Source organism: Ambystoma mexicanum, chromosome 2p, assembly GCF_040938575.1.
Source record: "Ambystoma mexicanum isolate Mex_15411 chromosome 2p, UKY_AmexF1_1, whole genome shotgun sequence".
NCBI classification, from domain to species: domain Eukaryota; kingdom Metazoa; phylum Chordata; class Amphibia; order Caudata; family Ambystomatidae; genus Ambystoma; species Ambystoma mexicanum.
Genome location: NC_090923.1, coordinates 752,953,118 through 753,097,296, shown reverse-complemented (window position 1 = coordinate 753,097,296; position 144,179 = coordinate 752,953,118).

The window sequence follows — 144,179 nt, the reverse complement described above, 5'->3', positions numbered from 1 at the left end:
GTGGAACCCTCTGTTTTTTTTAAGAGGTCTGAACAGGAAAGTCAGCCACTCCAGAAACAAAGAGCCACATGTTGCTGGCTCCAGCCCAGGAGCTTCCATAAAAAAAAAAAAAACATTGTTTCTCTCTTTTTTTTAGGGGTGGCCAGGGAGACCACAGGGATAGCAAGGGAGATCTGAGGGGTCGCAGTTGCGACCCATGGCACCCCCTAAATGACATCCTTGAGGAAGCAGAGAAGACGAAAGAAACAATAGAATGGAAGTAAGGAGATGGGGGGGGGGGAGAATTTACATTAAGGCTCTGGTTGGCTGCCTGAATATTTGTTATGGCATTTCTAACCCCACCACTTTTCAGTCAGTCAAACCTAATCCCTTCTTTTATTATAGGAATATAACAAGTAGAGTATTTTACATTGGTCTCTGGTTATCTGTTGATCTTTTGGTTTTAGAGCAGAGGGAGAGGGAATCTGCTAGGCAGTGGGAACTAGGCCATGTATATGTTTGAAGACAGACTCTAAGGAAGAGCAATTTTGCTTCCGGAGCCAACAGTTATGGTGGAAGTACGCCGAGGTGGGAGAGGATCCAGGTGGGCTGTAGATGGTGCATGTGACAAAGATGAATTATATATTGAGGGAAGACTAAGAAAGCGTGAGGTTCAAGAGCAGGTTGCAGCAGTAGTCATGTTTGCTGAGGGCCGGGGTCATGATTAGGGATTTTGCAGAGTGGTGAGCCAGATGCAGGCTAATCTTCCTGATAGCGAGAAGGTTGACCAGGCTGTAGTGAAAGGGACAGTGATGAAGTGATTCAGTGTACATTTGCAATCAAAGAAGACCCCAAGGTTGCAAGCCTCGGGCGATGGATTGAGGAAGCCCAGAGATAAGGAGGTAGGGTAAAGAATGTGAAAGTGGGGTTGGCATTATAGAGTAGTTCCATCCATTGATGAATGATTGGCAGAGAGGCAGATGCTTATGCGCTTGAAGCTGGCAGTGGTATATAAGGGGCAAGAGAAGAGGATCTGCATGACATCAACAAAAAGTGGTATGAGGAGCCAAAGGATGAAATTACTTTACTAGGAAGGTGGCACTGAGAATGAAGAGCAGTGAGCCTAGAAATGACCCTTGAGGGCCAGACCATGGATGTTGATGAGGAAGTGTTAGAATTCCAAAAGCTACTGAAGGGAGGCATGCAGGATAACAGATCACCCAGTGCAGTACAGCGTTCTTGAAGCCGGGGGAGGAGAATGTTTGAAGGTAGAAGGGACAATCTACCTTGTCAAAGGCAGCAGATAGATTGAGTGGAACAAGGGTGGAGATGGGGTGGGAATAGAGAGTACTTATAGGAAAGTAGGAGAGATGAGGGAGGGCATTTTCTGTGTCATGTTTGCTGTGAAAGCCAGTTTGATGAGGGTTCTGTAGTGTGTATATGTCAAAGTATTTGGTGATGTGATGAAAGACAACTTGTTTGAGGATTATGGAGAGTTGGTGCAGAAGAGAGATAGGTTTTTACAAGGAGGGATTGTTAGGATCAGCAATAGGTTTTATTAAGATGGAGATTACCTTTATGAGGCATTTTCAGAATTAGCACCAGTGTGTGGTTCGGAGAAGTCAACACAGTTAATATGCAAGGGCTTTTCACACTTGGTCTAATCAAACTCTCTCACAGCAGAATATGCTGGGCAACAATGCCTACAGTTTAGTAGATCACAGGGAATGGTATGTTGGCACAACTAGCAATACGTAGAGGCTATGAAATACTATAGATACACAAATAAACAAATATGCAATGTTTTAGGCCAAAACACATGCAGGTAAAAATCAAGGATACTATTGACTACTTGCGGAGTCCGTGAGCAGAGTCCAGTCTGCAGCAGTCAGAGAAGGAGTGAGGAGCTGCAGCTATGACCCACGAACTTTGCTTTTGTTTAGTGTGCCTTTAAGGGAAACAAGCACAATTTTCCTCAAAAACCCTTGGAGCGCGCGGAGTCCGTGAGCAGAGTCCAGTCTGCAGCAGTCCGCTGCAGGTCGCGAAAAGGGAGGCGGAGGCCGCCAGTCGACACCAGCGAGGAGGTAGGCAGTTTCACGCACCGCTTCCCATTGACTCTTACCGTGACTTTGTGAGCCTGCCCGCCCACACGCTCGCCTGCACGCCACTGCTCCTCGCCTTATCAGAACGGTCCTAGTGCTCTATCTCTATCTCCAGCGCGGGGGGAAACAGTGCCCCCCTTGTCTGAGGCGGTTCGCCCCATCCGCTTCACCCCCCCTTTCCTTCCCCTTCCTTCCCCTTCCCCTTTCTTTCCTTCCTCTCCCTTCCCCTTTTCCCCGCCTCCGCTCAACTTCACTCATTGCCGCTTCTTGCGGCATTCGTCCTTCCCCCGACCCCCCTTTCACCCCCCTTCCACCCCCCACTCCTGTGCCCATCCTTACCTCTCGTTTCCCTTTGGCGCCTTCCGAAGATGGAAGAAGACCCGGAAAAGCGCCTTCTACGAAGTGATGCAAAAAAAATCGAATTCTAACGCAGGCCGGCCCATCCACGCTTCCCACCACAGATATGCCGGTGGCCGTTTTGACTGCTTCACTGTCTAACCCAGGCCAAGGGATAAACAGCTTGATCACTAACCCGGCCATGGGGCAAACAGGCCCCAGTGGAACAAATGCGGCTAACTTGATGACGCTTTCCGGAGGAGTTTCCTCTACTTTAAATCCTACAGCATCCAAATGTGTCTTCAATGGGCCTTTGTCACAGGCCACTGCTACAGGCCCCAGAGACAATTTAACCAGCTCCGCTGGCAGCCATGGTCATCACATTTTGCCGTCAGCCAGCGCCACAGGCCTCGATACCGCTTCGGCGAGTGGTCTACCCTCCGTGAGGGTCGGAGGACCCCTGGGGGAAGACCTGAGGAAAGTGGCCCTGGCAAGCGGCTCTGTTGGCCAAATACCTCAGCCGGCTTCGACCTGTGCCAAGCCGGAGGCGCTAAACCCTCCGGAATTGCACCCCCAGATGCAGCCGCAGTTACAAGATAGAACCTCCCCTGGGAGGTGTGCTCAACCAACAGCACATTCAGAAGCTCCACCTACTCAAACCATCACGGCCATGATCCACGTTCCTGTGGAGGCCTTGTCCATACAAACCATTGACTCAAGGAAAACTCTACCTCGGCTGTCCTTTGCAGCTCCGGCAACTTTGCCCTTGCCTTCTGAGGATCTAATACACCTCCCTACGGTGGACACACCCATGGTCCCGTCCTCTTCTAGGATCAACGAGCAGGACAGGGTGGTCCACCCGCTCCCCCAAATGATGCGAAGCTCCGCAGAAGCCTCCTCTGATTCAGACTCTATCTCGGACCTCTCCGCTTCATCTAGGGGGAGTCCCAAGCTGCCCTTACAGTCTAATATAAAGAGACCTTTATACAAAAAAAAGGGAAGGCAATCCAGAGAAAGGTCCCGTCTCAAGGCCTTATTAGCAAAAGCCTCCCGGCCAGCAAACCACAACAAAATCAGGCGGTTCCTAAAAGAAAGAACGCCAAACAGACGAAACAAACAGGTTCTCCTACAGCCCAGAAAAAAAATCCCTCGGGGAAACATTTCCTTTCTACCCCTATGTTGTCAAATGCCCTTTTGAACTTCTTCAAGACACAGGGGAAAAGAAAAGTACTTATCGACTCTGAACCATCGGATGCTGAGATTCTCGAAGCTTTGGAGCAAACCCCTCCAGCCCCTAAGTGTAGGAAAACAGCAGGGGCGACAGCACCAAGCTCATTGACAGTTGAGCCAGAGGCAGCCCAGGCCCCGGACATTCGGCTGCCCACAACAGCGGCCCAACTGACGGCCACACTGCTGCCACAAACCTCAACGCACTTCTCGGCAACTGGGTTTAGTGGCTTCCAACCTTACCATCCCACCGTCTATAGGGCCGCATTCCCCTTCACCAGAAGATAGACCCCTTCGGAATGGAGTTTCAGAGATCTTGGATCTTCTACAGCCCAAAGTCTACCCACCTCAAAGAGGGACGCCTGCACAAGCATGGACCTCAGCCCATTTGAACACACCAAAACCGGCCTCTTCGTCACCGGAACCAAATTCGAGACGCAGACACTCAATCGCCAACTCAACATTGACAGAACTGAAAGCCAACCAGTCAGAAACGGAAGACCTTCTGAAGTTGAATCCTCGAGTCACAAAGAATCACCTACCATGAGGAAGGACATGACAACGATCATGTCTGCCATTACAATAGCACTGGCACCATTCTGCAAACTCTATGAGGGCCCGGGGGACACATTAAAAGACAACACTGCCGCCCTAGCTATTATTCAATCTAAGCTGACCTTCTTGGAGGGCTTCATCACCGCCATTGATTTAAAATATGATATTCAATATCAAAAAAGGGGATCGCCACAGACACACAAACCTTGTTCCTCAGGGGACGCGGTGGGCCACAAATCCACACAGACCTCTGTACTTACAGACAGGAAGGACCTTGCACCTCTGTTCCGTAGCAAACCGTCAACTACAACCCTGTCAAACAGAGCCATGGCGAAAGAAGCAAAAGAGCCGAAAGAAGTATTGACGGGGGGATCAGGTTTGGGTCAGAGGCTCCCTCTGCCTGAGGGGAAAAAAATATTAGAAAATAAAACACTAAAAGTAAACAGAAAAGAAGAGACGATACGGTCGAATGCTCAGCCCCTTTCCAAACAACCAGAGTCAAACGGGACACCCTCCCAGGTCCTTCCAGAAGGAAGCACACCGTCTGCCAGGGGTAATTTGGCTCTTACCATTACTGACCTAACTCAGTCGCCTAAATCCGCAGAAGACTTCTTGGACTCAAGCCTTTTAGTAAACATTGACGTTGATTCTGACGAATCTCCAGCAGCCCCAGACATCAAGTCTTTAGAAGTTCAGAAACGGCCTAGCGTCTTAACTACCCCGCCACGGAAAGCTCACTCTAAAAGCATTTCAACATCCGAGAGAGCCTCCTCACAGGAAATCGTGTCCCATTCACTGGCCCCATGGGACACCTCAGTAAAGTCAAACCGTCAAAACAGATCTCCGGAAGTTCATCAGAACAACACACACAACCATGTGCAACCTTGAGAGGCAGATGTAAACAGGAAACTTACGATCCGCACGTTTAAAATTGAACAAATCTCGAGTAAAGACAATTACATGATCTTAAACAGAAGAACAATTTTGAAAATTACATCTTCGACAGACTGTCTGAAGAAATTGAAATCCGCTGACTTCAAATGGATTCAGCCTTACCATTCCAATAACAAGGCCAAGGCCTATTTGTTCATACACGCTGCACCATTACAGGACCTTTCCAAAAAGGCAGGATACGAATTAAAATCCATAGGGTTTTTGCTAACAGAAATAATAGATCCGGAAAACATCACTGCTAAGACAGAAGACAGGGTCGCTACTAGCAGTCACAAACCCCGTACTCCGGCCCATAACCTTTCGGCATGGAGAGAAGTCCTAAAAGCGCATTTCTTCGACTCAGCGGTCAAAACCAAACCATCTAGGGGCCAAAATCAACACACACGCCGTTCACCAGAAGTAACTCGCTGGACAGATAAGTATGCCTGCTCTCCGGAACTATCTCGACGAACAGATCAGCATGCTCGAACATATGCGGCAGTAGCATCGGACTTCTCCAATAGAAGAGACCATTATGAGAAGAACAGGAATACCCTGCCCGAACGACGTATGAACAAATTGCGTACATACGGCTCGAGACACTCCACCAGAGCCTACTCACCGGCTACAAGAAACGACATCCAAAGAAAACATCGGCAAGTCTCACCAAACAGGCACAGCAAAGATACATCTGAGATCTTGGAAAAACCATTGCTATCAGGGGGTCCCTGGAACTGGATCAAGGACGCCCTAAGTGTTAAACGCCCAAGATAGCAACTATCCTCCGAGACCGGCGATTTGTGTCTCCAAAAGACTTTGACGCTGGCATCCTGGAATACGAGAGGACACTCCCATTTAGTGGAACCCAGTTCTGTAGTTCTATCATCATTTGACATTTTCTGTCTTCAAGAGACCTGGCTCCAAGAAAAACCATCTATGGACGGCTAGGAAATCGAGATCTCGCCAGCTATCAAGGGCATGCTAGGCCGCCCGTCCGCCGGTCTCTTAATTGCGGTCCGCTCAGGGCAGAACCTGAGAATCATCAAGACCATGAAAAAGTCGTATGGGGTTCTGGCAGTCCTTATAGAATGGAACTATGGAGGTGATACTACATGTCAAAACAGTAAAAGCCGTACCAATCACCCTTTAGCCTTAATAACTACATACTGGAATCCGCAAAGAACAACAGTAACAGACTTCTGCCGAGTCATGGCAGAAACCATGGATGAAATCATGCTGGAATGGAACTCCCCCTTTGCGATAATTTGTGGAGACCTTAATGCTAACTGCATCCACCCTAACCAACAAGCTCTTGCGGATGCTCCCACGACCCAAGCAGAACACAGAGGCAAAGCGTGGATGAACCTTATGGCTGCCAGAGGGCTCCACAATGCGGCTTGGATTCTGGGCAAAGACAACCATATCCCAACCTGGGAAAGAGGCCAGTCGATGGCCACTCTAGATTACATCTTTGTCTCGCAGGCCTTAATCGCTGAAACTCGCCAATACCAGGCGGTGAAAATCGAGGTAAGTGATCATAACATGCTCACTCTGGAATGGTCAGCATATGTCAAGACGTGTAACCAGTATTCTCCATCACTCGAGACGAATTTCCAACAGACCAGGCTTCGCCTTACCGCGGCTAATGTGCGGTCTTTTACGCAGCAATATGCGGAGACAGTTAATACTTCTAACACTTCCACGAAGGTACAGAGGCCGAACTACCTTCCTCTTCTGATTGAACACAGAACCAAGTCGGGGCCAGGGAAGACCATCGCCCCAGCTTTCACTCATAACTACGATAAATTCATAGCAGCGAAAAAGAAGGAGTTAAGAAAACAAAAACGCAGAGCAACTTCTGAAAATACACGGGCAGCGTGGGACGTCTGGGATCATCATAAGAAAATCTATAAAGCTTGGATAAGATCAAGGAGAGCAGCAATTTATCAAAACGATGCAGAAAAAATGCTAAGAGTTATCAGTTATCATTTAAAAAAAAACTGCCGACTTTTGGAATCTGATAAATCACTCGCAGAGCAACATAGATAACAACATGATTAATGCAGTGGCGGAAACAGCCTGGTTTCAATTCTTTACAGCACTGTTTGCGTCCCCACATTCCACAAGAAACCTGCGAGTAGAGCCAACGCAGTCATCTTGGGCCGATTTATCCGATAAAGTAGACATATCCAGGGCCATTCAGAAGTTGAAATCCTCTAGAGCCCCGGGCCCTGATGGCCTTTCAAACTTGGATCTTAAAACTCATATCAAGGAATGGGTTCCCTTCATCAGCCTTCTGTTTAAACACTGTGCTGACACCAAGAAAATCCCACTATCCTGGACCAAAGCCACAGTAATACACATCTACAAAAAAGGAAGCAGAGAAGAACTAGGTAACTATCGGCCCATTGCGTTGCTGGATATTCTGGGAAAACTCTTCGCCTCCCTTCTGCTGGACCACTTCCGCCGCTGGGCGCTTTCGGCGCCCTGCAGAGATCCCTTTCAAGTCGGTTTCAAGAAGAACGGAAGCACGACGGTTAACATCTTTATTCTAAACATCCTGAAGGCAAAGATTAAACAAGGTGCTCCGACGGTATACGCAGCTTTCATTGACCTGTCGCAGGCTTTCGATAAAGTAGATAGAAAGCTGCTGTGGAACAAGCTGAAACATTGGAATTGCCCTGAGGCCATCCTGAATCCAATAATGGCGCTGCATTCGAACACCACGCTTATGGTTCGTCTGAACAAACAAGGGGCGCTGTCAAAGGAAATCACAGCCAAAAGAGGAGTCAAGCAGGGATGTCCTTTGGCCCCGGCCCTGTTTTTGGCCTTTTTAGGCGATTTCAAAGACTCAGAACCCACGGTGCGTTCTTTTCCCCCGAACTTTGGTGGTTCCAAACTATCCCGCATCTTATATGCGGATGACATGATTCTGCTTGATCAGACGCCCATTGGCCTTCAACGCCAGCTGGAAAACTTAGCCCAATATATGGAATCAAACAACTTGTCCATAAACAAGCTAAAAACTAAAATCATGATTTTTTCTAAAAACCGCCCGTCAACGAAAATCATCAGGCCCTGGTCGGTCCACCAAACAAAAATCGAAGTGGTTTCCCAATTCAAATATCTGGGAGTAATTCTTGATGGCAGCACCCATGACGCTAAAATGCAGGACCACCTCTGGGCTAAAGCAAAATCTTTAACTTCGCAACTAAGAATGGTGGACCGCAAGTATGGCAAATTCTCTTTGATTCCGGCCATTAATTTCTACAAAGGAAAAATGGTTCCGGCACTGACTTACGGTATGGATGCCACACTTTCCATACCTACTTCTTTTTGGCAGAAACTGGAAGGCTTTATCTGGAAATCTGTTCTCGGCCTTCCAAACTCTGTTCCTATTGCGGCCGTAAGAAGAGAGCTGGGCCTTCTATCATTAAGTGCCACGGTGAATGCTTCGTCTTTAGCTCTATTTAGAAAGACTCTTATAACAGACGGTCTCCCTATCTTCAACATCATCGCCCAAGAGATGGCTTCCTCAGAATGCAAGACTCTTGTGAACTGGGTTAAACGCCAAAAAAATAAACTGCAGGAGATTATGTGCTCCGTCAACGATCTGATCACCAACCCAGTTAGAGTCGCCAAAAAACTGAAGGATCTGGATTGGATAACAACAAACGACCAAGTACAAGCATGCAAGCTGCTGACCCATCTTCCTCCTACATTCAATAGACTGCATATTCCTCTAGCCTATTGTTCGAAATTTCCAGACAGAAAATTAAGATCTACCTTCTTAAGAGCACGTTTGAATTTACTCCACCAAGAGAAATCTTGACAATAAGACAACAAACAGCCACAAAAAGCTGCAGGCTATGCAAAGCCACAGACTCTATTGAGACAGTTCGTCATCTTCTTTTGCATTGTCCCTCCTTAGCGAATGAACGCACCGCTTTCCTATCACCTTGCTGTCTCGACCCCTGTCTGATAGAAGAAAATACTTGGTGGTGTCGTCTCATTTCAGGGGAGAAAACCCGATGGGTGATAGCCTCAGCTAAACTGTTGGATGCAGCGTTTAGTAAAATCAACGCTGTGGGATGTAGCGAAATATAAAATTTGGATGTTTGATGTACAGCCTTGTAAAAATCATATATTTTGATTACACACAAGTAAATAAATAAAAAATAATATTGACTACAACCACAATTATCAACACACATATGTATGCAGCGGCTAGCTACTTAGGGGAACGATACAACTCTTTTGCACATAGTTATAAGGAACAGCATGGAGTAATAGCACAACTATTTCAGTGAAGCAGAGGCAAGAAAAATGGTTACGTGAATAAAAACCATAGATCTCATGACATATTTGCCAAATGTGTTTATCTTTGCTGCCACTTGATCCCATGAATGTATCGCTGGATTATGAGTGGGGTAACTGTATTATTACTCCCCTTTTTTAGAGTCCATATGACTCAATTGGGATTTTATCAGATTTACCACAAATTATTACTGATCATTAGTACTGATGAAACACTCCACTACTAAAGATCAGCTAATTTTGAGGAAAGTCAATTGATTCAAATGGGTCTTGGTGCAATGATCTCCATGAGATGCAAAGATGCAGGTAGAATGGCAATGGGAAGAGAGGGTGGAAGAGAGTGAAGGAGTGGGGGAGTTGTGGGGCGGTTTGTGTGCTTAAGCGAGAGGTCCCAAGAGAGAGCAAGGAAAGGTTAGGAAAAAGAGTGGGATGACCAGAAGAATGGTAAGAAGATTGGTGGGCAGGTGTCCTGGAGAAGAGGGTTTAAGGTGGAGCAGTGAACATGAAGGTGGACAGGGGAGTGGTGCCTAAAACATCAGCTGATAGAGATGCATAGCAGGAGAAAGGCTTGTGTTCACAGGCTGTAGTAGGCCCAAACAGGAGCAAACAGGGGATCGTATTGGCCTTGATGCCCCTTGCATTGGACGTCGAGTGGTGTGTGTGATGGATGAAGGCATGGTTATTAGGGATGGCATGTGATCGGCGGATCAATGACTGGGCTGGTTAGGTAAAATGTGGCTACTGGCAGATGTCAGAGTCAGGCAGCCTACTCTGGACTTGTGCTTTCATCATGAGTGTTGGGGCTAGCCTCAAGCAAACCACGGAGGGTTAATTGTTGCTGTCATTATGGGCCTGTGGCCTGCTGACTGAGAACCGGGATTCCCGGCCCAATACAGCTTCCATTAGGGACAGAGTCATCAGGCAGATGAAGGGCCATACTCAGCTCTGGCTTATGTATAGGAACTCACTATTTTTGATCTATAACATATAGGGGCACATGGGCATGTGCATATTTTTAAAAAAGGTAGTATTTAAAATACTACTGCTCCATACTATTTGTGAGTTTGTATCCATTTACCTCATTCAGTATTTTGAATATGTTTAATTCCGCATCATTATAGGTATAAATACCTCTGAAAATCTGAAATATTATGCAATACTTTTACATCAGCCCACACGTGTGAACCACAGCTACCTTATATGGTGTCCCTAGTAGGCCATCTGCCCTATTTAGGACTAGGTAGGGCGTAGAGCAGCACGAAACACATCACTGAAAAAACTTTGTTAAAGGGACGTTATGGTTAAGTTGGACTAATAAAAACCTATGAAATTCAAAGAAAAAACTTTGTTAAACGGACGTTATGGTTCCAAGTAAAACCAAAAACCCCTTGAAATTTGCCATTTATGGTAAGCTAAGCAACCATATATTGCGCCACCACCGTGCACTGCTAAGACTAACACCCAGGACATCAAAGATTACATCACAAATGTCATTGATGATATCACTGATGACATCACACGTGAAATACATTTTGATGAAAAGTCTCTACAGGAGATGTGTTTATATTGTTGATAACAAGATGTCAGGAGTGATCGGGAGACCTATCATGAACTACTTAATCTATTAAAGAATGTACTCATCTAATATCATTGTATTGGAGTGTTGTTGTTAATACAGAAACCTACTCATATATAAACATAGGCAATGACTGCAGCATGCACCATAGAAGTACACTATTTATAATATTGTAATTTTGGATAGTACAATAATGAATGCTTCCTAATCAGAGTTTTCAGTAATGTTAAACATGTAATAACTAGCTAACAATTCAAGACTTACAGCACTTGTGCTGGTACAAACAAAACATATGAAGCACAACAATGCATACAAATCGGACATAGATATCACTCATTGTTTTGCTTTATGTTTTGGTCATTTTAAAATAAACTACTGGACGCATTTCCACCAAATTAACAAAAGCACGCTTTCGGGACCAAGCTGCCGCTCCTGCCGCAAAATTTGGCATAACTTTTCCCCCCCGGACCAAACCTCACCAAACTTTGCAAAAAAATTCAAAGTGGGCCATGGAAAGTTTGGTATGGATTCGTACAGGGGGAGCGAAGTTATAAGCCGCCCAAAAAGGGCTCTTCCTATGGAAACAGCAACTTAACCATAACTACACAGCCACTACCGTGGCCGTGTAATGCTGTTGTGCCATTTGGCTATATTGGTCCGCTCATCCTGGCTTCCCCTTGCCCCTCTGAAGATCCAGGGCACACTGGATCTATGGACCTCCATTTCAGGATCTTGAATAGTGTGGTAAGTCAGAATTAGGAGACTGACAACTCAACGTGCTTTGGAATGCTGTTTTATTGAAGTGCCAGAGCCCTATACTCTCCCTACGATTCGGGCCCCTATGATCAAAGAAAGAAAAGAGTTCTGAAAGGTTCACCTCAGGATGTCATACAAAATAAAATCCGTCCGTCTTCTAGAAAATGTATCCTAGCCTGATTCCTGTCCCTACTATTAAAAAGGAAAATAATATAATTTGAATAAAAAATATATCCTGGGGCTTTCTACCCAAATGATATATTCATGGCTGGTTTATTGCCCCCACTGCACTGTCCCTGGATCAGACAAGAGCTTGTCACCCTAAGCATGGCTCCAATATGATCACCAGCCAGTATCTCTGGGCTTTGTCGCCCAATCTACCTTTCAAGCCAAACATGTTTAATAAATCTCCTTAGGGCTTCCTGCCCAGCACACAAGTGAGCGGAAAGTGTTTCTAGGCCTTGTGACCCACTGCACAGGTCAAATCCTGCATGTAACAAAGTTCTTTCAAATATCTCTGGATAGCCAGGCCTCTTCTGGCCCTTTTCAAAACCCCTTTGGTTTCTAACTCTCCCTGGGGTCTCGGGTTTCACACAGCCTTGTGGGGTCAGTTTGCTTTCGTCCAACTCTGGCCCTGACTGATTCTCACTCCACCCTGGGACTCAGGTTTCTCACTCCTTCTTGGGGTATTTGGTTTCCCAATCCATCTTGGGCACCTTGGTTTTTTAAACACTCTTGGGCTATTTCTTTACTCACCCGTTCTTAAGGTATATGGATTCTCGCCCCTTCTTGGGCTATTTGGTTCCTCAGCCTGACCTCGGCTTCTGAAACCTCAGCCCATTGTGGGATACTTGGTTTCCCATCTCAGCTCACGCTATTTGTTTGCTTGTTCCCTCTTAGGCTATTGGGTTTCTCAGACCCTCTTGCCCTTTTTGGTTTCTCACACCTCACTGGGGTCTATGGATTCTCGCCAGCCCCTCTGAGGCTATTTCGTTTCTCACCCTATCTTGAGGTATGGCCGGGCCTGTCCACCCTCCTCCTGGTTTCCTGGATGAACCGTGTTCGCTGGAGCGGCATTCCTCGTGGGAGGCAGTCTCCTCAGCTGATCCAGAACCGCAGTTACAACCTACCCTCTGTCTTCTGCGCAGGTTTGCTGGCATCGGTCTTTGCGTCAGTTTGTGGCAAGACCTCAGCTTTGGTTCTAACAAGCGACAGTCGACCATTTTCCGTGCAGTTCAAATATTTGTTTAATCGGCAGAGTCGAGCTTCTCCAGCTTCCGGCCTTGTAACAGACAGCAATGCTCCGCTGGCTTTCTTGCTCCTCCACTCTCCATGCCAGCTGAGTGGGGCTACCTCCTAGCTCCACCTCAAAGGGAGACGTCCCCCCTCTGTGTTACTCCATAGGCTTGTGTCCAGGGAAGTATCCAGCATGGCAGGAATGTGGAGAGGACGAACTATGGAAAAAGTCCTGCCTTTTATTTAATCAGGGAAATCGATTTCTGCCAATGTAGAAAGAAAACACCTTACCAGCCACTTTAATGGACTTCCAAGTTCCCTCAAATAATATCTTTACAGTCTAGAGAGGTTGTCACTGGTGCATCTGTAAAATGGAGGGGGGGTGTTAATGTTTGCCCCCGCACCACTGAACTAATCCAATAACATTTTGGCTTGTGCATGCATGAAACACTCCACTAGATGCCAGGTCAGGACAGTTCACAGAAGCATTTTGTGACTGATGTTGATGATGGCTGCCCAACAAAACAAACAAACAGTGAGTTCTCTCTTAACAATATATGCCAGTAGTGGCCCACTTTCAAGCAGATTCTGCCCAAACTAGATCTTGAGGTCTGACCCACTTTCAGGATTTTTGTACCCAAATAAAGTAAAAGTAATGAGGCTGGTCTCAACAATACATGTGAGCCCTACACCTATAAAACACATCTTCACATTGCTAGTGCCCAAAAAGGGCCTGTCTCAACAATATATGCCTGTGCTAACCTCAATGTGTGCTGCTAATCCTGCAGTGTGTCTCAACTCAATATATGTTTTCGCTGTCCCCAGTTCTGCACCATGCTACTCTCAGTTGCCACAAACTGTGCCCCCATACACACACACACATGTACACACAAACACATTTAAGCAAACATGCAAAAACATTTTTTTAAATTATCTTTTTTTATTTGTTATGAGCCTTAAAGCCAGGAACGGTCAATGATATCACAACAGACACGGAACAACTTGGGATCTCTTTAAACTGCCATACACAGAGCAAGTCCAACACAGACTCCTCAGTAGAGTCTTTGTGATAGACCCACCCACTTGAAGTTATTGTTTGAAAAAGATGTGTTTTACATATACAACATTTGCACTTCAAACAATCATCTCTAACACCTAAGGAGATTTGAGATTTTTGCGAGGAGAGGTCTACCCCTGAATTTTTTTCCATGTCTGTTGCAAGGAAAGTCTGGGGTGTGGGATTAGACTAAAGCTTCAAATAGTGGGGTTGTCAATTGCTAGTTTACAGTGTATGTCCATGCTTTTTTCATAATCCCGTTTAAGAAAGAATGACAATACAGTTGGAATGTCTTTGACATGTGAGTAGACAGAAGGGAAACAAATATAAACTGTGAGCCCTGAACCTATGCCATGGCACAGTGTCACCTGACATGGCATCACTTAGCCTAACATTCTACAACATGGCATAATAAGGGATAACAGCAGGAGAAGGAATATTTTGCATACATATAAACAAATAAATGTGGCCAACTGAGATGTTTTCAAAGTGAAAAAGGTTGTTTCCGGTTATTTTTACAGTATAATGTTGGGCAAGGCATGGTACAAATAACTACCTCATAATAATTCTATTTCCCAAACAGATAAGAAAACCAATGCCTGCATCAAAAATACATCTTGAAACATGACAAAACAACACACGTTACACAATGAAGCATACCACCCGAAGACATGTGTCCACACAAAACCTCCTTGTTGACCATACTAACTTATTACAGATAGACCAACACGACTCTCCACACTTCTTAAACAACACTCTGTCAGCCAACACAGACAACCGGATTGTACATTAATTAACCACTGCTCTAGACAACTCACAAAACATATATATGTTACGCAACACAGGAACCCCTATAGATTCAGGCCTGCATACATAAACCATGCCCTGCTCCCCCTGCATCTTTGTTAATACCCCACCTCTTGCAGGTCATAGGGCTCCAAGGACCCGTGAAAACCGCAGAAGGTGGTCAGTGCAGGAATACACAACATGGCATAACAGGGCATATAAAAGAGATTCATTCATTGACCAGTGTAGCTCTACTCTGGAAGGTTCAATCAACTTCGGTGATTTGAAGCAACAGGGGAGAAAATGAATGCTGGTTATGCACTGACTGGCTGGTTAGACTATACATTTGCCTTTAAAATCAAGCCTTGTCGAGTGGAGGGAGAGTCAGATCAACAATAACACATTTGTAGGAGCACAAAGGGATGCCATTGTGTCCTTAAAATCATCACCCCATTGTAAGGCCGTTTTTTCTTAATATTGTGAACTTACTCACTTCTAATTTTTGCAGCTACATCAGAGTGAGATTAAATGATTTGCCCAGGATAACACACTTTGGTGAAGCAGTGCAGCCATGTTTTAAACCCACTCTGCAATTTAAACACTTGACCACATACTTTCAGAGTTGTAATTGGTGCAAATATTTAAGTTATGGCTTTGAAAGACTGCAAGAATGCTGCCGTATGGAGATTACTTGCAAAATACAAGAGTCTCATAGTAAAGTAGCCTGACAACATATACATCCAAATAGAAACCCGTTAAGCTAAAAGCAAATCACTTGGCTTTAATTCCACATCCTGTATGATAAAAAACCTGCAAATCCCAGAATGCAAAATAACAAAAGTGCAAAGGAAATCCTGAAGTATAAGAGTGTGCTTTTAGCATTTTGAGACACACACTAAAATACATTATGCAGTAAGAGCACTTCAATAAAGAGTTTGTTTGTGATAAACCTCCAACTTGCTGTTACTGATGATGATAAGAAAACCTGACTACGCACATAAAAGCAAACCCTTTTATTGCATGTCATAATAGTGGACATCATGGCTACAAATGAATCTTTAAAGGGCACTTTATTGTTTTGGTAGCAGGACCATATATAGTAGGTAACTGGTGGAGTGCAGGACCATACGTAGTAGGTAACTGGTGGAGTGTAGGGGTTTACATTTGGAAATGTACCATCACTGTGCCAATTGATTAAACGCTCATTAATAAAGAAAGGCTCTGCAAGCAAAAGAAATGTTTAATAAAGGAAATGGAGAGGCCTTTTTTTAGGTGACTTTTGCAATCTGCATTTTGTCCTGCTCATGGCAGCTCTAAATGTGAGCAGGCTCTTTTAACATTTGCCCAAAATGGGATGGTGGGCCCGCAGCCATTATGTTCCATTGCTACCCATTATCAGGGCACTGTTGAAGTACGAAAACACGGCAGCCCAGGACTGCAGAAGGATGAACGTCTCGGAAACCTTCTCCAATCTGCAGTGCTCTCCTGACGAGGCCGCAGCTGGGGGAAATGTCCTGGCCTGCTCCAAAAGGACCCTTTTCGGGGATTTGGAGGTGTGTGGGGGTCAGCTTACCCCCCCCCCCCCAAGCCCACCCGTTAGGTACGCTACTACTTGTGTGTCTCTCTCCTCCTCTTGCTGTCTGTCTCACGGACCGTTATGTTCCTCACTGCAAGGAGATGGGACACTCCATTGGCCCTGCGCTTCAGGCAAAGATGAAACAGTAAAGGATCAGAAACCACCCCAGACAATTCTCAAGGGTAATTCACCCAGTTGTCTCTTGCAATACCCATATAGCCAATAAAGACACTAGCTTCCTGAGACAAGTGAGGTTAACACATATCCCTGTTAGGGGATGGCCTGTCCCCTAATGGGGCATCACCCTCAGTGATCCCGCTTGCCCTGTCCCCTAGGGGGGGTGTTAATCTTACCAGGCTCCCCCCCCCAAGTCCCAAAAGGGCTGGCACCACTTTGGGAAGAGGGGACACATTTCCTGGATTCATCACAAAAGGCGGAATTCTGCACTATATCACTAGCTATCCGAGGTGACTGCACATACCATTAGCCACCATTGCAGCCTCACTGACCCCCTTCACCATTATCCCTCTCCAGATTGTCCCCACTAACCTTTGATTTTGTATTCATTTCTTGATGATTTATAATGCACTGAATTCACACATAGTAAATCTGTATGCACCCTTCCTCACAGTGCTACTACTGTCCCCAACCAATGACCCCGGTGTCCCTGCCTGATTTGAGCCATTTGTGACTTTATGAATGTGCACCCTGACCACAATGGTCCTTTGCTATTATTTTCTTTTTACTATTGGCTCCTAGCAAACTTATTTCTAATCTCTATCCTTCCTATGTTTTGGGTACCCCATATCATATATAAGGCTGTGCAAATAAATGTAGCTTACTCCCAAATCACATGATTGTTCACTGTATTCAGGTGATTTGGGGTTCAGACGAAACTTTAAGAGCCTTAGTTGACAGATTTGGATTAGGCTCAGGGGAATAATTTTACACTGATTAAATGTTTACACTTTCCTGCCAGTGTGTCGTGGTAAGTAGTGGAGACCTTGCTTTCATTTCCCATTTTGGAGTCTCAGAGGAGACCATGTAGTCATGCAATTACAGCGTGTGGTAATTATTGCACCTGGTTGTTCCCACATGTGGTATTGTTTTTCTGTGGTGCCAATTACCACAACACAAAATCAGCAGTTAACATCTCTGTTTGCCCTGTATACAAACTTACAGTGCTAGCTTGCTTTTCCGCTCTTTGTTTTCATCCAATGGTGGCAGGTAATTTTGTTGGTTGTTGTTCTGTTAAACCTACAATGATCTTGGGCGAGTGGTCACATTATAGTGGTGTGAAATGTAATGGAACTATGCGCCCCTCTGGCGCCCTAAGCTTCCCACCCCAGCATACCCCTGCCCTCCCCTCTTCCTTTGTGCCAGGTGGCTGCAACCTTTTGCTCTCCAGGAGTTCTGCACTAAGACTCCCATGATCCTGCGCCATTGACTATACTGGCATGGGTTGATGGGAGTTGTAATCCAAAACATCTAGAGAGCCAAAGTTTGCAGGCCCCTGCATTATACAACCCCTCCCTCCTAGCCCCCGCCCACCCCCATGGCATCCTGCCCAGGGATGGACCGGGAACCAAAAGAGGGCCTGGATTATTTTTCAAAGTGCCCCATATTGCATCCTGAAAGCGCAAAAAGCAACTTCATTGTGTGTGCTGCATGCAGCAATGCAGAGTGCCCTCACAAAAGAGGTCCATTGTTTAGAGGCCCCCGGGAAATCTCCAGACTCCCCTATAGGCCAGTCCACCACACAATTCCTGCCTCTTAACCACTCCAGGCCTAAACACTGTTTTACAACTATAACATCGATGAACATTACTTTCAGTCAGCGTTCCCCAAAGCACGCAGCTTTATGCACCCCTCCCCTTTCTAATCACGCACCATTTACAACACTTAAGGTTCTTGCCAAATGTCGTAGCCTCTGTCATTGTCCACACACAGCTGTGCGTGAAGCAATTGTTAATCATGCTTAAATGCAAGAGGCAGCTCTTCTGACCTGGAAAGTTGGGTTTCGAGTGCTGGGGGAACAGCGGATTACTATGGGAGCAGTGTTTTGTGTTTCGTGGATTAGCTTAATGTGTCAATCAGGCAACACATCTGTCTCGGCTTGATAAGAGTTTTGACACCAGCGTACTACCTACAGGGCACACGTTTAAAACCCTCCAGGGGGTGGCATGAAACCACAGGACCTTTGGCCCCCTGCCCAGGATTGGTGCACTGAATGAAAAAAGGGGAGAGTATGATGGCTGATTTTCAAAAAAGTAGAGGTGTCCACTTCAACCACTTTCTGTGCCGTAATATAGGTGAGTGGCTTTAGCAGGTTTGCAACCTTTCGCTCTCCAGAATTAGTGGACAACAGCTCCCATCAGCCCTGGACAGGATAGTCAATGGTGAGAGTGATGGAAGTTGTGTTGCAAAATATGTGGAGAGCCACAGATTCCAACCCCTTTGTTTAGCACCTCACACAGAGCACGGTGTTTAGCATGCAGCTAATGTTCTCCAACCGCAGAAAGTCTAAGGGCCTCATTACACGGATGGCGGAGAACCATGGTGCTATTAGCGCCATGGTTCATGCCGGTAAAATACCGGCACCGCCGTGGCGGAAAGGGGAACTACCGCCCCATTCCAAGGTTGGCGGGGCGGTAATTCCCCCTTCCACCATTGCCCTTCCCCATTCCCATTTTTGCCCCATAGGGCATAATGGGAATGGGGAAGGCGCTGATTACGGTACCGCAAATTGCGGTACCGTAATTAGCTCCACTGGTCCCTTTGCGGGTTGGTTTTTAACGCCTGCAAAAAGCAGGCGTTAAATCCCCCAACCCGCAAAGGGACCTCGTAGTAAGGCGGTAAGGATTTACCGGTACCGGTATTTTACCGGTACCGGTAAATCCTTAACGCCATCCGTGTAATGAGGCCCTAAGTATCTGGCATTGGTAGGTGGAGCAAGAAGCTGCCACTGATGCACAGCATTCGATGCCTGCACTGGTGGGAAGTGCCAACAGCTGGTGGTGGTGGGGCAGTGTGAGGAGCTGACGCTGGATGTAGCAATTAACCCAATATCATATGGAAACAAACAATAATCAATTATAACGTAAGCAGCTAAAATAGTCAAATCACACATAAAAAAGAATATAATTTTGTCCCAGTTGTAAGAGTACAACAATTACACCGAAAATATGGAAATGACATCTGTCAGCATCATAGGTATCACAGGGGGCCAGCTCTAAATATACCTGCCGAGCCTGTAATGCCCATTGATCCAAGTTACACCACACACACGATGCCCAATGTGGATGAGACATGTCCGGGGTTAATCCTGGTCTTACATAGAAGGCATGTGGCATATCAGTTTTAATTTGTATATGTGCTTCCCCATCCGTAATGACATGGCAGGATGAAAAGTGATGGTCTGGAGAGGTGCCCAGACAATGTTGGTTGGTGGTTAGGATTCATTCAACACCTTGCAGCCATACCTCTTCAGGTTTGAAAATGGCACCCTGTATCGGAAGGGTCACCCACTTTTGGGTGTGCATACATGGCCTGTAATAGCCCTAAGCCCTTGCCGAAAGCCCTCGCTTTTCTTGTCCTAGCTATGCTCGAGCTGGTGGTGCTTTACTGGCCATGTACGCCCCCTGATGCGGGAATGATTGCGACAGTATTTTTCATTGCTGTAAAGTAGGGTCAGAGGGAGAAATGTATGATCTGACCGGCATTGGGTAAGGAAAGAAAGTGAACCCAAAGCTATTGAAAATGTCAATATGAAAGAGCAAAATGCAAATGTGAGATGATAAGGGAAGCAAAGGAAAAAGACTAGAGTACATTGAGAGCACTCCATAAATGTAAAGGGAAATACAAACGTTGCTTGTGAAGATAAATCAATATGGAGTAACAAAACAGAGGTCAGTGAGAAACATGGAAATAAGATAGAAGGTGAGTATGAGGTCAGTGAACAGAATTGAAATTAAATGTGGGAGATGGCGAGGAAGACAACAACGACAAAAAAGGAAACCCATGAATAGTGAATGGAGGTGATTCAAAGAAACACATAGAACATGATTAGGTACAATTGTTTAGATGAACATTGAAAAACAAGTGGAATGGAAAGACATGGCTAAGTACGTAAATATTGTCTGTGGTATAAAGGGAAGGAACGGAACGTAAGGAAGAGGCAATCATTTGGCTAGTAGTTGTGTACACTGGGTCAAAAAGAAACGGAACCTTTCCAATCATCTCCATGTAATTACTTTGAAGAAAGAAACCCCCTGTTGTTGAAATAATGAGCCTCCATAATGAGTCCCCTTTGGGCAATGAGTTAAGAACTGTTCTTTGGCAAGTTCGTCTGGCGAACATCCCATTAAATCAAAGCACGGAAATAAGCAAAACCTAATCACTGTTACTGCTTCACTTCTCCTCCATGCACTCACTCTCTCTTTTCCACACTGTCTTCTTTCTGCCTCTACACCTCTGTTACATTCGGGCCATCTCCCCAATTGCTTCACTTTCCTTTCTTCCACATGCAGTCCCCTCTTTCCTTTCAATCACTTCTTCCAACTCCAACAGTTTGCTCCCTTCTTTTACAAGTAGTTTAGTTACTTTTAGGATTTATAAAGCAGAGCCATTCTGTAAGAAATTCAAGCATCCGCACTGTGGGTGTGCAATCGCCTTGGCTTTTTTGAAATTGTATATGAAGTCAACATCTGGAAAATGTGTAGGGCTTATCTGCACACATTTTCCTATGCTCACCATATGACAAACACATAGATCTGTTTACTCTGGGTTGACACAGCCTACAGGTGCAGTCCTCCCAGTCACATTTAGTTGGAATGTGACATGCAGGAGTACATCAAGGCATCTCAAAGAGTGGGGGCAAAACTCTCCCCCTGCCGTGCCGTGGCCAGCCTAATTAAATAACAAAGTCTCCATGGATCTGCCCAATCCTTTGTTGGCCTGGAGAATGGTGGCAGCAATTAAGCATAATTAGCATACTAATAAAGTATACTTCAAACAGGCCCGCATTGGGCCTAACTGCAGAGGCTAACAAAAGACAGGAAAACTCCCAACAACCGTTGATATGCAGTGTGTCAACCTGAAGCCAGCTCCTGCCCCTCAGTGTCATGGCTGGTACATGTGTTTACAGTAGGCAACCCCCAGAGGGGTAGACCTTTCAGAGGGTAGGAGTATGTGATTTGATGGAGACAGAAAGTCTGCTCTTGCTACAACTTCAAGGGAGTCCCGCTTTCAATCAGGAACCACACAGAGCTCAATTAACCAGAGAGACACTTTGACAGACAGCAAGATGGGTGGGAGTTAGTAGTACATGTTCTCACCCCTTTACCTTTCCTGTTGCAAAACACTCTGTTTATGACCTCACGCATGACATAAGATTGTTGGTGGGGACCCAGGATTGGTTCATTAAGGTAGGCCTAGCCTACACCAATCACTGTGGCCCATTTGACTTTAAAAGAGGGCTGAGCCCCTCTTTTGAGGAGATCATCTGAAGATGTTGCAAGGAGAAACAAGAATAACTAATTTAGACCCTGGCTGACGGTACAGTCTTCCTTAAAGCTTCCGCCAGTGAAGGAAGGCCAGAATTTCCAAAGCGGGAAGCAAGATCCCACCCCTAAATATCTTCCAGGGAACAGAGGAAGATCCTGAACTCAGGGGACCCTTCTAGCAGCTCCAGAACCGGTACCCAGCCAGTACACAGCATGCCCTGCTAGGCTCTGCAAGCAAGCTTCCTAGGTGGGAAGTGCCAGAGAGTCTCTGAAGCAAACCAAGGACAAGGCCGTTTCCTGCAACATTCTCCACAGCTTTGGGCCGTCCGCCTTAAAGGATGACACAAGCCCAGCAATGATGCTAGGAGGAGTGCACCGACAAGCATCAACCAGCGTCCACCTTTAAGACATTTTTGAAACAGTTGAGACCCTTGAGCTGCAACCGACTGCACCGCTGACTATTGTCATGCCCCAGTCATTCATGCCGTCCGAGACACTTCGTCCAGTGTTTCCGACCCTCCAACCAGCACTGAGACAACTATTCCTCAGCCTGAGTGAAGGCCAGCCTGCAGCCGTCCGTCCAGCCTTGCTCATCGAACTGCCAGCCACCTGATACCCACAGCTGTCTCTCGTCTTGAACTCTGTCACAGAAGCTGCAAAGCACCCTGAAACTGACTTGACGCTGCCGAGCACTAAGAACATCTACAAGCACATGGTACACTGTGGTTCTGTCCTCCTGGTCCTTCTACAAAGGCCCCTAGTAACAGTCTACGACCCATTGCTCCCCTTGTGTTGAAACCAAGTATCCTTGAACTATTGAGATGATTTACTTTACCGACTACCCACCTGTCAGTACCCAGATTGCATCCCTTTTCCTTCTTAAAAACTGTCTGTCCTCTGGATTCATTTACAGGGTTGGTGGTATTTTGTAGTGTGCTAGAACTGTCTGTTGAATAATAATAAAGTCGATATTTTTATACAACCTTGACTGGACAGTGCCTTTTATCATTGGGTAATAACTGTATTTTTGCTGTGTTGCAACCAACCAACAATCTACAACTTTGTAGAGATAAGCCTGCCCTTCCATCCACGTCACCAGAATTGGACAAGAAGGTTTATAATTGACATGTCTTTCCAATCCGTTCGGATCCCTTCTGGTGTACTAGAGATGTGGGGCTGATTGATGGTTTAGAAACCGATATTCATCCCTGGGCCACTAGTGCCCGAGACGTTGATTCGTCACTCATTCACTTCTAGGATTATTGGCACCAGAGACAGGCTAAGGATGAAGTAAGAGGTGGAGAAATCCAAAAGGCTAAAAGAGAGATGCACTGTCATGTTCTCACTTGTTTTCGAAAGAACTGATGCTCAATATACTTTCTAATCTCCAGTGGTATTGAATTCAATAGACTGCAAGCAAGATAAGAAAACATGTGCCCCCCCACCACCAGAGACATGTGCCCAGGGGAATATTACCATACTAGAGTAAAACAATCTGAGATTCTGATTTGAGTCACATCTTGCAATTGTATGTATGTATGCATGTATGTGGATTAAAACACAAACCTAGCTGGCAAGCAATGGATTGGTTGTTGTACAAAGGTGTTGCACCCAGGAGGTTACAGGTAGGGTGCTAGAGTAGCAGAGGAGCCAGGATGCGTAGGGAAGTGGGGGGACTCCAGAGGTGGAGACATTGGGTTGCATGGAGCGATTATCAGTTGGCAAGATGTTCTTTAAAAAATCAGTGTTTCAGGTCCTTCATGAAGTGTAGGATGGTGGGGGCAGTTTTATCTGCATTGGTAACTTCTCAATCAGTCACTTTGGTTTTATTTCGATCCTTAGATCATAAAAGCAACCACAACAAAGAAAAAAAGAATTTAAATCAAGCTGCTGGCTAAAATATCCTTGGTGCTTCGTGATTGTGAAATATATTATGTTAACTGCTAGAATACAATCATAAAAATAGCAGGAATTTAAAACGTAATCACACGGTTAATAATAGAAAGGGTCATTGGGTTCTTGAAATATCATGACTGCGGGCTAAAATCAACAGATACAAGTGTATTCATATTAAACATAGGATCTTGTTGTAAACTTCCTTTTATCATCTTTCATGTGTATACTTACACCTAAATTAAGATAAAACACTGTCATTTTAAAATTCCTCTTCAGATTACAAGCAATTTTTAAACATTACATAAATACGAAGTCGGGATATGAATAAAGCTGCAAAGATCAATAGTGATAAAAACAAGCAAAATCATAAATTCTCAATAGCAGGAGAGACTAATATGCAGACAATACAATCAATTTACACCCCTGGTAGTATTAAACAATGCATTGTGATCTAACCCTCCATGCACTCGTCAAATAATTCCCACCCAAGTGTGCTGCCAATTCATCTCGATAATTGACACACAATGCTAAAGTGTATTTTACAGATGTTATTGATCTATATATGAATAGCGGCTTGAGATATCTCTTCCTGCTGTTAGAATATAGTAGGGTAAATAAGATAAAAAGTGCATAACATTTTCAATCGCATTGTCACACACAGAGCATTTGTTAGAGAGATTGTAGATCCATTTGTGCAATAATTCTGCCAGGGGTAGTGTTCCAAACCGAAGCTTTAAATACAACACCCTCGAGAATTTTAGGGGAGACAATATATAAATAAGTTTCGGGCCAAAGGTCGGCTTGCACTCCCAGTACTTCCTTTCCCTCTCACTACTTATAATATTGGTAAAAAGTCCACTCACTTCATTGTACTTGTACCAAGAGACTGGGTGCATAGAACGAAAATGTCTGTTTCCTGTTTTATTCTTCTTGCAGTACTTTGAGCTTCTTCATATGACTTTTATTCAAGAATTTCTGCTAAACACATTTACAATTTACCACCCCTCAGTCCGGTGGATTTACTGCAAGATTACGAGTAATTTACAGTTAATGGTAATTCTGCTGTGGTAAATCTACTGATTTATTTCTTGAGGTAAAGAAGAGGATTTACATCCAGCCATGTGTCGGAGGTAAATCTTCCACCACACCTCCAAATTCAGAATGTGGCCCTTTGTTACCAGCCCGGTGATGTGTGACTTTAGTGATTTTCTCTACCAAGTAGATTGATGTTTTGGTTGTGACTGCTTTTTAGTCCATGCAGGCAGCCTTGAACATGATGTGTGCTTGAATGGATTGGTCAATGCAGCACCTTGAGAATGTTGGTGTTGGGGATGTGTTTTCTTAGTCCTTTCATGAGGTGTGCTGCAGGGTACTGAAAGGCTTTCCGGTGGATCAAGGTTCCAATGAGAGCTCCTAGGGTTAAGGTGGATCAAGGTTCCAATGAGCGCACCTATGGTTAAGGTGGATCAAGGTTCCAATGAGAGCTCCTAGGGTTAAGGTGGATCAAGGTTCCAATGAGAGCTCCTAGGGTTAAGGTGGATCAAGGTTCCAATGAGAGCTCCTAGGGTTAAGGTGGATCAAGGTTCCAATGAGCGCACCTAGGGTTAAGGTGGAGCAAGCTTCCAATGAGAGCTCCTAGGGTTAAGGTGGATCAAGGTTCCAATGAGAGCTCCTAGGGTTAAGGTGGATCAAGGTTCCAATGAGCGCACCTAGGGTTAAGGTGGATCAAGGTTCCAATGAGCGCACCTAGGGTTAAGGTGGATCAAGGTTCCAATGAGAGCTCCTAGAGTTAAGGTGGATCAAGGTTCCAATGAGAGCTCCTAGGGTTAAGGTGGATCAAGGTTCCAATGAGAGCTCCTAGGGTTAAGGTGGATCAAGGTTCCAATGAGAGCTCCTAGGGTTAAAGCATTGCCATCCACCGTCCAGGCAGTAAATGAATATAGCTTGCATAACTTCTTAAACTAGGGGCAGGGATTAAAAGCTCGGCCTTGTGCAGGAGTTCATGCTGGTACATGCTGGTTGGGACCTTTAAAAGTAATATTACTCACCTCAAAGGTCCTGAAGAAAACGGTATACACCAGATAATCCACTGAAACGGTCGACCAGATACGAAGTCGGAAGTCTAGTCACTAATTGGTCGCACTTCTTTGAATAATGTAGATATGTTAACCTCATTTTTAAGTTAAAAAGCAGGAGCATTGCAAGACGGTTTCCTTTCTGCTGGAATTCGCAATCCGGGCACTTTTTGTTCTCCCTCCGGATTTTTCATAAGCATATCTTTCTATATTATTGTTATCCACGACTGTTTAGCTGTAGCATAAGAAGGGCCAGTCTCGTCTTCTGTCCCCCTGCCCCCTCACCCTAGCCAGTCGGCCCAGAACATCAGTCTATCGAAGGTCCATCACTGTGGGGACAGCTAGTATTGGTTGAAGGGTCAAATAGGCTATTCGATAGTGGCTTCTTCAAAAATAGATAGCTCTGTACTTTGTGTGTGTGAAAATGCGTTGCACGTCCCCTGCACCTGTTCCACAGAAGCACAGGGGAATGTGTTCGTTTTCTGCACATTAAAATGTGCAGAAAAACCCTCTTATTTGTGTAAAAGGGGAATATGAAAGTGTGCATCTGATGCGCATACTCCAAGGAACTTCATAAATAGGTCACATGTTTCTGGATGCATATAATGGGGTGATCTAGCGCTTCTCATCCCGTGCTGCGGGTATGTCACTGTATTCGGTTTTAGGAGGTACATGTCGTTTATGAATTCACTATTGTGCAATATAATAAGCCTCAATATTACTCAATATTTCGACCTCTGAAGGATGAAAAGTACGTTCTAAGTGACAAGATCTTTTTAAAAAGATCTTTTCAGCAAAACAGCTAATTAGAAAGACTGCTCCGTGACCGCACAGAGCGGCCTTTCTAAATGAAACTGGCATGCCCCTGCCGCACACGAGTACGTGTAGGGGCTGACAGCCAGATCCGTACCCGGAAGTGCAAGACGAGGCAACAGAGTAAGTGTGTGGGTGCTTGTTGATGTGTGTGTTGTGTTTTGGTTTGGGTGGTGGGAGAGGGCTGGGGATGAAATCTCACGGGAGAGGGTGGCGAGGAACAATGGAGGGCTTAGGGAGGTAAAACCCCCCGAATATTTATTTAAGAAACCAAAAAAGAAATTATAAGAACACATTTTAAAGGTCTCAAGAGAAAAAGACCTTTACAGTGCTGTTTTTATGATCAGAGGAAAATCGGGCATTGTAAATCTGTCTTTTTCTCTTGAGACCTTTAAAATTAGGTCTTTTCACATAGAACCAAAAAGCAGACCCAGGCATGTCTGTCGTTTGTCTGACACTGCTAGTCTGAAGTGCAATCTTACAATTTCCACTACAACTTCAAACTACTAATTTGATCAACTTCAGAAAGATGAAAGGCTGAGTTCTTTGCATCCAGATTCAAATGTAAGTCCTGTAGGTTACACATAAATCTCTGCAGTAGATGCATTAATCTACTGAGAATTCATCTGCACTTCTCCCTAATTTCCATTAGGATTTATGGATCTAAAACGACTTTCAGGTAGATTATGTCAGGAGAAAAAAATAAAAATAAACAGGAAACAGTAAACCTACCAAATATCACTAAATTTGTGGGAACCCACAGATCACATATGAGAACATTCTCCCAGGCTTACTACTTCACTGTGCTGCATTTGTGCCAGAGAATATACAGTATATGGTTCTCATGTCTCCCAGTCTGTGTCCTGTATTCACGCTAGGGGACATGTACCTTCCTCATGGCTTCAAAACGCATAACTCAAAATACGTGTTGTGGTATGTATGCGGTCCTAGTGATGTGATGTTTAAACGCAGATCTATGTTTACAATGTGATGTGTAGCTCTTTATTCATATGGCTACTGAGCAGTGTCCTGTATCTGTGCTAAAGGCCGTGCCTTGCTCATGGCTGCTATTATCAAAATGTTTCCTGCTCCTATACCTAAGCTATAAGCCTCGAAATGGGGGGATTACCACATCAGATAATCGAGTGCCTTCACGAAGGCCCTGGGCCATTAACAGATGCTGTAATGCCCCCCGATTGGGGGGGGGCTTACTGCTATTAGTACCTTAGCCTGTTAGACCAGGGTACTAATAGTATGTTTATTTATTCCATTACAAGACGTGCCCGCGTTTTGCGACCAATAAATACACAAATAATAATGGCCGTCATGGAATGGGAAACAAAGTCTGTTGTCCCTTTTCATGGAGACAATTAATAACAGTAAAAAAAAAAGAAAACAAAGGAGATGGCCCCCATGGAATGGGAGAAGGGACTTCGTGTAGTCCCTTGTCCCATTCCATGGTGGCCATTAAACAGATTGAAAAAGAAGAAAACAAAACAATTGCTAGGACGGGGGCGGACGTGCTGGGGACAGAAGTGTTACTAGCATGTCCGCTCCTGAAAAGGACCAGAAAGGAGAAGGTAAGTGGGGCTGGAGGGGGAAGGGAGGGAAATCTGTGGCAAAGTGGGGTGGAGGATGAGGGATGGCGGATGGGGGCACCCTTACCTTTTTCCCCAAAGGAGGAAATGGCGGCCTCCATCTCTGAGGAGGCTCAGAGTGGCAGGATTACTGTATAGTAATGCCCCTGCTCCTAGGCTCCCCATTGGCTGGTAGGACAAAGCCAAACCCCCGCCGGGTACTAACAGAACACAAGACCCTCATCATGGACTGCTAACATTTCAGCAGGGATGAAAGTTCTAAGGAGACCACGTGTTAGGTCACCCGCAAGCCTGGCTACAGACAACCAAGAATTTCCCATTTAATGTGTTTGTTTTGGGTTGTCTCGCATCTGAACACACGATAATCACATGTCACTAATGGTGATAGTTACTTTGTTCTTTTGTTTCATTGCATTCTGCCAATTAATCTGGCCATTATAATGGTGTATAATGGTATATACCTCCTGCATACCAAGTATCTCTGAATGAAAAATGTGTTTTGCATTTCTGTTGACTCTCAGTAAAAACAGTCCGGTTTCAACAATATGGATGCATGATTTACTAAATGCACCCAGCAGCAAAATAAACTTACAAGCTGTATATACAATACCTATTTCTGTCTGAACAACTGTGTGTACATCTTCACATTTACAGTGTTTTTGTATTTCCCTGGACACAATAGAAATGACTTGGGCCTACCAGAATTAAGAAGTAGTCCCGCTCCTAAGCATGTTATACGGCAGAACAAACCCCTCCTTGTTAACTAAGGAGACTTCAAGGCTGGTCCCATGCTTAATTTTATCGCTGCCAGGACAGAATATCAAGCTATCTATTGGTTATTATTGTGCGTAACAAGACAGGAGCACAAGCAAAGATTCTTAGATCCTGTCATCTATGTGGATTTGGAGGGGTTTCAAATGTAACTGTGCCTCTGGCCCCAAAATCACTTAATATGGCAGTGGAGAGCCCAACAAATGGTTTTTGGGCACTGTGTCAGAGATAAAGATGCTGCTATGACTCAATGTAGGCACTAAGCATGGCCTGGAGTGCCCAATGAGTGGTTTGGGGGTTCCCAAGGCTGGGCCTTAATCGAAGCGGGGTGTCTGGGGCAGGGAAAGTTGCCAGGACCCAAAGTAGCTACTTCACATGCCCTTCTGTAATGAAAGTCGGGTGCCCGGGACAGTGCAGCAGGCCCTTCTCCATTCAGAGTAGCCACTGGGCATGACCTTGGGCCTTGCACATTTAGGTCCACTGTCGCCATGAGGGTTTCTGGGGCACTGGGCATGGCAGCAGGGCCAAATCCTGTCCCCGACAAGGTGGCCACTGACCATGGCTAGCCCTAGTGGGACCATTTGCTGGATCAGTGGTTACCGGGTTACAGCCCAAAGTAATTTTTTCAAGGATTCATTGGACCTGGCTAGTAGGCCCACAGGTGGCTTGCGTGTGTCTGACCATGCCCAAGTCAAAGTGGTGAGTCAGAGGAAGGGCCAAAATGCGCTTTTCCTGCTACGCACTCTGCTCTGAAACAAGTTACCAGCGCAGATAAGACTATACCCTTTGATCATACACTTCAGAAAGTATCTGAAGACCCTACTCTTCAAAGAACATCTCACCAATCGCTGATCCCTCCACTGAACTCTAATTACCCAGATCTCCTGCCCAACCCAGTCCTCCACAACCCCATTGCAGCTATCTCTGCCCCCCTACACACTGTGGTGCCTGCCCGTTTAAGGGCACATACGCGACGGAGTGAAGTAACTCGTCTGTTCTTGGAATAAACGAGGCGTTGCCACGGCCACGTCAGAGTGACCTTGGAGCCCGGACAGCAACCACTGTGTTGCATGTGTTCTGTGGCTGGAGGGGCTCACAGGGGCCGGAGGGGTACTTCGGCCACACGCAACAGTGGCGACGAAGCTGAGGGATTGCATCGGACCAGCTGGGCAGCGGCGGTGACACGTAGGGGAATTTCTTTTTTTTCTTCTCCTTCACATTTTCATGTCGCGGAGCTGGCGAAACCCATGTGGTCCGCTGCCATTTTGTACACGTGGTGGAGAGGGTTGCGGCTCCTGTTAGGAGTGCTTGTGCGCCTCCCACGTCAATATATGGAACTCCTTGCGAAGGGGGCATCATTGTGCTGTGTATTGATAATTCTGGAGTGTTTTCAACACTTTCCATGTGTCGAGTGTGATGTAAGGGTTAAGGGGAGGCCTAGAGTGTTTTGTTCTTCTTTTGCCCTGGGCCCCACCCTACTCAATTCTGGGGATTTCTAGTCTTTGGCTGGGAAATCCATGCCTTTGTTCCAGGCTGTTTGGACATTGCTGGATGGGACTACCAAGATAGCAAGCCCTAGGGTGGAGTAGTGGAAAGTGCCCACACCCAATTTTTTTACATTACGACTGGGTGCCAAGAGAAGCATTTTGTGACTTTGTGGTTTGCTGGAAGGATAATCATCAGAACTTGCCAGAAGGGGAGTGTTTGGCCAACATTATCAAGCTCAATATTTTGGTGCATTTTATCTGGAAGGGGCCATCTGCCCCAAACAAATCTGTGAGTTGCGTCCCCAGTGTTCTCGTGGGGTGGTCTTGCACTCACCACCATGAATGACCAGGATGGCAGTGCAGGAGCCCAGACAGGAGTGGCAGGACCAGCAGGCCCAGCGGGTGTGCGTGCACTGAGACAGCAAGGGGCACTCACAACAATGCCCGAATTTGATATTTATGGGGATCCATCAAGCCTTGGACCAACGTGGGGGCTCTGGATAGATTGGCTCGACATGTACTTCCAGGCCACTGGTGAGACGGATGAGGACAGTAAAGTGGCCACACTTCGCTACTCAGCAGGATCAGCGGTGCATGAAGTCTTTCAGTCCCTGACACCTGCGGATGCATCGTACACGGCAGCCAAGAACGCATTGCGCGAGGCCTTCATGCCACTGGCCAATGCGGACTATGAACACTTCGTGATGTGCAGTGCCAGGCAGAAGGACGATGAGTCTCTGGACAATTTCTATGGATGGCTGCGCCAGATGTCCCTGTCGTATGCCTGGGAAAACCCCCAAACAATGGTCAGGAACCAACTTCTACAAGGCTACTCATCTGGAAAACTGTGCAGACAAGTGCTGCAGGAACCGGGACGCACGCTACCCCACATATTCAGCTTGACCGATGCCATGAGGTGTCAGAGGTGTGCGCCTCAAAAATAGACATGGCACTGCATCCAGGGAAGATGGAGGAGGTATGTGCTGTGGGCTGTGGTCAAGGCGGAAGAGGGGCCCAACGTCCAAGTGGTGGCCAGCGTGACAGAGGTGTTAGAGCCCTCAAATCCTGCATAAAGTGGGGGTATGATCTTCCACACCCCGCAGAGTGCCCGGCACAGGGGAAATCCTGTGGATGTTGTTGGGCACTCGATCACTATGCCTGTATGTGCAGGGCTCTGGTGCCTGTTGTGGTACCCAGGGGGCCGGTACGGACAGGGTTCTTCAGGCCACAGCGCCTGCCCAATGTCTCCGAAGTAGACCAAGGGGAAGATAGTGTGGCTCACGAAGATGAAGAGGAGAATATCTACTTTTTCTCTAGTGTCAGTGTGCTACATGCCACCACCAGGAGGCAGCCACGGTGCCTTGTGAAAGTCAACGAGTTGACAGTTCCGGTGCTGGTGGACACAGGGGCATCAGTCAATGGAATGGCCAGGGGGCACTATGATGCCATGAGAGTGCAACCTACAATACAGAAGCCTACGGCGCAGATATTTAATTTTGGCGGTGAGTATCCCATCCCATTGGCCGAGGCATTTGTGCCAAATGTTGAGCATGGAGGGTTGTCCATCAGTGCCAGATTCTATGTAACAAGCGTCAGCAGAAACACTCTCCTGAGCTGTGCAGCAGCAAAAGTATTGGGCATTGTGAGCTTCGCCTACTGAGTGTATGTGGAAGACGTACAGGGGCTGCTTGTGAAGTACAGCCAGCTCTTCGAAGGGATAGGCCGCATGGCCGGCGAACCAGTGAGGCTGCACAATGACGAGTCAATACAATCGATTGCGCTCAAGCACTGCAGAGTCTCATTCTATCTACGGGATCTAGTAGACAGTGAACTGGACAATTTGGTGGTGCTAGACATCATTGAGAAGGTGGATAGTCCGACTCCGTGGGTGTCACCAATAGTCATCGCAAGGAAGCCAAAGCAACCGGATTCAGTGATGATTTGTGTGGACATGAACCTCCCGAACAAGGCCATCAAGCGTGAAAGACACCTCACGCCCACAATCGATGACATCATTGTGGAATTGCAAGGGGTGCGGTTCTTTTCAAAGCTTGGCATACGGCAGGGTTACCATCAGATGGTGTTGCATCCAGACTCAAGGTACATTACCACCTTTACCACGCACTGAGACCTCTACAGATACTAGCCCCTAAGCTTTGGGGTGTCTTCCACAGTGGAGGTGTTCCAAAACATCATCGGTGGGGCCCTGGTGGATTTGGAAGTGGTCCTCAACATCAGTGACGACATCCTGGTGTTTGCGAAGATGGAGGCGGAACACATGGTGAGGCTCGTGAGAGCCCTGGAATGACTGTAGGTGCTCAGACTTACCTTGCATAAGGAAAAATGCAAGTTCTTCAAAAAAACATAGTCTTTCGGATTTGTGTTCAAAGAGCGAGGCGTGTCACCTGACCCCCGAAAGGTCAAAGACATTGTGGAGGCAAGGCCCCCAAAGAATGTGTCTGAAGTCCGAAGCTTCCTGGGGATGGTCACCTACTGTGGCTGGTTCATCCAGAACCTGGCCTCTAGGTCTGAGCCCCTGAGAAGTCTCACTAAGAAAGTGGGGTCCGCTGGAGCAGGACACTTTCGAAGATGTGAAGGGAGCGCTGACGGCGAAGGACACTATGGCATTTTTCAATCAAGTCTTGACATCGGAGATCGTGGTGGACGCCAGCCCTTTTGGTCTGGGCACAGTTCTCACCAAAACGGATGTCAATGAGGAGATCTGGCGATCGCCTACGTGAGCAAGGCACTGTCAGAGACAGAGCAGAATCACTCTCAAATTGAGAAGGAGGCCCTGGCAGTCTCGGTGACGGTGGTAAATGATCACAAGTCTCTGCTGCCCATCATGTCTGGCTCGTCTTCCAAACCTCTGCCACGGATTGAGAGGTGGATGCTGGCACTCGTGGAAAAAGGGGTCTCATTGGTGTATCGGCCGGGCAGTAATAATGCTGCAGATTATCTGTCAAGGCAACACAGAGGCGAGGTGGAAGGACGTGGAGACATCTGTCAGGAGGTGTAACACTCACCTGGTATCCACGGGGACGTCACTCAGCCTGTTCTGACCTCTTACGACCTCGAACCCTTCCCTGGAGTCTACTCTACTGGAGACTGGGCCTGAAACACAGTATTTGTAGAGTTTAACTCCCTATTGTATCTGTGTGCTTGAACCCCTTCTTCCCCGGGGTCCAACCCTTCCCTTTCATCCTCAGCTCACCTTATTTTCTTGGAAAGTGTGCTCTCCGCCCTGCTTTCAGCGCAGGGGCGCATTGATTGATGCGGGCTCGTTGCTGCCTAGTTACTTCACTGGCAAGAGTCCGACAGGTAAGTATAATGAGTCTTTTGAACAGTTCTCTAACTTCGTTCCTTTCCTTTCTTAGATGATGGCCGGCGTCCGGGGATGGCGACGTGCTGCTGAGATGAGTAGCGCTGAAGGTGAGTGAGAGCACGATGCGCGATGCGACCCTTTCGTATTTGTATTGAACTGCGTTCTTTTTCTGTGTCTTTTAGGTGCCGCAACGTATTCAGCGTGGATGCCGGTTATGAAGAAGAAATGCAGTGAGTAAGCGCGGTATGTGGCGCCTCTAGATGTTTCCACACTAACCTGGAGTGTCTTTTCCCTCTAGCAGATGGATGAGAAGTTCCGGAGACAGAGTTCCCCCAGAGCGGCTGGGATTCAGATAAGCGTTTGAAGCTCGTAGAGTCTTTAAAAATAAGCGAAGATTTGCTGAATGCTTACTAATGCCTTTTTTCTGTTCTTTTCCCTTTTCCTTAGGAAGTGGCGTGCCGGGACGGGAATGATACCGCCGAAGAGGCCCGCAGAACAGAAGAAGCGATGAATGATGGGCAGAAGCGTCGCAAGGTAAGGCTGTTCCCAACGGTGTTCTTGTTCTTGTTCTTGCAGGAGCTGAGCGCAGAAGAAAGATGCAGGCCTACTGGAGACCGATCCGAACACGGTGAGTGTCACGCTGCAGGTGCCGAAAACACAAAGCATGTTTCTCAGCCTGGGCGTGGCTTAAATAGTCTCTGGGTATCCCAGGTGTCTCTGGGCTGAACCACACCCAAAACACTAGACTGCACATGCAGTTCTGGGAACCAAACTATGTGGGGGCATCCATCTTGTCCCCATCAATGCACTACAAGTCCAATCCCCAATGTTATCCTATGGGAGTGAGTGAGTCTGGTGCCACAAGCGCCAAGTCTGACTCCAAGTGTGTCTTTGGAGGGATGGAGAGGCCCTTGAGGGCCATGTAGGTGATCGTGGCCTGGCTCCAGCCTGACATCTTGGAGGGCAGGGGACATGAGGGGCAGGAATCATGAGAGGAGGAAGCTGATGAACACGTGAAGCTGGTTGTGGAGGCGGCAACCCCTAACTCGGTGCCTCTCCACGAGCTGGAAAAGGCTGCGTGCTTCAGAATACCAAAGGCTGCCCTTCAGCAAGAGTCGTGGAAGTTGGTCGTGGGCACGCTCGCACAGAGGACACAGGAGGCGCGGTCAGCGCTAATTCAACTGTGGAGGGTCAAAGATGAACTGACATTTGTTGAATCTGGGCTTTTGCTCAGTGGTGACTGCATATTAATACCAATTTGCAAGGTTCCCCAAGTCATTGGGCTGGTGTACCAGGGCCATCAAGGAACAGCCAAAACTAAGGCACGGCTACAGCAAAAAATATGGTTCCCAGATCTTGAGAGACTGGTGGAGGAGTTTGTGTCGGCCTGTGTGTGGGGCCCGGCGGCTGCCCCAGCACAGAGGGAGCTCCTCATTGAGACCATGCCCCAAGGAACGAGGCCCTGGGAAAACATCCATGCCTGCTTTGGGTCCACGGGCTGAGCACTCATTTCCTGGTGGTGGTGGATGAGTGGTCACGGTACCCTGAGGTCGAGTTCATTGAATCGGTCTCTTTTAATAAGGTGGCAGTGGCCCTAGAAAAGATCTTTGATACTCACAGCCTGCCTCAGACCTTGGGTTCAGACAACAGACTGCCGTTCCAAGCTGATGGGAGACTACGGAATACAACACCGTAAGATGACACTAGTCTGGCCCCGTGCTAATGGCAAAGCTGAAAGGTCCATGAGAACTCTGAACAAGGTGTTTCGCATCGCTCATGGCCAGGCCATTGCCTCCACCAGGTGCTGTACAATTCTTGACGGAATACAGGCACACCCCTCATGCATCCCCTGGAGTGACACCGGCGGAGGCAATGTTTCGGTGAAGTCCGAGGGGTCTAATCCCTGACGTGCGAGAGCGGGAAGCAGTCGTAATCGATAATGTTCAGGTGGAACGTGAAAGGAGAATCAGGATGGAGAGAGAGCACATCAGGAGAGGGCTCCGGCTCCAGCAGCTGATTCCTCGGGATGAAGTGCTTGTGAGGAACCGACATCCACAAGGCAAGCTTTCACTAACTTATGAGCCTGGTCCAATGGACATGGTAGTGGTGTGGGCTAGATGGGGACTGCATCGGATACGATTGCCACGGTTACCCACAATGCCCGTTTCTTCAAGAAGAGGGGTGAGAGCACACCAGAGGCGATCCTGAGAAGAGACTATGGTGAGGTACCGGACGAGGACAGTGGCCAGGGGACACAAGTGAGGAGGGCCCGATCCGGGAAGTGGGCAGGAGGTATCCCCAGAGGGTCGGGTCGGGGAAGCCAGCCCATCTCAATGACTATATACTGGGCCCCTGAACTGGTGGGCTCAGCCCATGAGCTGAAGAGTGACTTGTTGGACTGGGAGGGAAGCGAACAAAGGGGTGTTTATCTTGTGTGCAGTGCATTGTTTTGAAGTGGCTGTATTTGCCTTCTTTTGCTTTTTGTTATGAAAAAGGAGGAGGGGGGTACCTGCCCCTTTAATGGTACACACAAGCGGCGGAGTGACGTAACTCTGCCGCGTGTGCTTTGAATAAACAGTGCGTTGACACGGTCGCATCAGAGAGACCGTGGTGCCTGGATAGCAAGCAGCGTGTGGCATGTGCTCTGTGGCTGGGAGGGAGCAACGGGGGCCGGAGGGGTACTTCGGCCATACGCAACACACTACCTAAAACTCCCCTGTGTGTTCCTTACATAGCACTCTGTTGCTTCTGTGGTATGTTTGCACTGTATAAATTGCGCAGTTAGATATATATCCACAGAAAACTCGAACATGAATTGTTGTACATGAAAAAACCTCAGTTTAGTTAGAGGGTAACAGTTTTTCTAAAATAGCCATGATTTGGACTATTTTGAAATATTTCCAAAATGCACGTATTGTTTGTGGCAGAGGAGGAGGCGTGTGGGGGTCCTGAAAGCTGCGGAATAGTAGACCTGCAGCAGTTTGGATTGTTATGGGTCAGCAACGTCCCCATGCGTTCCCTCCCACGCGCCACCTTCCCACTCTCAAACGTAAGTCTGTGCCCCTGCTTCTGCCGGTTGCCTAGCACTCCTGGCAGAGCCATTAGAGATGAGTGCAGTGTGTTCCAGGGCTGGTCGCACAGTTTGCTTTTACTGCTGAAACGCCAGGGGACGCGATGACCTTTTCCCGTTCTCTTGGTTACAAGTGGCAGCTCTTTAGAGGAGCAGTGGCGGGGCTGGGTGGATGCGGATGAGCGAGGGGGAGGGTGGGTGCGGTGGAAAAGGCTTTATCATGGAGCAGTGTCCTGCCCTGGCTCCAGCTAGAAGGAACTTGTCAGCACCCACTGATTTAAAATAAAAAGACAGCTCTCACATCACTTCGATGCGCGTGCGGGCGAATGGCACAGAGAAATCCGGTGCAGGTTTTCTAGTGCGCCCGTGCCCTTTGTCTCCGACCCTGCGCAGAGCCGGGCGCATAAAAACATCAATGAACTTGAACAAAATGGCCGGGGGTAGATCCCTACCATTAAAAAAAGTCCTGCAACAATCAATTCATGCTTTCGTTCCTTGTGAATATTGCTCCTTACGAAAACCTCAAATTTCCCGAATCTTTACAGTATTGCGCCCATTGATTTCACAGTAAGTGCCGGTTACAGCTCCGGCAGATGCACCCCATTTCTGCGATGCAGCATCCCTTCTATTCCAAGACTGCTGCCCACTCACAGGTCTGTCAATTCATTGCAATCCTGTGCCTCGACAATGCAACTAAACCCACGTATCGTTGTGCCAATGCACCACCTTAACCCTGCATTGCTATTCCAGCACTGGAACCCACACACAGCTCTGCCACTGCAGATACACACTGCTCCAAACTTCACCAGTGTTACAGAACTGGATCCTTACCGCCCTTTGGCAGCACATTTCAAAACTAATCTGATCTACAACAGCGGTTGCTGTCCACACTCTGGGACCTGCACCAGACTCCTGCAATGCACCTTAAACTATGACTAGCAGAATATGTTGGAATCATTCGAAATGACTGCAGGGACAAATAGGTCAGCTTTTAGAAATGTGTGCAGGGACAAGTGTGAAGTACGTGCCTGTGATTTTTAAGGGGCGCAATGCTAAGTATTTTTGAAGCAGCTGAAGCGGTGTGCTAACAGTTGGACTACAATTGGACCTGCTCTCAACAGTCATTGAAGGTGGCACCACACTGCAAAACGTTGTTCTCTTGACAGCAGCTCTGAAAATGCACCTACGTCTAGTCTTGCAATGTTTCCCTTTTGCTGACTCACACACCAACCTCAACTTGATAAGCCACAAAAGATAAGAGGTTATCAAAATCTAGGGGTAGGACCTCACCAAAAATGAACTATGGGCAGAACCTGTCCTAGTGTCACGGTGAGAAGCATAATCTTAATCAGATGAAGAGAAGATTACCCAGAGTCAAGCAACATCATTTTAGCTAGAGTCAAGGCAAAACGCTACCAAGAATCAGGGGACAAGACAGAACCTTGCCAAGAGGGAGGGGCTAGAACCAAACAAATATTCAGGAGACAGAAAGTAATATAACCTCTTCTACAAGTCCAGAGTACAGAGCCTCACCCAAACCAAAACATAAACCTGAGCTATGGCCGGGGGCAGATGTTGAGACTTGAGTGTCGTGTAGGCAGAAGAGGCCTCCGTCCCCAAATGCCGCACAGAGAGAACTTAAAGCCACTCTCCGTGCAGCCGTTGAGGCCACAGGCGAAGATGTTCAAGTCCGGGACCGCGAACCTCTGGGACCCCACACTGCTGCAAGAAAATGCGGATTAAATACCAAGCAAGAAACAGTAACCACAGTGTTTAGGAAAAACGGAAAGGTCTTACCAATCAGGGTCAAGGAAGAGGTAGTGAACCTAGTGGAGAGGTCCGGGACCCACGTGGACGGAGGTACCCCAAGAGGAGTAATTCTCAGTAGTTCACCTGTTAGCAGGAGCTGTGGAGCTGTGGAGCTGTGAGGCAAGAAGTCCAAAGAGCCAAGGTACAAGAGGGTGATCCAGGAGGCAGTCCAATAACAGTCCGTGGTCGAGAGCCGTGTATCACTGTGCAAACGAATCCAAAGGGGCAAATCCAAGAAGAGTCCAGTAAAGCAAGCCAGGTCGATTCCGTGAGTGATCCAAAGGTGATTCAAGGTTCGTAACGCCAAACAGAATGCAGAGCACAGCTGTGAAGCAACGAGTACCCGGGTTTCCGAGTTTAAGTACTCGCGCTTCTGGTCACGTGATGCGCGGCTGGGTCACGTAATCGGGCAAGAGCATCACGTGACCTTACAGTCCCGCGACGCGTAAGCTCAGGGCTAGCCCTTCGCGATCCTAGGCGCCAAGGCAATTGCCAATGTAGGAACGGCCGTAACTTGACAGCCGTCCTGTTACGGACCAGGCGCGGGTGCGCTCGCAAGACGTGTGAGAGTCCACGTGAGTCCCGGGGAAGGGGGGAAGAGAGGGAAGGGCGAGACGGGGGATGGGGAGTACCTTGGGGACCACATGATGAGGGATCGTGACAGCAGACCACAGGCCACAGTCAGTGGTCCTAAATCTCACTAAGAGTTAGGAACACAGAACCATGACCATAGTCAGCAGCAGGCCTACCCAGGGACAGAACCTAGGATTTAGGGACGTAACTCAAGGAAACCACCCCTGAAGTCAGGAACAAACCTTCACTTAGAGTCATGGAATAGCAAATTCTCCAGATTATTGAAGAACAAACCCAAACCAGTGTCAGGGGAACAATGCTACCGTTATCCAGGAGCACTAAAACCCACTACCAGTTAGAAGACGAAACCAGCCCATGGTCATTGACAACATCTGAGAAAGAGTTAGGAGGAGACAGCCTCACTCACATCCTCAACCAGAGGATGGAACATGTTTGAACTATAGTCAAAGGGCAGAGCTTGACCCTGAGCCAGTGGTCCTCAAGCCTGACCTAGAGTAAGAACAAATAACATTGCCCAGAATGTGGACAGATCCTTACCCAAAGCCTGTGATACAATACAATACTAACCAAAGTTGAGGACAAAACTGGAGTAAGACTGTTGGACGTTGCTTGATCTAGAGTTAGGAACCCACTTTCACCCAGAGGGACAGAGCATCACATACAGTGAGGTCATATTTATGCATCCACATTCATACACATACAAAATAAAAAGAAAATAAACAGAGCCGGCGTGAAAAACTCAGGGGCAACAGAAGTAATTAGCAGAAAAAAGAACCTAGACCAGAGTCATAGGCAGAATCTGGCAAAAAGTCAGGGGGGCAAACCTGACCCACAAACAGGGGATAAAGCATGACCACAGTCAGAGGACAGAACTCCACCCAGAGACAAAGGTACTACATCTGAGCCCAAGCAAGAACGCAGAGGCCCATAGCGAAGGAGAGAACCTCAAAACAGAGTTAGGGCAGTCGCATGGCACAGAATCCATAGAATAGAACCACACCCATATCCAGGGGGAAAGAACCTGCTCACGGTTATGTGAAAGAACAGGAGCAAGAGTCAAGGATATAGATCTTCAAGGAACACCTTCTTGCCCATTTACCCACTTATGACATTTCTTCCCCCTCTTGTCTTTTCCCCTCTCTAGGCTGTCATCCTCTCCCTGTCTTCTCCCACATCTATCTATGTATTTTCCCCTTTTTTGAAAGCGCTCAGTTGCTTGATCTCTAGGTCTGTGCTGCATAAATACATGTATATATTCAGAGCCAGCATCAGGTGCAGAGCATGACCAACAGACAGTTGACCGAGCCTTTACTTTAATAGGGGCCTGTGATGAATCAACTTCCAGGGCACCAGTGGTCCAGGGATGAATATTGGTTTCTAAACCATCAATCAACCCCACACCTCTAGTACTCCATAAAGGATCCAAACAGATTGGAATACAAGTGAATTATAAGACCTCCATGGCCAATTTTGGTAACGTGTGACGGAACGGCAGGCTTATCTCTGCAAGGTCATGGTAAAAGGAACTGTCAACTCAAAGCTGTATAAAAATATCTACTTTATAATTACTACAACAGACAGTTCTAGCACACTACAATTACAACCCACACTGTAAAGGAACACAGAGGACAGACAGTTTCACAAAGGAAAGGGATGCACTCTGGATACTAACAGGAGGGCAGTTGGTAAAGCAATCAGTCTTACTGTTCAGGGTTATCTGGTTTCAGCACCACAGGGGAAAAGGGTCGTAACTGTCTCTAGGGACCTTTGGAGAAGGTCTAATGGGGCAGAACCACAATGTACCTAGTGCTGAAGAAGTTATTTGTGCTAAACAGCGTCGAGGAGGTTGCACGGCACTTCGTAGCCCTTGAGACAGAGTTAGTGGCTGGAGACAGCTGCGGTACCAGCCGGCAGGTAGTTCGGCAAGCAAGGCTGGATGGACATCTTCAGGCTGTCTGGCACAGCGAAACAGTCTAAGAATCGTTGTCTCTGTGCTGGTTGGCGGATCTGGAATGCTGCTCGAGGCGTCTCGGACGGCTCTGGTGCCTGCGGTGTGACAACTCAGGGGTGTAGCCAGATGCGGTTCGATGACTCGACTGTCTCGAAATTGCCTTTAAAAAGATGGATGCTGGATGATGCTTGTGTGGCACTCCTCCTAGCTTCATCCCAGAGCTAGTGTCCTTTTAAGGTGGACGGCCCAAAGCTCAGGAGGGTGTTAGCAGGCAACAGCCTTCTCCTTTGTCCAGAGACTCTCTGGCACTTCCCGCCAAGGAAGCTTGCTGTCAGAACCTAGCAGGGCATGCTGTGTTCTGGCTGGGTACCGGTTCTGGAGCTGTTGGACGGGTCCTCTGAGTCCGGTATCTCCCTCTGTTCCCTAGGAGATGTTTAGGGGAGGGACCTTGCTTCCCTCTTGGAACTCCTGGCCTTCCTTCACTGGCAGAAGGTGTAAGGTAGACTATACTTTTAGCTCGGTTCCAAATGAGCCCTTCTTCTTACTCCTTGGAAAGTCTTCAGATGATCTGCTAAGTGGGAGTTTAGCCCTCTTTTAAAGCCAAATGGTCCCCAGTGATTGGTGTAGGCTAAGCCTATCTTTATGAACCAATCCTGGGTCCCACCAACAATCTTCTGTTATGCATGAGGTCAGGACTAGAGTGCCCTGCAACAGAACAGACACGGGGTGACAACATATTCCTAAACCACACCCATCTTCTTGTCTGTTGTAGAACAAAGTATCTTTCTGGTTAACTCGGCCCTCTATGACTCTTGATTGTTTTCCCTTGAAGCATGTGCTGGGAGCAAACTTCCTGTCTCCCCCAAACCACATACTTCGTCCCTCTGAAAGGGGTCAGCTCTGCAGGGGTTTGCCTATGGTAAATAGTGGACCCAGACATACATTTCACTGCCTTTCATACAGAGAGGTGAGAACTAGCTTCAAGCTGACACAGTGCACACCAAAGGGGTGTCAGTCCCACCTTCCTCTTGTCTCTCTGGCAACCAAGCCCACTTGACAGGCTTGCCTCAATAATCTCTCATTAGTATGCAGTGCCACTAGCCGGAGAACAAAAAAATGCATATCCATGGAGCCTTTAATATTTTAATTAGGCTGCTCATGGCTGGAGGAAGGTGCTTGTTCCCCCTTCTTGGAATGCTTTGATGTACCCAGGGCTGTCACCTTCCATGTGAATATGACAGGGGAAGACAGTGCCTGTAGGTGGTGTCTTCCCTGAGTACAGGTGACTATGTGTTTGGTGCGGGGAGCAGATGAAATGGGTGCGGAATGGCCTCACTCATTTCTCAGAGGTTGGTCTCCCATCAATAATTTTCATATATTCATGTTCATATATCAAAAAATGAAAAAAGCCCAGGCGAGTGCACTCAACCTGTGTGGATGTTAAAATTCCTCACAGGGCAAAACCCGTATCAAATATTGTATAGACCCAGGGGGCAGAACCAGACCCAGATTCAGGGGCTGAACATACTCTCAGATTTAGGGACATAATCTGGCCATGAGTCAGTGGACAGATCCCACCCACAACCATGTGACATAAAAAATAGAGTTAGGGAAAGATTCAGGTTCTGGGTCAGTGGACTGAATCCGGCTCATTTCAGGGAAAAGAATCATCACAATCAGTCCATAATCCATGATCAGTGAGACAGAAGGTTAGGCATATTCAGTAGACAATGCCTTACAGAGGCTAAATGGGATATAGCCCCAGCATGTAGCTAAGGACAGGACTGCACTTGGCTCTATTAGACAGGCCTGAACCACATTCAAGGAATTAAAGTTGACCCAGATTTAGTGGGACAGAAACTTACCAAGAGTCATGCGACAGAACCTCAATAAGAATTAGGGACATAATTGCATCTGGAGTCAGAGAGGCAAAATGTAACCAAGAATCATGGGACATAATCTGACCCATATTCAAAGAACAGACTGATTCACATCTTGGGTCGGAATCTGAGCCAGTGATGGGGTCATAAGCAGAGTCTATGGAGAGTGCCCAACCCAGAGTCAAGGAGAGTGACAGGCTTCCAAGAGAAGCAGGGGACATCTCTCACCCAAACTTAGGGGACAGAACTGACCCATCAACAGGAATTGAATGTGATCCAGAGTCAATTGCACAAAACCTCACTGGTTGAAAGAAAGAACCTGGCCCTGAGGCAGAGGCACAAAGATAACTTTTCACTAAGTCAGGGTATAGAACTTGATAAAGAATAAATGAACATTCTAGAACCTCATCTAATATTAATTCATCCAGAGCCATGTAGATCATACCTAAATCAGAGCCAGGGCCACACCAAACCTCACACACAAACAAAAGGCATAGTATGGCACAGAGTCAGGTGTAGAATCTGGGTACAGGACCTATCCAACATCAGAGGTCAGAATATTTGGCCGATAATTAGGGATCATAACTAACCCAGAGCCAAGGACAGAGCCAGGCCTAACATCATGGGATACATCTTGCCTAAAATGAGGAGTCCGGGCCCAAACTCAAGATGCTGAAAAACAACAGAGCCTGACCCAGAATCAGAGAAGGCACAGTACAAAAGGAACTACAGGCAAAACCATCCCTAGAGGGAGCAGATTGCACTATTTTCATAACCAGTGGTCCGAATTGCATCAACGGCGGTGAAACGACCACCCAGAGTTGGATAGAAGCACAGTGGCAAGAAAACATTGGCCATAGCTAAGAGACAGACCCAAAGCCCAACAGTAAAACCTGTTTCAGTATCAGGAGCCAAATATACACCCGAGTCAGGGTGACAAAATATCACTGAACTAGGATATGAGCAAGGGGCAGAACAACACATAGCTTCTGGAGAAAAGAAACTATTCCAGAGTCAGGAAACAGAACTTGGCAAAGAACAAAAAAACTGGTAGACCCTCATATAGAATCAGGAATGTTAAACAATTCATATTTATAAAGAGTACATTCTAAACAGAGCCAGTGGCATAATCTGATGCAGACTATGAGGCCCCAAAACTCAACTATAGTCAGAAAACCAAACAAGGCCCAAAGGCTGGGCTTAGTTCTGACAATCATTGAACATGATAGAACCTTACCTAGAGACCTGGACAGATCCACACCCAAAGCTAGGTTCTGGTCCTCACCCTAGATCAAATTGTGTCCCTAATCAGGGACAACAATTGCCCCAGAATTGGGACCAGTATCTGTACAAGTATCAGACAGAGCCTCAGCTGGAATCAAGATATATTAACACTTCCAGGTTCATGAATAACAAACTCAAACCAGATTCTGGGGAAAAAGCTGAACCTGACTGACAGGCGCAGACATTGACTCAGAGTAAGGGATAGAATATGGCCATGGCTAGCTCAGAGTAAGGGATAGAATCTAATCAAGAGCCAGGGGGACAGGATCTTAATGGACTCAGAGGTTGGAATCTGACTAAGAGACAGAGATAGTAACCACACTAGAGTGAAGGAGGGAGTAGACCTCGGGATAAATGCTGACACGCAGAAATGCACCCAGCATCAGCGATTGCACAATACACCATTCCCTCAGAGAAAACCATCCCCAGAGTGAGCAGAATGAGTCAGACTAATAGTCTAGTGGCAGAACTGCATCATAGAAAGGGGAGAGAGCCTCATCCATAAAAGAATAGAAAGAGTATATGGGAATGGAAACTCATCAAGATTTTAGGGATAGACCAGACCTTCACCCACAGGGCTAGTGCAGAACCCGACCCTTGGTCAGGCAACAAGTTCTCATCCAGATTCTCAGATGGAAGCTGATCCACGGTTAAGGCACAACACCTCGTTCATATTCAGGGAGACTTAACTGTACTGGAATCAGGGGGAGAGCTTGGCAATGGTCCAGGAGATGCGCCCTCCCTCACTGTCAGTACACAGAACCTGACAAGAACTAGGCAAAATAACCTCACCCACAGTCAGGGTTTGGAATGTCACTCAGATTCAGGGAGCATAACGTAACCTCAAGGGATGGGATGGGACCTTGTCCACCTCCTGTGAAAACAATGTAGCCCAGGTTTATTGGACTGTACCAAGCGCATACGGGGGAACTTTACATCATTCACAGTCATGGACCTGACCTCAATAAAAGTTAACGAAACACATGCTAGCAGACTGAACCTGGCTATGTTTAGGAGAAAGAACCTCAGCTTTAGTTGGGGTACAGACTCTAACCCAGAAATGCAAGGGAAGAACATCCCCCAAATTCAGGGAATAGTTCATACCCTAAAGAGACAAGATTTCCCACTCAGAGGCAGGTGGAAAAGCTCACCAAGAGTTGAAGGACAAATCCTTATCCAGATCCAGTGGCCATTAGCCAGAATCAAGCAGTCCTAGGGGCGGTGGGTAAGGATTTGAGGGAGAACACAAAATTAAGCCAGTGTCCAAGGACAGGCCATGGAGACTGAACATCACTAAGACTTTGCCATAATGCGCTCCCTTAGCTCCCGTTCCCACCACTTTAGGGCATGATTTGGAGTTTATTCCCTACTGGACTTTCCTTCCGAACCTTATGCTACCGTGCTGTGATGAAGATGGGAGCGCTAAATCCATATTTTCCAAGCTACTTCCTTTCCAGATCCATTTCAGGTTTTTGGCAGCTAGCATGCTGCTTTAATCAAATGACTATGCTTCACAGAATGCCTGGCCCACTGCTTCATCTCCACCCTTGCAGGACAAGGTTGGGTGGAGGATAGGCAACACATGTGGCTGCAGGTGCAGCAAGCAGCACACCTGAGGGGTGTGCTTGTTAAGCAGTTTTGAATGCCTCAGTTTGCTTCAGTCCAGTGCTGGTCATTGATGCAGTGTTCCTGTTTGTGACTGGTCCCTTGTTCCTTGTGCCTGATTCTTAGCTTTGTGCCTAGTTCCTATTTTGTATTTCTTGTTCCTTATCCCTGGATTTCGAATTTAATGTGCTTAATTGATTTCTGCTTTCTAGATTCCCTTTCTGTCTTCCTCTGTTTGCAGGCAGCATTTGTCAGTGCTTTCCTTTTTGATGCAGCCCAGTTTGCCTGTGTTATATATTTCTTTTCTTTGACTTTGCTGTTGTAAACGTTGATGCTTTAATCTTTCCTCGTTATAGATTTAGCTTCCAGCCTTTTTCCTTGGATGGGTGGGGAAGGTTTGCCTTTGTAATTACGTTATCTCTGCTCCTGTTCCTTTACTTTCTCTTGGAATCTATTCCAGGTTTTCCCTTTCACTTCTGCATTTATTTTCCCATTGATTAATAGGTGTGCTGTGCTGTTGTAGCTAGCTCCTGTGTGAATGCCAATGCTTTCCTCACTATTCTGTAATCACTATTCCCACTTGCCCCTTGTTTTGAGACTTATGTATTTAGTTATCCACCCATTGCTGTTATAGCCTTTCTGGGTGCCTTTTTATCAACAGGGTTTGTGGGCTAGCTGACATTCAAGTGGTATTTCGCATCCTCGTGAGTACTGTTATTAAGTTACCTTATTCAATATCATCAAGAGTGTTAGCTCACAGATCCTGTCGTTGCTTGCCCTGCACGTGGGTTTAGCGCTGTCAGTACCTGTAACAGCAATTGTGGGTAAGGAGTTGCCCACTTTCCTTGTAACCATAAGGAGCTTCTAAGTGCTTACCCCACACCCCTTTTTATATATTTGTATTGTTGTCACACTGTATTTGCACTCCTGGGTTTTAGTATACATGTGTCTTGGTTCCTGTGTGCATGTTATTTGACTGAAAGCTATTCACTGTGTGATCTTGTGCACATTTCCTTTGCCATATTCACTGCCTTTGTATTCACCTGACAGAATGACCAGGCCACTATTCCCATTGAATATGGCAAGTTTAAGAAAGAAAGGCAGCAAAGTCTGTAACAAGTTTGTACAGAAAGCTTCCCCTACATTTACCTGTGACAATCAAATCACTAGTCCTGACATAAATGAACTCCTTGTCACTAATGGGCGTTTATGTGCAGAGTATTCTTCCCACAGGATGGCCCATTTTGCATTGCCTGATCCTAGTTCTGTCTTTTATTCTGACTCAGATTCTATGTCTGCACAAGCCTTAGCAGCAGAAAACAATACACTGTTAGGCTTATTACACAATCGTACCTCTGCTGTTGAAGTCCATGATTCCAGTTGTGCTTCACCTCAGATTGCACAGTTTAATGATACAAACATAAATAATGAAGGGGTTCCTTGCATAACTTCTGTTTTCTACCCTCAATCTATAGCATACTCCTCTGCACAAGTACATACTGTAGTCCCGAATGCCAAGAGGTCTGATGTCAATAGTTCGCTTAAGGGAAGCACAGACCAAGTTGGTAAAAGAATAAATCACATAACCTGCAAGCAGTAAATGACAATGTACAATCGGTGCACATCCAGATTGCTAGTGCAGGATCCAGCCCTGATGCCACCATGCCTCCCACTGTGCCTACTGATAGTGATGTACAGTTAATGCAGGGCATGCTAAAAGCTATGCTTGAGGAGTTAAGACAAGAATTCATTTCTTTACAAGAGGAGAATAAAATCTTGCAGTCTTTACTGAATACACCTCAGACTTTATCCGTTGATGTTGATGAAGTGAACACTGTTCAGCCCCTGAGTGCAGAGACTTTGGTAAACCATGATATTTGTCAATATGTAAGATCTATTGGGAGTGGAAGTCTTTCTTCTAGCACAGCACTTAATCTGGGCACAGTTTCTGACAATTGTCCTGCTTTTTGTCAGGAATGGCAGTTAGCTGAAGATTTACTAGGCACTTCTTTACCTAATGTTTCCAGTGTAGCAGCTCGACATTACCCTGAGCTAGCACACATGCAATCTTCTAACTTCCAAACACAATCCACAATGGTGGCATACACGGATTCAGTCACTACAGTGGGCTTAGGCCCTGCTCTTTATCCAGATGCTGAGACTGAAGTAGATGTTCAAGCTGATGTGGAAAACAGTGCTACCTCTGGGTTCACTATTCCTTCTGCCAATTTTGATCACAACGAACAGTCAGAGACAGTACAGATTTCATGCTCTGATGGACTCATTCCACAGTATACAGAACCAAAAACCCAGCTGGCGATTCCTGAACTGTTGATGGTTAATCTGCCACTTTCAGAAGCTAAGACAGATGAATGGACAATTGACAAAATCCTGATTAACAGAGACTTTACTATGGTGATTCCACTGGTTGATTTTGACTTCTACAAAGAAAGAGATTCTGTGTTACCCATTAAGGAAAGGCACTGCAAGGATACAGCTAAGTCTTTGGTTACTGGTGCCAAGGAGTCTACTGCCCTAAAGGTGCCTTCCATTCCTGAGCCACAAATGTGTCTGTCGACTTCTGAGACTTCTGTCTGTCCTCCTACAACCATTGACTCTTCTATGATCCAGTAAACAGCTCTGCAGTCATCTTTGGCACACGTGTCTTCAATCAATGAACCGCTGCCATGTCTGCAATCTACTTAAGAGCCTCCACCATGCACATGGTCAGTCCCAAAGACCTTGACATGTTTGTATTCAGCTACCGTGATTGCTCCAGCTTGCATGCCTTCATCCTCAAAGTTTTCTCTGGCCTGCCTGTCTCCAGCTACAGTGACTCATCCAGCAGAACATCCTTCAGCCATAAAGCCTCTGATAGTCCATCATAAATCCATGTCTTCAGTCCCAGAGCCTACTGCTTGTTTGCCTTCAGTTCATGAGACACCTGTATCCTGCTTAGCTTCGCTGCCAATATCAGAGGTATACCTGTCTACACTGTCAGATCCTGCTGCATTTTCTTCTGCTTCAGAGATTCCTCCTGAATCCCAACCATTTACTGCCGATGAACATCCAGCCTGCCCTTCTTATGATTCAGGGAAATCACCAGAATGCCTGCCTTTTACACAAGACGATTCTCCCAACTGCTTGATTTTAGCATCAGAGCCTCCCGAATATGCAGCATCAGAGTTTGAGACTTTTGCCATCTCTAGCTTCAGAATCATCAAGCTGGACCACGGCTCGGGAGAGCCTTACAGGCGAGGCCGCTGGACTTCCGTGGAGTATTAGGAGAGGGAGACGGACAACATCCACCACGGCCCAGTCACCGAACAAGTAGCCGACTGGGATAGTGGGCTGGGGGGTCACATTCGGGGCCCGGTTCGGATCAGCCGGTTGACAGCTTCTTTGGTGCCAGACCACACATGAGCCAGGCGGAGAGGACAGGCATGGCCCCCCAGCAGCAGCACTTCCTCATTGGTCAGCAGCCTGCGGGCAGGGCGTTGTACGGTGGTTCCATGCAGCCACAAGTGCCTGGACACAATGGAATGGGGGCATTGCCCCAGACGGGCATGTCTGTGCCACAGTCCACTGTTCCCGTGAGCGAAGCACAGCACTTTGTGTACTCTCAACCCCATGGGCAACACCAACCCTTAACACAGTCGGATTAGGTGCAACAGAATTCCGCCAAGCAACACGAGTTGGGTGCTGGTAGCCAAAGGATGGGAATGACTGCTGCAGTTCAAAATGTGCCTGTTATTACTCCTGCTGCAAGTGTGCCTAATGTACCAAGTACTGCATCTATCACTCCTATTAGTATGCCAAACGTCGCTGCTGTTGTATCCCACGCACAAAAAAGTGGCCACACGACTGTCACCAGGAGTGCCAGGCTTGTACAACCCAATGGACTTCCAGGCCTCCATGGTGCAGAACAGGTGCAATCAAACCTTCGTCATTTTCAACCCCAAGCCTTTTCCCAGATGGATGACAGAAGAAAATCCTCACCTCTACCTCAGCTGCCACCTTCTTTAATTTCTGAACATAAACATTTCCTGAAGCCTGCAATTTCCTCACCTCCTGCATGCACGCTCTCGTCAGAAAGGCTAACAGAGCTTCTACCATTGTCTAATGTATGTTGCACTAGCCTGCCTTCCGCCTCAAAGACTTATAAGAGTCCGCTCCCAGTGACTGAGTTTCCTGGGCCTTCCAACTCTGCTTCAGATCCTGCAAGTCCTTCATGCCTTTCTTCGACCCATGAGTATCTTCCCCACCAGAAGCCTGCCTATGACTCTTCTAGACTGCAGCCTGATTCTATGCATTCCAGACCATCTGCCTTTGACCACAGGCCACCATTTCCAGCAGCGCCACCTCCAGAGAAAAAGTACTCTGATCATGGAAAGAGGATGCTTCGTGTGGGTGGCAGGCACCAGGAGCCAGCCGTAGAAGGGGGTATACTGTCACGATTCGCTCCCTTAGCTCCTGTTCCCACCACTTGGGGACATGATTTGGGGTTTATTCCCTACGGGAATTTTCCTTCTGAATCTTACGCTACCGTGCTGTGATGAAGTAGGAGTGCTAAAATCTTATTTTCCAAGCTACTTCCCTTCCAGATCCATTCCAGGTTTTTGGCAGCCAGCATGCTACTTTAATCAAATGACTATGTTTCCCTGAATGCCTGGCCCACTGCTTCATCTCCACCCTTGCAGGACAAGGTTGAGGCGTGTGCTCGTTAAGCAGCTTTAAACGCATCGGTTTGCTTCAGTCAAGGGCTGGTCATTGATGCAGTGTTGATGTTTGTGACTGGTACCTTGTTCCTTGTGCCTGGTTCTTAGCTTTGTGCCTAGATTCTAGTTTCTATTTCTTGTTCCTTATCCCTGGATTTCGAATTTAATGTGCTTAATTGATTTCTGCTTCCTAGATTCCCTTTCTGTCTTCCTCTGTTTGCAGCCCAGTTTGCCTGTGTTATAGACTTCTTTGACTTTGCCCTTTGCTGCTGTAAACCTGGATGCTTTAGTCTTTCCTCTTTATAGATTTAGCTTCCAGCCTTTTTACTTGGATGGATGGGGGAGGTTTGCCTTTGTAATTATGTTATCTCTGTTCCTGTTCCTTTACTTTCTCTTGGAATCCATTCCAGGTTTTCCCTTTCACTTCTGCATTTATTTTCCCATTGATTATTAGGTGTGCTGTGCTGTTGTAGCTAGCACCTGTGTGAATGCCTATGTTTTCCTCACTATTCTGTAATCACTATTCCTACTTGCCCCTTGTCTTGAGTCTTATGTATTTAGTTATCCTCCCATTGCTGTTAAAGCCTTTCTGGGTCCATGTTTAATCAACAGAGTTTGTGGGCTTGCTGACATTGAAGTGGTATTTCTTGTCCTCATGAGTACTGTTTTTAAGTTACCTTATTCAATACCATCAAGAGTGTTAGCTCACAGATCCTGTTGTTGCTTGCCCTGTACGTGGGCTTAGCGCTGTCAGTACCTGTAACAGCAATTGTGGGTAAGGAGCTTGCCGACCTTCCTTGTAACCATAAAGAGCTTCCAAGTGCTTACCCCACATCCCTTTTTATATATTTGTATTGTTGTCACACTGTATTTGCACTCCTGGGTTTTAGTAAACATGTGTCTTGGTTCCTGTGTGCATGTTGTTTGATTCCTGTGTGCATGTTGTTTGACTCTAAGCTATTCACTGTGTGATCTTGTGCACATTTCCTTTGCCATATTCACTGCCTTTGTACTCACCTGACAGACTTACGAAACAGAACCTCAGCTATATTCATATAATGGACAAACAACTGAAAATATATTCTCTATCTCACAGCCAGTTGGAATGCAGCCATCTTAGTGAAGTGAAATCTGACTATACTCCAATGGAAAAAATAACCCAGCCTACATTTTTTACACCAATCTAATTTCCCTGGATTGACAGAACTGTGCCGATGGATGCTGAGAGAGAGAAACAGATGCGCAGCTGAATTTCTCTTCCTGGCAATGTTCTAGGCTAGAACAGAGCGGTGCCAGGTATCAATGTACCAAGCGCTCATGGGTGATAGATAGGGAAGGCTCACAAGAAGAGCCTGTTCCTATTGAACACAAATCTAATATCGGAGCATAGGTCTGGAGAATGAAAGTGTGATGGAAATCCTGCACTACGCTTACAAGCCATTCTTGCCCAGGATGCGAAGGGTTGTAATCTCTCTTCATGGCAAATAATTTAACATGGCACTGAAGAATAAGCAGGTCTGTAAAGTGCTAACTGTGCAGTAAACCTAACACAAGAGAAATAACATAACAGGCCGGGCCATGCCCCATAAATGCTACAATCCAATTATGGCCTGTTAATGTCAGACTCCGGCTGAGTGACTCCGGCCATGGAAATCAAGCACTGGCAAAATCGACAGTTTGGGATTTTATCTAGGCATGGGAAAGGCACTTTGAGGGCACTGCCATAATACTGCTATCTGTCCATAGGAGGGTGAGAGTTGACAAATAGTGTTAGCACTTTGGGATATGGCTATTGAATACCTATTCAAGAGCCACAAATACTGGTTTAAAATTAATTTAGTTCAAGGAACAGCCACATGGACACTCATATTGTTTATACATCAAGTGCTTGAAGGGACCCTTGTTTAAGGCATTTTTATTACACCACGAGCAGGTTCATAATGGAAAAGGCCGTTGCACAAGATGGCTTAGAAATAACATAAGCTTCCCCTTAAAAGTACAGAGCTAGCTCAGAGACCCTTGTGGTAGGATGTTTTAGATGGGGAGGGGCAGGTAGTAGTTGTGGATGATCATAAGGACTTGCATAGCCATGGATAGCAGTGGGTAGATACAAATGCAAACAACATCTCAGCCCATGCTAATAGCTGCAGCTTATAAGACGTCCTTTATCTTATTTTTTAATTTTTTTAAATGTTCCTTTGATTTTTAGTGTGCTTTACCCCAAGGCGCTGAACAACGAAGTCACAGAGCAGTACAATATCAATGATTAAAAAAAAAAACCGGGAGCCCACCAGGGGGCGCAGGCTTGATGCCTGCCTGAACCACCGTCTCCCTCTCTGGGCCTGAAAGAGACCGATATTTACATCCGTGTAGGGGGTGAAAACCACCCGAAAAAGGAACGTTTAACCAAGAGGAACCGCATGTGCAGCTACAGAGTAAACAGCTCCTGAGACTGAGCAGCAGAAACATCCGAAACCTACTCCTGTACTCAGCCCCCTAAAGTTTCATCAACAGCACGTTGGGAGAAAATGGCACCGGCGACAAACGCGGTGAGCCACTGAGGGGAAAGGAGGAAAGAACAAGAAAAGAAGGGAAGAGTCAGACTAAGAAGCATAAACAAAGACCGGACACTTAAAAGCTCCGGGGCGTGGAGGTGCTTCCGTACATGAGAGGCCTGATTTGATGGTCCCCCGCTGTGGCTACACTAAGTGAGTGCCGCCTCCCAGCTGCCATGAGCATACAACAAATGTGTGAAGGACTGGAGGAGGAGGACCCTTGGCACCGCGGAGAACTCGCGTGGCAAGTAAGTTGGTCGCGGGCGCTCCGCATTGCGTTGAGCGCCTGCAGACCCAGCGGTTGCGGGCCTCCTTTCCCTCCCGTCCCCCAACCGCCCCCCCGGGGAGACCTGACTCACCTGACTCACTCGCCATCTGGGCCCAGCTGGTGGCCCAATTCCATAGGGCTGCTGCATCGTAGAGATTTGAGAAGCCCCGCGTCAGAAAACGCTTGTGCACATTCATACGCGAAGCGGGGGCTCGACTTCTCAGCGGTCTCAGGTTGCATGAAGCATGACTCCACACGCTGCACCCAGGCCATATGAAAGCACCAACTATCTATTAAGCACCACGCATCTCGATTCAAAATTCCTTCATGCCACGATAATGCCAAACGCGACACGCTGCACAAAACATTTCAACAGTCCCCCCTCCAGGGAATGGAGAAACTTCACTCTCGTAGTTAAAGTGGTGCCCCAGGAACTATTGCTTCACTTCAGTCCAAACACCCAAGGACTGGCAGTTACTTTTTTCTTTTTAAAATCAAAACATATAAGGGGCAAGCAATAGGAAGCTGCAGTGTTACCACCACTCCAAAGCCCCACTTCCATATGGCATACTGACTCGTGAACCATTTGACATTCCTGAAAAGTGAGGTGCCTTTGACACAAATAAGGTCACTATTCTGCATGGAATCTACACCCTCCGACTGCAAGAGAAGCTCTGTGGTTCTGGGGCAGGGTGTGGAGCCGGAGCCCACAATAACAGCTATATATTGGCCCGCAAAGGAACTGATTCTTGTGGTGAAGGTAATCAACGCAGACATTCATGTGGCAGGAGGCAGTCCCCCCCACCATAGACTGAATACTGCAACACAGAACATAGGTAGTGCTGGCCCACAGACCACCAGTACCCAAAACCGCAAGTTGAACTCACATACCTTGCCTAAGTCAAAACTGGACCTGCCCACCCTAGCAGCTCTGAGGAAGTTTAGCTGCACAAGCTCAACCATGGAAGTAGAAGAAGTCCAGAGCTCCTCTGAAATTCCAGGCAATGACTGCGACAGTGCAACTAAATCAGACATTCGCCTTCCCCTCAGGGAAATTAGACCAATGAAAAATAGCCTTACAGAAACAGTTTCTGATCTGCAGACGAAGATGGCAAACGTTGACATCGTTTAGAGGCGGTCGAGAACAATCAGCAATCAGGAGATGTAGTTACTATGCAATATGAAGCTGGACTCCTAGACTTAGAACAAAAGGAGCGGGACATGGAATCCAAGCTCGATGATTTGGAAAATCGAGAACGGCGATCAAATATCCGCATAATAGGGCTGGAAGAGGAAAGGGGGAAACACCCTCCAGCCTGGAAAGCAAGGTGAAAGCTCTAATCTCGACCCTCTACGATGACACAACACCTCCTGTGCTTGAATTCGACAGAGTGCACAGGGCAGGGGGCCCACCGAAAGGACCCCGCTCAGTCCTCGCCAAGTGCCACTATTATGCCCAGAGACAAGACATTCTGCAGAAAGCGAGAGTCAAAGACACAATCGAATTTCAGGGCTCACATATCCGACTCTATCAAGATCTATCAGCAATGACATTAGCGAAAAGAAGAGGATGTCGTCCCCTAACACGTTGGCTACAAGAGAAGGGAGTACGCTATCGATGGGGTCACCCCTTCTCCCTCACATTTGAGTACATTGGAGAAGAATTCAGGATTACCTCTGTGGAGGAAGCTGAGCAGGCCTGTCGTCACCTCCAAAGCCCAGCAGCAAATTCAGATAACGACAGTCGGAGAGAAACCACAGGCCCCCATAGAGAGTCAACTAACAAACTGCTGAGACGGGGGCGATCACAGCAGAAATGGAAATACAAACGTTTGAATACTCCCTAAGGAACCTAGACTACACACTCATACCGAGAGTATACGTTGAGATTTATTCCCACCCGAACCAAACTATGTGTAAAAACACCTAAGGCGACAAGCCAACGAAGGTCTAATAGAATGATACATAAGCTGCGGAAAGTTATATATGTTTGTAACACAATGTTCCTTGTTCAAGTGAAGATGGTTTTTTATTCCTTGCACTAACGTTAGTTCAAAGGTCAAGGCCCGGAGAAGGGTCCACCCACAGTGGCCCTTCTTGATTAAAGGCGTCTCGTTCTTTCTGTTTTTTGTTACTCATTTTTTACTCTCCCATAGGAGAATGCTCTTGCTAGCTTCTCGTTGGGAGGGAATGGGAAGGAGGGAGGGAAGAACCGCTCGCACGTTCAAGACAAAAGGACTAAACTACATTAAAACTCTGCGCACACATCCTTCAGCATTGAGACTGATCTACCACTTCGCCATAAGGGGGAGGGGTAAAAAATTGGGTTACTGTCAAGGCAAGGGGGCGCTAATTATAACTTCACACAAGGGCATGGCCTGCCCTGAAAGCATAGTCTTTGGTTCCCTTAACGTGAAAGGCTTAAACTCACCTCAGAAAACGTCAATGTTGGCACGACAGTTCAATCAATCGAAACTCGATGTTCTCTTTGTTCAAGAATCAAAATATGCCAGTGGAGCAGAAAGGAAAATTCTGGGGGAAGGGATTGGTGAAGCGATTTGGGCATCAGGCCCCCAAAAGAAAGGTGGGGTGGGCATACTGTTGAGAAAATCCTTGGGACTTCAGCTAGAACATGTGTATAAAGATATACACGGGAGATATGTTGCACTCAAGGGGAAATTGAGAACCTGTCCCATCACACTCTGCTCAGCCTCTGCTCCCAACCAGGGACAATCCAACTTCTTTGAACCCTTGTTTGACTTTCTAGACAACTGGAGAGAGGGCACCCTGGTTTGTGGCAGAGATTTTAATGTCGTAGCAGACCGCGAAAGAGACTGGCATCCGCTACAACAGAGCTCTCCACCCCTGAGCAATCTCCAAGGTGATAGATTCCTTAGCCGATTAAAGGAACACCACTTAATAGACACTTGGCGTACAACACACCCGAGGGGAAATCTTACACTTTTTTTTCGCCCCCACACCATACATTCTCCAGGATTGATTACCTCTTGTTGGGAGCAGAAAGTGAAAGCAACATTCTGGGTACTACCATCCAAGTGGTAGCTTGGTCGGACCACGAGTTGTGCACCCTAGATTTAGACCTGGGCCCCCTCCCCTCCCTTGATCGAAGTTTGCGGTGTAATGACTATTTGTGAAGAGACACAATATTTAAGGAAACCTTGTCTGAAGCCATCGCAGAGTATTTTGAGAAAAATGACAAAGGTGGTATGCCTCTTAATACAAGCTGGGAAGCGGGAAAGGCCACAATAAGAGGGCTCTTAATATCAGAGGGAGCATCTAAAAAGAAACTCAGATTGTTGAGAGAGAAAGAGCTGAGGGCAGACATCGCCCAGTTTGAGCGAACCCTTCGTGAACACCCCACCAGTGATGAAGAGGCGATTGTGAGAGTTAGAAAAATGAGGGAAGAATTAAAAGATATATGGAATGGCAAAGCCCTCACATGCACAGATATCTTAAGCAAAGCATTTTCAAAAAACGAGGTAAGGCCCACACGATGTTAGCTAATAGACTCTGAAAGCAAAGGGCAGACAGAGCGGTTTTCAAAATTAACGATGAATCAGGCTCTTCCCTCACAAATCCACAAGACATAGTTGACTGCTTCTCAAGGTACTATGCAAAGCTGTATACTGCAGAAGATAGTAGCCCCCCATCAACCATTGAAGAATATCTAGCCACCCTCCCCCGCCCACAAATACCTTTTGACCACCTGGCCATACTGAACACCCCCATTACTGAAATAGAAGTGAAGGGAGCCATTGCTGCCCTGAAGGCAAGCTCGGCACCAGGGCAAGACGGATTCACACCGATTTCTACAAAATAAACCCCACCATGCTTTCCCCCTTCCTAGCTAAATTATTCAACTCAATTCTAGAATCGGGACATGCCCCAAAGTCCTTTATGGAATCTATAATCATAGTAATCCCCAAGGAAGGTAAAGACTCTTCGGAATGTGCCTCATACCGCCCAATCTCCCTGATAAATGGACGCTAAGATTTATTCAAGCATCCTGTCCTCACACCTTGCGTTGGTCCTCCCCCAGCAAGTCCACTCAGATCAAATGGGATATGTTAGAGGAAGGCAAAGGGCGGACAACATTAGAAAAACCCTGGACCTCATGGCTACACTCCGAGAGGCGGGTAATGACCCTCTTCTGCTTTCTGTCAACACCGAAATGGCATTTGACTGCGTAGAATGGCCTTTTTGAGTGCGGTATTGAAATGGGCGGGACTAGGAGCCACCTGGATACAAGGAGCCAAGGCCCTATATAAATCGGCCCAAGCTAAAGTCTCAATAAATGGAGTTTCCTCCAGTCCCTTTGACCTCACGCGAGGCACAAGGCAGGGTTGCCCGCTCTCTCCCCTCATTTATGCACTAGTCGTAGAGCCCTTCGCCCAAGCCATCAGGTCCAATCCTATGATCAAAGGTATCCCCCGGGGGGAAAGGAATACAAGTTAGCCATGTTTGCTGACGACATCTTGTTATATCTCACCCAACCAGTAGATTATGTCCCCACATTCCTGCAATAATTGGCACACTACGGCGCCCTATCAGGTTTTCGGGCAAACCTTCAAAAAGCAAAAGCTGTTCCCTTAAAAAAGAATGACGAACTACTGACACTCTTACAGACGAATTGGAACTTCCAGGTGCAAACGGCCTCGGTGAGGTACTTGGGGTAAACATTACAGTCTCCCTTGCAGACCTCTTTGAAGCCAACTACACGCCCCTGTGGAATACTATCCAAAAATACATTAAGAGATGGCTCACACTGCCCATGTCGTGGACCACGCGTTTCACCACCATAAAAATGAATATATTACCAAGATTGCTGTTTTTGTTTCAATCCCTTCCTATTATCATTCCAGAATCCTTTCTAACAGAAGGAAAACATACTCCTATGGGCTAATAAGAGACCGAGGATACAATATTCCACATTAATACTGCCTAAAGAAGAGGGAGGAATGGGATATCCAGACCTAGAAGAGTACTATAAAGCATCCCAACTCTGCATACTTCCAGACCATTTGTGGGAAAACCCTGAAAAACAGTGGGTAGCAATAGAAAACTATATATTTGCTCCAGTCACGCTAGGAGAATGGCTATGGGTCCCACAATCTGCAATGACGCAACGCGTAAAAGAAAACCCCATCCTCAAAGTCTTATGGTCCCTCTGGCACCCAACCCAGGCCATGTGGGGCATAACATCTTGCCCATCCCCCCTCAGTTGTATCTGGTCCCCCCCACTCCGTGATTTTATACAGGGAGTGCAGCGGTTTCAGCATTGGTATGAAGCTGGGCTAACTCGAGCTGGACAACTTTAGAAAACAAGCTCATTTGTAACCTTGGAAGAAATTAGATGCGACCTACAAGGTGTAGAAGTGCCCCCCATGCTCTTTCTCCATATGAGAAGTGCCCTTAATGACACCCGGTGGGGAGACTCCCTAAAACGCACCCTGACACCATTTGAGCAAATATTAAGTACACCTCAAACAACAAAAGGTCTCATAGCACGAATATATAAGACTTTAATTAATAGGGGTCATCTCCAGCACCCGCCATCAGAGGCTAAATGGGAGACGGAAATATCAACGCATCCCAACCAGAGATATGGGGAGCGATATACAAGGCGGTATGGGTCTCTTCGATCTCCATGCAATATAAAATGCACAATGTAAGGCTGTTGATGAGATGGCACTACACTCCCTCACGCCTATCCAAAATGTTTCCATGCACATCCCCCTATTGCTGGAGAGGCTGTGGAGAATATTGCAATTACTGGCACCAATGGTGGAAATGTGGCTCTCCCCTAAAAAAAAGAGTGGTTGATTAAAGCACATTCCATATATGAAATGGAAAACCTTACGGCTGCGATACACAAATCTTGCAGAAATATTGGGATGATATGGTTGCCTTTCCTAGAATATTACACAGCATACTGGGAATTAGGGTATTAACCAAATACGCCAATTACAGCAGACGATCAACCAGGCCATATGAACGCCCCCATGAAGCCAGTCACTGACCAACATTAATAATGATTACGGTTTAACGCGATGCTAATGAGAATGTATTCATGATGATAGGTGCAGAGTTAAGAGTTGATTGTTTTTTTTTGTTTCTCTTTTTCTTTTCTTTTTTTAAATCTTTGTCCTTCAATTATTAAGCAATGTAAGAGGAGCGGTGGGGGGAGGGGATGGAGGGGAGAGAGGCAGACTTGAAATATGTGCCTGAAATTTGGCACTTTCTATGCATTGACTAAGCTGTTTTCACTACAAGATGCCATGAAAAGGTACTGTGAATTGAACAGGTACTATTAATGTCTTTTTTTTCTGAAAAACGTAATAAAAACCAAATACAAAAATTAAAAAAAAATTAAAAAAAACAACCAGAGAACCAAAAAGATACAGTAACAGTAAATGGGCCTTGGGGCCAGAAAGAAAGAGAGAATAGGAGGAAAGAAAGTGAAGAGAGAGGGGAAGTGTGTTCCAGTGAAGAGGGGCCAGAAGAGAGATGGAACAAAAACGTGATTGTGCACAAGGAGGACAGGGAACTGATAGAAGGAACTGAGACTTGGAATGAAGATATTGTGAAGGGGAGTTCCAAGAGAGAAGAGAAGAAAGATATGAAGGAGCAAGATTGTGAAGAGACTTAAAGACAATCGCAAAACAAAAGAGGTGATGGCTGGAAGGTTTGGAATGAATCCTAACCTCTGTCATTGCTCTCACAACTCTCCAGACCATTTTTCTTCACCTAGCAAGATGTTACAAAAGGGGAAAGACTGTATGCAGATCAGGCTTGGTCCCATCTCAAAAGGGGCAGCCCAGCCCAAAGTGCTTGGCCACATCAGGCTTGGTCCAACCTCAAAAGTGGCAGTCCAGCCCAAACTGCTTGAGACCTCAAGCATCCCCAAACATGTTTCGGCCTTGCTGGGCCTCATCAGTGAGGAGTAGCTTGGGACTCTAGGCCCAGCAGACACAGGACCCATGCCTGAGCATACCCGTCCCACTCGCAGTGACTTATGCAAAACAAAAGAGGTGATGGCTGGAAGGTTTGGAATGAATCCTAACCTCTAGCATTGATCTGGGCAACCCTCCAGACCATCGCTCTTCGCCTGCCAAACCATTGCAAAAGGGGAAAGACCATATGCAAATCAGACTTGGTCCCGCCCCAAAAGGGCCAGTCTAGCCTGAACTGCTTGGTCACATCCATTCTGCACGAGACCACAAGCATCCCCAAACATGCTTCGGCCTTGTTGGGTCTCATCAGTGAGGAGTAGCTTGGGTCTCTAGAGCCAGCAGGAACAGGACCCACATCTGGGCATACCTGTCCTACTTGGGGTGACTTACGCAAAACAAAAGAGGAGATGGCTGGAAGTTTTGGAATTAATCCTAACCTCTGGCATTTCTCTGGGCAACCCTCCAGACCATCGCTCTTCGCCTGCCAAACCATTGCAAAACGGGAAAGACCATATGCAAATCAGGCTTGGTCCCACCTCAAAAGGGGCAATACAGCCCCAACTGCTTGGCCACATCCCTTCTTCTTGTGACCACAAGCATCCCCAAACATGTTTCGGCCTTCTTGGGCCTCATCAGTGAAGAGTAGCTTTGGTCACTAGGCCCAGCACGCACGGGACCCACGCCTGAGTATGCCTGTCCCACTCAGGGTGACTTATGCAAAACAAAAGAGGTGATAGCTGGAACATTTGGAATGAATCCTAACATCTGACATTGCTCTAGGCAACCCTCCAGACCATCTTTCATTGCCTGCCAAGCTATTGCAAAAGAGGAAAGACCATATGCAAATCAGGCTTGGTCCCACCCCAAATGGAGCAGTCCAGCCCAAACTGCTTGGTCACTTACCTTCTGCACGAGACCACAAGCATCCCCAAACATGTTTGGGCCTTGTTGGGCCTAATGAGTGAGGAGTAGCTTAGGTCTGTAGGCCCAGCAGGCACGAGACCCAAGGACAGGCCTTGCATATGTTAAACAGATGAAACCTACAGGAACGAGAAACAGATGAAATATGGGACGAGAAGTAGAGAGAGCGGAGTCAAGGCGCACACCATGGTTGCATGCAGAACGAGAAATAGGAAGCAAGGAAGGAGGAAAAGAAATTGACGAAGGGGGCAGTCGAGGGGGGAACAATGAGGTGGGAAAGAAAAGTACCTCGGCTTTAGAAGAGTTAAGGAGAATGCACTGGTCTGACATCCAAGATTGGATAGTCACAAGGCAAGATTTAAAAATAATGTGAATAGAAGGAGAGAACGTAGAAAAGGATAGAAAGAGCTGAGTATCATCAGCATAGAGATGGTGATATAAACCAAAGGAAGACATAATAGGGGCTAAGGGAGAGGTTTAGAGAGATAAAAGAAGCTGACCCAAGACTGAACCTTGGGGGACACCATGGTGAAGAGGCAGCGTTGGGGCACATTTGCCAGCCCAAGAAACAGAATAAATGTAGTCAGACAGGTAGGACTGTAGCCAAAAAAGAAAAGACCCAGAGAATCCAGAAGAGGAGGGAGAAGAAAGAAGGAGAGACTGATCTACACTGTCAAAGTCACCGGACAGGTCAAGAAGAATCAAGAGGACATAATGTTTTTCCTGTAATGCTGAGAGAAAAGAGTCACTGACAAAATGGAGAGTGGTCCCAGTAGAGTGACAGGGGTGGAAACCCGATTGAAAGCTGGGAAGGATAGAGTTAGAAGTAATAAAATAAGAGAGTTGGGAGTAGGCGAGACATTCCAAGAGTTTAGCGAGATAAGGGAGAAGTGCTTCAGAAGGGAGAGAGGGAACTAAAGAGGGTTTTTTGAGGATAGGAAGAATGGTGGCATGCTTGAAAGAGGATGGAAAGGATGAGGTTTGCAGAAAAACATTAAACGGTGCATTGTGATAGTGCAAGAGAAGGGTACATTTTAGCAATGAGCGGGGATGGAATAGGATCAGAAGGTGTGAAGGTAGGATGAGCTCTAGAAAGAGAAAGAGCAGTGCCAGTGTCAGAGATAGTATGAGGTAGAATGAGGACATAGATACAGAAGGAAAAGAAGGAGCAGTAGTTGAAGTAGAAGCTGAGTGAGTAATAGTATCATGCAAGCAGGTGGCCTTTGAAGAAAAGTAAGAAGCCAAATCCGTGACTGATGCAGTTGAGACAAGTGTACGATCAGAGGGGTTTGGAAAAAGAATATGAGTTAAAATCTGGAAAAGATGGCGAGGATGGGAAGAATAGGAGTTAATAAGGTCTGAATAATATGATTTTGCTCCTGAATAAAGAACAGTGTTGAAAGAAGAGTGAAGGGCAGAAAGAATAGAAGAGTCAGAGTCAGAATAGGATTTGTACCAGTGTAATGAGGCAGATGAATAAAGAGGTAATATTTACTGCTCCTACTCATATGAACATTGAAGTACCCCTTCCTATCATGCCCCTCACCGTTATAGTCCAGGGGAGAAACAATATCATCTGAGACAGCCCTACTGGCCCACGGGTCTAGGGGTGAAAGGCGATGCAAACTAAGACCATGAAGATGGCTCATGAATAAGAAAAGAGGGTGTGACAAGTAGGATAATAGATAGTTGTTACTATAAATATAGATATAGAAATGATTAGAGGATCCCATGCATCCAGACTAAGTACATGTAGAAGACACAAGTACACGTAGACATGAAAAAGTGCATAGACACGAAAAACATATGCCCTCAGACATGAAGGCCATACATGCTGACATGAACATAGCATATATATATATTGGTATTTTTAGCTAATATGTATGTTTTTTATGGCCAGAGGTGGATTTTGCATTTTTATACATACTTATGCTGCTATTTTAGCTTTGCTAGTTTGCACGCTGTAATGCTGCTTTGTACTTTTCTAATGAGAGTGGTACTTTACATTTTTGCACATGTAGACCTTGCAACCTTGGCCTTGCATATTTGTACATCACTATGGTGCTATCTTTTCTTGCACTTGCACTTTATTCCTCCTGCTATCGGTGTTACTATGCCGTATTTTGCAGTCTTGCATATGTAATTATTGCCACTTTGGCTCTGCATATCCGCATATCATCATGCTGCTATGTTAACTTGCACTAGCACTGTACTCCTTCTGCCATTGATATCAGACTGCCATATTAATGTCTAGTTATGTGTCACATATCTGAGCTGTTTTTATTTTCATCATGGGGCCGGTAAATGGCAGATCTATGCTTCAAGTTATTGTCATTGATGTATTTTTCAGTTTTTCAATTGTGTGTGGAATCTCCACTCCTTCAATTGTATGCGTATTATGAAATTTTTGTGCTTTACTACTTTGAAAATTGCATATAAAACAGGATTCCACAGTGGAACTCTGGGTGTGCCTGGTGTGGAATGTGCGGCTTTGACCATGTTTTTTTGGCTATTTTGCTACGACTTCTATTCCGTGCACTACGCACTGCCCAGTCTCCTGGCTCACATTGCTGGCCATTTTTTGCTTTTCCATTCTAACATGGCTGCCGCTTACTACACTTCCCCAGGTACTTACCCAGTCCCACTGACATAGCAAAAGGACTACATCTGTGAACTATTAATGTGCTCTTGTCTTTCCTCTCTTCACATGACCAAGCGCTCAGTTGAGCGTGAAACGCGTTGTGTGCGGGTCGTGCTTACGGGGGTCCTGCCTCTGTTGTTGCTGCCGCCTTTCCGGCCGTGTTTTTTTACCTGCATTTTTGTGTATCCAACATTACATTTTTGACTAAATATTCCACTGTGAGCTGTGCTAGGTTTATTCATATGGATTCTCCATCTGGCCCGCTGAGAGTGCGGTTCCTTTTCTCCTCTTTTTTTCTTTGAGATATATATATATATATATTCAGTAAAAATACTTTGTTAACGTGACGTTATGGTTAAGTTGCGCAACTAAAAACCTATGAAATTCAGTGAAAAAGTTTCTTCACTGAATTTCATAGGTTTTTAGTTGCGCAACTTAACCATAACGGCCCATTAACAAAGTTTGTTTACTGAATTTCATAGGTTTTTAGTAACGCAACTTAACCATAAAGTCCCGTTAACAAAGTTTTTTTACTGAATTTCATAGGTTTTTAGTAGCACAAGTTAACCATAAACTCTGTTTAAGAAACTTTTTTCATTAGCACGCAGAGAATATGCAAACATGGAGTGTAAAAAGCAATTTCTCAGGGATGGCTTTACACAGAATGTTGCAAAGTAAGAATTTATGCTCGTTCACAGTGAAGGTCAGCTGCTTCCATTTTTTGCTCGCGGCCCGGAGTGGCCCACGACTTGCACTATAAGGTTCTATTGTTTTTTTACCTTGACAGACAGGAATCGTGCCAAAAGACTTCTTTTGAAGGAGGGGTGCAAAAACGTAAGAGACGATAAGGATGACATTTCTGAAACTAAACCACTTTTATATATTATATCACTATGAGAAAGATCGTTGGCACAGACAAAGTCGTATTTAGGGACTGCATTATGCGTAGACAATGGAAAATGCCAATATAATGTAAGTAACCCTTTAGATTATTTTATACCGGAATTTAATAACAATAGCGTGGCGTTAAAGCCCGGTTAATTTGTACTTGTTCTTTCAATGTGGCATATTGTTTTGTACCATGCACTATCACCGCCGAAGTGGTCCCTTGGCGCTCAGACGGCTCTGGAAAAGGCAGAGGAGAGAGGGTGGATTAGTGGGAATAAGTTAACATACTCCGTTGCACTATCCTCGCTAGCAAATAGTTTCACGCCCTAATAAATAAAATGAATATTTTTAATGAAGATCGGCTTGTGAGACTAATTTATGTTTTTAAAACAGGTACATCCTTCCCTACTGTCAATGCCACGATTTTCAGACCCCGGCCGACGGATTTTTTAACTGCCAGGTGCAGCTACTTCTAAACAACTTCATGACCCTCACCATTTTATGGGACAATCGCCAAGGACCAATATGCCCTTACGCGGTACTAGCGGCTAGAAGCAACATACCAACCATTATGGTGGTCTAATGCCTCGTTGTTGGAACAGCCTTCCGATTATCAGTGCGACCATAGTGCTTCTTTTATCATAAACCAACACCCTGTGTACCGCAAAGGAACAGCGCGTGACTCAAGATGAACTTTTGCGGATCGACAGCAAAGACAAATGCAAATCGCTGAATATTTTCTAAACATTTGATGTCAAATAAAAGTACTTTACGAAATGTACAATCTTGCTGTTTGCTTTTAAATCACAGTTTCATATTCCGAATTGTGGCGCGCTGTGTTGTGAGATGATCTGTGTTGTTTTCCGGGTTCTGTGTAAAGTGGCGTAGGACTGGAGACGACTGGGTGCGTTTGGCTATGCACCCTGTGACGTCATGGAGAGAGATGGGAAATATGAATGCTGTGATAATGTCAGTCTTAGGGGCGGGAGATATGATTTAGTGTCGCAAAAGCAGGTCAGCCAGGTCGATGGGGCAAGTGATAGGATTATCACATAATGTCGGCGCACAGCAGCCTGATTTATCGTTTGTTTAGTGGACAAAAAGTTGGGTAAGGACCATAGGAAATTGTATGTCAACGGACATAAGAAGGGTTCTTAGAACACTTTCAACCTGACAACGAACAATACGAACAGCGTTCTCAGAACACCCCCATTTTGTTTAATTGCAAACATTACCTCCACGTCCACTCTTCCTCGTCCGAGTACTTACTTCATGAGGCCCCTGCCTCCGACACAGGACCTTCTTCTATGTCTTTAAATTCCTATAACTCCTCCCCCACATCCACATCACTCAGTTTCATATTACCAAGCCGGAGCATGGGACCTTCCCCTCAGGGAGGATGAGGAGGGTCGTCAGTACTGTGACGAGGAAGAGTAGGACTAGGAGTAATGAAGATTACCTGTAAGTAATCAGAGCATTTCCGGACACCGCGAGTGTTCTTAGAACACATTCAACTTGCCAGAGTACAATACGGACAGCGTCCTCAGGACACCCCCATTTTGTTTATGTACGAACATTTAAGGACACCGCGAGTGTTCTTAGCTCAATTTTAGCTTGCTTGCGAACAAAACGGACACATACTCCGTCCTCAGAACACCCCACCATTTAGTTTATGTAGAAAATTTCAGAACAGCCGTGTTGTCCGCAGACAAATCGAACACAACAAAAGTGTCTAGCATATAAAAAAAACAGAACATTGAACCTATCTCATACTCCCCCACCTTCCCCAGACACTCTTACACACCAACACACTCCACTAAATACAATTTTTAATCCAAGTTTCACCGCGCTGTCCGCGGTCGTCGGCGAATGCAAGATGGCGGGCACCACAGAAAATCTGGGCTGTAGGCGTGTGCACATTTTTTTCCCATTATGTCTATGGGTTTTGGGACCCCCCCTATAACTTTGCCCCCCCCCTGGACCAAACCTCTCCAAACTTTGCAAAAAAAATTCAGAGTGGGCCATATACTTTTTTTTTGCAAAGTTTGGTGAGGATTCGTCCAGAGGGAGCGAAGTTATAAGCCACCCAAAAAATGTTCTTCCTATGGAAACACCAATTTAACCATAACTACATGGACGCTACCGCGTCCATGTAATATATATATATATATATATATATGTATATATATATATATATATATATACCTGAAGAACATTAACATGTAAAGAAATTCAGGGCACAACCTAATACAGAGCTTGCAGCAGGCTCAGAAGAAGCTATGCTTCAGAAAGATTTTAAATCAATAAAAAACACAATTATTCTAAGAGCTGTAAAGCTATCCAGAGAAGCAGTCACAGCACAACTCTCCAAGGTTAAGCACGGAAGGGAGTAGTGGGTGTGCAGAAAGAACACAAAGACGAGATAACGGTTCCCATTGGATGAAGCAGTAACCATCTGAGTTCCAAGGGTCTCCATGGAAAATAAGCAAAGGGTGTCCCAAGAGGCTAGGAAAATTATAACATGTTGTTTGCAATTAGCTACAAATCCAATAAATAAGAACAAGTTCACTCTGCAACACAGTCCTCTAACATGTGGTCAAGTCATGAAGAACACTAGCTAATCATTATAAACCAAGTCCAGATAAGACACAGACCAAACTCACTAACGCGCACACACACACAAGATGATACACAAGACCAAAGTATAAAGAAAAGAAGATAGCTCGAGGCACAGGGATGATGACGAGTTACTTTTAATTGGAATATGTGCAGACCATGTACCTTTCTTCCCCCACCTTATGTCTCCATTTTATCTTGCCTCCTGCCAAAGTGCCCAAGGTTGGTGAGCAAGATGCCAACCAAGGAGAATCTTTTTAGCCATACCACCCATGATGAAGGATGACAGCCAATTGGTGATAAATGAAGTGAGGAAGTAAATGTTTTATCAGAAAGAGGATGGTCATAGGTGGAGCCTTCAGAGAGGTACTAACCAATTGTGTGATTAATTTCTATGCATTCTGTATGTAGTTTGAGACCCTAACCAATTACAAATGTTCATACGTGTTGTAACTAATATCGTAGTGTGACACCAGCAGTGACAAAACTGTACCTTATAAGCCGCTCACACCCATTGTGTAACTGAGAGCTACTTGTTGCTATACCGGCCACTTCTTTTGTGTTTTGAATAAAAGCTGTGTTTTGCTCTGCACTTCGAGTACTCCATTTTTGAGTATTGTTTTATGCTAGTGCAGTAAATTGGAGCCTCTTCTACACCAGCGTCACTCAGAGCAAAGAGCCAAGCTGGGATGTAAGGCATGGCTGGGGTGGTTTACAAGTAAGAGAAAAGGAAGAGACAGCGTAGAGCGAGTCAAGAGTAAAGCATGGAACCTGAGAGAGAGGAAGGAGCATTATCAGTCAAAAATGAGGCAAAAGCAGTATACGACGGGAGGAGGGAGGAACGAGAAGAAATGAAACAGGTTCTCATTATTGTGCTGCTTTTTCAACCTGGAAGTTACCAGGGCTCTATATTATCAAGTAGCCATGTTTGAGAAGGTCACCCAGACTAGTTCTTTCCCTTTGGATCCTGGGACATTTCATTTTTTCTTTCCCATTTGAAATTTAGATAAACTACAAGTCCCAGAATTTCAAGCAAACGCAGGACTGAATGTCCTTCTCTTGCATGGCCACAGGAAACATGCAACCGCTGTGATTCCTGCCTCTCTGCCAAGTCAGACGAGTTAAACATTTGAGCTCGGACTGCAATGTTATCAGTGAGCTCAAACGTACTTCAAGAACGCATTTTGTTTTTTCTCCGTCTGCAACACAATTGTTGGGGCGGCATGTTGTGATTTTTCCCCAGCTACATCAACATCCACAAAAAGTTTGGACCAATAATTACCAAAGGTATTCATGTAACAAAGGTCATGCATGAATGAGACTTTTGCTATTTCATTGGATACAGCATGTACATTGAGAAACAACACGATGATGGCCACTTGATAAATAATTACATGTACAGAATACATTCATTCTATAAAATGTAGTGATGGTGTGGAATATGCAACACTGTGTCAAAGCTGTTAATGAGCAATCACACATGAGAAAAAGGTCTTGTTCCCAAAAACATGTTAAGATTGGGAATCTGCCTTATTTAACAGTCAAATAAAATCACATGACTTTACAGCCCTCTGACTTCCACATGTCAAATGGGAGCAGTCTGAGAATGTCATATTAAACTGTTAGTTTTATGAATGGATGTTTTAACAGTACGTCAGTCAACAGGACTTCAGTCAAGGAACAGATATAAATCAAGGGTCTGAAGGCACATTTGGTTAAAACATTTATATTACACCAGTAGCACACTTTACACCTGCAATTAAGCCAATAGCTCTCATCAGGCAGCTTAGAAAATATACTGACAGGGCAAAGTTTGATGTTACAGCTTGATAAAGGATTGCTCAAAGAGATCATAGGAGCATGTGTTCTGGTCAGGGAAGGGCAGGTACTTGGTGTAGACAACAATAGGAATGAAAATAGCTGTGGGAAGTAAATGGGGGACTGTGATCATGCAGAGTGCCGGGGAAGAATCAACACCCATGCCCGGCTCACTCAACCGCACCTGCAAACCTTTAATGTTACAATCACTCTGCAAAGTCTGTGATCCTACCCATGCCGCTCACTTGAAATGGCACTATCACCTCATTATAGGTAATGAGGAGCAGCACCCACACAATCAGTGTCTCCTCTCTCCCCCGAGGAAACGTGAAAGAAATATGTCATTGTCGAAACATACTAAAGGCCACATTTATTGCCAATATTTGTCAAACACAATTCATTAAAACATTATCCCCAGGTATTAAAACATAATAAAATACAATGATAAAACATTACACTAATGGGTACAACAGTTCTTAAACCTGTTATGTGATTGAGCCTGCTGCCAATAAGCCCATGGTGAAATGTGAAATGAAATCCCATATTCCAATGTTTACACAGGGTTGCTATTTTCCCCTAATTTCATTCTCTTCAACCTCTAATCCTGTTGGGTGAGGATTATGAGTTGAATCAGTACAATTCTTTTCAACTCAGACCCGTTCCCCCATGCCCGCAGCAGTGGTGTGTCCAGACCCTTTTGACTGGGGTGGCCCAAGTGGGGCACTGACTTTTGCAGGGGTGGCATGAGGTACGAGCGCACATACACATAATGATCTTAGTTTAGGATAATGGTTTGGCACCTCTGGTGATCAATCAGATTCAAGGGATAGCACGTGCCACTCCCTGGACACGCCACTGGCCGACATGCAGAAATGTCAGTGGCCTGTGAGAGAACCTGGTAGACAACCCGTTTTTACCCACAACCGCTGACTACCAGGACATCATCCCTGGGCTATTTATTTATGATGTAATTAACTCTGGCCCGTGGCCTGACTGAAGTCAACCAGTCATGAAAATTAGAGCACAGCATCTCTGTCCTGCACCCCGAAAAGCAAAGCCTTTTCCAATGATATGATGTGATATGATATTTTATTTATATTGCGCCTATACACAAATGTTCAAGGCACGACGAGTCAAGGGTTGGGGAAAAGGGGGGACAAAACAACAAACTGACTAGGCCCAGTGACATCGAGATTGTGCACGTAAAGGGGAGAAGAAACGGGAGAGGTTCCAGGGGAAGGGGAGGGGGAGCAAGTGAAGACATAGGATCAAACATCGAAAACAAGAAGGGCAGCCAGCAGGTGGCAGTGCAGGGATTAAGTGCAGAAAAACAAGTGTTAGATAAGTGAAGGTGGGGGGTTGTAGTGTTGCAGAAACAGCCCCAAATGCAGGGTTGCCAGGAGGCAGAGCAGGTGTGCAACTGGGAGGGCAGGGACCTGGGCCTATGGTTCAGAGGGTAGCCAGGTAACAAGTGCAGTATCAGATAGTTGATCAGCAAGATAGCGTTAGAGAGAAGGCAGAGGCAAAGACGAAAATCTTGAGCTGCTTCCCGAACACAAGATGGTTCTGCTCAAGTTTCCGAGGCAGGGAGGCTGTTCCAGAGGGAGGCGCCAGCCGAAGAGAGAGATCTGCCCCCGAATTGTTGCTTGGAAAAGCAACTGACCTTCAAGGAGTTAGAGGTGGTGGAGTGAAGAGCTTGAGTAGGAAGATACTTCAGAAGCGAAAGATAGAGATACTTTTGTCCCAGGCCCCAGAAGGCCTTGTGGACAATGCAAAGGGTCTTCAACTTGCTCCTTGCAGCCACTGGGAGCCAATGGAGAGATTTCAGTACTGGAGAGATATGATCCTTGGGCTTGAGGCCTAGAATAAGTCTCACAGTCCAGCTCTGGATAAGTTGCAAAGGACAGAGTGTAGACGCAGGCAGATTTGAAAAGAGACTGTTACAGTAGTCTAAACTGTTAGCTTTATCAATGGATGTTTTAACAAGACTTCAGTCAAGGAACAGATATAAATCAAGGGTCTGGAGGCACATTTGGTTAAAACATGTATATTACACCAGTAGCACACTTTACACCTGCAATTAAGTCAATAGCTCTCATCAGGCAGCTTAGAAAATATACTGACAGGGCAAAGTTTGATGTTAAAAGATTGCTCAAAGAGATCATAGGAGCATGTGTTCTGGTCAGGGAAGGGCAGGTACTTGGTGTAGACAACAATAGGAATGAAAATAGCTGTGGGTAGTAAATGGGGGACTGTGATCATGCAGAGTGCCGGGGAAGAATCTACACCCATGCCCGGCTCACTCAACCGCACCTGCAAACCTTTAATGTTACAATCACTCTGCAAAGTCTCTGATCCTACCCATGACGCTCACTTGAAATGGCACTATCACCTCATTATAGGTAATGAGGAGCAGCACCCACACAATCAGTGTCTCCTCTCTCCCCCGAGGAAACGTGAAAGAAATATGTCATTGTCGAAACATACTAAAGGCCACATTTATTGCCAAAATTTGTCAAACAAAATTAATTAAAACATTATCCCCAGGTATTAAAACATAATAAAATACAATGATAAAACACTACACTAATGGGTACAACAGTTCTTAAACCTGTTATGTGATTGAGCCTGCTGCCAATAAGCCCATGGTGAAATGTGAAATGAAATCCCATATTCCAATGTTTACGCAGGGTTGCTATTTTCCCCTAATTTCCTTCTCTTCAACCTCTAATCCTGTTGGGTGAGGATTATGAGTTGAATCAGTACAATTCTTTTCAACTCAGACCCATTCCACCATGCCCGCAGCAGTGGTGTGTCCAGACCCTTTTGACTGGGGTGGCCCAAGTGGGGCACTGACTTTTGCAGGGGTGGCATGAGGTACGAGCGCACATACACATAATGATCTTAGTTTAGGATAATGGTTTGGCACCTCTGGTGATCAATCAGATTCAAGGGATAGCACGTGCCACCACGCGCCACTCCCTGGACGCGCCACTGGCCGACATGCAGAAATGTCAGTGGCCTGTGAGAGAAGCTTGTAGACAACCCGTTTTTACCCCCAACCACTGACTACCAGGACATCATCCCAGGGCTATTTATTTATGATGTAATTATACGGAAGTCAACCAGTCATGAAAATTAGAGCACAGCATCTCTGTCCTGCACCCCAAAAAGCAAAGCCTTTTCCAATGATATGATGTGATATGATATTTTATTTATATTGCACCTATACACAAATGTTTCAAGGTACGACGAGGCAAGGGTTGGGGAACAAGGGGGGACAAAACAACAAACTGACTATGCCCAGTGACATTGAGATTGTGCACGTAAAGGGGAGAAGAAACGGGAGAGGTTACAGGGCAAAGGGAGGGGGAGCAAGTGAAGACATAGGATCAAACATCGAAAACAAGAAGGGCAGCCAGCAGGTGGCAGTGCAAGGATTAAGTGCAGAAAAACAAGTGTTAGATAAGTGAAGGTGGGGGGTTGTAATGTTGCAGAAACAGCCCCAAATGCAGGGTTGCCAGGAGGCAGAGCAGATGTGCAACTGGGAGGGCAGGGACCTGGGCCTATGGTTCAGAGAGTAGCCAGGTAACAAGTGCAGTATCAGATACTTCATCAGCAAGGTAGCGTTAGAGAGAAGGCAGATGCAAAGAGGAAAATCTTGAGCTGCTTCCCAAACTCAAGATGGTTCTGCTCAAGTTTCAGAGGCAGGGAGGATGTTCCAGAGGGAGGCGCCAGCCGAAGAGAGAGATCTGCCCCCGAATTGTTGCTTGGAAAAGCAACTGATCTTCAAGGAGTTAGAGGTGGAGGAGTGAAGAGCTTGAGTAGGAAGATACTTCAGAAGCGAAAGATAGAGATACTTCGTCCCAGGCCCCAGAAGGCCTTGTGGACAATGCAAAGGGTCTTCAACTTGCTCCTTGCAGCCACTGGGAGCCAATGGAGAGATTTCAGTGCTGGAGAGATACGATCCTCGGGCTTGAGGCCTAGGATAAGTCTGGCAGTCCAGCTTGGATAAGTTGCAGAGGACAGAGAGTAGAAGCAGGCAGATTTTAAAAGAGACTGTTACAGTAGTCAAGCCTAGAGAGAACCAGAGTTCTAGATACAGTAAGCATCTGGGGGAAGGAGAGGAAGGAAGAATACCTCTGAGGAGGTTCAGTTGGTAGTTTGACTTCTTAGAGGCGTTGGAAATTTGAGGAAAGAAGGAAAGGGAGGAGTTGAAGATAACTCAGTGGTTCTTAGACTCACAGGTGGTAGCATGGGGAGGGCCAAGGGAGACCGGCCAGATGATGGCGGGAAAGAGGGGTGCAGGTGTGCTGATGAGGAGGCTCTCCATCTTGCTGGCATTCAGACAGAGATCATTGGCAGCGCACCACTCCTAGACTGCAGACAGAAAATCTGGGTAGAGAGAAGGAGAGGAGTCGGCAGAGTTGAGCCCAAAAGCAAGCTGAGCATCATCTGCATAGCACTGGGAGTTGGGGCAGAGAGCAGCAATGTGGTGGGCTAGAGGTGCCATGCATTGGTTGAACAACCAGGAAGAGAGGTTAGATCCCTGGGGAACACAGCAGGTGGAGAGAGAGATAGAGGAGAGGAAGGACCCAAGTTGAACCTGGGAGGGTCGGTCCAAGAGGAAAGAAGTCAGCCAGGCCAGAGCCTGATCAGTGATACCCAGGTTATCACAGAGCCGGTTGATCAGGATGGTATGGTTGACTGTGTCAAAGGCAGAAGAGAGATCAAGTAGGATGAGGACAGAGGGGAGATTAGAATAAAGGTTAGAGAGCAGGTCTTCACAGATTTTCAGGAGAGCACTTTCCGTGCTTCTGGCTGCTGTGAAGCCAGACAGATGGTTGTGGAGAAAACCATCAGATTCAGTGTGAAGATTAAGCTGGGAGATGAACAGCTTTTCCAGGAGTTTGCCCAGGAAAGGAGTGATAGAGAGTGGGCGATAGTTAGCCAGAAGGGAGGGGTCTGCTGAGGGTTTCTTGAGAGGAGGGTTCACTAGGGAGTGCTTCAGGGGGGAGGGCAAGGTTCCAGAGGTGAAAGAGTGGTTGAAGAAGTTAGCCTGGGCTGGAGCAAGGGTCTGGCAAGAGACATGAGAGGTACTGACTGTGGCAGGACTGGCCAGCTCCTTGCAGATTTTAAAGAGTTTGGCATAGTTGCTAGATTCCGCAGAAATGTGGGCTTGGATGTGTGCTCTCTTCTTAGTGAGGACAGAGATTACGTATTGTCTTTGGAACAGACGGCAGGCCAGTTTTTCAGAGGATGTGCAAGATGCCAACCATATCCTCTCAGCCACCCTACACTTATGTTTAAGGGTGACGAGATCTGAGTCGTACCATGAGTTGCACTTGACTTTAGGCTTCATGCGGATCCTCATGACAGGGGCAAGTGCATTGAGAGTATCAGAGATAGCAGAATGGAGCATGGAAAGGGCTGTGTCAGGGTGTGAGCCAGCCAGGAGAGCAGGAAGGCGAGAGAAGGAGGCGGTGAAAGCCTCAACTGACACACGCTTCATGGGTCGAATGACTCAGAAGGTTGGCGGCAGTGTGTGGTAGGCTTGGCCTGGGGGTAGAGAGGGCGAGATGAGAGGAGAGGAGAAAACGGTCACTACAGGAGAGAGTCGTGGTGAGAGGGATAGAGAGGGGGAGGTCAGAGGAAATCAGAACATCAAGAGTGTGCCCTGCAGAGTGAGTTGGGCCAGAGGGAAGAATAGAGAGAGGGAGTGCGAGTCGCAGAGGTTGCGAAAGAGTTCAGTGGTGGGACAGGAGGCATCCAGATGGATGTTGAAGTCTCCAAGTAGGAGGAGTTGAGTGGTTGAGGCCAGGAGGGAGGAAGATAGGTCTGTTCACTCAGAGAGGAAGAGGAGATCTGACTAGGTGGCCAGTAGATAGTAGGCACTGTGAGAGAGTGGCCAGGAGAGAGAGAAAGCCTACAGACCAGGCATTCAAAGGAGGAGAAGGCCTGCCAAGGAATGATAGAGGCAGGAATCCACTCCAGAAAGATCAAGGCTACACCCCGGTGGAACTTTTGGATCTGGGCGTGGAGAGGATCTTGTAGCCATCAGGAAGGAGAGTGTCAATGGCAAACATTGTATCAAATCCAATATATCTTGATCCGATGCCAAGTGTGCTTTACCACCTCTGTCGATAATGCCAGCATTTCCTCCAGCTACCGCCAAAAGGAAATCCTGCAGGTAGAGTCAGGAGTTGCTAATGAATAACCTGTCACGTGTCAGTGGACTATTAGGCCGCGAGGAAAATTATAAGGGGCCGTGCTGATGGGGGCGTTGGATTTCCCCCCTCTTGAAAACTCCCCCAACCAGTGTCCCCCCATAGGAAACGTGCAACAAGTATAACATTTTTGAAACATACCATAGGCTGCATCTATTAAATACATTTTTCACGAGACGCATTCAAACATTTCCCCACCAAAATATGCTACAATCACTCAATAGACATTACTAAAAATGATAAATTAGCAAAACAACTCTTATTCCTGGCGGGTGATTGAGCGTGAAACCTGAAATGAATCGTGTTAATCAAATCTTTGTTGATGGCTGCGGCTTTCCCTTGATGTCCTTCTATTCTCTGCTTGTCGACAACTCCAAGCTCATATGATCTGATTCCTTTTAGCTTTCACCCATCCTCCATAAAACCCCCAGGACCGGGATGCTCCTGGCTAGAGACTCACCCATCCTGGGTGAAAGCTTTAACAGTATCTAAAGACAGATATATTTACTCATGCATATTGAATTCACCCCACCACAGGATTAATGTATGAATGTAGGATAGATGATGGTCTGTAGCACTGTGAGCCAGAGACAGACAAAGAAAGGCAGGAAATACTCTTCACTAGCTAGTATACACACTCCTATCACCCTTGCTCCCCCATTTAACTCTGTCCTCTCTGGCCAGGGCTACCTGAGGTGCTGTACCTCTAAATACGTTGACATAGTTATTGGCTGTGGTGGAGGCAAAGGTGCTGCTGGGTTTGCCAGGAAGGTTTGTCAGCCAGGGCTTTAACTGGGCCGGGGCTAATCAGGGCAGAACAGGTTTTGTTTTGATTCACCATCGGTTTTCGCCTCACCGAACTGTTGCAAATGCTTGGATTTGACTCTAGACACTTCTCTTGTGCCTCACCTTTCAACTCGTATGCATGGCGACCTTGCTTCATTGACTTTTGGACACTTTGACTCTTGTGGTTCGCCCACTCATTTTGTACGCCTGATGGCCCTGTTTCATGTTGTGCACATCACCTTCTTGAATCCTTGCTTACATTTCTTCTCTGTACCATTGGGCCTCATTATAAGTTTTCTGGTCCGGTAGTAACAGCGCTGGTAAGCTACCAGTGCCGTTAATACCGGACCGGCAAACTACGATTTGTGCTCGCAGGTGCCTTTTTGCCCGCTAGGTCGTACCTGACGGGCAGAGCGGCACCCACAAGCACAACTCGTCGGATGCACCGGCACCTTTCATGAATGGTGCCAGTGCATCCGACCTCCCCATTCCCATTGCTCAGTGGGAATGGGGAAGAATATTTTCTGGCACCCGCGAATGGGCAATTACCGGGTCCGGCAAGGCAGTAATGACCCGGTAATTGCCCATTCACGGGCACCGGAAAATATTCTTCCCCATTCCCATTGAGCCCATAGGGCTCAATGGGAATGGGGAGGTCTGATGCACCGGCACCATTAGTGAAAGGTGCCGGTGCATCCGACGAGTTGTGCTCGTGCGTGCCGCTCTGCCTGCCAGGTCTGACCTGACAGGCAGAAAGGCACCCGCGAGCACAACTCATAGTTTGCCAGTCAGGTAGTTACGGCGCTGGTATCTTTCCAGCGCCGTTACTACCGGACCAGCAAATTTATAATGTCGTTAGGGCTAATGCAATAGTTGCTTGTGTGTTCTTCTCCCCCTTCTCTCCCCTTCCCTCTCCCCTCTTGTATTCGCCGGCTCTACCAGAAATGTCATCAGGCCTAGTACAGTAGTTGCCTGTCTGTTTCCTTTTCCCCCTCCAACCCCCATCCTTCCTAATCTATGTTTGTTTAGCACTTGCACTATATGAAATGTTGTTAAACCGAGTACGGTAGTTATTTTCACATTCTTGTTGTTCATGGCCTTATGAGAATGTCGTAGTTTTTTTCCCGTTCCCTCCCTTGCTGTAATGCGCTTTGAAACACATTGTGCATCGGCGCTATATAAATAAACTATCATATCACATCATATCATGTGAGATGCTAAGGAGTGCCTGGCATCAGGTCAGCACTGCAATTAAGCAACACTTATCTGACCAGAATGCCGCCTCTTTCAAAATCAAGTGAGGGGCCTTGCAGGGGCTTGGCCGAAAAGGATAATTGTCTAACAGGCAGTATTCAGGTCATGTCTTAATTGCAGTGGTGACCACCCGCCAGGCCTGGCCCCTTTTCGCCATGCTCCCTTAAGAGCCCCAGCTCAATTTTGAATGTCACTTAAAGCACTGCCAGCCAATGTTTGCTTGTGGAGGGAAGGGCCAGGAGGTCCTGGGTTGCACATGCCAGGTGCAACCTCGGTTGTCAGGTGTAGCAATGGGGGCCGTTAGCGTATGAAGAAGGCCTGGGATTCATAGGCAGAGAAGCATGGCTGACGTTTGAGAGAGACAGTGGGCCTCATTACGAGGTTGGAGGTAGTCTTGCCAGTTTTACCCGGTAATTGCCTTTTCGCGGGTGCCAGGCCCGGTACATCCCCAACCCCATTTGAGCCCCAAAGGGCTCAATGGGAATGGGGAGGGTGGTAGCACCGGTACCGTTAATAACGGTACCGGTGCTACCATCATGTTCTGCTCGCGGGTGGCGGGAAGGCCACCAGGTCAGACCTGGTGGCTGCAAGGGCACCTGTGAGCAGAACTCCTAGTATGGCGGTACGGTAGCAACGGTGCCGGTAGCAATACCATCGCCGTCGTTGCCTTACCACCATACTTGTAATGAGGCCGAATGTGGAAGAAAGTCCGGTGGCGTGCTGTCGGAGCGGACATAGTGAAGCGTTCATAGGGCAGGGCCAGTTAAAGGAAAGGAAGCTGCCAGAGTAGTGATGTGAGCAGCTCTGTGTTTGGCTCAGGGATTGCCACCCAGTGAATTAAAGGCCCCAGACTGCAACAGAGAATGTTGTGGCACTCCCGCTGATTTACGGAGGGCTGAGTTGAGGGACAGGACCAACCAGGTATCAGGCCATTGAAAGCAGCAGAGCTGGGGGTGAGGGCCTCTTCCTCGAGGAGGTGCGCCTACAGACTGCACCCCAAGCAGGATGGCCTGGGGGAAACTGCTCTGTTGCCACTCTATGCTGGCGCTTTATTTGCCTCTAATTAATATTGTTCAAAGGTCCCTTGTGCTCTACACGCACCAGGGGACTCATCTATGTGGGTGCAGCCCAGGGGAGCATGGGTAGTACCATATGTAAAACTACACATGCCAGGTTACAGAATTATTTTAAATTATTACACATGTGCATGAAGTAACCCCTTTTTAGGGGAAAGTGGGTAACATGCTCGCCCCCTTTCTACTATTCATGCCCCGAGGATAGCCTTCGACTAATTAATGAAGCTGTCCAGCCATGATTTTGTTTTTGCATCCACCGATGGCAACCCACTACCCTGGATCCCAGGCACCCCCCAGAGTATCCTGGAACACCTTGGAACCTGTTGCACAATGGAGGGGCGGAAGACTAGGAGGAATGCACAATGGAAATCTTGCACTGCATTCCTGGAGAACCATACACTAGTTTCTGCAATGCTGCACTCTCCCTAATGGGTGCAGCAGCGGTTTTCCCAAGGGTTTTCCCAAGGGCTTTCTCAAGAACTGGCCATCCAGTGGATTACGATTACAATATTTTAGTGAAGGCACGATTAAGGTATCCCCCACTCATCCTATGGAGCAGGGATGATGGGATCAGGTTCAGGACGAGTCTTAGAACACATTACAATGATATGTTCAGGTTCCTCAGGAGATGGGTCTGGGTGCATGAATGTGTGAACTATGACATGATTTGGGACTGGGCCCTGTCAAGGGGTAGTAGGGACCCCTCACAACCTGGGATAGGGGATCTACCAGGGCAAAAGCCAGAGCCACAGAGCTAGGCCTGTCCCAAGGGAAGGGTGCATGAGTTGGCAGGGTTCCCAATCCTCCAGGCCCCCTCACGTGACTTGAATGGGAATACTGGTACCACCTTCCTGTACCACCTTCCTTTTCTGGACAGAATTCTCTTTTGGCTTGCAAGACCTCCAGTACTAGAAGTCCTGGTGGTGAAACACAAACGAAGCAAACAGATAGAAAGGGAGGCCACACATAGCACGATCTGCACAACGATATCGGAAAGCAATTCTGAGTTCAGAAAAAAAGGTAAACAACTCACCATAACCAAGTGAACTTGAGAGACCAGACCCACACCACATCATAAAGACAGAAGACCGAATCACAATGTAAAAACGCGTGGATACAATGGGTTTTCAGGCATTTAACCTGTGCAACCTAGCCTGTGGGGGAAAGAATAACCATAGATTGGCCAGGTGAGCATTGTAACAAGGAGCAAGGTGTGGGGAGTGATACGCTCAGGGGGAGGAGAGTTTAAAAAGAAAGGGGATGGATGTGAGAGTGTGGGTGGCATGGGTGATGTCAGAAGGAGTGGATCTGGACCGTGAGACCAGGCAGAAGAAGGACGGTGGCGAAGGTTGCTGAGGAGTTGGTGGTGTTGTTGGTGCAGAGTGACAGTGAGGTGATAGTTGTGAGAGAGAGTGGTACTTTTTTTTTTAGTTTGATGCTGTGAGTATGTGAGATTGTGTGAGAATGACTAGTGAGAGTGTGAGCGGAAGTAGGTGCTGGGTGGAGAGAGGTGAAACGAGAGGTGAAGAGAGGAAGGAGGGGAGAAGATAGCTGAGAGGAGATGCATGAGGATGGGGAAGAGGTGAGAAGTGAGGATAGAGGTGATGAGAGAGGTCAGGAGAGCAGAGAGGAGAGATCTGAGGAAAGAGTTAAGTAGAGACAAAGTGTGACCATCAGAGGCACAGAAGGAGAGAGAGAGAAGGGGAAAGATGATCAAAGGGAGTGAGAAAGGACAGTAGATGAGGGAGAGTGTGTGTGATGAATTTGATTCTGCTTCGCAGGTGTACAGGGATGAGTAGGGCTAAAACCGTTCACTCAGCCCTCACACTTCTAACCAAAACCCGACACAATCAAAAAGGTAAAACAGGTACAGTTGAGGGATACACCTCCTTCGCCTTTTGTGGGAATGTGGGCCAAGGGAAGGCCATGCTATTAAGACGTGTGGGAAGGTAAACCAGTAGTGACCCAAACAACACAGTCCAAAATAAAGGGAATGCATAATAAAGGTTCTATAAAAATAATATATATGTATATATATTTTTTAATTAAACACACCATCTGCAATACAACAAATAGTAAATATGGTACAAAAACTCACTCTGTAGAATCAACAGACAAGATGCGACAGACTGAGGAAAGTGGCACTTTGGGCGTAGCTCCATGGGTTGTTGGTAAATTACTAACCATGAAAAGCATTTGTTGTTACAGGTGCAAGTGGGACCTAAGCAGTCTCTACAGCTCATGTGGACGGAGAGGGCAGTTCGGGGTCGAACGTTGATGGAAGCGGATCAAGCTCAGTTTATGCACATTGGATCGGGTGGGCCCAAGCACCAAGTGTGCGTCGAATAGGGGCAAATAGGACTCTATGTGTGTGGTCAAGGGGAGGCTCTCAACAATGCAGGTCAAGGCGGTCCAAGGGTCTCTTAGCATTTATGTCAGGCTGAGTCGGCTTTAGCCTCTGGGAGGGGTTGATGCGTTATGCTCCAGCAGTTTTATTTGGCGGGTGACAGTCATCGAGGTGTGATCTTGGGGGCATTGGGGTGCTGATCAGTGAGGCGGCTGTTCAAGGCTATCAGGGTGAAGAAGTGCAACCCCTGCTCATAGTCAGCATATGACTCGCCAGTGATTCAAATCGGGTCCCGAAGTCAAGCAGTTGATTCAGGCCTAGCAGGTGACAGGCTCAGCTAGGGAGCGAAGCAGCACTGAGCTGGTTCGAAGTGCAAGCAATAGTTCTGATTGGTGGAGGAGCTTAAAAGCTAGTGCCAGTGTCTTTCCTCTCGTTCAAGGTGCAGAGAACCCGGAATGACCAGTTCAGTGCGGCAGAGCAGGGAGCTTCGACTGGTCTGGCCCTCTGGCTGCTGTGAGGCCCACTCAGGGGATCCCGAGGACAGGATGATTCCATTCAGGGTCTGCTCTCTCTGCTTTAGGGGATTCCGGTGCAGAGTGATAGGTTCTGGTCCACTCTGTGTAAGAATCTCCAAAGGTCACTCCTGATATACCCTGGGAGTGGGTAGAGGGCAGATCTTCCTTCTGCCTTGAATGGCTCATTCTTCACCTCAAGCTGTGGGCTTTGGAAAGTACAACTTTCTTAAAGGAAGTCCAGTGAGTTATTCCAGAGTGAATCTGTGGGTCTTGAGAGGATCTGAGAGAATCTGCTAATGGGGTGGGGGACCCCTTCTTTTTAAGGCACAAGTCACCAGGTTATTGGACTACAGCTAGCCTGCCTTAGTGGTCCAATAGCAGAGCTCTCAGCACTGTGCTCCCGTGATGAGAGGGAGCACCACGCCAAGAGCCATGCCAGCAGTTCACTGAAACCAAGGGAATGATGCTTCTTCCCCATTATTGGCTATTTGAAGGCCATTTGGGATTTCCGAGTCATACCGGCTTTTATGGCCCAGAAATTGGCCAATGAGTGTCACATCACTCCCCCGGTATATAATGTACAGTATATTGCTACCATTCCAGAAAGAAATTACTGCCTGATCTTATCACTCATCAGGCAACAACAACATGTTTTTATTTAATCAAAGTCCACGTTTCCGCTACTTTATTTTGCACTGCACTTCAACCAAAACTGAGGAACTGCAACACTCACTGCATTTTAGTTTGAATTGAAATGTTCTTGAGCCTTATGAAATTTTGAGACCTCAAGAGACATAGTCCCTCATTACATGTTTGCCAGTATCCCGCTGGTAAATCTGGCTGGATACCAGCAAACGGTATTACCGTTCCCGACGCCTGATATGCCGAAATTACCGGCATATTACAGGTGGCGGGATCAATGGCAAATCCACATTCCATGGAGTCCTATAGGACTCCACGGGGGGGGGCGGTATTAATGGCACTGGCAACACTGGTGCCGGCAATACCATCTGTTTTTGCCAGTGGGCTGCTTGAGTTACCTCCAGCTCAGGCCACCCCTCCGGCAAACTTGTACTCTGCTGGTCCGGGAAATGTGTCGGTAAACAGAATTACCAGCATATTAATTAGGACCAGCAGATTTATAATGAGGCACACAGTCTTTTGGGCATCTCATGCACTGACCCTTTTTTTAGATTCTGGCTGATAGGTGACACTGAAAACGCTGCCTATAAATTGAAACTATTTGCATTGTAAGTGCAGATAGGAGAGAGATGGAGTGTGAGGAGGAACCATACAGCCTTTGGGTGTTCATTGGCTTTTTACCCACACATTGACCACCCATGTTCATGCAAGTCCCATACACTTCCTGTCCCGCTGCACTCAAAACACACAACCTGTGATTTTATTCAGCTTGCTCTGTGTTTCTTAGCGGACACCAATGTCATTTCTAAGCAGTTTTGTGAGAGAAAAAGTTAAAACTGTTTGCTTTGCCAATGGTGGTTATCATATTGGTATGCCTGAGTTTGAATGAGACTGGGTTATGAAAAGATTGGCAATAAAGTTATAGAGTTTTCACTTAGCTTCCTGTGTCAAATAATCAGGATTTTACCAATCTCTACATTTTTATGGTGAGTCGACATTATGGAATGATGATTATTAGGATTTTTTCATAATTATAAATAAGCGACTATTAGGTATTGGTCTCTTTTTGTCTTTTTTATTTCAGCATATGACTCACCAGTGATTCAAATCGGGTCCCGAAGTCAAGCAGTTGATTCAGGCCTAGCAGGTGACAGGCTCAGCTAGGGAGCGATGCAGCATTGAGCTGGTTCGAAGTGCAAGCAATAGTTCTGAGTGGTGGAGGAGCTTAAAAGCTAGTGCCAGTGTATTTCCTCTCGTCCAAGGTGCAGTGAACCCGGAATGACCAGGTCAGTGCGGCAGAACAGGGAGCTTCGACTGGTCTGGCCCTCTGTCTGGCTGCTGTGAGGCCCACTCAGGGGATCCCGAGGACAGGATGATTCCATTCAGGGTCTGCTCTCTCTGCTTTAGGGGATTCCGGTGCAGAGTGATAGGTTCTGGCCACTCTGTGCCAGAATTTCCAAAGGTCACTCCTGATATACCCTGGGAGTGGGTAGGGGGCAGATCTTCCTTCTGCCTTGAATGGCTCATTCTTCACCTCAGGCTGTGGGCTTTGGAAAGTACAACTTTCTCAAAGGAAGTCCAGTGAGTTTTTCCAGAGTGAATCTGTGGGTCTTGAGAGGATCTGAGAGAATCTGCTAATGGGGTGGGAGACCCCTTCTTTTTAAGGCACAAGTTCCCAGGTTATTGGACTACAGCTAGCCTGCCTTAGTGGTCCAATAGCAGAGCTCTCAGCACTCTGCTCCCGTGATGAGAGGGAGCACCACGCCAAGAGCCATGCCAGCAGTTCACTGACACCAAGGGAATGATGCTTCTTCCCCATAATTGGACAATTTCAAGGCATTTGGGATTTCCGAGTCATACCTGCTTGTATGGCCCAGAAATTGGCCAATAGGTGTCACATCACTCCCCCGGTCTATAATGTACAGTATATTGCTACCATTCCAGAAGGAAATTACTGCCTGATCTTATCATTCATCAGGCAACAACAACATGTTTTTATTTAATAAAAGTCCATGTTTCCGCTACTTTATTTTGCACTGCACTTCAACCACAACTGAGGAGCTGCAACACTCACTGCATTTTAGTTTGAATTGAAATGTTCTTGAGCTTTATAAAATTTTGTGATCTCAAGAGACACAGGGCCTCATTACGACCCAGGCGCTAATGGGTTAACGGCGCCGTAAAAGGCTGCGGCGCCGTTAACCTATTAGCGCCTAATTACGAGGTCCCTTTGCGGGACCCGACCTTAACGGCTGGTTTTACCAGCCGTTAAAGTAGGGACCCGCAAAGGGACCTTGGTGCTAAGTACAGTGCCGCAATTTGCGGCACCGTACTTAGCGCCTTCCCCATTCCCATTGAGCCCTACGGGGCAAAAATGGGAATGGAGAAGGGCCTTAGCGGCATGGGGAATTACCGCCCCACCAACCTTGGAATGGGGTGGAAATTCCCCATTCCGCCATGGCGGACACCGGCATGGACCATGGTGCTAGTAGCACCATGGTCCTCCGCCGGGGTCGTAATGAGGCCCATAGTCCCTCATTACATGTTTGCCAGTATCCCGCTGGTAAATCTGGCTGGATACCAGCAAACGGTATTACCGTTCCCGCCGCCTGATATGCCGAAATTACTGGCATATTACAGGTGGTGGGATCAATGGCAAATCCACATTCCATGGAGTCCTATAGGACTCCATGGGGGGGTGGTATTAATGGCACTGGTAACACTGGTGCCAGCAATACTTGGCTGTTTTTGCCAGTGGGGTGCTTGAGTTACCTCCAGCTCAGGCCACCCCTCCGGCAAACTTGTACTCTGCTGGTCCGGTAAATGTGTCAGTAAACAGAATTACCGGCATGTTAATTAGGACCAGCAGATTTATAATGAGGCCCACAGTCTTTTGGACATCTCATGCACTGACCCTTTTTTTACATTCTGGCTGATAGGTGACACTGAAAACATTGCCTATAAATTTAAACTATTTGCATTGTAAACGCAGTTAGGAGAGAGATGGAATGTGAGGAGGAAACATACAGCATTTGGGTGTTCATTGGCTTTTTACCCAGACATTGACCACCCATGTTCATGCTAGTCCCATACACTTCCTGCCCCGCTGCACTCAAAACACACAACCTGTGATTTTATTCAGCTTGCTCTGTGTTTCTTAGGGGACACCAATGTAATTTCTAAGCAGTTTTGTGAGAGCAAAATTTAAAACTGTTTGCTTTGCCAGTGGTGGTTATCATATTGGCATGCCTCAGTTTGAATGAGACTGGGTTATGAAAGAATTGGCAATAAAGTTATAGAGTTCTCACTTAGCTTCCTGTGTCAACTAATCAGGATTTCACCAATCTCTACATTGTTCTGGTGAGTCGACATTAAGGAATGATGATTATTAGGATTTTTTTCATAATTATGAATAAGCGACTATTAGGTATTGGTCTCTTTTTGTCCTTTTAATATAGTACACTTTGTGTTTGTTTCGGGTCCCTTTTATTATGTTATGAGAGATGGGGCAGTTCTCAATGAAATATGAAGATTCCTAAAATTCTCTATCAATGTATGATTTTTTTATGCTGTGCAACACAAACATATTCATGAAACTCAGTCAGTAATCTAGTTGCATATGGATCGTGACAGCAGCAATACTTAATCCCTTTTAGAGTTTGCATGAATCCCAAGACTGTGATAAAATGGAGTCAACAAATAATATCACAGATCCTTAGAGCGTAAAATGGAAGATATCAAGGCTAATTGCTGACTGTGTTTTTTATTATCAGCTCATTCAGTCACTATATGATCATTTTAAACAACTTTCTCCGGTCCTGATGAAGGAGCATCAAATTGGCTAGGAGCTGAAACTTGCACATCGACCTGCTGATCAACTTGCCGATTAGTTTAGCAATGATTGAATTCACTTTTTAAAATTATTTATTTTACATTTGAATTGCCATGATTATGATGATTCTTTCTGATCACTATGTTTAATTATGCCATTTTTAATACGTTTCTTACAAACCAGCTATGGTATTTTCTTTTTGATGGTATAGTTATGACACTAGGCTACTATATGTACTATTTCTATTGGTTTTCTGCTGTAACTTCTTTTCTCTGTCATCTTTTTTTTAAATCTAGCATCTTTTCATAAATGCTGGTGAATTTAAAACCATTTTAGAATTGGCTTTAATGTTTCTGTAAAAACCTTTTTGGAATAATCATTTAAACTATCTCTATATATAAACATGTTGTTTCATATTAACTCTGTACATTTGAGATTTGAGATATTGAGTCACCTCTAAGTTTATCTCTGCTCATGACTTAAAGTAGAGGAGAGACTGATTCATTAATTCTCCGAACATATTTGTAACTTGTTCAATATCAAATGGCATCATGTATTAGCTGTAACACTGTTTGTTTATGTCATGCTAGTCTGTATGGCCTTTCCTACCCACTGCTTTCTTTACTCAACCCCAAACACTGGCATGCCAGATCGTTTTGAGCTATCTCTGTTCTATTAAGGGGATTCCATTGTGATTTCTAAGCCTTCTTTTAAAAGGTCATGGCTAATTAGCAGGTGTAAACCAGCTGTTTCTGTAATAAAAAACTGGTCACAAAGTGTGCCTTGAGCCATTTGATTTATATGCTATTGTTGTGCCCGTGTACCTGTTCCTTTCACTAATTTCTGGTTAAAAACAAGCATTGTCAAAACCAAGCGTTTTTGCTCTAGTATAGGAATTATATATGCAGTGCCATCATATGCCCAGGTACTAACACCATGTGTGAGCTGTTATCATTTTATGGCCAAATAGTACCATTATGGCAGTGCCTATTCTATGCCATACAAAAGCCAAACATGTGGCCCTTTTCCGATGCTTGTATACTCATGCAAAGGTCATGAGAGCAGGTGTGTTAACGCCAGGACTTTCCCCTGATCTACTTTGTGGAGCGTGAGCCTCTCTGTACAGACAGTCCATTGTCATCAAGCAGGCTTTCATTATTTAATTTAATTTTAATTTAATTTAATTTATTACTAATGTGTTACAGCTTATTATAAGCTTTTCACATGACGTAAGAAATTACATTCGAACAACAATCATTCATTAAAAATAATATTGACATATTGAGTCGATAGAAAAGAATAATAGCATAAAAGGCATAGATTAGTAGAAAGGAATCCATAAATCCACCAATGAATGAATATTAGTTTTTCCTTTTTTCTTAGGAGTGACGTTCCCAAGGGACATCCCCGAGTTGACATTTGCTATATGCTTATGTCCAATGATTTCTCAGCAATCGTCCAAACATCATACATAGCAATGTATAATTTCATTCCTTTTCCCTTTGCATTAACGGCTCTGTGCCAGAATTCGTTACTGCCAACATATTCCAAGTTATGAACAAAGTCTGTATAAAATATTGTATAGACCTTTGCCATAGCGACACATCTAGTGAGGACGTGTTTGCCCGTTTCAGATTCCGTTTTGTCCTTGCACAGCCTGCAGTAGCGTTCAGGTAGAGGGAGATTGTTCTTAATCCCACTTATGGCCAGTACAGGTAGCTGATCGATCCTTAGCAAAAGAATGAATCGACCTAGCCGTGGTGAAGGGCATAGATTCAGGTATGGTAATGGTTTTTTAATAGTGTAATTCATGAATTGCACAAATTTGTAGCGCTTCAGATCTTCCAAATGCGCAAAATTTCTGATCCAGTCGTGTAATTCAGATTTCTTGGCTAGTGCTCTCAGCAAAGGAGTAGAGGCCACTTGTTGTTTTTGTGTCCAGCCAATAGCTTCGAGGTAGTTGATAATATTCTTTTTCATAATAGAATATGAAGACACTTTGTTAATTTCGCAGTGGATCGCTGCTAACAATAAATTGGCTGTATCCGATGTTACTTTTAGATATAGTTCAGCTCTTTTCCTGAGTACAAGAGACTTCCAGGAAATAAGGCCGAGCTCTAATCTGAGGATGGCCATTGGGATACAGCCCGGCAGGCCGAGTATTTTTCTCCAAAATTTTCCTTCGAGGATTTGAAGCCAATCAAGGTCTATCAATTGTAGTGCCTCAAGGCCATAGATTATCATCGGTGTTAAGACCTGAAGGTAAAGTTGGCGTGCTGCCCAGATGGTATAACCAGAATAAGATGTAGAAAAACGGTAAATAAGTGCTGTGACTTGGGCAGCCCTTGTGGATCTAATTTGTTTGCAGATGGTATATTGCCCCTTGGGCTCAACCTCGACACCCAGGTATCTGTAATATGGGGTATATTTGATTTCCGTCCCAAATATGTTTAGACCGATTCTTGCTGTCTTCTTAGAACTGAACATTACCATCTGTGTTTTATTCAGATTAATCGCCAGCCCATTTGATTTAGTATAGGACCATAATGCCTCAGCTGATCTTCGCATGCCGCTAATGGTGTGGTCCAAAATGACTAAGTCGTCCGCATATGCTAGCACCACACAGTGGGAGGGTCCAATCTTAGGGGGGCAGTTATTTTCCAGTGACAGCATTTTAGGTATGTCGTGAACAAACAGGTTATACAATATTGGTGCCGTAACGCATCCTTCTTTCACACCACAGTTTTGATTGATCTTATTAGTCATATTCCCTTTAGCATCCAGCTTCAGGGAGACTGTGGTATTGTGGTGCAATAATTTGAGATAATATGGTATTTCTTTTGGACATCCCAATTTTTCAAGTTTGGCCCATAGTAATTCCCTGGGGACTAGGTCAAAGGCGGACCTAAAGTCTATGAACAGAGCGTATAACGGTGGATTACCTGATGTTCTGGCTTTGTTACAGAGAATGTCCATTACTACCAAATTGTGTGTGGTAGAATATCCGCTTCTAAATCCACATTGGAAACGGTCAAGGATCTTTTCTCTCTCTACCCAAGTTTGGAGTTCTTGTAGGAGGTATGCTGCAAATATCTTGCCCGTGCAGTCCAACATGGAAAGTAGACGGTAATTACCAGGGTCTGTACGGTCGCCTCTCTTATGTACAGGAATCAAGATTGTTGTCTGCCAGGATTCAGGGATTTGACCTTCCTTCATAATCTTTTCAAAGAGGATCACAAGTATCTCTGCCCAGTATTCGGGGTTGCTCTTTAATACGGCATTTGCTAAGCCATTGGGTCCCGGGGCTCTTGAGGATTTGAGCTTTTTTATCCTGGTTATCATAGATTCGACTGACACTTTAAAAGGGGTCGTAGGTAGATCCTGGTGAATCCTCTCCTGAGGCTTTGCCTGATCCATACCGTTTCGGGTTTTCAGGAATTCCTCCCATTGGCTAATACCAATTGAATTGGTTAAGGGGATACTGATGTCACCACGAGCCGTGCTCAGTAATCCCCATATGGATCGGGAGTTTCCCGTGCATAGTGTTTGGACTGTTGTTTGCCATTTGAGCAGTTTTATTGCATAGCGTTTCTGCTTTAGCCATGTTCTGTAGGCGTTTTTCATCTTCTTGCTTAAAGTCAGATAATAGTGCGATGTAATTGATACTTTACGTAGTTTCCTCAAGTCTGCTCTTAGAGTTCGTTTGGCGTCTCTAATTTCAATGTCGAATATGTTAGTAGTCTTTGTCTCAGGAGCCCGCATATTTGTTTTAACTGCTGCAAAGGTGTTTGAGAATGCTGCGATCCATTCTTCAATCTCATTGCTGGTCATAGCTGAGAGTTCTGTGCGACACAGATTGGGATAGTTAGTTGTATATTCTGTGGCTCGATTGATGTTATTATCTGACCACCGAATCTTGGAGAGAGCATGGTTCGTCTTCAACTCTCCAATAGGTCTAAGCGATGTGTATTGTGTGATATAATTGAAAAAGAGTGTAAGAGTAGCGTGGTCGCTCCAATCATTGTCCTTGATCTTCATGTCTGTGACCCAGGTAGTCATGGTGGGACTCACGTATATGTAATCCAGTGTGCTACTAGATATAGAGTTTCCCCATGTTGGTTTACCCGGGTAGTCACTGATGGTTCTGCCGTTTAAAATTTCAAAGTTCCATGACTTAAAGAAGTTAAGCCATAGCTGTCCCTCCGAGTTTACACTTCCATGTTTCAGTTTGCCTATTTTCTTCAGCAAGGGGTTGTTGCTGGTACTCGACTCGCCAATTAAGTGGCAATTAAAATCTCCCACAAAGATTACCATATTTTTCTTTGGCTCCGTCAGCCAGTTGATCAACAGATCGTGGCAAGCTTCCTGGATGAGCTCGCTCTGAGAAGATTCAGGTGGATTATATATATTAACTAAGAGAACGTGTTCCGTTTTATCTTTGCCAGGGAGCTCCAGTTCAACTGCTAATACATATTCATCCAATTTCGTGTGAATGCGGGTCGATCTTAGTGGATGCAAAATGCCAATTAATAGGCCTCCATATGGTCTTCCCCTTGGACCCTTTTTTGCCAATTCCTGGTGTATGGTGTACCCATTTAGCAGGGCCCGGGAGGTAAGCCACGTCTCTTGTAAACATATGCAGGTATGGCCCATTAATAAGGAAATTGAGCCATCAGGCGATAATAAATGGCTGAATCCCCGGCAGTTCCAGGATATTATGGTTTTATCTCATTGGTTTGATGTTATTGCTGGTAGAGACTCTATTAGCCATTTGAGCACCTTCTGTATATCTGCCAACTGAACTGTGTCATCTTTAGGTAGCTGTGTTATGGTCCTTTCTTCCATAATTGGACTTGGCATCTGGGTCGGCCACTGAGGGTCAGGGATATTAGGATCAGCATCTATTTCCAGGTCAACTTCCCTCAAGTTGGTTTTATAATTACGCAGCAGCTCTGCGGTAGCTAGGAATTTACAATGGAGGGCCGATGTACTTGAATTCACGACTTCTAATGGTTCGACAAATGCAAAGTCCTCGGATCGTAGCACTCTCAGCTGCGGAATGGAATGCAGTCTAATCATCAATGCTGATCTGGTAATCCAATCATGGTTACTAGATTGATAGAGATTTTTAATCAGGCAGATTCTTCCACCCCTAGGTACTATGTAATTGCCCTTATCCTCATCTGGTGCAGCTGTCGATATTTGGGGCTCGTTGGTCGAGAATATTGAAATAGCTGATAGATTGTTTGTGTTATTCCGGGATACGTTTGTGTCCTGTTCTTTTTCACAAAGGGATGATTCTGGTTCTGGTGCCATTGCTGATTTAAAGGTGTCGCATTTGTCATTCAAGAGCCAGCTAGTGAGCTTTCCCTCTTTTGCTGCAGTGCGTTTCCGTGCACGCGCCGCTCTCCGTTTTGTTTTCCTCTGTCCCTTTTTGGGAGTGCTGCCTACTGTTGGCCTCGTGATTTCCTCCACTGACTCTGCTATATCTGGTAGTATGGTTGTTGCCATTTGACGCTTTCTTCTTCCAATCGCCTTTTTTGTCAGGCGTCTTTGTTTGCGTGAGAGGTAAATTTCCGAGTTATTAGTAGTATTTGGGTCCTGGGTTCCAGAGTCAGAGCCATCATGCGTATTAGTATTGATGAGTTCCGGCTCGGTCTCCTTTGAAATGTTTTTCTCAGTGTCGCTTGTTGCGATTGCGAGAGTGATGTCTAGTATTTTCCCACACATCTTCAGTAGTATATTTAATGCGAATTGTACAGATGCAACAGAGGCTTGCAAGTCCCCCAGGCTTGTACTGCCTTCTTCATGATCGCTGTTGTTTTCGGGGTCCTGCGAGTCTAAGTGGACATCAAGATTAGGGGAAGCGGATAATCTGTCTAACGCTTCCCGTTGTGAGGTTATCGTCTGGTGTTGGTAACTATTAATTTGGTTGCTCGTGTTACTTCTCTGCAGCGGAGTCATGGCTCTCTGCATAGACAAGCAAAGGTCTAGCAGTGAGTTATTGTCAATTATGCTCTCCCCTAGGCACACTGAGTTGTTCGTTCTGCTGTGAATGCTCGGCTCCTTCTCCTCGCTTGGCAGTGGGCTTGTGGGATTTGGAATAGGCGGAGGTGGAAAAAAGTCTGTAATAATACCTCTTTCCCTCAGAACAGGTTTCGTGCCCTTACCCTTGTTCAGCCCTGTGGTAGAGGTTCTGCCCTTTTGATTCCGTAGATTGTATCTCGTGGCAGAACACTTCTTGGCATTTAGCATAGTGAGTTTGTTCCTTCACTTTCTTGACAAATCAGGGTAATGAGGGAATGCGCCGTGTATAGAGTACTCAACAAGATCGCCTTTTATTGGTGGTGTATAATGTTCCCTTGGCACTTTCAAAACATAGGGAATTGCGAGCTGAGTATCTTGGGAGTATTTAAGCAAATCCTCAGGTGGTTAGCACAATTGGTGCAAAGGCTCCGGTAGAACTTTCAATCAGTGGGCACAGCAGTTGTGTCCTAGGTTCAGTCAAATGGTCCAGAATATCCCTGATCCACAGTATGTATAGTTAATAGGATCCACGTTTATAGATTGCGCCTTCCCTTGCCTCTGACTAACATGCCAAGCAGGGAAGGGAACAAAGGGTATATGGAAAAGGTCCAGGCAATTGGGCTAAATGGAATGGCACAACACGTGTGCCAAATAGCAGAAGTAGAGACCAGATGGCAGGGGGAGAAGAAAAGGGAGGAGGGGGGGGAGGAGGAGGGGGCGCTGTAGCCCAGGCTCCCGTGGCAAAAAAAAAAAAAAGGGGGGGGGAGTGGGGGAGAGGCGAGAGGAATCCCAGCTCGGTCACCCAGTTCACCACTCGCTGTACCTCACCTCTACTGTGCACGTCAGCGTTCCCACCGGAAGTTGCAGGCGATTTGTGGGAGCTGAGGGAGTTGTCTAAGCCACGAGTCAGCGCAGCTCGGCTCAGATCTACTTCTTGGCTCTCTCGGCCCTCCGCAGCCCCTATACCAGAGCAGCATCCATCCAGGTCTCCACAGCTGCACACCACCTCACCCCGTCGCGCGTCTCCGAGTTGCTGCTTCCGGCCTCCGGCTCCTCGCCGCTAGAGGAAGGCACCCAAAGGACCCGTAGTCCGCGTCAAGCCGCACCTAGAACACACGCTCGGTCTCCTGCAATGTGACGTGTGCCGTGGCCTTTTAACCTGGGCAGCTATTAAGGTTCTTAGTCTCCAGCTCGGTGAAAGGCAATTCTGGGATTTATCAGCGTCTCAGGTGTTCACCCGTAGACATTCCTTATCGCTATTGATTTTGGGGCAATGCAGGAGAGTGTTGCTCCTGTAATGTTATTATAAACATATTTTTGTTGTACTTCTTTCAAGGTTGGTTTCCCCTTTTTTTGTTGATGTTGTTTATTATTTATACTGATTTGTAATTGTGTAATATGTTTCCACAAACCAAAGCTCATATTTAATAAAAACCTGCTAATACCCTATTGACTGAGATTGCACCCATGTGTTCTTTAATAATGTTGGCATGCTACAATGGCTTCTAGAAAAGACCGCTTGAGCGTTCAGCCTCACTACCAAAAGGACACACAGGTGTATTTGTAGACCATTTCCTTGATTTCAAATCAAGGGTTACATACGGTGAGGTATTGGATACTTAAGGAGGGCCACAATTGGACTTCACTAAAACTCCCCGCGGTTTACAGAATGATTCATGGTCCCACAGAGAGCCAGTGTGCAGGCCCTTCTTCTCTCATGAAATACCTAATCAATCCGTCCATCCATACTGATGCTAGAGAATGCCCACGTTTAACAGATGATTATAACTTTCATTCAGCTGTATCTGTCAAAATCAGTTCAGGTATCAAAACAGATTTTTTTAAAAATTTACTTGTGTTTAATCGGTATGATTTTTACAAGACCGCCGAGAGACAAAGCAGAAGAAGAATAAGAATAAGAAGAAGACAAGGGAGAAGCGAAAGAAAGAAAGAAAGAAAGAAAGAAAGAAAGAAAGAAAGAAAGAAAGAAAGAAAGAAAGAAAGAAAGAAAGAAAGAAAGAAAGAAAGAAAGAAAGAAAGAAAGAAAAGAAAGATGGGGTTGTGGTAGACAGTATTACATCACGGTCGTTCACTGGTTGATCTTTTTTAGTGCTATATCTAGCAGCTTAACGGTTGTTGTGGTCTCCCCATATTTTAATATGTATACAAAGTAATATAAAAAGACCATGCGTTAAAGAAGAACCTGGACCTTCTACTAAAACAGAAAGAGGGGCCTATTGGAGGCCTTTGAAACAATAAGCATATTTGTGAAGAGTACATAAAAAGAATGCATCACGTAAATTATACTGACATAGTTTTAGCAGCTACAATCAATGGAATAGGTCTGCGTGCAACTTTTTCCATTAAAAAACGTGCGATGTTAGTAACACTAGTGATTCTGATAGTCATGGGTGTCCATGTGCTTCTTTAATGCATGGTCTTTTTATATTACTGTGTATACATATTAAAATATGTGTTTTGATACCTGAACTGATGTTGACAGATACAGCTGAGTGAAAGTTATAATCATTCATAGAATACTCATTCCACGGCCTATGTGTTGGGAAGGTGGGAAGCTAGTGGTGAAGTTGTTTTTTCATATATTTATCTCCTGAATCACCCAAGTCCCCGAAAAAAAGAAAAAAAGAGGAAAATATTTGCTCATAATTTGATTACCCCCGTTTAATAGATTTCATGACAAGGGCAACAGAGTATGCCCCCGAGCGATGAAATGCCCCAAGTCTCTCTGGGGTCCCTAGCAGAAGGCAGGTTCACTCACTCGTCCTCTCTCAAGGTGCTGCTGCCTCTGCCACGCAGGGCTTGACCTTCATGGACAGGAGGCGCTAAAACCACACAAGGATTCCATGCGAGACGTTCACAGCGCCCGGATCCCTGTAGACTGTAGATTGATGCTCGAAGGAAACCTGTGTATTACACTTGAATCTGTTCCTATGAGCAGTACGTTGAAGTATGTTCTACAGTTTTGGGGGAGTTGGGAGGAAACAATGAGAGTGGGGTAACTGTTTTTATTTTCTGATGAAGGGACCATTGCCCTCACACACAGATCTCAGCAGCAGGCTCATTCTTACTTTCAGCTAGGGCATGGAATAACTAGCATTCCTCTGCTACAGACACTTTTTACACCATAGACAATCTTACAGGGGGATTTATTCTGATTGTAAATATTTGATTTGATTTCCTTTAATTTTAACGTTTTAGTTGCTTAGCCTTATTTGACTGCTGATTAAGTATGTGGCATTTGAAATACCTTTTTCCTTTAGGTGTGTATCCTTGCAGTGGCAGGTATATTTTGTGATTGACATAGCTTGCAATCTTTGGAGAAGCCACGGTGGGTGAAAAAGAGGATTTTATTTTTGGCGGGTTAGATCCCTTTCAAGTCGATGGGCTGGTAAGGGGCTTGGTGGGTGAGTTGTCAAGAGCCCGTGGTGAGTAAAACCCACCAGAAATATTTCAGTTCAGAAGTATGGATTGATCAAAACTCAACCGCCTCTGTTAGGCCACTGCTTTTCTTGAATCGGCCACACATAAGTGGGCCCAAATGTTGTTTCTATAGATTCTTAGCTGCCACCCCATCCGTTTCTCAACGCACTTAAACCACTGTTGGAACTAGTTTGCCATTCCAATTTCTCTGTACTAAAGGGGACATGTTTGGCTTGTCAGCCTGTCAGATGTGCGTCCTGCTAGTAACCCTTTGCTGCTATTGCCATGTTTGTGATGATGTAATGCATCATCGCAAACATCTGCAATTTTGGCAGGCTCATTGTGCTTGGCAATGAAATAAAAAGTGGATATGTTGGTTAGATGCGAACCCTGAGGTGTTGATGAGTGCAGGTCGGAGTTTCTCGAGTCCTCAATGTCCGTATGGGCCTCTGTGGTTTGTTGCAGTGACACTTTATAGTTATATCCACACTGGAGAAGCCAAGATCTGTGTGAGGGCAGTGCTGGCACACTTGCTTAGTTTCTGATGTGGAGGCGAGGCGTGATGCAAGAGAAAATGTGAGCTCTTGAACTACTGCATGTAGGCTAGTGTAAAGGTTCAAGAAAAAACACAGAGATGAGTCGCTTATTTTGAGGCAGGAGAGGAGAGCTAGGATTACTAAGGATTTTAATGCTTGACTGAAATTTCCGGTTCGCTGTTGGCCTTAGAGTTGAGGTGTTGCTGTGCTGTTTCCATCAGGAGGAAGAATTCTTTCTGTTTTAGGTTCTATTTTCTGATGATGGGTGGATGGTGTTGAAGTTTTATGACTGATAGGCTCCAGCAAGCGAGAATGAACCAACTGAGTCGGATCTCCTGATTGTTTTGATAGATGTGTTGTATTCAGGTGTGTATCATGTTTTGGTGTAGGTGAAATGAAAGGGTCCAGTCTCTGTTACATCACGGTTTGCCAAGCTGGTGTTCCCGTCTAGATTTGATCAGGAAGGTCTTTTGAATCCAAGGTCCATGACGATTACTTATGTTGTAAATGTATGAGCAGTTCCCCGTTGAGAATGTGTTTGATGGTTTCTGGTGGGTAGTTGTGCCTGAGCTTGGGCTGCTTAACAGTGGAGAATGGCCCGCTTTGCTTCAGTTGGTCAGGTTTCTAAGGTTCTAATGCTAGTATCTCAGTCAGCCTTGTGAATAATCAGGTTTTGAGGGATTGGCTGAGGACTAGATGGTCTTACACTGTGCGGTGACATTTTGTAAATGAGTACCAATGCTTGGTTGTTATGAATGAGAGGTAGATCCTATGTGATGTTTCCAGTTGAAGTCTGGTACTTCTCCTGAGGCTGCAATGCTGGATTGAAGCATGCTGGTTTATTTGTAGTGGGTGATTTCTTCTTGGTGCATTCTGATGCCCTACTAATGGAAGGTGTGTTGGGTAATGTAGAAAGTTTCAACTGTACCCTCTGTTTGTCCGGGAGCCAGTGGAATGTTTGGCATCAGGACAGATTTTTGTTCCCATGTATAGAGCTTCAGATAGAATGCGGGTCTCTATCTACTGCATTTTGGGATATTTGTGGTCAGTTTAATTCGTATTTGGGGAGGCCCTGATAGAGGAGCTGGCATAGTTTATCCTGGAGTATATAAGAATACTGAGTGACATGGTATGTGTGGAAGATACAGAGTTCAAAGAAGCAACTTCTTACAATGGCTTTTTCCTGGGTTTTGACTATTACAAGAGTGCTGCCCATGAACGAGTCAAGATTTTTGATAGTTGCAATCAGCTGGGGACTAATTCCCATTTTCTTTAGCTAGTCAATTGATGTGGCGTTAGACCTTGTGTTACAACAAATCATGATTTCTGTTTTGGTTTGGTTAGGTTGGAGTGGGTTTGCCATCATCCACGAGTCAACCCGCTTGTCAACTATTCTCTTCAGCATCTAAATGCCCCCCTCTCAAACTTAGCTTTGTGTGGTTCAAAGAGGCATTGAGGCACATCCAGTGCAAAATCCCATCTGATGGGAGCCTCCTGCAGGAGGCGAAGCAGGGGAAGCTAATTCATGGTTTCCGGTGGTATCACCCTCTTCCCTGATTTTACAGAATGGCTTAAATAGCCACATATTTTGTGACATATGCACATTGTATTAGAAATATGCAAGACAGGGATTCCAGTCCTGATTCTCACCCACCATTGCATGCACAATGATACTACAATGTCCGCTGAAATGTGGAATATTTTTACCCATGCCAATGCACCCCACTGCACCCCTTTGCCAACGAGGAAAGAAAACTGTCAAAAATGGAGGCAATAACCCACAGGCGCGCCAAATCTGAAAAACTGCACAGGGTTCACAAACCACAAAAGAGCTGCACACCCTGACGCACACAGGCAAAGTTGGTGTCAAAACAGGAATCACTGCTGTCACCTGTCACCTGAAGCAAGGCCACAGAAGGGTTAAAATCCGAAAATGCCCTAAAAAATTCAGTCATTCTCCCAGTGAATTATTGGAAGGAAAAGTGTGCTGAAATCATAGATTGTCCAGGCAGTCAGAGGAATCCAGCCCTCATTGCCTGACAGCTGATGAAGGAAATTAGCTGTCGAACCCAGTTTAAAGGTGTTTCTTTTCTGGAAGAAATTGCAAAATGTGCCTATTTAAAGCATGTTTGTGAAGGGCTTAATTCTTTTAAATGCCCAAATCGCTTATAAACTATGCTTATTTTTATATGTGTTCAAGAAAAGGCTTTATTGTGAATCTTACAGCAACCCAGTGGAAGTAACTGCTTAATTCTGACTGGGCAGTGCCTGGCCTGGGAAAGTTGACATCTCAGCTTGACACTCCCTTGAAAACAGGAAGTCTAATGGTTCCCGCATATTGACAACAAAGAGAGCATCAGACATTCGTCTCTGGCTGAGCCAAGCACCAAGGACAGGCTGAGCATTGACACCTGCTGGGTTGGGCAGGATACTTCCCTCTCCAGGAAGGGGGCACACATCCCTGATCAAAGGGATCTGACAGCTGTTGTTTGTTGAAAGGAGAAAGAAAATGCCCAAAGCAATCTGTTCTTTAAAATGCATAATTGTGATTAAGTTTGAAACTCTTTAAAAGAGCAACCTAAAGAGGGATAAATCTGAAAATTGGTAGATATTAACCTAATTTCAGGCTTTTGATTTGAAGACATTGATGAAAACTGTACCATTTAAGGGAGCAAAGTTATGAAAAAATGTGCATTGTAGCAGAACGATTAATGTTGCAAACCTAAGGTTGTATGTACATGATCCACTGTTAAGCGCCCAGAGATGTACTGAATTAATCCAAACTGTTATGGTTAAAATTGATATAAATCCGTAAAATGACAAAGACAGCTCTCACGAAGATGGGGATTGAATGTGAATATAGAAAATCAAATATCAAATGTATGTGTCCAATTTTATTAGGGTACATAATTTTAGAAAGGTACATTTGTGCAAAAGTTATGTTTTGGTAAAAATCAATGTGGGAGTTCCTAAATCCCATCGTAAATATGACAGCTCTGTTCTGACTGCCAACCAAAACAAAGCATGTGCCTGCAGCCACTCACAGCCATGGGGGTGTGTTTTTGAAATTCTGCCCACACCATAAACGGGTGGATGTCAATTTACAGTATAAATATAGGAACTTCACAACACATAGGACACACCGCTTCCAGAACACCTCCAGATTTCCATGCAGCACTTTGTTCCAGAACCCTTCTTCTTGTAGCTGACTCCAGACTTCTTTGAAGATCCAGATTTCTTTGCACAATCCAGACTCCAGCATTGCTGAACTCCTGCTAGCTAGACCTACTTTCAAACATCCAAAACTTAAAAGAATAATTCATTTCAGCTTGGCTTGCTACCATTAAGGCTTGCCTGCTGAATCTTGCATCCTGTAATCTGCTGTGTCCAGTGACCAGAAGGGCCCATCCAAAATCTAGTCTGAGGTACAGCCCCTATCGACCAGTACCGCGCCGCTGATCCAATCCCTCCATAGGTGCCCTGCTGCTGGTAGACCTGACCCAATCAATGACCAGAACCGTGATGGTCCAATTTAATTACAAAGGACTGTAAGTATTAATAGGAAGAACAGTGGCCCATAGTATTTCTGCATTGTATCATCCCAGTCTCAACCCCCATCTTTAAATTCAGAACCCTAGTATTGTTAGAATCCTTCTTGCGCTGATTTGTCTCATCTGTGTTACAAAACCATAACTCCTTTGTGATTTTGAGTAACTAAAGTAAATCCCAGAAAGAAATTGAGTATCCACCATGTGAGTGGTTGCGCTGGCCATGTAACTGTGAAGATTCATGTGTGGCCTCCTCTTTTTCATAGTCATTAATATAGTGTAATAAAACTGATCTGTGATTTTTAAAACCAAATTCCTGTTCCATTTTCGTGCCTATTTTGTAAAAACGCCTCTCACTAAAACCTCTATAACTTCTTCAATTTTATAGATAGAAAATACTTTTCCACTCTCTTATACCTAAGATTCTTAGCTACACCCACAACTGAAAACTGCAGAACAGTGTATTTGACCCGTTTTTCCAATATCGCTTAATAAAAGTTTGCCGTGAATTTGCAGTTTTCAAAAGCTTACTTGTGTCTTTTTCGCATTTCAAAGTGCTTCTTCCATCCCATCCTGATCTAAAGTGTGCCCTGTTCTTTATATTATAGCTCATGTTTGTTAGGACCTGTTTAGTGTGGCTTTCCTCCTAATTTGTATACATTTAAGAATTTTTGCACCCTTTTGCATTATTTTACAAAGCAATTTTCACCTGTCAGTTTAAAATGTAATTTTCCAAAAACGGTTTTCTCTCTTGTTTGGGGGAGGGAATATTGCATTTAAACTCTAGACTTTGGGCCTCATTACAACTCAGGCGGTAAGGGGTTTACGGCGCTGTAAACAGCGCCAACCCTTACCGCCTGAGTACGAGGTCCCTTAGCGCCATGGCGGATTTAACACCTGCTTTTAGCAGGTGTTAAAATCCATGGCGCTAAGGGACCATGGAGTTAATTACGCCACCGTAATTTACGGTGGCGTAATTAACGCCTTCCCCACTCCCATTATGCCCTATGGGGCAAAAATGGGAATGGGGAAGGGTAAATGGGGATTGGGGACTTACCGCCCCGCCAAACTCGGAATGGGGCGGTAAGTCCGCCAACCACCATGGCGTAAACGTAGCTTACGCCATGGTGGTAAAGTCACGGCCCAGGCGGTAACTTACCGCCTGGGTCGTAATGAGGCCCCTTGTCATTCATTACTGAATACCTGCTGATTACTCACATTTGTGTAGGTTTGCTCATTTGTACTTCAGTACTTTGCAGGCGGAACTATTAACCTGAACGCTATCTGTTCACAAACCAAAACTGTTCTTTTTCCTGTGTTTTCTATTTTTCATCAGTATAAGTGAATATTGAATTTATAGACACAAACATAATAAGGGTGTCATTGCGCACTACATGCTGGGCGAGACCTTGGTGTGTGCCTGATAGAAAATCTGTAACAGACAACTGAAACAGTCAATGGATGTGGTGTAGGTCCTAAAACAAGCGTGGCAATGATGGTGCCGGGATGTTTTCGGCTCTGTGCATCTTCTTCATGGCAAACCTGGATTTCCTTTTTTGGTGGATTATTTTCTCACAATGGCAGTTGTGGCAGTGCTGTCCATTTTTCACTTCCTTAAAAATTGCCAATGTGCAGTGCAGCAATGCACATCTTGTAAGTTGCCTATCTACTAGCCTATATATTCATAGTCACATGCGTGGTGTGCATGGGACACTCCATCAGTGCTTCTCCATCTTTTGCAAAACGTGTTTTGTGAAGACGAGGCCCTCCAAGATCAGAATAATATGAGTGGCTGGGTATCTAAAAAGTTGGGAAACCGGACTCAAAATAATCCTAGAATCTTTCCATGTCCACCCAACAACAGGGTTGAACGCCTAACGTTTTGGCCAGCTTCAGAATGTAAAAACACAGTTTATGGAGGTCTTCGTAAATCTCTTGCAAAGAGTATTGACACTGGCTTATTTAAGAGATTATGATTGAGATTGTGGAAGTGTGCTGGCTGAAGGGGTGCCTGGTTCACTAAGTGTTGACCACCGATGACTGTGCGTGACAGCTCTTTGCCACCTTGGGCCTCTGGCAGGGGCCCCTAGAGCGTGGTGCCCTTTACACTGAAAAAGCTCCCGCACCATCACAATCGTCCTCAACTATAGTCACTGTTCCTTCAGAAAGTGTTCCAGCAGCTGGCTGATATTTTGCAATTATTTTGCAGGTGACTGCTCAGCCCGCCGATGGCATGATATGTGCCTGGCTTGCTATGAGGCAGAGGCGTTTGCACAGCGTGCACATTGCAATGTGGCCATTGTTCTTATCAATGGTGAAAGCATCCCAGTCCAGGGCTGGGGCCTTTTTCATAGTCAGTTACAGATTTTCCTTCTCTTGCAGTGGTTCTGGCAGAGTCAGCATGCAGACAATAGCATGGCCTTTTACAACTGTATTTGTACTTAATATCTTGAAATCTATGATTACATGCGCTTGGATCAATATAAGGTTTGCTGTAGCAAATGCAGCTGATGATTTTGATCTGATAATGGATAATGATTAGAACTTCATTTAAAAACTAAAACTTGGCTTAAGGATAACCTTGAGGCCCTTTTCGACACTATAGTAAAAAACACATTTCGCTGTTTAATGGCTTAATTGGCAGGCTGCATTAGGTATAGAAGTATTGCACTTACTTTTAGGAAAACTGTAGGGCACGGTAAAAGAAAAAAAAAAATACGCAATATTGCTAGCCAACACATAAGGTGTCTAAACCGAACAATATAAGGATCGCCCCATTCCTACTTGCAACCCTCCTAAAGCTAAACATGTTCCTGCAAACGCACCACACAGCCACCAAATACAACCCCAACACACAACCACCACAATACGAACCAAAAATCATACAGCAAATCGCACAAGAGCGTAGTCAACCGCAAGACGCTCAACTTCCAACACTGCGCACACAAATCCACCAATAATCTATACAGATTCACACGCCAAAACAATCCAAACCCACAACACCTAGAAGCAAACTCAGCACACAATGACCAGGCTTTCATAACTGAAACTATGAACAGAACGGCAAAAGCACTTTTGAGCTCACCCTCTCCTTGCACTTACACATCCTCCTCATCTTTATTTTCAGATCCGTCAGAGCGCCTGGAGACCATGAAAATAGCAGTGTTGTGCTGTATAAATCACATTAACATAATATAATATGATGTCCATTCCCTCATGGGATAAGTTGCCTGACTGCATGTTAGCAAAATGTTGATAGAAAAAAAAAAAAGATTTATAAAGGCCCTGCTTCCTTGCTGACCTCCTGGGCCTCCGAAAATATTTTGACCTAAACTCAGTTATATGTGGGTAAGTGTTAAATATAACAAAAGAAATCTTCGTATTGCGGAAAATGAATACCTGGATAGGGCTGGAGAGATGCTTAAAGCGTATGCTTTCAGTGGCCCTCCTGACATATCCACTGACATATCCACTCACAATAAAGGACACTTTTTAGACTAGGACCTCATTACACGGACGGCGGTAAGGGTTAACGGTCACCGTTAATGGTACCGGTGACCGTTAACCCTTACCGCCTTACTACGAGGTCCCTTTGCGGGTTGGAGAATTTAACGCCTACTTTTTGCAGGCGTTAAAAACCAACCCGCAAAGGGACCAGGGAGCTAATTACGGTACTGCAATTTGCGGCGCCGTAATTAGCACCTTCCCCATTCCCATTATGCCCTATGGGGCAGAAATGGGAATGGGGAAGGGCAATGGGGGAAGGGGGAATTACCGCCCCACCAACCTTGGAATAGGGCGGTAATTCCCCTTTCCACCAAGGCGGTGCCGGTATTTTACCGCCATGGACCAAGGTGCTAATAGCACCTTGGTCCACCGCCGTCCGTGTCATGAGGCCCTAAGTATTTACTATGGACTCTATATCAGTTCATGATAATATTTTATAAGCTCCTTGGTCTGAGCATTTCATCAGATTTTTCACTTTCATGTTCACTTACCCACTGACTCACAGAATGTGGTTGGCTCATAAACTCAGTTCTTCTTAACTTAAGAAAAATAAGATATTATTGACCAAAACACAAGAGGAACTCTAAGATTATGGTGGATATAGACTCTCCTTGTTCCAAATTTGCGGACTCCTTTCGTCACTTCTGTGATTATATCGCCCCTTTGAAAAAAGTCAGTCCTAAACATCCATCTTTTCCATGGCTCACTCCAAAGTTGAGAGACTTAAAAATAACTAAATGAAGCAAAACGATGCTGGAAATATATCAGATCTCCATGTTCTCGTCAAAGGTCAAAGCTCTTTGAAATTGTTATAGGAAAGCTATCTATTTGTGTGGTATGAATCATTTCCTGCACAATGAGATTGGGAAGACAGATAATCATTCATTCATTCATTCATTCATTCATTCATTCATTCATTCATTCATTCTTCAAGCCTCCTCAAGGACAATCATCAGCTTTAATTTATTTTCCTAAGACCATTGTTTCACCTTGAATAAGTTCTTTGTATCTAAAAAGTTCATTTGTATATAAAATGTCAGACATGCAAACAAATATCTTAGCCCGAAAGGTTTTGATTTATGCTGAGAAGGCCAGTTTGATTGCCTCCTCAATAAATTCTTTGGCATATTCATCGGTAAATACATTTGATGTTCAATTTGTATCTTCAGGTGACATCCTTCCTCTGTTGAAATAGTTGCATTCCACCTCCTGGCCTGAAGATGTCCTTCCACCAATAATAACTAAATACTTTGCTGACATGATTGTGCAGCACGTAACTGCGCTTGCTAACGAATCTTTAAGCGGAGGTGTGGACTGATATCTTTAAAGACTTCTTTTGCTTCCAGACTGCTTAGGAAGACATAGTTGGACACATCTGTGTTGAGTCATTATGTGTAGGTTGTCGGTTTTCAATGGCTCTCAAGAATACTTGTTCAATCTGTTAAATAATGATAACAACAATTTGTAAAAACAAATGCTTTGCTGAATGTGTATCGATCTGGAATTCAACCCTAAAACGTGACTGCAACTGCATTGATTGCAGCATGGGATGATAACCTAAACACCGACGGTAACACACGGCTCTACTGGTAATGTTGAACCTGTTGATGGCATTCATTATGTAGGATCATGAGATATTATTGTCATTCTTCACTAACCGTGCCAGAATTACAGATCATGCTGTAGGTACGTTGTGTTCCTTATTGAATGCAACAGGCTAAAGGTCCTTTCCTGCCCCCAAAGGCACAGGTATAATTTGGAGTTCCCCAGGAGATCCCGTTTTTTTTAAAACATTTATATTACACTGCTTTTTGACATACTCATTAGGTTTGGCGCTATGTTCCATTCATGTGCTGATGATACTCAAGGGTATTTCAATGTAAACTGCCCTAGTACTGTTGTAGGGAGCGGCATTAGTTGTCTGGCTGGAGTCGAGCACTAAATATTGGAAAATGGATTCCAGCTGAATCCCCAAAAAACTCTGATTACTCTCTTGGAGACCAAGAACGAATGTTGCTGCCCTTTTCAGATGTATCCACTCCCGCACTGTTTGGTCTGTCCACTAGTTCCGTAACCAAAGTAAAACATCGTGGTTTTTATTGGCAAGCATCTCTTGACTTTAAGTCCCACATAAATAAACTTTCGAAAAATGCCTTCTATAAACTTTGTTTACTTCAGAGGATTGCACCTTACGTTGATAAGAAATGCCATCCTACTATGGTTGGTTGTCTTATCAACTCTAAACTGGATTCATGTAATTGCTTGTATCTGCGTATCACTGGCAACCAACTTGCACATTTACAGAAAGGCCGAAACTCAGTGGATCAGACTCACTGACTAACATGAGTCAATTGCTCCGTTGGCTGCCTGTCAAAAGCAGAATTATCTTTAAGTGCCTATGTTTGGACTTTAAATGCCTGCATGGGCTAGAACTCAAATATATGGAAAATAATGTCCACCTATCTAAACCTGCCCTAAACATATACATGCTCTGAGGAGCTCAGGATCCTAATCTTTGGAAAGTGCTTCCAGTAATGATGTGCAAAATGGATAATTGTCTGGTCTTGCACAAAAACCCTGACATGGCTGGTTTGTTAAAGATTTCCAATGCTGTATGATCATTATGCATCTTTTAGTTTACTTGTATTCTCGTGCCTGCACACATTTTAGTTCCCCTGTGGCAAGTTATATATCTAATCCTTAATCAGAAACGTCCACTCCCACCTTCACATGAAGAACTGTCCTCTGTAACCACAGCATGACCGTCTTGCTTTTACCCAGTGATTGCTCCTCCTTATGCGGGCGTACCTCACTACTGAAGATTGCCTCCAGTACCGCAGCCCCAGTTAGAAGAGGCACCTTCTTTCCCCACAATTCTAATTGGATGAGGCATTTGGCTCAACAGCAAATTCAGCGCGTGTACTATTGGGTGTAGTACTATTCGTTGCGCCATTTGCTGCAAACAGGGACTGCTTCGAGAGATTGCTTCTAAAGAACCTGGATGCCTTGTTCCCACACTGAGTTCACTTATTGTTTTCATGAAGGTGGGTGCTTTCTTGCTTGCTCCAGCTTATTTTGAATTAATTCTTGTTTAACAAGGAAGATGCAATTTTTGCCACAATAGAATTCGTCAAAGTAGATTTTGTCTAATTGTTTTCATCGGATTATGCTGCTAATATATGTGGTGGGTGCATTTAGGATAATAATTAATGTGGGAAAGTTAAGGGGAGAGGGTGCCGGGGTGTCTCCCTGCATATATTTGTGGTGAAATCGTCCTGTAAAAAAAAAAACAATTCGATGACATCCATCTACTTCGATGAAAAGGATTCACATACAACGATTGATAGTTGTTATGATATGTTGTGTTATGTTAAAGCATTTGTAAATCACAACGTTCACCAGCAAGGGCTTCAAGGTGCTAGGCAAAACAAGAGTCCACAGAATGCAGGAAGAAGAAAGGAAAACACAGATGAATTAATACACCGGAAAAAGTAGAGTCTTCAGGTGGTGTCGAAAGACAAGATGGTCCTGAACCTGACACAAAGAGAGGGGAAGGAGATTCCACAACTTAGCTGCACAGACTGAGAACAATCGGCTGCCGAAACAAGCACGTTGGATACAGGGGACAGAAATACAGCAGGAGGTGGAGGAGCGAAGAGAATCGAGAGAGGGTGTAGTGTGAAAATCTGGCTTGAAGATAGAGTGTACCCTTCTTATAGTGGTAGACAATGCACAAAGACTTCAAATCCACCCTGGCAGCAATGGGTAACCAGTGCAGAATATTCAGGGCAGCAGAGTACCAGGAGAGCCACAGGGCCCCCAGAGCCAAACAAGCTGCAGAATTCTGTAGAACCTGGAGACGATGGAATAGATATTTAGGTTGAGCCAGATGCAGGGAATTACAGTAATCCAAAGAGCCAGAAATTAGAGAAGACACAACCATAGAATCAAGGGAGACAGGGAGAAAAGGAAGAACACAGAGTTTGAAATGAACAGCCTGGCAAACTGCACTCACCTGGGGAAGAAGTGAATGGGTGGAGGAGAGTTTGACCCCCAGATTTTTCACAACACTGGAGGGAGTTGGTAAAGGACCAAGTTCAGGAGGCCAAAAAGCTGCAGACCAGAAGGCGGCAACCGGTCAGGGACCGACCAGAAGCACCTTGGTCTTGTCACCATTGAGCCACAGAGCCAGTTGCTGACCATCCAGGAGTGAATTGGGGACAGGCAGGATCAGCAGTGAGAAGCAGTATCAGTGGTGGCAAGATCCAGCCGCATCAGGATCTGGGTATCATCCGCGTAGGAATAACAGCAGAAGCCAAAGGACTGAATGAGCGGAATAGGTGGGCGGATATAGACATTAAAAAGAAGAGGAGAGAGTGGCAAGTCTTGAGGGACGCCTCAAAAAAGAGGAAGTACAGAAGAGGTGAAAGGAGAAAGAAAACAGAGATTGAGAGCGATCCGTAAGAAAAAAAACTAACCACTGCAGAACAGAATCAGAGATGCCTAATAGAGAAAGCCTCTGAACAAGTATGGCGTGGTCAATGGGGTTGAATGCCACTGAGAGGTCCAGGAGGAGGAGGGCGCCCACCCCCCATGGTCAGCAATCTCAGCGAGATCGTCCACCACCGACACTAGAACAGATTCAGTACCCTTGCCCGGCCGAAAGCCAGATTGAAAGGGCTCAATGGCACCCACATTTTCCAAAAAGAAGGAATGCAAGGGCATAATAAGAGATTTAAGCAGTTTCATAGGATAGAAGCGAGATAGGCCGAAAATTAGCAGGAAGAGCAGGATGAAGGCTGGGCTTTTTAAGAAGAGGAATAACCAGTGCATGTTTGAGAGAGGTATGAACAGCATCAGAAGATAAAGAGAGATTAACCGAGGAGGATGCAAATCCGGCAATCTGGGAAATAATTTCTTTAATGACCCTAAGAGGGATCGGGCCGGCCGGAGAGGCAGATTTAAGACGTAGTGTGGCTGCAATAACATCTGCCTCTGAGAACACAGGGAAATGTGACCAGAGAGTAGGCGGAGTAACCTGGCCAGTGCAAGGGGGCAAAGGAGCCGAGCACCGAGCAGCACGGATCCTCTGACGGACAAGAGAGATGTTATTCTGAAAGAAAGAAGACAGAGAGCAGCACAGAGCCAATGAAGGCCGAATGGAATTGTCCGAAGGAAGAGTGGACATAACCTGCACCATTTTAAACAGAGTTCTACTGTACGCAAGAGAAAAACAATCTATTTATGAATGCACTATGCAATAGTCAATGTTCATTAAGGACACACTTATATTTTACATTTTACATTTGCATATTCTTGCCTGCATGAAAATCTGACTCAGCTGCTAGAAATGTGTCCAACCAAGCAAAGTGAAAGCCAAAAATTGACAAATTACAGATTCCACCAATGTCGTGAAAGTGGGCACTTCTTTCGTCCTTACAAAATGGACACTGCCTCAAGTATTTTCTTCTTTCTCCATTTTTATTTACCATTCCATAATCTATTGCCATGCTCTTCTGCCATCCACCACGTGCTTCCTTTTGCTACATCCAATCCATCAATGTAACAAGTAAAAACAGAAAATGTTTAATATTTAATGAACATTAATATTTATACAAAATAATAAATGCAGTGCTAATACAAAAATGCGTTCTTTTAACTGGAATGTATAATGTGAGCCTTTGTAATCTGTAAGGAAAATGTCTATGTATCTTCTAATAGTGCTATCTTTGTCATTAGAAGATTCCATGTTTCACCAGGGGGGATGAGAGTTGATAATGGGCAACGTGCAGTTTATATGTGTGTAACAATGGCCTCATTGGAGAACTGCACCTTTTTGTTGCATGTTCCAGATTCTGGTCAGAATCTGCCATATGGTCCAGTGGCGAATAGACACCTGCCTCATCATGAGTCACCATATGATGTGCCACATCACACCAGGAGAGGCGACATCCATGGGGTGACGTGGGAAGATATCCCTATATGGCTACTGTACCATAAGGACTGTGGAGTACCCCTACAGCTTGTCTCTACACACGCAGGCCTGGCTAGTGCTGCATCAGTATCCATTGCAGATGGCGCACATGACCCTAATTGCCCTGGACTGTAGGAACTCTTCTGTGGGCTTGGATGGTGCACACACTTACTTGCAGCAGGAATGAGAAGGCAGGGATGCACGATTACCTAGGTCCGGCTCTGTGCCAGCCTGTCCGGAAAAAGACACGGTCTAGACAAACCCAATTAGCTCACAATAAAGCAAGAACCTACCCAATACTAATACCCAATACTGTCACATCATCAGGGCCCCTCCTGTTCCATCTTGCAGGGAGGGGTTCGGAAGGGAAGACCCAATCCATCAAGCTCCAATCATCGCCATGGTGCTGGGGATTCCTCCAGTGATATCATAGCCCGGGGCATGAAGTTGGAGACAGGCACATAAGAAGATGATGGTGAAGTGTGTTATCAACACTGTTCAACTGTTGCTAGGCTGAGTGCAGGGTGGCATGCATGAGATTGCTAGTGAGTTTGCACCTGAATGCCTTATATAGCCCATTACGTGGATGGACAGGAACACTGGGACTGTCTTCCAGGCCATATTCCAGAACACCATTGATGCAATCCGAGAGATGGGCGAGGTAACTGTAGATGCAATGAGAGATATAGGGATGTCATGGAGAGAAGGGTCACTCATTCCTAGTTAAGAGGTGGCAGTGGTGATTGGCGGCGTGAGAAGAGTGAGGAGGATGGGTTGCACATTTGCCATCTGTGCATTAGAAATCCTACGGTGAGCCTTTCTCTCTGATGACTGGGACCCATTTCACGACATCCATGGTCAACACTGCCTGACAGCATATATACATGTCCCGTCCAACCCACGGTCACAGCATGAGCCAATACTGGAGTGAATAGCATGCCCTGCACATGGCATGTGTCTATAATTCATGTATGGCTGCACCAAAGGACATCTGGCTATCCCACACGACAGTGCACATTTTTAATGTGGAATGGCACTGTGGGTCAGAATACATTTTGATGGTTCCATATCTTTCCTGCACAGTCTTTTTGGCACTCTTCCTTAGCATGCTTCCTTTGCCATGCTGTGTATTTTCCTGATTGGGGCTCCTGTCCACACTCGTTCCTGTGCTGAAAGGGGTATTCCCTCTTCCCACTCCCTCATACATTGTTTTTTTTTGTGGGGTCCCCCATCAACCTTGTTGCGTACCCTGCCCCCTTCTCCACTCACCATTTACGTTTGCTGCCCCCTGCCCTTCATTTCTGCCCTCAGTATTTGCCTGTTCCCTTCCTCACTGTCACTTGCCCCGCCCTGTTCCTTCCCATCCTCTCCCTGCCCCTCCTGGACATACTTCGATGTTTCAGCGTCTTTACCACGTTGCTCTAAAGACCATCGCTGCAATGGCATGGATATGACATTCAAAGTTTTTGACTCTCATACTTCTTTTGCTTTCTTTTTCCAGTGGTGGGGTGGATCCTTTACATCTTTATTCGTAGATTAAAAGCTTCATTTCCTTGAGACATCTGCTTTTTTAACTTATAGGTTGTGGACTGTTGGGTGTCCTGACCCACGTTTGAGCTATCATGCTGCAACATTTGGCGCTGTGGGCTTAGAAAATCCAAGATGGCCAAAAAGCCCACAAGTGCGCCAGAATCCAGGAGAACCACGCAGTTTGTGCACACTAAAATGGTTGCCTAACTTGCCACCCACCAGTGCGAGCAGGATGGGCCGGGGTGCCATGAGTGAAATGTGTGCCAAAGGAAAAACCGCACTTTAAAATCACCTTTTGTTCCCCTGAATGCCAGCTCAAAATGCCTATTTTCAAAAATTGCAACACATCCAAAAATCTCACTGAACACCAGCGGACATCTGGCAGAATGAGGTATGTGTGCATACTAAATCTGGGAAGTTGAAGAGCCCCAAAGCAATGTTCATAACAAGACTGGCTGAGCTCTGCAGGTCTGCAGCAGCCTAACTGAAACTGGAATTAAAACTACCAAAAATCGAAAATGTTTAAATTAACTGAGTGACCTACTTTGAGTGTCACAAAGTTTGTCACTGTTGAAATGTCATAGTTTTGAACTTAGAATCAGCATTCTAGCTGCATATGTAAAAATTGTCTTGACTTAAACTGGGGAACAAAAAGTGACATTTTATCTGAAACCTGGCTTTATGAAACTGAATTCTGCCTGACATCTACTCCCACAGGAGTTAAAACCTGCTCAGCCACTCTTCCCCTTGCCAAAAGGAGTTGTCACCTCTCTGATTAGATTAGGGGTGGAGCAGCTAAAGGGAGTTGAACAAAGGCCTGTCCTGGGCCCAGGCAGATGGTTTATTAGGGTGGCCGTAAAATAGCTTCCTCTTGGCAGGAGCTGGGAGGGGCAGGGTCTCTGAGCTTGGCAGAAACTGGATAAACTGGTTTCTACACCATGTGACCTGAAAAGACACACCCCTGTTGGCCAGAATATGATTCTATGAAAGATGTATAACTCACAGTGCGGACTTGTCAAAATTATTTAAATGATACCATCATTTTTGTGAATTTTCTGTGCATGTTTTAAGATGCGTTGGGAATTTGTGTGATGTTCTGGGGCAAAACCCCGCTATTTATGGATACTACAGACTCTGTGTTTAAGCTAGAGACATGGGAATTTACTAGAGTATGTATGGACAGGCCGTGTATATGTGTATAATTTTTAATGAAGAACCAAGGTTGCATAACCCACTATAATCGAAAATGTTGCCGTTTCTGAATGCAAGCCCTCAGGAAGAGCAGATTTGGGACAGAGACTACCTCATGTGATAGGTAATATGTACATGCAATGACAAACCACTATGTATTTGAGAAATGTGTATTTTGATCAAATATAGATTTGTGGGCAAACTGACCAGGGGAGGATCCTCTGACCCATAAAACCTACAGCATCAGTCTGACTCACAGTTCCTTCCCCAATCATGGGTGAGGGGAGAATTGGGCCAATGACAAGTTGAAAGAGGGGCTGGCTAGTGATGCTGCACACACACCCACTTTCAAAAGACATAAAAAGAGCCACTGGAAGCTAGGGAGGACATTCAATTCCATTTGCTGCAACGCGCTCTGCCGGACCATACAACATCCAAAAGATACCAGATTCAACACTTAGACTTTAAAACTCCAAAGAACTTGATTCAGAACTCAAAGCAAGGGCCTAAACCCACAAACTGAGAACTCTTCTCAGTAGGCCTCAGCATCCAGCAAACCTAACAGCGGTAGCAGCATCCAGGAGCTGTGCAGATCAGCGCTGGGTCCAGAGAAAGCTGTGCAGAAAGATCCAGAAGCAGTGCTGTACCCAGAGAAAGCAGAGCAGTATCCAGAACCAGAGGCCAGAGATCCAGAGTGACCCAGACCGCTGTTAGCAGAACCAGAGAGCTGACCCAGATCACTGTGAAGTGCCGAGACCAGAACCGGAGTCCAGTCCAAAACCTGACCAGATCCGTGGCGAGGCCTAATTCAAAAATATATTGTGAGTACCTAGCAGAACTGTGCAGAACCAATCTCTTAGTTAAAATAATATAATTCAAATCTATTTTAATCTAACCAGAACTGCCTCCTAACTGTCACCTGTCATTTGCAAAGCTGTCACCTGTCATTTCTAGCTGCAAGGTGTAACCTGTCGCTTTGAACTTTTAAAATTTCAAATCCGAAAAACTACCTTTATTTAATCGTCCGTATCTCTGGAATCGTTTGTGCTAGGAACTTGGTTTAAGCTACTCCTTATACTTTTGCCGTAATCACGATTCTCGCACTCGCGAATTTTACCGCGATTTGCAATTTGGGTAAAAATCCAGCCACGTGTAACCATCAGCAGTCATCTCTTTCCTTGCTAGAAATTCATTTGCCTCTTAAGAACCATCCCTGAATCATTGCTAGAGTGAGCCTGGACTAATATTAACTAGATATCACTCACCCTGAACCTCCTGAAGGGAATTAGAAGCATTTTCAGCATATTTCTCACTGCATTGTCACCATATTCAAAGCACTTGGGTCTGTGTTTCAAAACTCCTATCTGTTGTATAAGCTGCTGGGGGGGAATTGAACTGAATTCTATTTGATTGCATTCCTAAGAACTGAGTCCCATTCTATTCATCTCCTTACATTGCATTAAGAGGGGGGTTGGGGGGGTGAATTGTATCCATCCTATAACCACTCATCATTGATTATAAAGAAGTGTGCTAGTGCCGGACTATCCATTATCGATTACTGCTCAGATTAAGTGTGATATTCAATTATTAATTTATTATAAAGTGTGATATATATATATATATTGTATAAATTATCAAATAAACCGTTTAAACTTGCAAAACAGAACTACTTCTTGGCTCAGTGGGGTCAGGGGGATTCCAAGAGAGGGGTGTTATATAGGGGTAGTCATCCAGAACTCATGAACTGGACGTAAAGATATATCAATAAGGGCTTCCATTCAGTATCCCAGACTAGGCATTGACTTAGCTGTAGTGTTGAATTGAATCCTCTTACAAATTGGGAGCTCGAGCCGGACGTTTGGGTTAGATCTATCACTTGTGCAGATTAATACAGCGTGCCAGCTGACCAGATACACATATCCGGTCGGATCACCACGCTGTGTTACGCTGTAAAGCACTCCTCAAAGGAACGCTCTAAGGAAAAGGTCTGTTTTGCAAAAATAAAATACAAACTTCTGTAAGTCAGGAAGGAACTCAAATTCCAGAATGACGACCTTGGTAGATATGAAAATAGCCAGAGAGCACTTCTTACATAAGCTATTTGTGAGAGGTGAGTGGACTCATCAGGACCAGACGGTCTGGTTGCAGGCAATCGCACCCCAGATCACTGAAACAGGGTCAGATATATGGGGAGATCAGGGCCCCCTAAATGTGTCCCTGAGTGAACTATATATGGCCCCTAAGGCCAAGGATGAGCACCACAAGATTGCCAGGGTAGCGGCATATTTATATTTACATATGGGAGCCATGCAGGACAAATGTGCTGAAGGCCAAGATCTGGCGAGTAGGTAACTGCTGGCATTACAGAAGGCCCAATCTGATCTGGACTCTTCTGAGCAGAGGCTGCACAGAAGCCAGGAGTCCGAAAATGAGAGTAGACAGCACATCATTAAAATAAAGAAGGATATGGATATCCTGCAACAGGAAAAGGCTGACCAGGATACCAGAATTCTGGCTTTGCAGAAGGAACGCCAAGACAGTTTGGACTCCCTACTGCAGAGCCAGAAAAAGCTGGAGCAACAGATCAATTTCAGCAGGGCATGCACAGAGCAGGTAGCCACCCTGCAAATCCAACTAGACAGAGAGAAAGAGGAGAGCAATAAACTGATCCTGAAAGACTTGGATACGCAGGCAGAGTTTGATCAGGAGCGCCAGAAAGCTGGTGCCTTCCAAAGGCAAAGGGACGACCTGGCGTCACAAATTCAAGCTCTTGGTCAGGAAAGGGACACCTTAGGCCAGGAAGTCTGCCACTTAAGAAGAAAAATGGAAGAAAATCACCTGGCCCACCAGGGACTGGGTGACCTCCAAAAAGAACACCAGGACTTGCTAGAGCACACCAGGAGGGTGGAGGAGGCTCTGGCAAGACAGGAGCAGGCCAATAGGGACACAGCTCAGGAGGTAACCCTCCTGCAGCAAAGACTGGCCCAGTGCTCCAGGACCAATCAGGAAACGCAGAGAGAGAATGAGGCTCTCTGCCAGAACAATGATAGGCTCCAACAACAGGTAGTGATGCAGGAGAGACTGATAGAGTCTAGTAAGGCCTTAACTGAGGAACTGAAGGCGCAGGCTCTTGCATTGCAACAGGGAGCAGGGGCGGATAGAGACCAGGTTCGCTGGGAAAGGGAAACTCCTGAGCATAACCTCAGGAGCCCTAGTACCAGAGGCCTTTATCTCTCTCAGTCCCTGGACTCTGCCACCCCCATGTCCCCTGGCGCACATGAGCACCGGGCCACAGGGATGGCAGATTACTATCCAGCCAGAAGCATGGGGCTCATAGGCCAGTACCTCCCAGGAATGAATGGGCGGGCATCCGGGTATGGGCACCCAAGCACAGTGCAATTTAGTGGGGAACCCCAGGAGAATAGGCCCATTAAGGGCATCCTGAAAACTTCTGCCCAGTTAGGTCAGTGGGGGGGGGTACCCATCAAATCCTGGCAGCAAAGAGGAATCTGAAGACTCCTCTGAACGGCGCAGGACACAGGAGACCAGGTCCCCACATTCTGCCAGCCATTCCCAGGCTCGCAGAATCCGGGAAAACCTGGAAGATCAGACAGGAACCTCTGGGAGCAGTGCCTCTGAGTCAGAGGATGAATGGACCAGGGTTACCCGAACCAAAAAGGCCAATAAGGCAAAAAGGGCCTTGCTTAAGGACCCATTGAAGCAAATAAAGGCAATAAGGAGTGTTATCACGCCTTATCATAAGAACGCCAAGTATTCCGTATGGGAACACTTGGAGCTCTATGAGCAAATGATGGAGACTTTCCATTTGAAGGACAGCAGTAGCTGCATCCAGTACGTCAAATGGACATTCTCCCCAGAATACTCCAGTTTCTTTGCGGGGCTGGAGGACCAAAATTATTTAAGATGGTCCACCTATAAGGCGGCCATCTTGAAACATTTTTCTGTTCACAGAAATCTTCAAGAAGCTCGCAAGGCAGCCTACAATTTGCAATGTGGGGAGAATCAGGCCCCACAAGAATTTGTGCAAGAACTGAAACATGCCTTTGCGCAGACCACCAGAAGGGTGCGCACAGACAGCAGAGAATTTGTCAATACATTTTTCCATGCCTTGCCCGAATATATAATGACCCAGCTCGTGAGAGATTTTCATGAGAAAAGATCTTTAGACTGGGTCATTGAACAGGCTACCCGGATCTATGAGGTGCAGAAGCCCATAGAAAATAAAAGCAATACCCAGGAAAATCCCAAAACCAACAGCACCCCTGCTGCTGCCAAGGTGGCAGAGGTAAAGGTCACCCCCGTTTTGGATTTGGAGATGGGGGGGCCTAAAAACCTACCTGCACCTAATAATTCACAGCCCAGAAGGCCCTTGGGCCAGTCACAGACAGGGAGTCGAGGAGGTAGACACACAGACAGGGAGTCTCCACAGAATTCTGCCCAAATCTCTTCGCTAGCAATGTCCAAAACGAGAAAGTTAGCCCACCAGTTGTCCAAAAATGTGCATTATCTGTGCCCCCTTGAGGAGAAGGAGGGAATATACTATGCCCCGGTACAAGTACAGGGGCAGGGTACAATTTTGGCACTGGTGGACACTGGATCCCAAGCTACCCTTCTGTCCAAACGGGCCTTTTAGGAACTAAATGCCGGAAGGGGGGAGAATTACCGTATTCCTCTCACCTCTCTTCCTGGACAACTGCAGAACTTTGATGGGAAGGAAATTCCCGTTGAGGGGACTGCAGACTTTGACATTAAAATTGGGCGACACAAGGTGAAACACCCGGTCATAGTAGTGACTCCAGAGGGCACCCCTTGTTTACTAGGGAATGACCTCCTGAGAAGGTTGTCACCCCTAATAGATTGTGTAAACAAGGTCCTCTGGACCCAGACTAGCCGACCAATAAAATTAAAACAGAGTGTCAACCATGTTAGTTTAAACGGCACCTGCCACATGGTTGAACAAAAATCTGACCAAGTAGAATTTCACTTCCAGAACAACCAAACTCCCGACGTGACAGTAATAGCAGTAGGACAACAGACTGGTGATGGGGGGTCCTCTCTATTTCTGAAAATCAACCTTCCTTCCAGTTTAAGGTGGTATTCCACACTGGAAGGAAACACCTGAAATTCTTTACTAATCCACAATCAGAAACTCTCACTCCTATAGTCCAGAAAGATGTGAAATCAGCTCAGAGCCTGGCAGATATTTAGCAAATTGGAGAGCAGTTGTTCATCCCTGTTCAGTTAAATGATGGGAAGGACTCTGTTCTCGCTCGAGTGTGCGTGAACAATGGTAAGAGCTTCATCAGCGAAGCCATGTTCCGCCAACTCCCAAAAGATCCAGCCATTCCCACATTCAAACTGATAGACAAATGGGAAATGGACCTGGAAGCACCTAATTCCAAACATCTCCTGCCAAGCAGGTGTATGCTCAAAATCTCCATTGGCAACAAGAGCATAGTCCATAATTGTTGGGTCGTGCGAGACGTCACTGCCGCCTTTTACTTAGGCAGTGACATTCTCAATTGCTTTGCCATTAGTTTGGACCTAATAAACTTCAAAGCTTGGTCCCGATTAGCGGCTTTGATGATCCAGAAAAAGCATTTAGGTAAGCTCAATTGCTACCTTATGCAGTTGAAATTCAGATTAAAGAGGAAGTCACCATCCCAGAAAGGACCCGACAATTCTCCCTGGAAGTGAAAGTTAAAAGAGGACAACATTTGAAAAACCCTGATGCTTACATACATCTAAACGCTTCTCTCCAACAGCAAGGGTTGGGGGTAAACCCAACTCCATTAGTCAACATAGAACATGACACCATTCTAATAGAGGTGGATAACAGCGACTTAAAGAGTATTACTCTAGCCGCAGGCACCATTATTGGAATGGCGGTTGATGACCGACATTTTTCCATCGATTTAGGAAATGAATTGTTAGAACCAATCCCCAAGGACTGTTTTGACAGTGACAGTGAGGACAATACAACACCAGACAGGATGTTTACCCGGCATGGGGGGAACTTCCTGGTGTACACTTCCTGCCCTTATGGTAAGGAGGATGCGACTTGTGACTTCAGAAGGGATGAGGTGATTTTCCAGGTTCATGAAGGCTGCCTTTCCCACCTGGGGCCTCCAGTACAAATCAGCGCTCTGACCAGGGACTTCTCCACCCAGCTGGAGGAGGCCGCTGAGATAGCCAAACCAGAAGTCTTTCCAGGCTTCAGGCAGATGGTGGAAGAGAGAGTCAACCTAGCTGATGCCTGTGTGACTCTGGAACAGAAGCAAAAGTTGAAACAAGTTTTCTTGGATTTCCAAGATCTCTTTGCGGTAGACTCATATGACTGTGGTCGCACCGCCATCCACACAACAACAATCCCCACGGACCCTGGAATGACTCCAGTGTTTGTGAAGCAATATCGCTTGCCTCTTGCATCCATGGAGTCCCTTACTGAAATAATTAAGAACCTTGAGTCCCGGGGAATAATTCGTCCAATAAACAGCACCTTCAATAATCCGGTGCTGGGAATATTGAAGCCAAACGGCCAGTGGAGACTCTGTGCTGACCTCAGGGAGCTCAACAAATGGGTCCATACTTCCCGATGGCCTCTGCCCTACATTGACCAAGGGCTGGCCCAGATCCAGGGGTCACAGGTATTCACTGCAATAGACCTGACCAATGGATACTGGACTGTGCCTGTCAGTAGGGAGGACCAATACAAGCTGGCTTTTACCTTTGGGGGCCAGCAGTAAACATGGACCCGGACTCCCTTCGGATACCTCAACTCCGGCTATTAATTCAACATTTTCCTACACAAGGCCTTGCCCGACCTGGGTGCAAGGGGTAACCTGGCTTATGTAGATGATGTCCTAATCAAAAGTTCATCTGTGGAGGAACACATAGCGGAGATCCGTTATGTTCTGGCGCAGTTGAGGGCCGCCGGAGCAAAACTTTCCTTTCAGAAAGCACAGTGGTGTAGAACACGTGTTAATTTCTTGGGGCATGAGATTACTCCTCAGGGTCTCTGTCCCCAGGAAAAGAAGGTGGAAGCACTCCAAAAACTGAAAGACCCCACAACTGTGCGGGAACTAAGGAGCCTCCTTGGACTGACTAAATACAGCAGAAAGTTCATTGAGGGCTACACAGAGATCACCAGACCCCTGATTCATCTCCTGAAGGGGGGGTCAAGTGGGAATGGGGTCCAGAACAAGCCGAGGCAGTAAGACAACTCAAAAGAAGCCTCTCACAAGCGCCCTGCCTAGCTTACCCTGTCAGAAACAAGGAGTTCTTCCTGGAGACGGGGTTCTCTAATACGTGCTTGACGGCAGTATTATACCAAAAGCATTACAAGGTCAATAAAGTAATCTCCTATGCAAGCAAAACTTTATCCTCTGTGGAGGAAAAATTCAACGATTGTGAGAAGGCACTCCTGGCAACGGTGTGGGCATTGAAGAATTACTGCCCGTTTATCCAGGGGGAACACATCATAGTGGAGACTCCACACCAGCCTCTGCAATATCTCCAAAGTGACAGAATCCGGGCCGGAAATGTGAGTAATTCCCGAATTACTTCCTGGATTCTGTCAATGCAAGGCTTTCCTGTGGAGGTCCGATATGGCCAAAACAAGAACAGTCCCCTCGCGCAAGGTCTGGCTGACTTGCATGATTGTGCCAGAGAAAACTGTCTCGAGGACGAAAGTCTAAAAATCAAGGACAACATGGAGGCATACCTTAATTCCCCACACAAAGTCTTTGAAGAGGACAAGTGTGAGGGAATACCCACTGTCTATGTGGATTTATGCTCTTACCATGTTGACAACAACGGGGAGAAAGAACTGGTGGCCGGCGTAGGGAATGCATGGGTGAATGAGTTCCCAGAACCCTCCGCTGGATACAAAATTGGTCCCCGAAGTAGTCAGGTGGCAGAATTGATGGCTGTGCATCAGGCCATCCTCACTGCTGTCCAACATCAACTCCACGAACTGGTCATAATCACAGATTCTGATTATGTACGGAACGGGTTTGTGGAGCACCTGGTTAATTGGAAAACCAGAGGCATGTTATGTGCTAACAATAAACCCTTGAAACATGGGAAGTTGATCCAAAACATTGATGATCTGGTCACCTCGAATGAGATGACCATCTATTGGAAAAAGATCAAGGGTCATTCCAAAGTAGAGGGACCAGACAAAACTGGAAATGACTTAGCTGATCAGCTGGCCAAAACCGGGGCCATCCAAGGGGATCTAATTGAGATTGAGTCCCTGTTGGGGGAAATCCAGGTCACTGCTATCACTAGGTCCCAGACAAATGCTCACAATGATCCTTCAATTGCACAATGGAGTAAGGAGACCCCTGATGCTGATTTGATTACCGCTCAGAAGGGGGATCCAATAATTGGTAAATTTTACCAACACCTTGAGGACCCTGAGAACTTTCCCCTGACGGATACCAATTACATTGGGAAAGAGGACCTAAGAGTGTTGATGAAATGTCCAAAAATGTTCCGAATCCAAGACGGTTTGCTGGTAAGGAAATCCAAAGCTGGCCACGATCAGTGGGTGGTTCCTACCTCATTCCGAAGCCTGATGTTAAGTCACGCCCATGATGCGGCCACCGCCGGTCATAGGGAGTTTCACACAACATTGGAAATCTTAAGAGAGGTTGCATACTGCCCACACATGGGGCAGGACCTCGACCAATACTTGAAGGGGTGTCTTTCTGTGCACAATTTCAGCCATCATCCCTCACGCACCGTGCGCCTCTCCAAAAGAGGGGGAGGACACTGCCATGGTCAGATTTACAAATCGACTTTGTAGGCCCTGTGATTCGCTCGACTAGAGGAAACAAGTACATGTTGACCGTTACATGCTTGTTTACCAAGTGGGTGGAATGTCTCCCAGCCCCAAACTGCAAGGCAGAAACGGCAGCTGCCTTGATGATTAACCACATCTTTTCCCGTTTTGGTTTACCTCAAAGGATTGAGTCAGACAGGGGTAGCCACTTCACCAGTGAAGTAATGACAAAGATGTGGGAGATACTGGGGGTCAAAAGGAAGTTACATATTGCTTATAGGCCAGCTTCTTCTGGAGCAGTGGAACTCTACAACCGGACAATTGTGAGCATCTTAAAAAAGTTTGTGGCAGATTCTGGGCCAAGTTGGGATATCCGATTACCTCTGGTCCTAATGGCCATCAGATCTCCCCCTTCATCTGCAACCAAAATGTCACCATTTGAGTTGATGACTGGACGCAAGATGGTGCTTCCTCAGCATTTGCTCTACAGAACCCAAGAGCAAACGTTGATAAATGCCTCCACAACTCATGAGTATGTGGAGAATTTAAGGAAACACCTTCAACATGCTTTTGCTTATGCTCAGCGGAATCTAGAAAGATCAGCTGATAGCATGAAGACCCACTATGACCTGAAAACTTCTAGGAATGAATATCAGGTGGGGGACCGGGTCTATTTATACAACTTCCAAAGGAACCAGGCAAAACAGCGAAAATTCTTGCCTACATGGAAGGGACCCTTTGAGATTATAGACAAGATCTCCCCTGTGGCCTACAAGATCCACATCCCTAAAGGTCCTTTGGCAGAGGGGGAAGACAAGTGGGTCCACATAAACCAGTTGAAGTGTTGCCATCCCAGGCACACTTTGCAGCAACTGGAGGAGTCCTCGGTAATCCCAGAGGGTACCGCTCCAGAGTAATTCAATTCCAACCCTTAAAGATCCTACATATAGCCTATCAAATTCTGTGTTTCTCAAGTTTATGTGTTCCTGTCTCTTAATTTAAAAAAATGTGCATGTTCATATCTGTTGAGTTCTAAAATATATATGCCACCCCACTATATCAATGGTGGGGGAGAAATGTCCGTGAATAGGTATTGCCGCTCTTCCTTTGTCGTCCTAGGAGAAAGAAAACCTGGAGACTGGCCAAGGAGGACGATCCGGAGACTGGGAGGACGATCCGAGGGGCCCGGGGTACCGCCCAATCTTCCCATCAGGACCGGCGAGGAGAACCGATCGATCCGACCGGATGGAGGAAAAGATGCTGAAGTGTGCCATTTACAGAATTGGAAGAGGATTATGCGGTCATACCAGTGCGTGGGTCATCACCCTTGTGCACCCGACTCCCCATCGACTCAAATTCAAAGTGCAGTCGTGTAGGGGGGCTTTGTTGGGTGTCCTGACCCACGTTTGAGCTATCATGCTGCAACATTTGGCGCTGTGGGATTAGAAAATCCATGATGGCCAAAAAGCCCACAAGTGCGCCAGAATCCAGGAGAACCACGCAGTTTGCACACACTAAAATGGTTGCCTAACTTGCCACCCACCAGTACGAGCAGGATGGGCCGGGATGCCATGAGTGAAATGTGTGCCAAAGGAAAAACCGCACTTTAAAATCACCTTTTGTTCCCCTGAATGTCAGCTCAAAATGCCTATTTTCAAACATTGCAACACATCCAAAAATCTCACTGAACACCAGCGGACATCTGGCAGAAAGAAGTATGTGTGCATACTAAATCTGGGAAGTTGAAGAGCCCCAAAACAATGTTCATAACAAGACTGGCTGAGCTCTGCAGGTCTGCAGCAGCCTAACTGAAACTGGATTTAAAACTACCAAAAATCGAAAATGTTTAAATTAACTGAGTGCCCTACTTTGAGTGTCACATAGTTTGTCACTGTTGAAATGTCATAGTTTTGAACTTAGAATCAGCATTCTAGCTGCATATGTAAAAATTGTCTTGACTTAAACTGGGGAACAAAAAGTGACATTTTATCTGAAACCTGGCTTAATGAAACTGAATTCTGCCTGACATCTACCCCCACAGGAGTTAAAACCTGCTCAGCCACTCTTCCCCTTGCCAAAAGGAGTTGTCACCTCTCTGATTAGATTAGGGGTGGAGCAGCTAAAGGGAGTTGAACAAAGGCCTGTCCTGGGCCCAGGCAGATGGTTTATTAGGGTGGCCATAAAATAGCTTCCTCTTGGCAGAAGCTGGGAGGGGCAGGGTCTCTGAGCTTTGCAGAAACTGGATAAACTGGTTTCTACACCATGTGACCTGAAAAGACACACCCCTGTTCGCCAGAATATGATTCTAAGAAAGATGTATAACTCACAGTGGGAACTTGTCAAAATTATTTAAATGATACCATAATTCTTGTGAATTTTCTGTGCACGTTTTAAGACGCGTTGGGAATTTGTGTGATGTTCTGGGGCAAAACCCCGCTATTTATGGATACTACAGACTCTGTGTTTAAGCTAGAGACATGGGAATTTACTGGAGTATGTATGGACAGGCCGTGTATATGTGTATAATTTTTAATGAAGAACCAAGGTTGCATAACCCACTAAAATCGAAAATGTTGCCGTTTCTGAATGCAAGCCCTCAGGAAGAGCAGATCTGGGACAGAGCCAACCTCATGTGATAGGCAATATGTACATGCAATGACAAACCACTATGTATTTGAGAAATGTGTATTTTGATCAAATATAGATTTGTGGGCAAACTGACTAGGGGAGGATCCTCTGACCCATAAAACCTACAGCATCAGTCTGACTCACAGTTCCTTCCCCAATCATGGGAGAGGGGAGAATTGGGCCAATGACACGTTGAAAGAGGGGCTAGCTAGTGATGCTGCACACACACCAACTTTCAAAAGACATAAAAAGAGCTACCGGAAGCTAGAGAGGACATTAAATTCCATTTGCTGCAACGCGCTCTGCCGGACCATACAACATCCAAAAGATACCAGATTCAACACTTAGACTTTAAAACTCCATAGAACTTGATTCAGAACTCAAAGCAAGGGCCTAAACCCACAAACTGAGAACTCTACTCGGTAGGCCTCAGCATCCAGCAAACCTAACAGCGGTAGCAGCATCCAGGAGCTGTGCAGATCAGCGCTGGGTCCAGAGAAAGCTGTGCAGAAAGATCTGGAGGCAGTGCTGTACCCAGAGAAAGCAGAGCAGTATCCAGAACCAGAGGCCAGAGATCCAGAGTGACCCAGACCGCTGTTAGCAGAACCAGAGAGCTGACCCAGATCACTGTGAAGTGCCGAGACCAGAACCGGAGTCCAGTCCAAAACCTGACCAGATCCGTGGCGAGGCCTAATTCAAAAATATATTGTGAGTACCTAGCAGAACTGTGCAGAACAAATCTCTTAGTTAAAATAATATAATTCAAATCTATTTTAATCTAACCTCCTAACTGTCACCTGTCATTTGCAAAGCTGTCACCTGTCATTTCTAGCTGCAAGCTGTAACCTGTCGCTTTGAACTTTTAAAATTTCAAATCCGAAAAACTACCTTTATTTAATCGTCCGTATCTCGGGAATCGTTTGTGCTAGGAACTTGGTTTAACTTTCCTCTGAAAGCTTAGAATCAACAAGCTTAGAACCGACTTGCTACTCCTTATACTTCTGCCGTAATCACGATTCTCGCACTCACGAATTTTACCACGATTTGGGTAAAAATCCAGCCACGTGTAACCATCAGGAGTCATCTCTTTCCTTGCTAAAAATTTGTTTGCCTCTTAAGAACCATCCCTGAATCATTGCTAGAGTGAGCCTGGACTAATATTAACTAGATACCACTCACCCTGAACCTCCTGAAGGGAATTAAAAGCATTTTCAGCATATTTCTCACTGCATTGTCACCATATTCAAAGCACTTGGGTCTGTGTTTCAAAACTCCTATCTGTTGTATAAGCTGCTGGGGGGGAATTGAATTGAATTCTATTTGATTGCATTCCTAAGAACTGAGTCCCATTCTATTCATCTCCTTACATTGCATTAAGGGGGGGGTGAATTGTCCAAGAAAGTGATTACATTGTCTTTTGCTGAAATCCTATCAAGCTATTTTCTGTATTGCATTTTGATTCCACATTGCATCCATTTGAAACCATAAAAGTATTGTTGCTATTGTATCCATCCTATAACCACTCATCATTGATTATAAAGAAGTGTGCTAGTGCCGGACTATCCATTATCGATTACTGCTCAGATTAAGTGTGATATTCAATTATTAATTTATTATAAAGTGTGATATATATATATATATTGTTTAAATTATCAAATAAACCGTTTAAACTTGCAAAACAGAACTACTTCTTGGCTCAGTGGGGTCAGGGGGATTCCAAGAGAGGGGGGTTATATAGGGGTAGTCATCCAGAACTCATGAACTGGACGTAAAGATATATCAATAAGGGCTTCCATTCAGTATCCCAGACTAGGCATTGACTTAGCTGTAGTGTTGAATTGAATCCTCTTACAGGACATATGTGATAGGTTATTTATTTATTTGTATCTTGCATAATGGCAACTGTGATTGTGTGTGCATAGTCACACAGGTATTGAAGTCTGATGTTCAATTGATGCAGGAGATGTCATGTACCAGTGCTTGTTCGCATGTATGCAAATGCATGTAGGCAGGTCATACCATGTACCTGTTCGAACGTGTGCCCATATTCTGAGAGTTCATGTATCGGATATATGGGTGTGTGAATGGTGTCATACAAAAAGCATTGCCATGCACTATTTGGCATGGTGTGAGGCATTCATTTAAATTGGCCTTACATGGCATGTAGCCATGAGTGCTGTGTTGGCCATGAGTGCTGTGTTCATCCCCCATTAATGGCTGAGATCGGGTTACTGAGGGTCTGTGTGCACTATTCATGCTGTCACCATTGACAGACAATTGTCAGAGGCCGCTCAAGCACCACCGCCTGTGGCATGCTCAGGTGAAACAGATGTTCAACAGAAGCTGATCCCACACTCTCATGGCATTGTCCCCCATTGCATGGGGTGGTTGCAGTGGTACTGTTGGCTGTGACCTTAGGTTAGGAACTGTGTAGATGTCTGGGTCCCTGTATACTGCAACAATGTGCAAGATATAACAGGCATTGGTAAGGTTGCACAAAAAGGTGGGGTTATACACGAGAACACCCCTGAGTGGTGGCGACATCTGATAAGGAATTTGACGATTCCAAAGCTCCACTCAATGATGCACCTGTTGGCGGTGTGTGTGGAGAGTTGTACTGATCCACTGGCATGTTGTTAGGCTGCCGTATTTGTATGAGGAGAGTGTGACTCTGTACTTTCAGGCACACGTATAAAGCTTTGCTGTAACATCTGGTATCTGACCTCAACTAGCATTCCCATCTCTCCATAGAGACTGACTTAACACCATGCATACACGGCGAACGTCGAAATATACTGCTGTCATGTGTAAATCCTGGGAAATCTGCATAAACATCAGTGAAGAGTCCCCTAGCATAGCAGATCATCTGCTCCTTGTTGGAATGCCAGCAGTTGTGGTTGAAGTAGGTGTGTGTTCCTTCCAAGGCCCCCGAAGGAACAATCACTGGGCCTCATTACGAGTTGGGCGGGATCCCAACTGGGATAACGCCCAACATCTTTATTTGCGTTACAGCCCACCCATCTGGCGGCATTACCGCCGGCTCACAGGTTGGGCAGTAAATGTTATTTCCCATTTCCCATTGGAGTCCATTGGAATGGGGAATTTGCGGCTCAATTACCGCTGCCGCAGTGTGTTTACCCCCAGGTCTGGGATGGGGTAAACACGCCATACTCATGATTGGGCAGACCCTTAAATGTGGCGGTAACCTCATTACCACTGCCTTTAATGATGAGGCCCACTGTGCCTAGAATATACCTGGTACCTGTTGCCCTTGATCCACAATTTGTGCCATTTCAATGTACCAATGACTCAGTGAGGCGATGCAGTGGACTACCTGGTGTACACAGCAAGATAGACTGACCTGTGATATTCCAGCAGCTATGTAAGTGGAAATCTGAATTGAGCCAGTGGTGAGAACATGCAGGACATCCACCAGTGACAATTGTTTCCCTGATGTAATATGATTGGGCAGTGAGGGGATTGAGTTTTGTCTAGCACCCCAATAACATGTCTTAAGAAGATGGGGCAGTTAATTGATACCTCAATACAGCTTCACCTGGCATCCCAAACAGAGTGACATCTGGCCGAAAAATACACCACTAATGGTGGGGCTTCCATTGAAGTTGTTTGACTGCTGTTGAGGCAGATGTGTCATGGTGGTGCTAATGGTGATACAACACAGCAAGCACTGGTTCACTTGGGTATACTGTCCCATTGGAGTGGTCATGTTTGTTGTGCACTCACTTTATGTTCTTGGCCAATTCTCACCAGGTTTAACATTAGTTCATTCCTTCAGGTTGTGGGTGTTGCCCTGCACCGTTGCCTTTTGAGCACTGTCTTGTAGCCACACGTGATTCTAAAGAATACATGTCTGTTGGAAGTATCTTCTTTGCAATGCAATGTATACCACTAGCTGGCGGGAAACAGAGTTGCGGGTAATGAGCCCATTTATGCCGTGAGATGTTCTAGCCATCCCATGACGTGGGCTCCCAAGGAAGATGAAGCACCACCCTTTTGTGTGCCCCACACTGGCCAATGGCACCGCATGCAAGCCCTCACACGCTCGCAGCCCAGCATGATCCCACCATGGATTACCAATAGAGCTATACTATCTCTCGAAACCACCACCCAACTCCACAGTCAACAGGTCATGCACTGGGGGGGATGTACGGGTCATGGACTTCTGCGATGAGCAGACGATTTGACCGTTCCAATCTGCTAAAGGTATGTTGGGCCTAGGGACTTCAGGCTGGTTAGTATACCGCTCTATACTCAATTGTAACCAAACTCACCACGACAACAGCCAGAGCTAGCGAACAAACAGCTTGCAAAGCAGACTTTTTTTGACACCATTAGGCAATCAATGACACAGAGAAATCCATTATAAACGAATCCACAGAGCGTACTACACACCCGCCAAGCTGCACACCATGGGTCTCAATCGCTCCCTCCTTTGCTGGAGGAACTGTGGAGCTGTGGACCTTAGTGGGCATGTTTTATGGTCCCGCCCCATCATTCAGCCTTTTTGAGGCCACGTGCTACAGTGCCTGGCTGGAATAAGCAACTGTGATATCCCCTCTCTCGACACCACTGACGACAATCTTTGGCCTTCACAGCGAGGATTGGCATGAGGACTCCGTGATACGCTAATTTGCTTAAATCGTTTTGTTCTCGGTTAGAAAAGTCATCTTGATCTGCTGGAAAGCAGAGACAGCTCCCCTCAAACAGAAATGGTCAGATCTGCTGGCTAGGATCTGTAATTTGGAACAGGCTAATATTAAGAAAGCTAGGTCTCAGACTTGTGCAGATAGGTCCGGCAAGTTGATGAATGCGGTACTGTAGCTGAAGAAGTCATTGTACCACAGGGGTTTGGGGCGGGGTGGAAGATGTGGTAGAGAATGGCGAATATGTGTTCTTTGTGTATACTTGTCTTAGTACTTCAACCTGGAGTATGACACAACCCCACGTAAATGCATATATCAATTGGGGAAGATGCTTGGCGATGAAGTACTGAACAATGAGCAGATGGTCTGAAGCAAAGGGGAGAATGTATATACAATTCTATCTGCTCACTAATACACGCGGAATCCACATGTGGGGATGGGGATTGTTGAGGGTCGGGAGAACGTTTGTTCATGGGTGGGTGAATATAGCCGGATTACATTTGCACTCACAGACGTGAAAATATTTGAATGGTGTGTGTGATGCACACGAATATGATTTTGTAAAGTTACATATGCTATGCCTGATTTTTCGGCATTCCCCTGTATGCGTATTACTCATTAACTAATAAAATTATTAAATTGAAAGTACCTTGGACTTCATTAAGAGTTTGGCATTGTAGTGAAAAAGTTCATGTAATTCCGTTACTGCCACTTTTTTTCAGCGTTACTGGAATTATCACCACTTGTACATCGCAGCTGAATTCCGAGTTTGGAGTTCAAGTGGAGGATTCACTTCCAGTAAGATGAGTGAATCCTCCACTTTACCTCCAAACAGGGGTGTTGCTACATCTGGAAAAGATCTGGGGCTACGCTAATGTAGAGACTGTCGGACCCTGGGCTAGCTAGCCTTTTGGTTGCAGCTCCTGAGCTTCTGTCTAGGGCGGCAAACAAAAGACCTGGGGATATAGCCTATCAAAACCCCCCCCACCCAGAAATGCCTCTGCCATCAAAAATCAGTGGACTTACTTTGCTGTATTAGTGCTCATGATAAATCTGCCAAAAATACCCATGGAGTTCTATGTACTCCAAAAAGGGAGAATTACAGCACTATATCACTACTCATAATTCTGTGGTAATGCCATGGGACCAAGTGGCCATATCTGTAAAGGAGTTTGGCAGTAAATTGGCAGATGTACCACCAATGTACCATCAAATTCGTCTTGAGTCCCTTTATGCTTATGGGATAAAACTATCAGTCTGTACTCATATAATATGAATACATGTGAGGAAAGGACAACTGCTCTGCAGGAGTACAGGGTGTGGTGGCCAAACCACCTATTCAGCTCCACACTACTAATAAATCTGCAGTGATCCCAAGCATAAAGGTGAAACAGGCACAGCCCTACAGATACATATCCTTTGCCTCTTTTGGTACCACCGGGCAAGGTCAGACTATATCTTCAGGAGGGATGTGAGCTAATGACAGTGGCAACCCAAACAAGGTTAGTACAATGGTTACGAAATAACACAGTGTGCAATCAAGGTTCTATAAGAATAGAGACTTTAATAAAACAATCAAATGCAAAAAACTAATTAAAACACTAAAAACACACCCCTATAAGAGAAACACAGAGAATGAAGACTTTGATGGAGAAGGGCACTCTATGGTGATATGCAGGGTTGTATAGGCAAAGGACTTTACCCCCAAAGTCAATTTTTCAAGGATACATTTAAGGAATGGAAAAAAGATTTGGCAAAGGGGGGACTGGCGAGGTTCAGCGCAAGGACCTAAGAAGCTTTGGAGTGGTGAAGAAAGCTGCAGGTGAATGCAGGGGGCGGGGTTTGCCAAGTCTACCGCCAGGTAAATAGGATTAGATACAAGTTTTGCAGACACACTGCGCATAAACACTGAATAACGCTGAGTTGATTAAGTGATTTTTAATTGACACTGAGGTAGCCTGACACGTGTTTCGGGCACTTCCCCTTCCTCTGAGGCTACAAGTTTGTTTAAGTAAACACAAAAGAATGTAATACAGATAAATTAAACAAATTGTGTGGACCCAAGGTTACAGGACAAAACAATGGATGAGCCATGGAACCGTACAGTAATCATACATGGCACAATATTGCGCATTTTGCAATCCATAATGTCAAAGGACAATTAATATGTTAACCATTTCAAAATGTAAAAATAATAAGTCAACAAAACAAGGACATGTACAATGTAATTACAATGGAGAAAGGAAGAATCATACCATTTGCATGTTTGAAATCATCAGATCAACAATGGAAGAGGGGAAAAGAGGGTAAATAAGAATTCATTAGCCTGATGGTTCTCAGTGGGCCATACAAGATGTAAGGAATATTAAATATGTTTACCTGTGAACAGATGTAGTTCAATTATGGACTGAGAGAAAGTGAGATAAAAAGCCAGTTTAGGACACTTTATAGAGGCGGCATCACTAGTTTAAGTTTTGTCATCTTAACATTCCTGCAAAATATTCGCTATACACTTGCCCTAATAGAAGGTAATCAAATTCCCACCTCGTTGTGGTAGTGTAACCTTGGCCATCCCTTGTTTTCTCCTGTAACTCAGCGTTATTCAGTGTTTATGCGCAGTGTGTCTTCAAACCTTGTATCTAATACATTTAAGGAATGGAGAACAGTCAATATGGTGCCTTAAAAGAGGACTGAGAGTAAAGAGCCTCTTCCAAAAACATTTAGTCCTTGTCTTGGGTGGAGGCTAGCATTAAGCAGGGCTTTCATGTGTTTTCCTACAGGCTAATGAATGTCAAGATGGGCCAGTCGCTTTGATCCACTGTTAAGTCAGCTTTGAGTTAGAATCAAGATGAAGATCCTTGTGGATTGAAATGGCGCTTGAGACGATGCAAGTTGATGGATCCCAAGAGTTTGAGTCGATGGTGGAATCGGTCAAGATGATGCTGCCGCTGGATCAAGTCAGCATGCAAAACAATGGATTTCAGTGTGTCGAGTGGGGATAGTCGGGTTTATATATGATGTTCTGTTGGGAAAGTCAGCTCTCGAGATACGGCGAGTCAGATGCTTCTATAGTGGCAAGACAGCGCTTGATTCATGATAGCGATGCTCTTCACTGGTGCAAGACTGTGTCAAGACAGCTCAAAGCAGGAGATGAACGGTTTGAATTCTGTACAATGCCATAAACTGCACTTGCATCTTGTTGCGGCCCATAGTGAGTCGAGCAGGGGCAATGCATGCTAAAAGTGTTTTCTTGGTGATGAAGTAAGGTCTAAGATGCTTCTGGACTTTTGGCTCTCTGAGAGGCCCAATCAAGAGTCTCCAGGACTAGAGGAGTCCTTTTGTTTTGCAGCTCTATTCCAGTAAGTTGTCTAGCATCTACAGGGGGTCATTCACCTCCAGTTTGCAGGATACTCATTCCAGTGCACAGGCAGCAGAGAGCCCTTTCTTCTCAGAGGTTCACCCTTACTGCCCCCTGGGGAAAGTTAGGGAGCACAGATTGCCTCTGCCTCTGTATTTACCTCACTGGTGGAGGACCTTTGAGTAGGGTGTATTCCCAACAGAGGGTCACTGAATCCTTCTTCTTGGCTTGAGATGCCCAAGATGAATCAACTAAGGAAAGGGTTTCTCCTACTTATAAAGGCTACATTTCAGAGGGAATTTGTACAAAGCAAGCCTGCAGTAAGAGGGTCAATCAAGGTTGCTATAACACGTGTCTTTTGCTTTCTACGAGCATACCAAACGTGTTTTCTCAGCACAAAACATGAAGTACAGGAAGTTGTAGAGAGAGCATAGCAGAAACAGAGTTGGTGGAACACCTATCTCAGTTTACCTCTCTCTCATCTGGGCGGCAAAAGAAACCATCAAAAATGTTCCACAAAATTGGGTAATTTATCAAAAGTAGCACTTGTTATTCCCGGGATGAGTAGGTAGGACCGCAAATGTTCTGTTTATTGGGTTTGCAAACATGTCGGGGTCAGGTTCATTAGCGTGACTGAACAGAGTGCTATGATGAGTTATCTGTCAAGCAAACCCATCGGGAGCCCAGCAAACAAGCCTTCAGATCATCAATTGGAGGCTCTCACAGAAGCCCTTGCCAAACTCCACTTCACATGGGCTGATCTAACTTTGATGAATCTGGACTGTGGCTCGCTTTTCTAAGAACTCAACACCACCCTCACAACTAACATCAACTGCTATGCACTAGTGAAACAACGCACCTTCAATCTGGTACATTCAAGGACTCTACTTCAACAAACGAACCATCAGAAGAAAAGAAAATACTTTGCAAAAATCCTACAGCGTATCCGACCTCTCCCTTGCTCATGGACCTCTGTGCCACATGCAGACGACAGATCACAACTGCATCAACAAGATCTGTTAACTTCCCAACACAGACACTAATGGTACAACTGACAGCATATATCCCATCTCACAAAACCACAACTACTTGGACAACTTTCCAGACTCTCACTTTGGAAGACCTCACTGCCACCCTATCATCCCTCAAGGCCACATCATATGTGGATGACATTCTCCATGCCTTTGTACTAAAGACCCTACTGAAGCACCCCTCCCTTGCGTGACCATCATCAACAGCTCCCTAACTAAAGTCATCTTCTCCTCAACCTTAAAGGCTGGACAAATCCTTCTACTTCTTAAGAAACAAACACTGAACCCTGGAGACCTCAGCAGCTCCCCATCTTTCACCCATCTTCTCTTTCTAGGCAGATCCTCGAGAAAGCAGCAGCCACACTCCAACACATTGAAGCCAAACATCCTCCTTAAGACCATGCAATCTATCTTCAGACCCATATGCAGCCACCCTAGCATCCCTCAAGGCCACATCCGACGTGGATGAAATTCTCCCTGCCTCCAGAAACAATACCCTCCAACAGAAGCAATTTTGCCTTACCTAACAACACCTATAGCTCCATAACTCAAGGCACCTTCCCCTTGGCCCTCAAGACTGAACAAATCCTCTTGCACCTCAAGAAAACAACACTGGACCCTGATGACATCAGCAACTACTTCCCCATCACCCATCTTCCCTTTCTAGGTAAGACAAGTAGGCATGTTACTCCATCAACACATCAAAGCCAACAACCACCTTCAGTCCTGCCAATCTAATTTCAGACCCATATGTAGCACAGAAACACCATCAAGGTGATCATGAATGCCCTTAAAATCCTTGATGGTTGCCATCCTTGCCTCATAGTTCTCCTTGTCTCCTTTTGGACAGGATAATTATTTTATACTATACAATTAAATATCCTTTGGGCCAGGGATATATTTAGCTCTCCATCACCCAAATGTGCCTCAACACTATAAATATATGTTCATAAGAGCTAGAATTTAAATTAATAAGAGTGCAATAGTACCTTCATGTTTTCTTGGTTTCTCCAGGACCTCTCAGCAGCATTTTACATAGTAGACGACCACCAGACACTTACCGACAGTCTACATTGCTACATGGGGATCAGCAAGATCATCTTCACCTAATTTAAAACACTTAACTTGCTAATTGCCATCAGTTTGTACAAATAGATTCTTCCAGATCACCAACTCTACCCATCACCTTTCAGATCACCAACTCTACCCATCACCTGCAGAGTCCCGCTGGGATCCATCCTCCCACTGTGATCTTCAATCTTTACAAGGAATTACTTGGAAACCTCCTCCTCACTCAACACAACATCTACATCCACCAATACGCAGATGACACACAGCTCTACCTTAAGATTTCCTTCATCAAAGACATCCACAGACTCAAGGCCTGGCTCTCACTTATCCAGTTGTGGATGTCCAGTACCTACTGAAGCTCAACCCCTCCAAGTCTGAATTCCTACTCCTGACCAACATCACTGAACACCCTCACATCCAGGTTTGGCTCTCTGCTATTCCTCTTGAGGGCTTCACACCCCAGCTGGCCACCTGCGCAATGTCCGTTGGGTCCGGTATCGACAGACACCTCTCCTTAAAACAGCACATAGCAAGGAAGAAACAAGCAGCTTGGTACCAACTTTTTCTCATGTGGAAAACCAAGCCCTTCACCCCAGAAAACAATTTCAAATCTACTGTCCACGTCTATGTCCTCTGGCAATGCCCTTTTGGAAGGCCTTCTGGTGACTACCCTTGCACCCTTGAGATGTGCGCTTAATAGTGCAGTATGATGCTTTAAAGGACCCTGCAAATTCGACCAGAGACCTGACCCTCATCGAACTGCACTGGGTCCATCTGCAGGCCCATATCATCTTCAAATCCTGCTGCACCATCTACAAGGCTGTCACTCTGAAGTCCCTGTAGTGGAATAGAACGTGCAAAAGCCTGCTGAGCTAACCATATCACATATTAGGTCCATTAGAGGGCTGCATTAACAGCTGAGACTAATAGTTTATTCAAAGTATGTGCTAAATGCTGAAACAGATCTTTATAGATGAATTAGTAATGTGTTGTGATAGTAAAATAACATAAGGAGCTACATTGAAGGTGCAGGCCTCAAAGGAAAGGAAGGTTGCATTGTGCATAGAAAGGCAGGGCAGAGGTCCAAGTTTAGTAGCTAATAGAGGCCCGTATTTGAGTGCTTAAAGCACTATAGCACATGGATAGCCAGGCTTTGTAATAAAGGCTCTATGACACTGGCTGGTGAAGCACAGGGTCGGTAAAGCTTGCTCACTAGGGGTTAATTGCGATGCATATTATTTCAGCTCCTCTCTTCGCTGCAGTGGCTCTGCCATGCTTGGTAAACAAACCCTCTTTCGCATGAGAAGGAATGGCACGGCTCGCACAAACTGATAACAAACATTCCTGAAATTGCAGATGGGCTTTGGGGGAAGGAGCGTCTTGGAGAGTTAGCAAGTTGGGTTTTTCCATCAGTGGACATGTTTTTGCATTAAGAAAGTGACTGACAGCACGAGATTACAAAATGCACATGCTCCCATGACTCAAGGGAGATTCATCCGCGGACTCGCTTCGAGCCAGTGCCGGAGCAGGATACCTTAGGCGTCTCCTTGTGGCGCTGTCATATACAGAGCTGGCTGAGCATGCACTTTGTTGTAGATGGCCTGGGTCTCCAGCGCTAATGATAACAACCAAGGCACTTAAGACTGTGTTTCTCTAATGAGCTTTGTGATTTTCTCTAATCATTAATTTCCCAAATTGCTGCTATATTTACTGTTCTGTTATATTATGCTTTATGTCTAATACATGCTAAATTTCTGCTGAAGGTGTGATTTCTCTAGTGATGAGTTCATTGCTTTGCACGATCAGACCTGTAAGTGGGTGAAATAGTGTTATTTATGGTAACAAGGGCTGGTCCTTGAGGATCAATACCCCTTTTCAATACATTAGGTGGCAGCAGTGGGATTGTGCAGGGTCATGCCATGCTGGAGAAATGACAATTGTGTGAGAGAACACAGTGCAGATTGAAGGGTAGGCTGTCACATTTCCATTGTTGCCAACAAAATGACAGTACTTGTGTGTCGGTTTGCCGCGACTGATAACATGTGTATTTGAGATTTCCCCTTCAGTAAATCAGTAAATGCTTGGCTGACTTACTGCTTGGGAATGAAGCCAGGGAGCAGAAGGCTATGAGCATAGTGGGAGCACTCTGAGGAATAGTGAGGAAGTATTTATTGCTTTGATTAGGAAAGAATTTTTCATGCAGTTTTCCTGTTAAAAGGTTCAGATTTGGATTGCAAAGTGAAACAAAGTTCTCGCCCAATTTTGGCATGAGGGCAGAAAAAGTTGCCAAAGTATTTGACATGTAAATTGTGAATGGTGATTCAAACATTGTGATTTAGCACCAGTGTATTAGTGAATGAGAATGTGGGGGCCTGAAAAGTAGACTGGCGAGGGTTTGCCTTTTGAAACTGATGCTTTAAGAGTTGAAATTCCTGAATACGATGTGTGAATGGTCGAGTTGTTAGGAGAAAGAGTAACATCTGTGTTGAGAGACTTGAGAGGCTTTGTTTTTTGGCAACTGAAAAATCCATGTGAAGATGGCAGATTCGGTTTTAATGGGACACACTAAATTGGCTTAATTGCATTTAGCTGTGCCAGACGCCGTTACAATGGGTGAGAAACTCACTAAAGAAGTGGGTGAATGACATATGATTATTGACTTGTGCATTGATTTGGAATTGCAGAATCAGTTTGCAATGGTTTGGGGGAAAGACAATTTAAAGTTCCTAAATTGCCCCAAGAGTATTTGAAAGTTCCCACTCTATGTCATTGATTGGTTGCTAAAGACATGGAAATATTGCAATTGAGTGATGAATGTATTAAACATTTTATTGAGATAGTAACTGGACACACGTTGAAAAAGTTGTTGACAAGTTGGCCACCAGGGGGCGCACGGATGAACAAATCCTTCGTGTGAGCTCCGTCCCGAGGTCCCAGAAAAGTGGATTGAGCCCCCACTTGAGACCCCCCCCTTTAAGTATGCTCAACGGAATGGTGTGGGAGAGGATGTCTACCATGACATGAAAAATAATCTGGCGAAAATCATGCAAGTATTGGTGGAGAAACGTCAGAGGTCCCGATCGCCGGCTTAACTGCGCAACGCACGTGAACTCCAGAAGACTACGGAGGTGACTGGAAACTTGTACGAGGATAGGAAGCTGGAGGGAAGCTGGAAAACGTCGTGGAGCGGGAACATCGATCAGGACCATCACGACCGACTTAAAAAGGCGATCACAAACAACCAATACCAAACACAACACAGCGCCTCTTCACGGTGAGTTGAATCCACCCCCGGACTGCAACACTACACGGCCCTGGCCCTCTCAGCCCTGTCGCAGCCCAGAGAGGCGCTGCTTAAACACACCCGGCGCTCCGTGCGGAGAGTCAGCCACGTCCAACCTGACCCATCGTGAGACTCGGCATTAGACCCCAGGCGAGAACAATACTATTAGAGCGGTTGCGAGGGCAGTGTGACCGCACCCCCGCGTCTGGGAAGGGGGTATTTCGCAAGTAGCCCCAGCCAACATAAAAAATATCATACTATAACGGAGGCCTCGCAAGCGAAAACGCATAAGATAAGCCGTAGGCAGTGTGTGAACCTTGCGTATTAATTGGAATTGAAAGAGGTGAGGCATTGAACAAAAGTAAAGATCTCAGAGCGGACAACAAGAGGCGAACGACCTCGCCAGGGCTGAGGGTTGGGCCCCCAAACCTGAGGCGTGTGCCTCCTCACATACTCTCCTGGTGGTCGTAGCACCCAAACTTGAGAAGCGGCATCGGGCGTCTTGAACGAGTTGTATGAATGCGAAACATAAACCTGCCACCTATGCTTACAACCTGACTGCTTCCCACCCCACCGACCCCAGGATGGCTTCCACATCGACCCTGGGTGCCGAAACTGCCGCCACCAAAAGGGAACATAACGGCGCTACTGACTGAAATAAAAAATATGAGTGCCAGTATTGGCGGCAAAATTGACAAGCTCACTCAACGGCTGGATAAAATAGAAGACAGGGTTGAAGAAGTGGAAAACAACCAAGCCTCAATAGACACTTTAGAAACGCAACTGGCCCACAGAATAACGAGTCTAGAGGAGAGAGAAGAGGAAATCAAGCTTAAAATGGACGATTTGGAAAATCGAGAGAGAAGGAATAACCTTCGCATTTTCGGAATCCCAGAGCAGGAGGGGGAGACTGATGCTGACCTTAAAACAACTCTTCACAATATTATCAAACTTCTCGTAACAGATGATGACATTGATGAGCCCAAAACAGAACGCATCCATAGTGCAGGTGGCCCGCCTGGGGGCCAGAGGTCAGTACTTGCGCGGTTCCACCGCTACCAAGATAAGACCAGAGTTCTTGAGAAAGCGAGGAGTGGGGGCACCATCACCCTAGGAGGAGCCGAAATAACAATCTATCAGGATCTCTCCTCCCTGACCTTAGCTCTCAGGAAAATGTGTAGACCCCTCATAAAGTGGCTGAAAGAACGAGATACCCGATACAGATGGGGATACCCCTTCTGCCTCTCCTTTGAACACGAAGGCACAAGGATCAGACTGAACTCAGAAAAATATATTAAAACATGTATATCGGATTTGCTTGGAACACAGGACCATGGAGAAGATCGACAGGAATCTGCAATAGAGGGGAAGGCATGGCATACCCAAGGCCCAAGGCGTAAAAGGGTGAAAGGTTCGAGGAAATATCATAGAGGCAACGTATCATCGGATGGCGGCGACTGAATTTCAATAATCATGGAGCATGTACATTGTCTGAGGTAAGAGTTCAATGACTGATGCTCGAACTGGAACTCCAAGAAGATACCAAAGAGGGAAAGATGGGGGCTCAATTAGTAATGTATTGTATTATTTTTTGTACAGGGGCCGTGAGGTAACGGTCCCCACTAGTGGTTCGGTGCCGGAACAGTTTTGTCAACTGAAACCGGTCGAACGCCACCACATGGAGGGAGGGGGCAGGGGGCAGGGAGGGGAACACGGGCTAAGGGGAAAACTGAAGAATGGACAAGTGCAGAAAATCGAATGCATAAAAATGTCACGTGGCTACCTGAAATTAGAACAAGTCGGCGGACACTAATGAATGATGTGAATAATCTCGGACTATATAAAGATGGCCGCCGCTGAATCCCAAAGTAGGGGCTCCATAAGGGTGGGAACGCTCAATGTCAAGGGTCTTAACTCACCGACCAAGAGATCACTGGTCTATAGGGAATTTCATCACACAAAAATTGACATCCTCCTCTTGCAGGAGACCAAGTACATGAAAGGTGATGAGAGGCCCGTACTGGGGACACAAAGTGGAATAGAATTCTGGGGCTCAGGCCCATTGAGAAAGGGGGGTGTGGGAATTCTCATTAGGAAAGGAATCGATTTCAATATTGCCAAGACCTGGTCAGACATGGAGGGTCGCACTTTACTAGTGATGGGAACCATTGGAAACGTGCCCATCACAATTGCCACAATTTATGCCCCTAATGTGAACCAGATGAGATTTCTCGCTAAAACAATCCCAAAAATCATGTAAGAATCCTCTGGACATGTCATCTTGGGAGGGGATTTCAACATATGGGCCGAACCCACACTAGACCGCGAAACTACGAATCCCACACCACAAGACACTACCAGCCAGCCAAACCCTAGTTTTGCCAAAATGATGAATCTGTATGGTATGGCTGATGTGGAGCGCATTAAGTTCAAAGCCCTCTGCTTGGTTCATAAATGCCTGTATGGCTCAGCGCCTTCCTATTTGAGAACACACTTAAGGCCCTACAACCCCACCAGAAACCTTCGCTCGGGTGGAAAATGTCTTCTGCTTGTGCCCAAGTTTAAGCTAAAAACAGGGTTGGGTAGATCCTTTCTCGTGCTGGCTCCCAAACTGTGGAACAGCGTCCCTGAATCACTTAGGTCCGAAGCCAGTCTCCCAGTCTTCAGGAAGAGGCTGAAGACTTACCTCTTTAGATAAGAATCCGTGGGCGCAGGTCCTAGTTAGAGTTCGTGTCGCTTATTAGCTAGCTGTACCGTTTGTTCGTCCCATACGTGTTGTCTGTCTTTGGTCTTGCAGGAGCAGTGTTTTATGTACAAGCGCCCTGATGCCTGTGGGCTATCGGCGCTATATAAAAACTAAATACATACATACAAATACATACATGTATGGAGACAAATGAGAAAGCCTATATGTTCTTTTCACCCCCACACAATACCTTTACTCGCATTGATTACATTTAGCTCACCAAAGAAGTCCACAATCACTCTACACACTCAGAGATTACCCCAATCACATGGTCTGACCATGATATGGTCACCATCGATGTCCATTGGGAGCATCTCCCGCGTAAAAATGGAAAATGGAGGTGTAACAAAATCCTGTGGAAAGACCCTGTCTTCCAGATGGAGTTGGAAACTGAAATTACCGAATACTTTATAATTAATAACACAGGTGAGGTCTCCAAGCAAGGTGTTTGGGATGCGGGGAAAGCAACTTGGAGAGGTATCCTTATAAGAGAGGGTGCTAGGAAAAAAAGAGAGAGAACATTGATTGAATACAGAATTAGAGAGGAAATCCACTGGCTTGATAAAGAGGTGAAAGAGAGGGATCCCCCAAACAAGGGTAGGATAGATGAAGCAAGGAAGAAAAGAGAGGAACTCCGCCTTCTAGAACATGATCAAATCACCCGCAAACTTCTGCTATTAAAGCAAAGGTTCTATGAGAAAGGGGATAAAGCGGACGCATTTTTAGCGGCCAGACTGACGGAACAAAGGGCAGAACGCAGATTCCGAGAGATTGTGGACGGGGGGCCCGACACGGATGTTAGCAAAACTACTATCCCTGAAGCATTTGCAGACTTCTATGAAGCGCTGTACACCCCGGAGACAGTCCCGAACTCGCACGACATTGAGTCATATTTAGAAAACATAGCAATGCCCAAAATAACCCCTGCAGAGTCAGCCTGCCTGGAAACCCCCATAACGGGGGAAGAAATACAAAATGCGATAAAAAGATTGACCCTAGGTAAATCCCCAGGAGAGGATGGATATATATATACGGTTGGCTTTTACAAATCATTTAGCGCCCAATTTACACCTTTCTTGGTCGAGCTTTTCAACGAAATCCTGGAAACAGGCTAACCACCTGACACCTTTGCTAGGGCCCTTATCACGGTGATCCCGAAGGAGGGAAAGGACCCCAAAAAATGTGGATCGTATCGCCCCATATCTTTGTTAAATGTAGACGCAAAAATCTATACGAGAGTCCTCGCTGCCAGAATTGAATCACATATGCCCCATCTTGTTCACCCCGATCAAGTAGGCTGCATACTAGGCCAGCAAGGAGCCGACACTATGCGCAAGACATTACACCTAATACATGCCTCTGCAAACATGGTGGGAGACCCAACCTTGCTATCCATTGATGCAGAAAAGGCTTTTGACAGGGTCAACTGGGACTTTCTAATGTGCCTCCTGTGCAGGAATGGTATAGGACCCAGTATTAGAAGGGGAATCCAGGCAGTATATACAGCACCTAGAGCCTCGGTATCCGTCAACGGAGAATATTCCAGGTGGTTTGAACTAAAGCGGGGTACCAGGCAGGGATGCCCACTGTCAGCTATTCTGTTTGCCCTCTCGCTTGAACCACTCGCACAAATGATGAGAGTTGACACACAGATAGAGGGAATCCATTTAGGACAGACAGAGTATAAAGTGGCCCTTTATGCTGACGACATACTCCTGCAACTGACCAGCCCGGAGACGTCCGTCCCCAGAGCCATGCTTCTCCTAGAAGAATATGGGCGCATTTCCGGTTTTATGATCAATCGCGCCAAATCAATACTGTTCCCTCTGAAAGGGTCCGACGTGGAAAATGAAATCAAATATTCCATTCTTGGCTTATGCATCGAGCACAATGAGTTGAAATAGCTAGGGATACAAATTACAAAGAGCATAGAAACCCTTTACGAAGCCAACTTCCCTAAACTCCTTGAAAACTTCCATGCGGACCTCGTTAGATGGAACAAATTGACAATATCCTGGTTGGTGCGCCTTAACGCAATAAAAATGGTCTGTCTCCCCAGATTCCTATACCCCTTTCAAATGCTACCCATCCACATTCCAGAGAGCTACTTTCTAGAGGTTAAGAGGGCAATCCTACAATTCCTGTGGGAAGGGAAGAAAGCAAGGATAGCATATAACACTTTGACACTGCCCAAGGAAACGGCGGGGTAGGCCTCGCAGACCTCAAACAATATTATAAGGCAGCCCAGTTACGAGTGCTAATCCCCCATTTACGAAACCAGAGCAAACCACAATGGATTGCAATGGATAATCATTACTTCCAGCGGCAACGGTCTCAGAATGGTTGTGGGCCCCAAGAAAGAGAATACGGACTAGATCAAAGGCGCATCCGATATTGACAACTATCTGGGATATATGGGATGAGGGCGCAGAGACGAAAAAGATCACCACCTGGCCGTCACCCCTAAGCCACTTATGGTCGCCGGGCATAAATAATCATATCCCTAACGTTGAGAGATTCCAGACTTGGTACGAGGCGGGATTGGAGAGGGTGGGTCAGCTGGTGCAGAGCGAATCCTTCATAACACTCCCAGAGCTAACAGAGGTGCTAGGAATAGGAGTACTGTCCACATTCCACTACTTACAGATAAAAGGAGTATTGACCAAACATGAATGGAAGGAGAAATTGAGTAGAGAACTCACCCCCTTTGAGAAAATACTCGACTCCAGAACAACTATGAAGGGCCTAATTTCCATCATGTACAAGACATTAATAGAGGCGGGAAAAGGAAACACAGAACATCTCAGGGTAAGATGGGAGAGGGACCTAAGGATAGACATAGATGGGGATACATGGGATAAGATGTGCCGTGCAACATTCAAAACCTCAAGATCCTTTCAATATAAAATGCATGTTGTTAAGCTCTTACACAGGTGGCAATATGATCCAAGCATGCTATCCAAAATGTATCAAACAACTAGCCCCTTGTGCTGGCGTGAATGTGGAATGATTGCCGATTATTGGCACATGTGGTGGGAATGTCCACGAATCAGGGTTTACTGGGACGAAGTCCTTGGGTGGATCAGGGCCGTAGATGGTATCCAGAGACTTCCAGACCCTTACCTAGTTCACTTTCGGTTTGAAAAAGATGAGGATGGATTGAGAAAAGTACAGGGCCTGGGCCTGCATCTATTGCTTGCCGCTCGAGTGCTCCTAACAATAAAATGGAAATCCCCCACGACCCTTCTGAAAAAGAATGGCTAAATGTGGCAATGAATATGTGCACTATGGAGAAAATAACGGCATCCTTTGTGTCGTCTCAATGTGATACCCTATGGGCAGACTTTCTGGATAAATACGCCCCTGTGGTAGTGAATGGGGCAGACACCGCCCAAGCTTGGTTTGAATCATGTGCCCCCACGGTAGAGTAATGACACCCTCGTCAATCCCAGCAATACACTACTAGATGTCACAGAGAAAGACCAAAGAAACTGAACTGAAAAAGCAAGAGCGCCCCCCAACAAATGAGATCCCAAACAAAAGGGAGTAAACTATCAAATACAGAACCCGTAGACACATTAAAATTAGAATACACGCACGGACATACATTAATATGGAAGTTATAGACCCAGCCCGGGGGCTGGGGGGACGAAGGGGGGAAATTGATGAAACGAGAACGAGAGAGGTAACTCGTTGTGCTCTGTCAAAATTAGTCACCAGATCGACCTGTGAATGTACGATAGTATATTAGGGTACCAATAGGTGCAATATTCTTACGTTCCTTTGTTGTTCACTTCCTATTTGTTTGCTTTTCTGACAACATTTTGACGTACAATTATGTATGTATGAACACTCATTGTTTGCTTGCTCTCGAATGCGAGAAAATTGTTCTTTTTCTTTTATGTAAAACCTAATAAAACCAAATTAAAAAAAAAAAAGTTGTTGACAAATTGACAGCCCATGAGCATAACATAGTGTGGGCAATTCATGCAGAGAAAGTGCAAAGAGCTGGACAAAAAGTGACATTTTTAAGTGCAATGTGGTTTGGCGCAGTACAGAAAATTATTTGTTTTATTCTGGCAATGGTACAACAGATTTAGACATCTGTTTGTTATAAGGAAGCGCAAAGTTTCAGTCGGTTGAGGGTTATTTGGAAAGATCACACACTGCATTGGAGTCTGATTGTAAGGCCAAACTACAAAGTTACCAGGAAGAAATATGCTTTTGAATGGGAAATTGATCAGCAGAATGCCTTTCTACAGGCTAAAAGACGCTTTGCAGAATTACATTGATTTGAATCTGATGACAAAAAGTGCCTCTTTTGAAACTGAAAGTTCGTGTCGGCAATGGTTTTGCTGTGTGCAGCTTGTGGCTTGAGAAGACAAATTGCACAGAAATTCCTGTCATGGGCTGGGTGCGTGAAACCGGCTTTGGGAGGAAGAAGTGAGAAAAGTGCAGAATGCCGCTCATACCCAGTAGAAGTTGTGTTTTCAACAGCACACAGAGGCTGGCAGTACAGGGGTTTTCTGACATGCTGGAACAAATGCTAAAATCAGTAAATCTGGAGGAACTGTCTGAAATGAGTGCCTCCCTTTAATGTCACACCAGCTTATGATTTATGTGAAGAAGAGCAAAGAGACAGGCTTGCCTTGCGTACAG